This window comes from Oncorhynchus mykiss, chromosome 5 (assembly GCF_013265735.2).
Source record: "Oncorhynchus mykiss isolate Arlee chromosome 5, USDA_OmykA_1.1, whole genome shotgun sequence".
Taxonomy (NCBI): Eukaryota; Metazoa; Chordata; class Actinopteri; order Salmoniformes; family Salmonidae; genus Oncorhynchus; species Oncorhynchus mykiss.
The window spans coordinates 23,622,765-23,738,192 of NC_048569.1; the positions used below are offsets into that span (position 1 = coordinate 23,622,765).

The 115,428-nt window shown below is 42.1% G+C and overlaps 5 protein-coding genes across 13 annotated transcripts; 3 read left to right on the forward strand and 2 right to left on the reverse strand.

The window, feature by feature from the left end:
* Window positions 1-1,156: 1,156 nt before the first annotated feature.
* LOC110522832 (ceramide transfer protein) lies at window positions 1,157-55,274 on the forward strand. 5 transcript variants are annotated; one of them, XM_036977086.1, is made up of 17 exons: window positions 1,157-1,490; window positions 1,685-1,829; window positions 3,107-3,241; window positions 24,256-24,372; window positions 27,689-27,766; window positions 37,342-37,449; window positions 39,056-39,191; window positions 40,315-40,398; window positions 40,629-40,879; window positions 41,745-41,831; window positions 41,962-42,054; window positions 45,206-45,301; window positions 45,485-45,617; window positions 50,275-50,345; window positions 50,517-50,645; window positions 50,944-51,073; window positions 52,667-55,274. In XM_036977086.1, exons 2-17 carry the CDS (start codon window positions 1,713-1,715, stop codon window positions 52,792-52,794), a joined length of 1,893 nt encoding a protein of 630 aa, XP_036832981.1. In that variant the 5' UTR covers window positions 1,157-1,490; window positions 1,685-1,712; the 3' UTR covers window positions 52,795-55,274. The 5 variants fall into 5 exon arrangements, with proteins under 5 accessions (XP_036832981.1, XP_036832980.1, XP_036832983.1 ...); XM_036977087.1 differs by having other exon boundaries at window positions 1,161-1,258; XM_036977085.1 differs by having other exon boundaries at window positions 1,159-1,829.
* A 243-nt stretch (window positions 55,275-55,517) lies between these two features.
* LOC110523461 (3-hydroxy-3-methylglutaryl-coenzyme A reductase) lies at window positions 55,518-77,939 on the reverse strand. 2 transcript variants are annotated; one of them, XM_021602157.2, is made up of 19 exons: window positions 77,797-77,939; window positions 76,993-77,194; window positions 76,710-76,821; window positions 76,487-76,574; window positions 71,844-71,928; window positions 69,717-69,929; window positions 69,442-69,561; window positions 69,163-69,323; window positions 68,549-68,808; window positions 68,214-68,419; window positions 62,239-62,433; window positions 61,963-62,121; window positions 61,701-61,858; window positions 61,338-61,443; window positions 60,966-61,136; window positions 57,745-57,885; window positions 57,485-57,643; window positions 57,248-57,402; window positions 55,518-56,992 (listed from the first exon to the last, which is right to left on the reverse strand). In XM_021602157.2, the coding sequence occupies exons 2-19, from the start codon at window positions 77,155-77,157 to the stop codon at window positions 56,938-56,940; spliced, it is 2,709 nt and encodes a 902-aa protein (XP_021457832.2). In that variant the 5' UTR covers window positions 77,158-77,194; window positions 77,797-77,939; the 3' UTR covers window positions 55,518-56,937. The 2 variants fall into 2 exon arrangements, with proteins under 2 accessions (XP_021457832.2, XP_036832979.1); XM_036977084.1 differs by lacking the exon at window positions 77,797-77,939 and adding an exon at window positions 77,310-77,681.
* A 9,139-nt stretch (window positions 77,940-87,078) lies between these two features.
* Window positions 87,079-89,113, forward strand: vatg1 (Vacuolar ATP synthase subunit G 1). The gene is given in 3 exon segments (NM_001165176.2): window positions 87,079-87,255; window positions 88,076-88,176; window positions 88,377-89,113. Coding segments are annotated over 3 exon segments (357 nt in total). The 5' UTR covers window positions 87,079-87,173; the 3' UTR covers window positions 88,551-89,113.
* Window positions 89,114-90,315: 1,202 nt separating this feature from the next.
* LOC110523463 (high affinity copper uptake protein 1) lies at window positions 90,316-112,704 on the forward strand. Of its 2 annotated transcripts, none has more exons than XM_021602162.2 (5): window positions 90,316-90,511; window positions 106,802-106,940; window positions 109,733-109,805; window positions 109,960-110,128; window positions 110,436-112,704. In XM_021602162.2, exons 2-5 carry the CDS (start codon window positions 106,821-106,823, stop codon window positions 110,635-110,637), a joined length of 564 nt encoding a protein of 187 aa, XP_021457837.2. In that variant the 5' UTR covers window positions 90,316-90,511; window positions 106,802-106,820; the 3' UTR covers window positions 110,638-112,704. The 2 variants fall into 2 exon arrangements, with proteins under 2 accessions (XP_021457837.2, XP_021457838.2); XM_021602163.2 differs by lacking the exon at window positions 90,316-90,511 and adding an exon at window positions 101,263-101,423.
* On the reverse strand, window positions 112,157-114,165 carry LOC110523464 (anaphase-promoting complex subunit CDC26). 3 transcript variants are annotated; one of them, XM_036977092.1, is made up of 3 exons: window positions 114,009-114,165; window positions 113,587-113,686; window positions 112,157-113,355 (listed from the first exon to the last, which is right to left on the reverse strand). In XM_036977092.1, the coding sequence occupies exons 2-3, from the start codon at window positions 113,665-113,667 to the stop codon at window positions 113,176-113,178; spliced, it is 261 nt and encodes an 86-aa protein (XP_036832987.1). In that variant the 5' UTR covers window positions 113,668-113,686; window positions 114,009-114,165; the 3' UTR covers window positions 112,157-113,175. The 3 variants fall into 3 exon arrangements, with proteins under 3 accessions (XP_036832987.1, XP_021457839.2, XP_036832986.1); XM_021602164.2 differs by having other exon boundaries at window positions 113,906-114,165; XM_036977091.1 differs by having other exon boundaries at window positions 113,976-114,164.
* Between the last annotated feature and the right edge of the window lie 1,263 nt (window positions 114,166-115,428).

The window sequence follows — 115,428 nt, forward strand, 5'->3', positions numbered from 1 at the left end:
TGTATGCGAAGGAGATGTGTCGCGCTGCACACTAGATACTGACTGGTTTTCTGATCCACGCCCTTAACTTTTTTTTTAAAGGTATCTGTGACCAACAGATGCATACCTGTATTCCCAGTCATGTGACAGCCTTAAATCAGGGCCTAATGAATTTATTTCAATTTACAGATTTCTTTATATGAACTGTATCTCAGTAAAATCTTTGAAATTGCTATATGTTGCATTTATATTTTTGTTCAGGGTACATACTGTACCTACCTCAATGACCTTGTTCCCCTGCTCATCGACTCGGTACTGGTACCCTGTGTATGTATATATTGTGTATCTATTGTTACTTTTATTATTGCATGGTTAACTTTTCTATTATTTATCTATTTTCTTTCTCTGCATTGTTGGAAAGGGCCCGCCAGTAAGCTTTTCAATGTTAGTCTACATCTGTTGTTTACGAAGCATGTGACAAATACTATTTTATTTTATTTGTGTAGGCCACCAAATGGATTAGGACTGGAGGAGAGGGGGGAATGAGGAATATCACACAGGCGTGTGTGACAGGAAGAGCCGCTCAGCTGAGCATGGAATATCACATATCACATCATATGTGACTTATACTTAAAGCTCTGGCTTTCCTGTGAGTCAGAGCATGTGACCTTACCAATATGACTGGTAGAGCGAGGGAGGGAGGGAAGGCAGGGACCGAGAAGGAGGGGGTGTGCTAAAAAGATAAAAGAACTTGGGATTTTAGTGGGCTTTGGTTATGTCATTGACGCTTAGAGAGAGGGCTTTAAGAATTGAGTCAGGGATGTTGTTGGTGTGTGTGTGTGTGTGTGTGTGTGTGTGTGTGTGAATGGCACTCCTGGGCCCACATAAATCACTGATTTCCCACTCATGACACAGTGTCTGTTTTATATGAAAACACAGGTATTATACATTTAGGTGTAGTTTTCCTCAATGGTACTGTTCTAATGGGTTGTTATTGAAACACAAACACACTAATACACTGGAATCAGTAAATGTTGGTGTACTGTTCCTTACAGACTATGCCATCAGTGATCTCATGTCAGTGAGAAAGAATGTAATGTAATCATTGATATGACCTGCCATGCCATGCTACTTAATGCATATGTCGTACTACTTACTGTATATGTAGGAGGGGTTTACTTGTTTTTTGGGGGAATGGATTTAGTGACGTCACCCGAGCAGCCAGCGCCCCTTACAAGCGCGAATATGGCGTAGCTGATATAAATATGTTTTCGTCATAGTAAATACTACATTTTATTACCTTTACCAAGTTAGTTAGTAGTGTGATACTCGTTATTTCAACTAGCTGCTAGTGTTTTGAGTATTTCAAGCTGGATGGAAGGTTTGCCGCTAGAAGAAAAAATAAAGGGGCGGGTGCGAGTCATTCCTTGCTAGTTCCTACCTGACTAGCCAGTCTGCTATCGTTATAGCTTATCTAACGTTACAGGCTAGTGACACAGACAGTCCTCCAGGTGAAGTCAATTTAGACAAACACTAGCTAATAATGATAATAATTTTAGGACATAGCTAAGACATTTTATAGTTAACGTCGTTAGATGTGGCTAGTGACGTTAGATGTGTAACAGTTATTTCTTAACGCTATTTTATTGCGCTCTGTAATTAAAAAAAAAACTTTCTGTAGTTAACGTTAGTTGTATTCATTTAGCTTCCTAGCTAGCTAGACAACACCAACAATGTCGGATAACCAGAGCTGGAATTCTTCGGGTTCCGATGAGGATTTGGAGACCGCGGAATCGGGAGTCGGACAGCCTGTTGTTGGAATCGCTGAGTACAGTGGAATCCTCAGCAAGGTAACGTTAACTGATCTGACGTCAAACCTGACTTTAGTTCATTAGCTAGCTAGCTAACTTTAACTACCGTAGCTAGCTAGCTCTGGGTGGTTGAGATGGGTAGCTAGAGACAGCTAGCTAGCCAAATGCAGGGCTCTACAGTGCGACCATTTTACTCGCATATGCGCCTACCTATTTTACTGTGCGACCCGTAATTATTGTTTAGGTGCGCCTAGAAACAAATTAAGATTGTAACTTTATTACCTTTGTGCTCCTAAATGTTTTGTGTGCGCCTACATGTATGTGCATGTATATTCCCAATGTATGTGCTCCAAGTATAAAAGGTTAGGGTAGAGCCCCGATCTGGCTATACACCGCAATTACGCTATGTATATTATTAGCCCAAAATATACATAGCCTATAAGCCAACTGTAGTGATATGGACTAATTAAACGATAGTGTTGGTTGACAAAGTGTCAGTCCTGCTGTTGTGAACAAGAACCAAAGCGCGCTAGCTATTGTTTAGTTTTTTTTTGGTAAATGGTTTTACATTTCAAACTAGCTTGCCAAACAAAGGTAACCAAACCAGGCACACGAACTGTCTGGCTGACAGCTGACCCATCTTAACTCGACCGTGGCTTCTGGTTGGGGGTTTCTGAAAGCCTTTAATAAAACGGTAGCTCGCTAACGTTAGGCATTAGCAAGCATATAACATTATCTATGTAAGCATCTAGTTGAAAGCTGTGTGGGTTGCCATTCTAAAGTCTGTCTGACCATAGAAATAGAATGATCATTCTATTTATGTGGCCAGAATGGCCAACCCCCAAACAGGTTGAGAATATTGCACGTCATAATCATGCTAAACTCACCTGCGTTATCTGATAAATTAGTTTTAGATGGATGAATGGGTTTTTTCTTTACGTAGTTAACTGTTTCATACAATCTTGTGAGTGCTTGCTTGCCACAGATTATTACATCAGATTAATGCCACCGTAGAATATTGCATCAAAACAGTAGTCAACAAATGGATATGAATTTAGAAGTTAAATTAATCAAATGATTCTACCTTCCTAGTGTTTCATCAACTATCCATTGTGTGATTGAATTTGGTTGTTGACATCCAATCTAAGTGTCTCATTTAGCCTTTTCAGACTGCAGTGGCCAATTTGTGCCAACAATGTGTCGTTACAAAGGCCAAAAAAGGTATTGTGTTCGACTATCGTGCGCATCCTCGTTATAGCATGACCACATTGTGAATTCCTCCCTCCCTCATAGCTAAGTAACTTTTTAATTTGCAGTGGACCAACTACATCCACGGCTGGCAGGATCGCTGGGTGGTTCTGAAGAACAACACTCTGAGCTACTACAAGTCTCAAGACGAGAGAGAGTTTGGCTGCAGAGGGTCCCTGTGTCTCAGCAAGGCTGTCATCACTGTGAGTAGACTGCACAATACTATAGAGTAGACTACTATACTATGTTACTGTACTACTTTATAGATGCTTATAGGGCCAATCAGCAGTATAAATATTAACAAAGCAGTCTCCTCGCCACTGTTTTGGCAAAAAGCTGAGTGATGGGGCTGGAGAAATGTAACCACTCTAAGTTCATAGACAGAGCTATGGATGCAGGTACTGACCATCCATGATATCAACCAAAACGTAAGATGAGGAAGGGTTCCTGTGTGTTAGAAACACCCAACTTCAAACCTACAACACAGTGTCTTGTCTTGGTGCCCTGCCAATATCAAGATCCATCACATACTTCTGAGCTCTTATTGATTTCTGACTCCAGTTGAGAACCAGTTGACTGAATGGATATGTGAATGATCTGGAAGTGGTATTTTATTGACAGTGTAACAAGCTAGAGAGGGATAACCTATTGACATGGATATCCATTTAATATTAACTCTGAGAGGTGCATTGGATCTAAAATGTGCACTCCTTATAAGAAACTGAGAAATGAGAGTTGAGTGCATAATACTGTTTGCATTTAAAAACAACACAGAACTCCTGATTTAGACTTATTGCTGGAGGGTAAGTAGCTCCTCAGGTGACTGCTGGTTTTAACACAACACTCTTATATAGGGATCAACTTAGGCTCTACTCAGCCCTACTCAGATCCTTTCACAATGCATCTATCCATCAGTCTCTCCAGGATTCTGCGATGGTAATTTTGTTTGCAAAATCAACAATTCCCTGCATGTTATGTGAGGACCTGCAAATTTGGCCATTCACTGTACTATTTTTGCATAAAAATGTCAAATCGTTGAAATGTTATCACATAAAACTGACCCATTACCGCAGTACAAAAAGAGGGGCTGCTTTTTCAACCCATCACCGCACAAATATGGTTCAATAAAGCGACACGTCAACAAACATTTTCCATTGTCAGTGCATTTTTGTGACAAAATCACAACACATACTGCCATGTACGATGTCAGAATTGCTGCAGCAAAATCAACCGTTTTGCCCACAAATATCACAAAAAATCCGTACATAATCCTGGAGAGGCTGGTCCTTCCTTCCTTTTACCTTTATTTAACCAGGCAAGTCAGTTAAGAGCAAAATCTTATTTTCAATGACTGCCTAGGAACAGTGGGTTAACTGCCTGTTCAGGGGCAGAACGACAGATTTGTACCTTGTCAGCTCGGGGGTTGGACTCTAACCACTAGGCTATCCTGCCGCTCCTTGAAGTAACCACTGATCTAACAGCTGTCACCTAACCTTGATCCTTATACTGTCATAGATTTGACCAGTCCAATTATGTCATTCACTGATAACAAGGAGGATAATGACATGAATGACAAATGTTGGGTTCAAAGGTCAGGTTCTCATGGTAACCGCTATATACAGTGCCCTAGGAAAACATTCAGACCCATTGACTTTTTCCACATTTTTGCTAATTTATAATATTGTTTTTAAATATCAAATTTACATAATTATTCAGACCCTTTACTCAGTACTTTGTTGAAGCACCTTTTGGCAGCGATTACAGCCTTCAGTCTTCTTGGGTATGACGCTACAAGCTTGGCATACCTGTATTTGGGGAGTTTCTCCCATTCTTCTCTGTAGATCCTCTCAAACTCTGTCAGGTTGGATGGGGAGCTTCGCTGCACAGATATTTTCAGGTCTCTCCAGAGATATTCTATCAGGTTCAAGTCAGGGCTCTGGCTGAGCCGCTCAAGGACATTCATATACTTGCCCTGAAGCCACTCCTGCGTTGTCTTGGCTTTGAGACTTGTGCATGAAGCTGCTCCCCAATTTACCACAAGGGCTAGCCGGCTGCAACGAGCTGTAAGCGAGAGTATGCAAGCAACTGGTAAGCAAGCATGCAACTTACCTCTCTCTACCTTGGCACTACTGCACTAGACTCGTCACATGCACCCTGCGGTTGCCTGTGTGTGATATATAACACACACACACACACACAGCGGGATGAATGAGTGACCTGTTCCCAGGCTGGTCAGAATTGTCAACCTTTTCAGTCTGTATTTATTCAGCTTCATCAATTCTCTACCACTGTAAATATGAACTTCCACTGTAATGTTGGCCATGTTCCAGACCTGGGGAGTGTACTTTCCATAACTGAAGCTTCCATGGCTTTGATCATAAACAATCATCAAAAACAACCATAGGATTATTAAATGCCCCTGGCTCAGACACAATCTGATTAGAATGTCAAATGAGACACACCCACACACTAGCCAGGCGGTGGAGAATGGTTTGCAGTCAGGAGTCATGAGGAAGGACAATTGGGTTCCAAGTTCTTATGACTGGATTGAATACTATCTACTGCTCTTCAATTGAACAGATTGCCTTTAGTCTGGAATGAAGACCCCCCCCCCCCCCCCCCCCCCACACACACACACTTTATCTCTTACTCATTCTATTGTTTCACTCAGTCTCCCTCCCTCTCTCTGTATGTCTATCCCTTTCTGTATGTCTCTATATACAGTGGGGCAAAAAAGTATTTAATCAGCCACCAATTGTGCAAGTTCTCCCACTTAAAAAATGAGAGGCCTGTAATTTTCATCATAGGTACACTTCAACTATGACAGACAAAATGAGGAAAAAAATCTAGAAAATCACATTTGTAGGATTTTTAATGAATTTATTTGCAAATTATGGTGAAAAGTAAGTATTTGGTCACCTACAAACAAGCAAGATTTCTGGCTCTCACAGACCTGTAACTTCTTTAAGAGGCTCCTCTGTCCTCCACTCGTTACCTGTATTAATGGCACCTGTTTGAACTTGTTATCAGTATAAAAGACACCTGTCCACAACCTCAAACAGTCACACTCCAAACTCCACTATGGCCAAGACCAAAGAGCTGTCAAAGGCCACCAGAAACAAAATTGTAGACCTGCACCAGGCTGGGAAGACTGAATCTGCAATAGGTAAGCAGCTTGGTTTGAAGAAATCAACTGTGGGAGCAATTATTAGGAAATGGAAGACATACAAGACCACTGATAATCTCCCTTGATCTGGGGCTCCACGCAAGATCTCACCACGTGGGGTCAAAATGATCACAAGAACGTAGTGAATGACCTGCAGAGAGCTGGGACCAAAGTAACAGAGCCCACCATCAGTAACACACTACGCCGCCAGGGACTCAAATCCTGCAGTGCCAGACGTGTCCCCCTGCTTAAGCCAGTACATGTCCAGGCCCGTCTGAAGTTTGATAGAGAGCATTTGGATGATCCAGAAGAAGATTGGGAGAAATCATATGGTCAGATGAAACCAAAATATAACTTTTTGGTAAAAACTCAACTCGTTGTGTTTGGAGGACAACGAATGCTGAGTTGCATCCAAAGAACACCATACCTACTGTGAAGCATGGGGGTGGAAACATCATGCTTTGGGGCTGTTTTTCTGCAAAGGGACCAGGACGACTGATCCGTGTAAAGAAAATGATGAATGGGGCCATGTATCGTGAGATTTTGAGTGAAAACCTCCTTCCATCAGCAAGGGCATTGAAGATGAAACGTGGCTGGGTCTTTCAGCATGACAATGATCCCAAACACACCGCCCGGGCAACGAAGGAGTGGCTTCGTAAGAAGCATTTCAAGGTCCTGGAGTGGCCTAGCCAGTCTCCAGATCTCAACCCCATAGAAAATCTTTGGAGGCAGTTGAAAGTCTGTGTTGCCCAGCAACAGCCCCAAAACATCACTGCTCTAGAGGAGATCTACATGGAGGAATGGGCCAAAATACCAGCAACAGTGTGTGAAAACCTTGTGAAGACTTAGAGTTTTCTGTATGACCCTCTGTCATTGCCAACAAAGGGTATATAACAAAGTATTGAGAAACTTTTGTTATTGACCAAATACTTATTTTCCACCATAATTTGCAAATAAATTCATTAAAAATCTTACAATGTGATTTTCTGGATTTTTTTTTTCTCGTTTTGTCTGTCATTTTAAGTGGGAGAACTTGCACAATTGGTGGCTGACTAAATACTTTTTTGCCCCACTATGTGTATATTAATATCAGCCTTTGCATGTGAGTGTGCATGTGGCTCTGTCATACTCTACAACTCCTCTTGTATTGAAGACTCCCAAATAAGGTTTACACTCCTCTGTTAGTGTGTCTCTCTCTGAAGTGGAAGAGGGGTCTGCTGCTTGCCTGAGGCTGTTTCGGCAGGCAAAATATACACACGCATCGTCAAGTCTCCAGTGCTCAGTGATCACCAGTCAGGTTAGAACATGCAGGTGGCTTTACTTCCTTGTCAGTGTTAACAGACATGTTGTCATGTCACAGCAAGACAGAGGAAGGTGTGTATGTGAGGTCACAGGGTTACGCTTAAGCTCATAGCACCTTGAGCAGTGTGTCCCCGTCCGTCCGTACCCTGAGGGAAGCAGAGAAAACAGAGGAAGACGAAGAAAGAAACGACCCAGGGAAAGAGAGCTAGAAACTCAGAGGGACTCTGCCTCTTCTGAGCCAGATGGGGCTAACAATGCTTTAAACCCCTGCTCTGTCTTTCTGTCTGCAGTCTCTGCTGCTGCTCTGCAGCCATTCAGCTGATTTTGTGGGAAATTAACCGTAGAGGTCTCGCTTTTATTCCCTCCCTCTGGGGGTGTGTGTATGTGTGGTCTGTGGTAAATCTGAAGCTCAAGCCAGTGTATCGGTTGAGTGGTCAAATAGCACAGATCCTTGTCGATCTGCAGCATGGGCATTTCCTCTAATTCATTCTTTCTCTGTGTGTGGATTTAGACTGTCAGCTGAATGCTATTAAAATGTGACTGCTCAAAGCATAAACACAACTGAACAGAAGGGGGACGTGTGTGTGTGTGTGTATCCGTGTGTCCGTGTGTGGGTCAACCAGTTTGTGAAAGAGAATAAAGCCTGCTGTCCTGGCTACACACAAACAGGTCGTCCACCAGACAGTGGGACTGATGTTTTAAAGAAGGTGCATGTCCTATTGTCACTCTGGCTTTTCATAGCAGTACTAGAAAAGAGGCTTGGGAGATATACTGTATTTCAAAATAATATTTTCTTTGCGTGGGTTGGTGTGTGCGACGCCATTGCTTAAATCTAAATTGAAGTATAACTAAGAAATTGAAGATGTGCCAAATAAATTAAATCCAGGTCAGGGCTCCAGGTATGCATTTGGTTGGTAACTTGCTAGTGAAGTGGTTAGATGTCAAGATCAAGCTTCTTGGTTACTGCATAGACATTCAATCTCCTCCTGCATCCAGATACTTGTTGCCTAAATGTATTTGTTTGCCCATTCGATAATACCGTATACCCTGGTATGGTACAGAAACAGTATGAAAATCTGTGTTCTGCCCAACCCTACAAGAAGAGCAAACATGAACATAGTATGTAGCATTGTTCGTAGGCCTTCTGTATGCCTGGATCTTTTTGACAGTGGGCCTATTTTTCAGTGGGTGGTCTGAGAATGAATATGGTCCATTTGTTTATTCCCAGCACATTAATAAAAGTGTGAGTGACCCTGCTTATGATTACAGCAAAGCACACTCTTTAGGGATTTAGGGATCAATTCCTCAGTTCAAAAGGCTGGAGATCAGCAAGAACCCTGCCTGATTAGTGTAACATAATAATATAGGCCTTTGGCCTCACCACTCAGAATGACACTAGTATCCATCATTAGCTCCAGATTTAGCTCCAGCTCCCCTCCCCTTAGGGGCTAGGAGACAGACGAAACAGGAGGGAGCCTCTGTTGATTGATGCTCTCTCTCAGCCAAGGCCATCGGCAGTGATACTATCTGAGCAAAGCTGGCAAATCAGTTCAAGAAGCATTTGCAGATGTCAATGTCAGTAAATTCAGCATTCTTCACTTTGCCCACCTCAAACCCTCCAGCCCATTTAGGGTGTTATTGCAGAGGGAAGCTCTTTGATTGGTTTAACATGTCCAAGGAATGGCTGAATCTGGGTTGTTCAGTAATATTGTAGGGAGAGGAAGAGCAGGGGCAATCAGAGTTGTTTTGAAGGGGCTTTCTAAAGTTTGAGAGTGGAGGGGTGGGTAGGATGGAAGGAAAAGAAACACAGGCTATGGGGGGAGATGTTAGAAAGTGTTAGTTGAAATAGGAAGTGGGTCTCTTCCTCTGGTCTGGCCCTTGTAACTTCCTGTGGGCTGATATCACAGGAGAAGAAGATTTTTGTTCTGTGGTGACTGTCATGACCCTCTCCATCCTGTTCTGTCTTTTTCTCTCCTATCCTCCTGTCCAATCCTTCTCTCTCCCATTTAGCTAGGTCAGTCTCTCCCATTCTAGTCTCCTCCTTCCCCCTGTGACCTGACCCATCTACCCTTTCAGGCTTTGTCATTATTTGCACCAAAACACAGAAGCATACAGAAATAAGGGAAGTCATGTTTATCTATGTAGATATGTGGTGGGCTGAATGTTTTGATTTGTTTCCCAGGATCTGAGTGGTTTGGTCTCCCTCCACATTGGTTCTAAATCTCAGAGAGGCTTTACAGGCTGCTTTGAGAAGAGCTGCTCTTCCCTCAATGTTTAAAAAAAAAAAAAATGTTAGGTTTTAGTTATTATAGGAATTATAGGACTATTTCCCTCTATACCATTTGTATTTCATTAACCTTTGACTATTGGATGTTCTTATAGGCACTTTAGTATTGCCAGTGTAGCTTCTGTCCCTCTCCTCGCTCCTCTCTGGGCTCGAACCAGCTACACAACAACAGCCACCATCGAAGCAGCGTTACCCATGCAGAGCAAGGGGAACAACTACTAGAAGGCTCAGAGAGTGCCGTTTGAAATGCTATTAGTGTGCGCTAACTAGCTAGCCATTTCACTTCGGTTATACCAGCTTCATCTCGGGAGTTGATAGGCTTGAAGTCATAAACGGCGCAATGCTTGAAGCACAACGAAGAGCTGCTGGCAAAACGCACTAAAGTGCTGTTTGGATGAATGTCTACGCGCCTGCTTCTGCCTACCACCGCTCAGTCAGATACTTAGATACTTGTATGCTTGTATGCTCAGTCAGATTATATGCAACGCAGGACACTAGATAATATCTATTTATAGTTAACTAGTGATTATGATTGTTTTTTATAAGATAAGTTTAATGCTAGCTAGCAACTTTCCTTGGCTTACTGCATTCGCGTAACAGGCAGTATCCTTGGAGTGCAACGAGAGAGACAGGTCGTTATTGCGTTGGACTAGGTAACTGTAAGGTTGCAAGATTGGATCCCCCGCGCTCACAAGGTGAAAATCTGTCGTTCTGCCCCTGAACAAGGCAATTAACCAATCGTTCCTAGGCCGTCATTGAAAATAAGAATGTGTTCTTAACTGACTTGCCTAGTTAAATAAAAGTATTTTTAAAAATCGGAGCCCAAAAATACCGATTTCCGATTGTTATGAAAAATTAGGGCCGATTTCAAGTTATCGGCCATTCCGATTAATCGGTCGACCTCTACCATAGGGACCCTTTTTCCATGAGTAGAGTAGTTAGAATGTCAAAGACGTGTGTGTGAAACCAATATACCAAATGGACAGTCACTAGTATACACAATGCGCATCCAAACCTAGAACAGAAGAAGCAGCCTGATACTGTGACAGAGCATAGTCCTGTGTTGCTTGACTGTAGTCTTATCTTCACTCTGCCTAATACATCGTTTTGAGCAACGCAAGCAAGACTGGAGATGGATGTTCTGCAGAAACTAACTTGTCATGGACAGCAGCTACACATTGGCTGTGTGTGTGCCATTGCCTATTGCATGATATCTCAGCCAAACTGGGCATCTGATCGTGTCCTCTCTCCCCACCAAGTTTCAGCTAAATTACACTCGTCCATTGAGTCCCATTCCAGCGCTGGCCGGATGGGTTAAATGACTGCCAACTCACTAAAGCAGTCTCATTCTGCTGTGACGCACACATTTTCTCTCATTATTTTAGACTCAATCTGCCAGTGTGAGGTGTGGTATAGGAATGGAGTGTACCATCTTAAAGCTGCGCTGTGTAATTATATGTGTACAGGGGTTTTTGGAGACCTAGATTTGAACACAATTTCCAAGAAACCTCCTCTCTCTCTCTCATAGGTAGTCCGCAGGGAATCATATGGTACATCAGCATCCTCTCTGAACGCAGTTTAGGCTGCTGAAAATTCGACACTGCAAGTGGATGCGATAACCGCTACGATCAAGATTGAAAAGATGAATCAATTCCATTTGTCTTCAGAACAGGTAAAAATGTGATACGCTGGGTATAATTCTCATTTTTAGATTGCATTACCTTAAAAAAAAATGTTTTATTACAAGGTACATGGTTAACTTTATTATAGATAACTATCTAGCTAACTTATCTAAAGTTGTTACCGGGAATTTCTCTGTCTGGTAAAAAATGAGATATCAATCTGGCGATAGCTAGCACACTGTCTTAGTACATTAGCTAGCTATCACAATGCATTTGGACTTTCATAGTGCTGCATTCACAGAAAATAACATGGCTTTGGCATGCTTTGCCCTTCTGATTCCAATACTGGGTATGGCCCCTTGCATTCTCTAACTAGCTGGTAGTCCTGAGCTAGCTACCTAGTTAGACTAGCTAACAATCTAAATGTGCCTGATTTTTAGATTGCAGTAAAAACAAACAAAGCTCCCATAATTAGATGTAATAGACCCTAATGTGAATGAGACAAGTGGTGGTAAATGTGCACCAAAGTAAAACAGAATATTAGGAAGGATACCCTAAGACATTCAATTTGATTAACATTTTATCAACAACTACTGCATTTCATTTGGTATCTATAACAGTGCTGATTTTTGTATTAGCTACATTGGGTATCAAGGTGTTGTGTATTAATTGTAGAAGTGTGATACATGACCCTTCTGCATGGAAAAAAAAGGTATAGGCTGTTGAACAATACAATATATTTCTAACAATGTTTGCATGTTTTTTCCGTAGGATTCCAGTGTTGAAGAGCCTTATAGTTCCCATCTGCTGTGGGTAGAGAAGCTAGAGGAAAGGGGAGAAGAAGAGCTAGGGTGTAGGGCTGCAGAAAGAATCAGGAAGACCGTGAGGGCTGACTGACAGGATAGGGTGACCCAGATAAAGGTTGGTGAAAATCTTTCACCTGTGATTCTGTATACCTGTTTCTCATTTCAAAAATAATTTTACACAATATTTGGCTTTTCTGTAATGAACTGTTTCTCCTTTTATTCACTATCAATTCAGGCTAGGTTGAGAGAGCTGTCCTTTGAGGAAAGGGGAAAGGTGCTGGAGCAGTTCGCTACCTGTTTACTTGGCGTGATGTTTGACATAATGGATTTACAGATGGCTATCCCAGGATCTCCAGACATCCCAGACTGAGGACAACCTCGCTGGTGCACCTACCTAAAATTGACGGGAGATGCCCGCTGACCTGGGGCCGGTTGCACCAGTTGGTCATAAGTGGGTCATAACTCTACATCCAACTTAAAATTCACTCTAAACTGGACTTGAAAATTCTACGTGTTGCACCACTTGGGTGTAAGCCCTTCTAAACTCAGCAAAAAAAGAAACATCCCTTTTTCAGGACTGTCTTTCAATGATACTTTGTGAAAATCCAAATAACTTCACAGATCTTCATTGTCAAGGGTTTAATTGATTTTGATTTGAAACACTGTTTCCCATGCTTGTTCAATGAACCATAAACAATGAGCATGCACCTGTGGAACGGTCGTTAAGACACTAACAGCTTACAGACGTTAGGCAATTAAAGTCAGTTATGTAAACTTAGGACACTAAAGAGGCCTATCTACTGACTCTGAAAAACACCAAAAGAAAGATGCCTAGGGTCCCTGCTCATCTGCATGAACGTGCCTTAGGCATGCTACAAGGAGGCATGAGGATGGCAGATGTGGCCAGGGCAATAAATTGCAATGTCCGTACTGTGAGATGCCTAAGAGCGCTCGCAGTGGCAGACCTACGTGTTACACCTGCACAGGATCGGTACATCCCAACATCACACCTGCGGGACAGGTACAGGATGGCAACAACAACTGGCAACACAGCATCATTGGACTGAGCTTGTCATTGCAGGCAATCTCAACGCTGTGCGTTTACAGGGAATACATCCTCCTCCCTCATGTGGTACCCTTCCTACAGGCTCATCCTGACATGACGCTCCAGCCACCAATGCCACCAGCCATACTGCTTGTTCTGTGTGTGATTTCCTGCAAGACAGGAATGTCAGTGTTCTGTCGTGGCCAGCGAAGAGCCCGGATCTCAATCCCATTGAACATGTCTGGGACCTGTTGGATCGGAGGGTGAGGGCTAGGGCCATTCCTCCCAGAAATGTCCGGGAACTTGCAGGTGCCTTGGTGGAGGAGATGCACTGCAGTACTTAATGCAGCTGCTGGCCACACCAGATACTGACTGTTACTTTTGATTTTGATTTCCCCCCCCCCTTTTGTTCAGGGACACATTATTCCATTTATGTTAGTCACATGTCTGTGGTACTTGATGTCTATTGTTTAATCTTATGTTCATACAAATATTTACACATGTTAAGTTTGCTGAAAATAAACGCAGTTGACAGTGAGAGGACGTTTCTTTTTTTTGCTGAGTTTGTGCTATGCCTGGGCTTGGATTCTACGCCTAGTAGGGAGCAGGCGTATGCCCCAATTTCACACACTATCTTCATCATGATGTGCATAGAACATTACAGCAATCTTGTGTGTCCATAATTCACAACCTCCGCAGGCTTTTGGAGTTGCCTAGATGTGAAAATCTATATTTATTGTAACGTTTGGAGGACTTTGGGAGTTTCAATAAGCAACAATTTGATACATGCCTTGCATTAGCCTATTACTGGAATATTTTCTTCATATGGATCGTGCATGTATGCGAAGTGACATGTCTCGCAAGCCGTGCATAAAATTGACTTTTTGGCCCACCAGCCGATGTGGCATGTAGATTAAATAAATCTACCAGCAAACTCAGATTTTTTACCAGCCAAAATATATTTTGGTCAAAATTACTGGGGGAAAAAAAGCCTAATGTTTCAAAACAGAAATCTATTAGTAAGAAGTAATGTGGTATGTTACTCAATTTCATATTAACCTAAGTTCCATCAATATCGGGAAACCGGGCCCAGGGCAATAGTAGTTCAGTATTTCATCAATGTTTTTTTATCTTATTTGTCTTGTGGTATTTTTGCACAACTGCTATTGTTATTTTCTTTACTTGCACTGTGGTCTTTGTTAGTTTGAGAAGGTTACAGAGTATCTTGTATTCTTATAACATATCTGTAATAAACCTTTTATTTGACCTGATCTGTGTAATCATCCAGACTTGTTTCATACTGTATTTACACCAGGATAGTTAGATCATCTGGTTAGGTCATTTGGGGTTGAAACCTTCAGGTTTAGAGTAGAGTAGTTTAGTAAACAAATCTAATACCATTCCAAAGGTAAAATAATGAAGAATGCACAAATATTGTTTCTCAAACATGTTTCTTTCCCACACAAACGTCCCTTATTTACATATGAGATCTCAGGTTCTCCCCTGTTCAAAGGTGTGCAAACTGCAGGAGGGCTTCATGTGATGTCTACTGAAAGCGGTACTTCTGGCCATGTCCTTAGACATGGAGAAGATTATTTGATGGTTGTAGTCAAGTGCTGCCAAAAAGGGTTCTAGCCTCTGGAATTTGACTATACCACTTGCCAACTATGACAGACTTGCCTTTGATGACCATCAGTCTTAGATTTCCAAGGTAAATACATTCAGTTTAGTAAGTATTTGAATTATTAGAGAAGGATGCTATGTGGCAGAATGACCAATGATTTCTCACCTAAAGTTTCAGTCCGTCTCAATGTTTTTCAAGACAATTTGGGTCAGTGAAGTTCCCTGCTGCATCCGGTCTTTGTTTTGCGGTTCTCCAGATTGTCATGCTGGCTGCAGCCGAAGGCCCGTTCATGTTCTTTGACCACGTGATGCAAGACACACCTCCACAGATTCTGAAATTATTTGAGAATGCATCATTGAGAGCATGGCAACCTCCACTATGTACAGTAAATATCTTAAGCAACTTGTGTGGAAGGCAGTCAGCTGAGCATAATGTTTCAGTTGATATTAACTAAAAGGCTGGAAAAGTATTCTATGTCTGCTCAACAAGATACTGTATAACTTGAGGTGTTTCTTGGATTCCATCTGATATGTTTCTGAGTAACGTATTGCATTAGAGACTCCTCAGAACCATATTGCCGGCTGTGTAAATAGCTATCATATCTACGCAATGAATTGTAGTTGTTTGCAAGGTAAATTGAGTAGTCACCATGAACCTCACTCTGTCTGCAGTTTTACAGCAGAACCAGAAAGGGTGGACAATGGCCTTGATCCAGACCAGCATGATGGATTGTCCCGAAATCATTATGCCGGAGTTTGGTTGAACAGACATTGCCAGGGAGAGAAAGTCCATTACACATGAGCAAGCCTCGACCCAAGCCTACAACTCAATATTAAAATAGGCAATTTACATGACAGGGAAAGGAGCATTCTAAGCAGTTTAAATTACAATGTCAAACTCAGGACAGATGTGCTAATAGAATGAGTCTATTCTCAGAGCATAACAGTACATCTCATTAACATTGTATTGGTCTGGCCTCCCGGGTGGCGCTGTACTGCAGAGTCCCATCAGAGTCCCTGGGTTCGCGCCCAGGCTCTGTCGTAACCGGCCGCGACGGGGAGGTCCGTGGGGCGACGCACAATTGGCCTAGCATCGTCCGGGTTAGGGAGGGATTGGTCGATAGGGATCTCCTCCGACACATTGGTGCGGCTGGTTTCCTGGTTGGATGCGCGCTGTGTTAAGAAGCAGTACGGCTGGTTGGGTTGTGTATCGGAGGACGCATTCAACCTTCGTCTCTCCCGAGCCCGTACGGGAGTTGTAGCAATGAGACAAGATAGTAGCTACTACAACAATTGGATACCACGAAATTGGGGAGAAAATGGGGTAAAAAAATATTTAAAAAACATTGTATTGGTCTAATCTCTGAATGTAGGCTTTCGGAGACCACAGAATGATCAGCACGCTCCTCTGAATGAGACGTTCGCTCCCCTAAATGCAACAGAAGTCAAACTTTTTTTAAATATGAAAATAAAGTCTTCCAATGATATGGACCTCTGTCACGGTTTAAATAATCGCTATATAACGGAATGAACAGGTCGTGGCTCGGGTGGTTGGTGTCCTTGATTATCTTTTTGGCCCTGTGCCCAAGAAAGCTATGGTGGTCTACTTGAAACATGTTGGTATTACAGACTCAGACAGGGAGAGGTTGAAAATTTCAGTGAAGACACTTGTCAGTTGGTCAGTGCATGCTCAGAGTAGGCGTCCTGGTAATTTGTCTGGCCCTGCAGCCTTGTGAATGTTGACATGTTTAAAGGTCTTACTCACATCGAGTACGGAGAGTATGATCACACAGTCGTCCGGAACGGCTGTTGCTCTCATACATGTTTCAGTGTTACTTGCCTCGAAGTGAGCATTAAGTAATTTAGCTCGTCTGCTAGGTTGTGTCACTTGGCAGCTCGTGGCTGTGCTTCCCTTTGTGGTCTGTAATAGTTTGCAAGCCCTGCCACATCCGACGAGCGTCGGAGCTGGTGTAGTAGGATTCAATCTTAGTCTTGTATTGACGCTTTGCCTGTTTGATGGTTTGTCGGAGGGCATAGCGAGATTTCTTATAGGTTTACGTGTTAGAGTTCCGCTCCTTTTAAAGCGGTAGTTCTACCCTTTAGCTAAGTTTGAATGTTACCTGTAATCCATGGCTTCTGGTTGGGCTATGTACGTACAGTCACTGTGGGGACGACGTCATCAATGCACTTATTGATGAAGCCAGTGACTGATGTGGTGTATTCCTCAATGCCATCAGAAGAATCCTGGAACATATTCCAGTCTGTGCTAGCAAAACTGTCCTGTAGCTTAGCATCTGCTTCATCTGACAGCTTTCTTATTGATTGAGTCACTGGTGCTTTCTGCGTTCGTTTTTGCTTGTAAACAGGAATCAAGAGGATAGAATTATGGTCAGATTTTCTAAATGGAGGGAGAGCTTTGTACGAGTCTCTGTGTGTGAAGTAAAGGTGGTCTAGAGTTTTTATTTTATTTTTTTTTCCCTCCCCCCTCTGGTTGCACATTTAACATGCTGATAGAAATTAGGTAAAACTGATTTGAGTTCTCTTTCAAGATTTAGTTTCGGTATTTCTCTATGGGATACGCCCCCAGCGTATTTGTCAGCCTTTTTACACTACGTCAGCCATGATTGGCTGGACGTCGAGACGTGATTTTCTGGATTTTTGTTTTAGATTCCGTCTCTCACAGTTGAAGTGTACCTAATGATACAAATTACAGCATTTCATTTACTTCTACTAGCCTATCAAGGAGAATTTCCAGCTCGATCTTGCTTGCTGATTGTAAAATAGGCAGAGAGAGCGCTAGCTGTTCCCATGTGCTATAGGCTATGCAAGCCTCCGCTGTTCCTCTTCACTTGAAATCCCAGGAAAAGCTATAGGTTACAAAAGCTATAGGGCATGTTTTTTTTATATACTAAGCCTAATGGTCTTTCTTGTGAAGAGAAACAGGCTTGCTCTTGTAAAATATAAAATAGGCATAGGCCAAATGGGAAAAAAAAGTGGAAGGCACTTGCAAACCACTTGAGCATCGAGGCAAACAATGACATGATGTAAAAGATGTGCAGGCTAAACAGCCTCTGTTGTTGAGTTGCTACATTTCTATATTTTTCATTACGTGTATACTGAACTAAAATATAAACGCAACATGCAAAAATGTAAAAGATTTGACTGATTTTACAGTTCATATAAGGAACTCAGTCAATTTTAAATAAATTCATTAGCCATAATCTATTGATATACCATGACTGGGAATACAGATATGTATCTGTTGCTCACAGATCCCTTAAAAAAAAAAAATAGGGGCGTGGAAGTTGCTAAATATTGGCGGGAACTGGAACACGCTGTCGTACACGTCGATCCAGAGCATCCCAAACATGTTCAATGGGTGACTTGTAAGATGAGTATGCAGGCTATGGAAGAACTGGGACACTTTCAGCTTCCAGGAATTGTGTACACATCCTTGCAACATGGGGCCGTGCATCATTATGTTGGAACATGAGGTAGTGGCGGCGGATGAATGGCACGACAATGGGCCTCAGGATCTAGTCACAGTATCGATGTGCATTCATATTGCCATCGATAAAAAGCAATTGTATTCATTGTTTGTAACTTATGCCCTCCCGTACCATAACCTCACCGCCACCATGGGGAACTCTGTTTACAAAATTGACATCAGCAAACCGCTCGCCCTCACAACGCCATGTGCATGGTCTGCGGTTTTGAGGCCCGTTGGACGTACTACCAAATTCTCTAAAACAACATTGGAGGCGGTTTATGGTAGAGAAATTAACATTAAATTATCTGGCAACAGGGGCCTCCCTAGTGGCGCGGTGCTAGCTGCGTCACTACAGATCCTGGTTCGATCCCAGGCTGTATCGCAGACTGCCGCAACCTGGAGACCCATGATACGGCGCACAATTGGCCCACGTCGTCCGGGTTAGGGGGGGTTTGGCTGGCCGGGTTGTCCTTGTCTTATCGTGGTCTAGCGTCTCCTGTGGCGGGCTGGGCGCAATGCACGCTGACATGGTCGCCAGGTGTACGGTGTTTCCTCCGACACATTGGTGTGGCTGGCTTCTGGGTTAAGCGAGCAGTGCGGCTTGGTGGGGTCGTGTTTCGGAGGATGCGCGGCTCTCGACCTTCGCCTGTCCCGAGTCTGTACGGGAGTTGCAGCGATGGGACAAGACTGTAACTACCAATTGGATATCACGAAAAATTGGTAAATCTGGCAACAGCTTTGGTGGACATTCCTGCAGTCAGCATGCCAATTGCTCACTCCTTCAACTTGATACATCTGTGGCATTGTGTTGTGTGTCCAAACTGCACATTTTATATTGGGCTTTTATTGTCCCCAACACAAGGTACACCTGTGTAATGATCATACTGTTTAATCAGCTTCTTTATATACCACCTGTCAGGTGGATGGATTATCTTGGCAAAGGAGAAATGCTCAGTAATAGGGATGTAAACAAATTTGTACCAAGAATTTGAGAAAAAATATCATTTTTTGTGTGTATGGAAAATTTCTGGGGTCTTTTTATTTCAGCGGATGAAACATGGGGCCAACACTTTACATATTGCGTTTTATATTTTTGTGTACATTGAAGTATTATTTGCAGTTGTCACTGACAATGAACACACCCTGGAGCACTGAATGGTCTTGTTACCACCTTATTAACAGGCCTACATCGTGTAGTAGGATGCGTTGCTCAGTTGATTGACAATTGTACTGCAGAATGTTAAACGGTCCGCTGGTGTGGATGCTCGACAACATTTATAGTGATGTATAATTTATCGTTATAGTTATCGTCCTTGGTGTGGATGGCTCTTAACTTTGGCTAAAGATTTGACATGTTGAATCTTTGAAACTCCAGCCAAGGACATGAGACGTTCTAAAACTAGACAGTTAAGATCAAACAAATTGTTGTGTTTCATCTTATGTATCTGAACTGCGGTTTATGACCATGGCTATTCCGCTCCAGTAGACCAGTGACTTGTGTGAAGTAGCTAGCTAGTTAGCCAATATCAGTGTGGCTTTCAGACCAGAAATCAGAAATGCAACAGAAGGTCAAGTAATGTTAAACATATAAGTTAGCTACTTACGACTAATATACGGTGCATTTGGAAAGTATTGCTGTGAGACTCTAAATTTAGCAAGTAAAAGGCACATGACAGCCCACTTGGAGTTGCCAAAAGGCACCTAAAGACTCGCAGATCATGAGAAACATGTCTGATGAATGTTCTGATGAAACCAAGATTCAACTCTTTGGCCTGATTGCCAAGCATCACGCCTGGAGGAAACCGGGCACCATCCCTGCGGTGAAGCGTGGTGGCAGCATCATGTTGTGGGGATGTTTTTCAGGGACTGGGAGACTAGTTAGGATTGAGGGAAAGATGAATGGAGCAAATTACAGAGAGATCCTTGATGAAAACCTGCGCTAGAGCGCTCAGAACCTTAGACTGGGGTGAAGGTTCACCTTCCAACATGACAGCGACCCTAAGCACACAGCCAAGACAACGCAGGAGTGGCTTCGGGACAAGTATCTGAATGTCCTTGAGTAGGCCAGTCAGAGCCTGTACTTGAACCCAATCGAACATCTCTGGAGAGACCTGAAAATATCTGTGCAGCAACACTCCCCATCCAACCTGGCAGAGCTTGAGAGGATCTGCAGAGAAGAATGGAAGAAACTCCCCAAATACAGGTGTGCCAAGCTTGTTGCGTCATACACAAGAAGACTCGAGGCTGTAATCACTGCCAAAGGTGCTTCAAAAAAGTACTGAGTAAAAAGGGTCTGAATATTTATGTAAGTGTCATATTTCAGTTTTAATTGTTAATAGAAGTGACTCGTTTCAGGAAACTAGGCGTATGTCACTACTTTACAGGAGCGTCATTTGAACATACTTTCATGTGCCTTAGTAACAAACTTGTATTCCATCCATAAATATGGATACAATTGTTAAATTACGAACATAGGTGGTGGAAAAAAACAGGAACCTTCCCGCTAGCCATGATTGGCTGAGATAATAGATGGGCTGGACATGCCGGGAGAGGAGTTTGGATTGGTCTGTCATGTAGCCTGCTTCTGTCTATAACATGCGCTGTTCATTATGTGTTGACAGTCCTTTATACCACGCCATTTTTGAAAGATATAACGTTAGCCGTTGAGAAGAACAACTTTTGCTACTTTTCTCAACATTTACACCCTAAATTTAGGAGGTGCTATTGACAGATAAAAAAGAAAAAAGTGATGGGCTACTTTCTGCTTACGCCACGGTCAGTGTTACCCAGAGTGACTTGACACAATACTGGCCAAACAAGATGTAGCTACAAACAAAACGGAGATAAATGGTCCTGGTCTGCCATGAAGCTTTATCAAGTGTTACATGAGGTGAAAGGGAGATTGGACTACCAACCTATTTGCTTACTAGACTTTCTGCCTCTACATTAACTACAACTATTGCTCCAATTCTAGCTGTGAATACGAGGGATTGATTAGTTTCCCGCTCTGGTAGTCCTCTGGTTCTGATAGCTGTTGATCTGCGACATCAGAAGATTTCTGACCTGAACTAACTGGCCAGGTTATTACACACACGTACGTACGTTTTACTATCCTTGTGGGAACCAAACAATTGATTCCCATTCAAAATCCTATTTTCCCTAACCTTAACCCCTAAACTTAACCCTAATTATAAACCTAAGCCTAAAATATACATTTTCCATGTGGGGACTGGCAAAATGTCCCGAATTGTCACTGTTTTCCTATCTTTGAGCACTTCTGGTCCCCACAAGGATAGTAAAACCAAACACACACACACACTCCATTCAAAACAAACAGTAAAGCAGTCAAACACCCTGGTCTCAGACTTGGATGCTGTTGTTGTTTACTGAAAGAGATTTGACATCTCCCTGCTGTGTTTATGGGTCAGAACGTTTATGGGTCAGAACGTCCTCCTCACTAAATCTACCCCTCACCCCTCTCCTTCTCTCACTCTCAATTCAATTTCAATATATGGGTCTTTATTGACACTGGAAACATATGTTTACATTGCCAAAGCAAGTGAAATAGATAATAAACAAAAGTGAAATAAACAATACAAAATTAACAGTAAACATTACACTTAGAAAAGTTCCAAAATAATAAACACATAGTGTTGTAATGATGTGCTCAGTTTGTGGTTTCCAGTGCAGCTCAGTTTGTGCACTCTTGAGGACCAGGTCTGCCATCGGCGGCCTTTCTTAATAGCAAGGCTATGCTCACGGAGTCTGTACCTAGTTAGAGATTTCCTTAGTTTTGGGTCAGTCACAGTGGTCAGGTATTCTCGTACTCTCTGTTTAGTGCCAAATAGCATTCTAGTTGTTTTTTTGTGTAAATTCTTTCCAATTTGCCAAGTAATTATCTTTTTGTTTTCTCATGATTTGGTTGGGTTTAATTGTGTTGCTGTCCTGCTGTCCGTCTGTGAACAGAGCCCTAGGATCAGGTTGCTTAGGGGGCTCTTCTCCAGGTTTATTTCATTGTGGGTGATGGAAAGTTTGGGAATTGCTTCCTTTTAAGTGGTTGTAGAATTTAACGGCTCTTTTCTTGATTTTGATAATTTGTGCGTGTCGGCCTAATTCTGCTCTGCATGCATTATTTGGTGCTTTATGTTGTACACAGAGGATATTTTTGCAGAATTCTGCATGCTGAGTGTTTGTCCCATTTTTTAAAATTTTTATGATTGGTTGGTGAGCAGACACCAGACCTCACTACCATAAAGGGCAATGGGTTCTATAATGGATTCAATTATTTTTATCCAGATCTTAATTGGTATGTTGAATTTTATGTTCCTTTAGATAGCATAGAAGGACTTTCTTGCCTTGTTGCTCAGATTGTTAACAGCTTTGTGGAAGTTACCTGTGGCGCTGATGTTTAGGCCGAGGTATGTATAGTTTTTTTTGTGTGCTCTAGGGCAACAGTATCTAGTTGGAATTTGTATTCGTGGTCCTAGGAACTGGACCTTTTTTGGAACACCTTTTGTCTCACTGAGATTTACTGTCAGGGCCCATGTCTGTCAGGGCCCATGTCTGTCAGGGCCCAGGTCTGTCAGGGCCCAGGTCTGTCAGGGCCCAGGTCTGTCAGGGCCCAGGTCTGACAGAATCTGTGCAGAAGATCTAGGTGCTGCAGTATGCCTTACTTTGTTGTGGACAGAAGCACCAGATCATCAGCAAACAGTAGCAAACATTTAACTTCAGATTCTAGTATGGTGAGGCTGGGTGCTGCAGACTGTTCTAGTGCCATTGACAATTTGTTTATATATATGTTAAGGAGGGTGGGACTTAAGCTGCATCCCTGTCTCACCCCCCGGCCCTGTGGAAAGAAATGTGTGTGTTCTTTGCCAATTTTAACCGCACACTTGTTGGTCCCCCCTTTGCTGCTATAACAGCCTCCACTCTTCTGGGAAGGCTTTCCACTAGATGTTGAAAAATTGCTGCGGGGATTTGCTTCCATTCAGCTAGTGAGGTCAGGCATCGCAGTCAGCGTTCCAATTCATCCCAAAGGTGTTCGTTAGGGTTGAGGTCAGGGCTATGTGCAGGCCAGTCAAGTTCTTCCACACCGATCTCAACAAACCATTTCTGCATGGACCTTGCTTTATGCACGGGGGCATTGTCATGCTAAAACAGGAAAGGGCCTCCCCCAAACTGTTGGCACAGAGTTGGAAGAACAGAATCGTCTAGAATGTCGTATGCTGTAGCATTAAGATTTCCCTTCACTGGAACTAAGGGACCTAGCCCGAACCTAGCCTGAAAAACATCCCCATTATTTCGCCTCCACCGAACTATACAGTTGGCTCTATGCATTAGGGCAGGTAGCCTTTTCCCGGCATCCACCAAACTCCGATTCATCCGTCGGATTGCCAGATGGTGAAGGTGACTCCAGAGAATGCGTTTCCACTGCTCCAGAGTCCAATGGCGGTGAGCTTAACACCACTCCAGCCGATGCTTAGCATTGCTAAGGCTTGTGTGCGGCTGCTCGGCCATGGAAACCCATTTCACGAAGCTCCCGACGAACAGTTCATGTGCTGACTCTGCTTCCAGAGGCAGGTTGGAACTTGGTAGTGAGTGTTGCAACCGAGGATGGACTATTTTTACGTGCTACGTGCTTCAGCACTCGGCGGTCCCGTTCTGTGAGCTTGTGTGGCCTACCATTTCGCGGCTGAGCTGTTTTTGCTCCGAGACGTTTCCACTTCACAATAACAGCACTTACAGTTTACCCTTCATATTCCCCTCCCCCCTCTTTCTTTTTTGACAGGCCCACTATGTTAAATGTTTTGTTGATATGATTTAAACATACTAATCATATTTCTCTCTCTACCCTTTCTCTCTATCTCTACCCTCAGCCCCTTGAGTTTGATGAGTGCAGGCTTGACATCAGTGTTAACGACAGTGTGTGGTACCTGAGAGCCATAGACTCCGAACACAGACACCAGTGGATCAACTCCATCGAACTACACAGGGTAAGAGACACACATCACCAGAGTTTGCCATATGTCTTTCTAATTGTATTGTATTTGAATTCTGTCATTTTGAAATGGAATGGATCTAACTTGGTTCTTTCCTCTGCTGTATTCTTCTTTAAATTACAGGTTTTATTGCCACAACTTATAAACGCAACATACAATTTAAACTATTGTACTCAATTACAGTTCATATAAGGAAATAAATTAGTTGGACTCTAATCTATGGATTTTGCATGCCTGGGCATAGGTCCACCCACTGGGGAGCCAGGCCCAGCCAATCAGAAGTATTTCCCCAGAAAGGGCTTTATTACAGACAAATTCTCCTCAGTTTCATCAGCTGTCCAGGTGGCTGGTCTCAGACGTTCCCGCAGGTGAAGAAACCGGATGTGGAGGTCCTGGGCTGGCATGGTTACATGTGGTCTGTGGTTGTGAGGCCAGTTGGACGTACTGCCAAATTCTCTAAAATGGCATTGGAGATGACTGATGGTAGTGAAATTAACATTCAATTCTCTGGCAACAGCTGTGGTAGACATTCCTGCAGTTGGCATGCCAATTGCACGCTCCCTCAAAACTTGAGACATCTGTGGCATTGTGTTTTGTGACAAAACTGCACATTTTAGAGTGGCCTTTTATTGTCCTCGGGACAAGGTGCACCTGCGTAATGACAATGCTGTTTATTCAGCTTATTTATATGCCACACCTATCAGGTGGATGGATTATCTTGGAAAATGACAAATGCTCACTAACAGGGATGCAAACAAATATATGCACAACATTTGAGAGAAATATGTTTTTTGTGCGTATGGGACATTTTTTTATTTCAGCTCATGAAACATGGGACCGCGCTTTACATGTTGTCTTTACATTTGTGTTCAGTATATTTACCACTATCTGGGTTTCCATCCAATCGGCAACAGATTTTCATGCAAATATAGACCACTGCGCCACTTGGGAGGCCCACTTTCACCACCCTGTAAAGTTTGTCATAACTTATTTTGTCTGCCTAATATTCTGCATGGTTTTCCGAGTCGTAGTGGGAAGACCACTCACCTTGTCATCGTGTGACTCCAAGTTTACTTTGATATGATGGTAATTATATCAATATTTGCGCATAAAGGTGTTTCCATCGCCATTTTCTCACATAATACATTTTACCGACACAAAAAGATCCCGCCGTCTTGAACAAAGGATCTTTCTGCATTTATAAAATTGTATTGGAACTTCCTGTTTCCATCACAGCTTATATTTTTTATATGACTTTACTCAAACAGCTGACTGAAGACAGGAAGCCTGGACATTTGTGCGATCGAATCTGTTTCTGCGGTAAAATGGACTTTCTTCTTGCTGAAACAAGCAGGGTGTTGTAGAAAATGAGTCTTCAGTTGCCTAGGCAACACCCCCCAATGCCTGCAGCACATACAGTCAGGAGCGGAGGAGGGTATAAAATGTATTTTATATACACACATACACACACAGTTGAAGTCGGAAGTTTGCATACACCTTAGCCAAATACATTTAAACTCAGTTTTTCCCAATTCCTGACATTTAATCCTAGTAAAAATGTGCTGTTTTAGGTCAGTTAGGATCACCACTTTATTTTAAGAATGTGAAATGTCAGAATAATAGTAGAGAGAATTATTTATTTCAGCTTTTATTTCTTTCATCACATTCCCAGTGGGTCAGAAGTTTACATACTCAATTAGTATTTGGTACCATTGCCTTTAAATTGTTTAACTTGGGTCAAACATTTTGGGTAGCCTTCCACAAGCTTCCCACATTAAGTTGTGTGAATTTTGGCCCCTTCCTCCTGACAGAGCTGGTGTAACTGAGTCAGGTTTGTAGGCCTCCTTGCTTGCACAAGCTTTCTCAGTTCTGCCCACAAACTTTCCATAGGATTGAGTTCAGGGCTTTGTGATGGCCACTCCAATACCTTGACTTTGTTGTCCTTAAGCCATTTTGCCACAACTTTGGGAGTATGCTTGGGGTCATTGTCCATTTGGAAGGCCCATTTGCAACCAAGCTTTAACTTGCTGACTGATGTCTTGAGATGTTGCTTCAATATATCCACATACTTTTCCTGCCTCATGATGCCATCTATTTTGTGAAGTGCACCAGTCCCTCCTGCAGCAGAGTACCCCCACAACATGATGCTGCCTCCCCCGTGCTTCACGGTTGGGATGGTATTCTTCGGCTTGTAAGCCTCCTCCTTTTTCCTCCAAACATAACGATGGTCATTATGGACAAACAGTTCTATTTTTGTTTCATCGGACCAGAGGACATTTCTCCAAAAAGTATGATCTTTGTCCCCATGTGCAGTTGCAAACCGTAGTCTGGCTTTTTTATGGTGGTTTTGGAGCAGTGGCTTCTTCCTTGCTGAGCGGCCTTTCAGGTTATGTCGATATAGGACTCGTTTTACTGTAGATATAGATACTTTTGTACCTGTTTCCTCCAGAATCTTCACAAGGTCCTTTGCTGTTGTTCTGGGATTGATTTGCACTTTTCGCACCAAAGTATGTTCATCTCTAGGAGACAGAATGCGTCTCCTTCCTGAGCGGTATGACGGCTGCGTGGTCCCATGGTTTTTATGCTTGCGTACTATTGTTTGTACCGATGAACGTGGTACCTTCAGGTGTTTAGAAATTGCTCCCAAGGATGAACCAGACTGGTGGAGGTCTACAATTTTGTTTCTGAGGTCTTGGCCGATTTCTTTTTGATTTTCCCATAATGTCAAGCAAAGAGGCACTGCGTTTGAAGGTAGGCCTTGAAATACATCCACAGGTACACCTCCAATTGACTCAAATTATGTCAATTAGCCTATCAGAAGCATCTAAAGCCATGACATAATTTTCTGGAATTTTCCAAGCTGTTTAAAGGCACAGTCAACTTAGTGTATATAAACTTCTAACCCACTGGATTTGTGATACAGTGAATTATAAGTGAAATAATCACTGTAAACAATTGTTGGAAAAATGACTTGTGTCATGCACAAAGTAGATGTCCTAACCGACTTGCCAAAACTATAGTTAGTTGAAAAACAAGTTTTAATGACTCCAACCTAAGTGCATGTAAACTTCCGACTTCAACTGTATGTGTGTGTATATATATATTTTTTAAATTGCTATTTGAATGGTTACAACGGTGACCAAAGTCATTTGGCTGACAAATAATCGTCGTCCAAAATTCCATGATCGTCACTTGTGGTACATAGTTGGTTGAGAGTTGTTTCAGTCATTTCGCATAACATTCCCTGTTACACACATTCACTGATAGATTAAACTGTATTAACCGTGTGTGATGTGTCTGTTTCTACTAGAGCCTTAGAGACGGGAGGATAGACAGTGGAGTCATCCAGAGGACCTCCCTAGTCCCTCCATCAGCGGTGTGTTTAATGGCAAGTCTATCTATACTAAACCCAAAGCTACTGTTTGATCTATTTCCCTATAGCACAGTACCCTTAATATAGTGTGTGTGTGTGTCCTTTTATCCGGAGTTGTCATTTGCTGTTCTCACCATTTAAAAACAGGTCAAATAAGGGGGAGTGAGTGGCACCTCTTTTACACTCAGAATGAAGGACAAAGCTTCCAGGGAGGGGTTCTCACTGTTAAGTTCATGTTTTAAGTATCCCTATATTTCTGTTACGGGGCTATCACTCTGTTATTAGTGCGCCTGCGCAGGGGTCTCGTTGTTGATGGACCTGGCCTGAGTGCAATGGCAGCCATGTAGTGTGTTAAAAATGTTGTTAAACTGGAACCTGGTCATTGTGTCACTTCGAGTTAACATTGATAGCAGAGGATGGCTAATAACTACAATGTGCCACCTCGGTTCGTATGAAAGTTGGGAAAATAACTTGGAATCTGGACACGGGTTACTAATCTGGATGAGATAAAGCATGCACTTGTGGTATTATCACTCGAGGGAAGAGCAAGAGATACAGCACTGGAAATACCCCTGGAGGATTTGAACAAGGATGATGGTATGGGAACTTAGATCAGAGCACTGGATTCTGTGTTTCTAACAGAAGAGAAAGACCGTGCCTACGAGGCATATTCAAACTTTGACAGTGTTACTAGAGACATTTCAGTTGCAATGATGGACTACATCATTGATTTTGAACAGAGGTACACTAGGATGCACAAGTACGACATGGTTCTCCCGGATGCAGTGTTAGCTTTCAAGTTGCTAGATGCTACCTGTCTGGATGGTAGGGAGAAACAGTTGGCTTTGACTGCTTGTACTGTGCTGACTTTTGCATCAATGAAGTGGGCACAAAAAAAATTCTGGGGTGAAAACACATCTGTCGCGCCAATAACAGATGGAATGCAAGTGTGTGACGCAGCATATTACACTGAGCAGCAGAGAAAAGGCGCCAACAAGTCCCATACTCAAGACAACCAGAAGAGGGCGCCATTTCCCGGGACAAATCCACTGGACAAATATGGAAGGAGATCAAAATGTGCTATTCGTCAAAGCACTTACCGTTGGGTTAAAGACTGTCCTCATAAAAATGAACAAGTTAAACTAACAGAGGAAAATGTAAACACAGCGAGAGAGCAGTTTAACATTACACTGTTTTCAAATGAATCTGCTTCTGATACTGGGATCTTGATAGTTGATAGAATCCTTAAATCAAATAAAATGTTATTGGTCACATACACATGGTTAGCAGATGTTAATGCGAGTGTAGCGAAATGTTTGTGCTTCTAGTTCTGACCATGAAGTAATATCTAACAATTTCACAACAACAACAAAAAGAATAAGAATATGTACATATAAATATATGGATGAGCGATGGCCGAACGGCATAGGCAAGACGCAGTAGATGGTATAGAGTACAGTATATACATATGAGATGAGTAATGTAGGGTATGTAAACATTATATAAAGTGTTATTGTTTAAAGTGACTAGTGATACATTTATTACATCCAATTTTGAATTATTAAAGTGGCTAGAGATTTGAGTCGGTATGTTGGCAGCACCCACTCAATGTTAGTGATGGCTGTTTAACAGTCTGATGGCCTTGAGATAGAAGCTGTTTATCAGTCTCTCAGTCCCGGCTTTGATGCACCTGTACTGACCTTGCCTTCAGGATGATAGCGAGGTGAACAGGCAGTGGCTCGGGTGGTTGTTGTCCTTGATGATGTTTTTGGCCTTCTTGTGACATCGGGTGGTGTAGGTGTCCTGGAGGGCAGGTAGTTTGCCCCCGTTGATGTGTTGTGCAGATCTCACTACCCTCTGGAGAGCCTTACGGTTGTGGGCGGAGCAGTTGCCATACCAGGCGGTGATACACCCCGACAGGATGCTCTCAATTGTGCATCTGGAAAAGTTTGAGTGTTTTTGGTGACAAGCCACATTTCTTCAGCCTCCTGAGGTTGAAGAGGCACTGTTGCACCTTCTTCACCATGCTGTCTGTGTGGGTGGACCATTTCAGTTTGTCCATGATGTCTACGCCGAGGAACTTAAAACTTTCCAACTTCTCCACTACTGTCCCGTCGATGTGGATGGCGGGTGCTCCCTCTGCTTTTTCCTGAAATCTACGATCATCTCCTTTTATTTTGTTGACGTTGAGTGTGAGGTTATTTTCCTGACACCACACTCCGAGGGCCCTCACCTCCTCCCTGTAGGCCGTCTCGTCGTTGTTGGTAATCAAGCCTAGCACTGTAGTGTCGTCTGCAAACTTGATGATTGAGTTGGAGGCGTGCATGGCCACGCAGTCATGGGTGAACAGAAAGTACAGTAGAGGGCTCAGAACGCACCCTTGTGGGGCTCCAGTGTTGAGGATCAGCGGGGTGGGATATTGTTTCCTACCCTCACCACCTGGGGGCGCCCCGTCAGAAAGTCCAGGACCCAGTTGTACAGGGTGGGGTCGAGATTCAGGGTTTCGAGCTTAATGACAAGTTTGGAGGGTACTATGGTGTTAAATGCTGAGCTGTAGTCGATGAACAGCATTCTTACATAGGTATTCCTCTTGTCCAGATGTAAATGTCAGTTGGCTTTTCATAGACAACTTTGGAACAACAATCTGAAAACTGGACAAACTGTTAAATACATGGACAGAGAAAGTGGTATTCCACATACAGCAACAGTCGAGCAAGAAAATCCAAAGGAAAACACCAGAACTGGTACAACTTGCAGTACTCTGAACCAGCTACACTTTCTAGTACAACAGGGCCAGCTGACCTGTCACTAGATAATCTCAGAATTGAACCAATGGAAAATCAAGAAAAACAGAATGACATTCAAAATGATATACTTGAAACAAAGGACGTGTCATTGGACTCAGCTAAGCTAGATGAGCTCAGTAATTGGAGGAAAAATTGAGTGTTTGAGGAAGTCAAAGATATTGGACAAAAATGTGTCTCAACAAGGTGGGTGTGTACCCTTAAAGAATCCTTAACTGGAATAGTGCCAAAAGCACGTCTTGTGGCTAGAGGTTTTGAGGAGCTGGCTGCTAAAGAACTCCCAAAAGACTCACCGACATGCGCCTCAGAGTCACTCAGATTGCTGCTGACAGTGATCTGCCAGAAAAAAATGGAAACTTCATTCCATAAATATCAAATCTGCATTTTTGCAGGGAACAGAGATGTCCCTTGACATTCACATCTGACCTACGCCTGAAGGTAAGAGCGAAGGAACACTGTGGAAACTAAAGTGTGTGTGTATGGCCTGGCAGATGCATTGCTCTACTGGTACAAAAAAAGTAAAGGCAGCAATGCTGAGTACAGGTCTTCTATTGGCTTGATCAAGACTGCAATGTGACTGGAGTACTTGCCTGTCATGTTGATGACTTCATCTGGGGTGGCTCACAGGCCTTTGCTACAACTGTGATTTCACACCTCAAAGCTGTTTTCCAGGTCAGCCATGAGGAGCATGATAAACTCTATGCCAACATAACAAGAATGATTACAGTTGATGGAAAAATACTGATTTAACAGGAGAACTATATCAATAATCTTCAACCTATCCACATGCATAATTCAAGAGCCATACAAAGGAATTCCCCTCTCTGTGGAGTTGAAGCTGATGAATTGAGGTCAAAGATGGGTCAAATTCTATGGGTTGCTAGACAGAGTAGACCTGATGTAATGTTTGATGGCTTCAACTTGGCATCCAACAGAACATGCCGATGTACAAACCATTCATGAGGCAAACAAATTTGTTGGTAAACTGAAATCACAACAAGTGACTCTAAAGTTTCAGCATGTTGGAAAAGATGACTCTCTGAAACTAGTTGTCTTCAGTGATGCTTTGCTAGGGAACCTTACAGATTGAGGCACACAAGGTGGACATCTAATCGGGTTAATGGGTGAAGGAGGAAGATTCTCACCCATCCGTTGGCAGTCAAAAAGGATCAGAAGGGTTGTCCGAAGCACACTGGCTGGAGAAACACTTACTCTTGCGGGTGGAATTGACAATGCGATCTTTCTTGCAACTCTGTTCTCAGAGCTCACCACTGGTGAGACAAAACAGCACATTCTACCTGTAGTTTGTGTCACTGACAACTACTCCTTAGTTGATGCTGTGAAGTCAACCAAGTCTGTCACAGAGAAAAGACTTCGTCTTGAGATTAGCAGCATCAAGGAACTTATTCAAGCACAGAGAATCCAGCGGATTCTGTGGTCGACCACAAAGGAACAGCTTGCTGACTGTCTGACTAAAAAAGGAGCATCCGCTCTTGTGCTCCTAAAGGCTCTCAGTAATGGAAAGTTAATTATGTTGTTGATGTTTTATTGGTCTTTAAAGAAAAGTGGGAGATTGTTAAGTTCATGTTTTAAGTATCCCTATATTTCTGTTGTTACGGGGCTATCACTCTGTTATTAGTGCGCCTGCGTAGGGGTCTCGCTGTTGATGGACCTGGCCTGAGTGCAATGGCAACCATGTAGTGTGCTAATACGTTTTAGTAAACTTTGTTAAACTGGAACCTTGTCATTGTCATTTCGAGTTCACACACACACACACACACACACACACACACACACACAGAGTAATGTGTTGTACAGGACTCTGCATCGCTGATCCAGCTTCTAATCTTTTCCACAGATGCCCTGATCCTTCTGGAATTATGTCCTATTACTCATCAGAGAGAAGGAGAGAGAATGAATAGATCAAATGAAAGTAAGAAGTCCTTATCAAGTAGGTCACAGATTTGAAAGAGAGGGAGAGAGAAGGGCATGAGAGAGGAGGAGGGAGAGCGTTGTGGATAGATCAGCATAGAGAATAGAGAGCAGGATAGAGAGGAGGAGAGGCAAGATAAGATATGAGGCAGGAGGAGTGTAGGAGTGGGAGGACCTAATTCCAGACAGAGCAGGGATTCCTCAGTGACTTTCTGAGCCAATCTCCTAGGGAGGGGTTTGCTTATGCAGTGGTCATGGTGTGTGAGGTTGCAGGTGGTGTGAAGGTGAAAAAAAGGCACTCTGAACACAGCAGAACAAATAGTGGACCTGTGAGCATGGGGGGGCTGATATTTTAGCCGATATTCAATATCATTAAATTTGAACATTTTGATATCAACATTTCCCAGAGACAGCCGTGTATGCATCCATTTTAAAATCAAACAATACATTTGACTAAATAACAACATAATGGTAATGATTTTATTTGAATGGTAAATCTCTTGATAAACTGGATACATTTTTGATGGCATAGGCCTACTCACAAGGTGAATGCATATTCAATAGGAGTGTGCATGCATTGAGTTATTGTTTTGGCTGATCAGTGGAGTTTGTCATCTATAGCACCATAATCTGTTGACCTTCCATTTGGGACTTATATAAGTCTACTGATCAACAACGTTTGCATAGAAGCATCACTCCAGCATGTCACACCCGTATGGAAGGACATCATATAGGCACTGCTGTTTAGTTTTTTTAGCTGTCAGGACTCATCTCTAAACAACTCAGCTTCTAGGATGAAATTTGTAACAACTCAATTGACTAGTTCAGCTATCTGTCAAGAAATGGGCAGGTTGTAACTTGATCCTACTGCTACGATTGGATAGAGCAAGGCTGTAAATCTGCTCCCTTTCACTTCTCTTCACATCTCTCTCCATCGCTCATATCACGTGCTGCTGTTTACTGCTACTACGATAACTAGCTCAATGGCAATGACATTTGCTAACAAGCCATACATTTCCAGATTAGAGCGTGGTTCAGTTTTGCTTGCCTCGAAGCGAGCATAGAAGGCATTTAGCTTGGTCTGGTAGGCTCGTGTCACTGGGAAGCTCGCGGCTGGCTTTCCCTTTGTAATCCACGATAGTTTGCAAGCCCTGCCACATTGGACATTGTAGTAGGATTTGAGCTTTAGTCCTGTGTTGATGATTTGCCTGTTTAATGGTTAGTCTGAGGGCATAGCCGGATTTCTTATAAGCATCCGGATTAGTGTTCCGCTCCTTGAAAGCGGCAGCTTTAGCTCAGTGCGGATGTTGCACAATAAAACACAAAATTGCAGAATTGATCATGAACCCGTATAATGGCCGCTATCTAATCCAGCTCCATTCTATCCTCCATTTCTCCCCTCTCCCTGTTTGTCTGTGTAGAATGATAACAAACACACCACTGCTTTGATCCTGTGGGTTGATTTTTGTATTTTATCAACCAACCAGATAAGAAACTGCTTTATATTCAATAGCAGCTCTGTGATTGGTGGATAGTGGCCGTATTGAACAATCATTGTCAGAATGAGAGCAGCAGATTGGCTGAGGGCGACAGTAGTGATGAAAGCCCCGGTGGAGGCAGGGAAAGGGTTACTCCCGGCCATTGAAAGATAGTAACCTCTGGCTGGTGGATGCAGGGCCAGGCAGCAGCCATGTGAATAGGCTGCCCTCTGGTTGTGAGGAATAGAAGCACATGTTTTCATCTTAATTGAAAATACCTAACTATGCTACATGCTCTCTTCCACATTAACCCTTAACTCCTGTAATACTAGGCCCCACAGAGTATCTGTCATATTTTCTGAGTGCTATTTCACACAGGGTGAATCACCATGTCAAATAATGTAATCTCCAGAGAGAGCTTCCCTCTTTTCCCACCAGTCTCTCCCTCCCAATCTCTCTCCCTTTTCCTCCTTCCTTTTCTCTCTTCCCCCTTCCCCTCTATTTTAAGTTTATGGGTAATGTAAGTCAGAGAGCTGTAAAGGGAGAGGCCAGAGGGCTTCCATCCATCCTCACTTTTTTACAGGAAGTCATCCTGTGACAGCGCTCTGTGGTTGTCATGATCCCTGTTGCCATGGTCACACTACATTGCTGCCATAGAAATGGAAAGAATAGAATGTGCTTGGAAGTGCTAACTCTGGAAATTTGACTGGTAAACTCATGGGTACACTAGCAATAGCTGCCTGGCATAGTCCCTGACTTAAAATGAATTACTCTCTGTTTATGAGATACAGAGTAAGATGAGTTGTTTTGCTTCATATCTAATTGCTTTTTTGTTTTCATGGCAGGCTGAAGGAGAGTACGGCAATGTTACAGATGCAGCTCTATGTCATGGTCAGAAACTCTTCCTTTCCAGAACCTGACCATTATAGTCTTTTCATACAAGTTGAATCGGGACTTCACTTCCCAGTCACTCCATATTTGCTCATGTGCATTTAAGTTGTGGCATTCAAGAAACTGGCGTAGGGGGTTTGGTGAGAAAAAGCATATTTCCTATTTTTGGTGATTTGGAAGGGCTATGTAGGAGTAGACATCTACAGCAGTGATCCACTGAGTTTGGAGCAGTAGGTTTTCAGCCACGTACTCTCCTTCCCCAACAAAGCTCAGCCTGACCCAAAGTTGGTGAGGTTGGGCTCAAGATTGGGAACCATGATGGAAAACTTGCTCAGTTGTGATAAGATAGGGGGACCACAGCACCTAGACCGCATTCTGACATTGTGTGTTACTAGGTTACCACATTTGGCTCACAGCAAAAACGTGACCCTTTTCAAAAACTATTTTCTTCTCGGCTTGTTTTTGTCAATTACAAAGCTATATTTAAGAAAATAACTGTCTAAAGATTACTTTTCAGCATTGCTTGCTCCCTGGTGTTCTCACTACTTAGAAAAACATCATATTGTAGTGCTTCCCTCATGCCACTTTTCATGACTGTGCTAGCAGTCACTTGATTGACTGCTAGCTAGCAACCAACCGGATCATTAAGCTAGCCAAGACCAACAAAACAAACAAACAGACTAGACTATAAAGCTACAAGTAGTGAGTAGAGTTACAAACAGACTATACAGCTTCAAGTAGTGAGTAGTGATACAAACAGACTATACAGCTACAAGTAGTGAGTAGAGTTACAAACAGACTATAACGCTACAAGTAGTGAGTAGAGGTGCAAACAGACTATACAGCTTCAAGTAGTGAGTAGAGTTTCAAACAGACTATACAGCTACAAGTAGTTAGTAGAGTTACAGACTATACAGCTACAAGTAGTGAGTAGAGTTACAGACTATACAGCTACAAGTAGTTAGTAGAGTTACAGACTATAACGCTACAAGTAGTGAGTAGAGGTGCAAACAGACTATACAGCTTCAAGTAGTGAGTAGAGTTACAAACAGACTATACAGTTACAAGTAGTGAGTAGAGTTAAAAACAGACTATACAGTTACAAGTAGTGAGTAGAGTTAAAAACAGACTATACAGCTACAAGTAGTTAGTAGAGTTACAGACTATACAGCTACAAGTAGTTAGTAGAGTTACAGACTATACAGCTACAAGTAGTGAGTAGAGTTACAAACAGACTATACAGCTACAAGTAGTGAGTAGAGTTACAAACAGACTATAGAGATACAAGTAGTGAGTAGAGTTACAAACAGACTATACAGTTACAAGTAGTGAGTAGAGTTACAAACAGACTATAGAGATACAAGTAGTGAGTAGAGTTACAAACAGACTATAACGCTACAAGTAGTGAGTAGAGTTAGACTATAAAGCTACAAGTAGTGAGTAGAGTTAGAGTATACAGTTACAAGTAGTGAGTATAGTTACAGACTATACAGCTACAAGTAGTGAGTAGAGTTAGACTATACAGCTACAAGTAGTGAGTAGAGTTAGACTATACAGCTACAAGTAGTGAGTAGAGTTACAAACAGACTATACAGCTTCAAGTAGTGAGTAGAGTTACAGACTATACAGCTACAAGTAGTGAGTAGAGTTACAAACAGACTATACAGCTACAAGTAGTGAGTAGAGTTACAGACTATACAGCTACAAGTAGTTAGTAGAGTTAGACTATACAGCTACAAGTAGTTAGTAGAGTTACAAACAGACTATACAGCTACAAGTAGTGAGTAGAGTTACAGACTATACAGCTACAAGTAGTGAGTAGTGTTACAAACAGACTATACTAAACAAGTTAAATGTCTTGCCAGAGAAGTTGTAAAAAATAGCGGCTGCGACTCTATTTTGCCAGATGCCAGATCACTGACCGGATGTGACAATTATGGTTGTGATAAAAGCCTATGCAATGTATTTGTGTAATGTTACTTGAGTTGAATCAACAAATCACAGCACAGGTTGAAGGCTACACTTCCTGCTTTTACTTCCTGGCCTGGGTACACTCAAAATGACTGCAAGTCCATGCATTATGCCATCATTGACTTGAAAGGAGACACTCTTCCCTTTCATTCTATTTCTACGGTTACTGCACTTTCAGGGTCATAGAAATAACTCTGTGACAGAGAGAAAATAAGTAGGGATGGAGAGTATTTGCATTAACCTCATACTCTGTCCTAGTGTGACTAGTAGAGGTGAAGGTGCTTGTTGATCAGTAGGTTTTCTAGTTGAGGTTTAGTAACTGAATATACTGACTGTGTGATAGCAAGTTGAGATCTGTTACATTTGGTGGTAGATATATTGATGTGGTGATTGTATGTCACCCCTTAATAGACTTGATATTTTGCTGATGTGTTATTGTGTAAAGTTAATGATATCTGTTTTCGATATATACTTTCATATCTGTTAATGTCTTTCTCTCACGCCATGTGTCTAGGCTGAGTCTGGGTATGGTTCAGAGTCCAGTCTGAGAAGACATGGCTCTATGGTGTCTCTCACGTCTGCTACCAGCGGCTTCTCCACCACATCCACCTCCTCCTTCAAGGTGAGTCTTGACTTAACACACACACTACTTTCAGCTGACATTAAGCCAGTGCAATTATCAAACGCCTGCTCGTTTTTCTGACCTGATAAAGCTGGTGCTTTTCTGTTGTGCCAGGATTGGTTATTTACCTGTCTTACTGTATTTGAGCTCGCTTGCGTTGAGGTGGGAGTGGGGGCAATATCTGAGGTGTGTCCTTAGAAATGTGTGCCAAAGTGCCAATTTCAGGCAGCGCTGGTGGGGATATTTAAGATGATCCAAAAGCTGGTCTTTGCGGTAACGAGGCATGGATTTTCACAGTCTGTCCAGCTGTGAAGCACCGTGCCCAAATACACATGGAAAAATAGATGTGCTTTTTGTGCCTGTAAACCTTGTGTATATAGAAACATAAAAATGTTATGTTTTTCCCCATTTCGTTTCATTTGATTAAAAATAAAGCCTCCCCTCTCCTCAATGAAGGCCAGTCATTTATTGATTTGTTCCTCCCAATGCATTCGCCAAGTAGTCAAGACTTATGAAGAGTTTGGCTCGTAAGACCGCATTGAAATAAATCTTAATCACCAAAACTTTATTAGAATATCAAGCTTGGGAGTATCCCCTTTTTATTTATGTAGGCTATTCTACTTTATTTTCGCCAGCTCCCGTTATTATTTTGGATGTGTGTAAACCCCTCCATGTAGGCTATATGCTTATCAGGGGACGAGAGATGATGTGATTTGGTGACATTTAGAAAATGTTTAGTTATTGCTTGTTTTCTGTTTTGTTTGATTAAAAAACAATCCCTTACAGGCTACCCTTACCCTACTAAAATGAAATCTGGTTCAACCGCAATGAGTCTGGTGTCTTATCCTGGCCGTACATTAGCCAAGGAGCCTGTCCATGAAAGGTTTCTAAATGGTCTACTCCTGAGGCTTTTCCATTACTCACAATTCACACAGGCCTACCTGCAGTGCAGAGGCTACTCCATTCGACCTGTGTCCATTTCCCAAGAGCGCCTCTTGTTCAGTTACCAAACTCCTCCAAACATATTCAAATAATTCAGTCCTATAATGCCATATCAACGGTAGGCCTAGGCTATATCTTGCTTGTTTAGGACGTGCCTCACATACAATACGATTTACAGGAGCAATGTATGTTTTATCTGAGGAGTGCGATGCGTAAAGCCCTATACTCATTGACGCCAATTACAACGTTGTCTAGTGTCAACACAACACTATATTGAGCAAACACTGGATTCTTTTTGACTGTTTGTTGCTATTACTCATTACTAGCCTATGTTATTTAATCAACTGTATCAATCCACAAAGAGAATATTCTGTGCCCTCATCTAAATTGGAGTTGATGACATCGCAGAGACAGTCAATAACCAGTCAATACAGAACTTAAGACAAAACGTGTATTAAGCCATGAAACGTGTCGATTGGTCAGTGAGTGGCCAAGCCCTCGTCACAACTATACATCAAAACCTGTCCCTTTCACGCTACGGCCAGCTATTGCGCTCATAATTCACAAATATTTCTGACACAGCCCCAGACCTACCATTGCGTTAAGTTCGTTAAAATAGAGCCCAGGGTGTTTGCTGACCATGCGTTCCCGTTTGGTTCTGAAGGGCCACAGCCTGAGGGAGAAGCTGGCAGAGATGGAGACGTTCAGAGACATCCTGTGCAGACAGGTCGACACGTTGCAGAAATACTTTGACGGCTGTGCCGATGCCGTCTCCAAGGACGAGCTGCAGAGAGACACAAGTAAGACCATCAATGGATCAATCAATCAGATGCATTTGTCAATCAAGTCTTCAGTGCTAACTAGACAGCCACCCAGGTCTAGTATTAGGAGGTCAAGTGGGAAGAAAAATCACATGCAGTTGATCTGTGAGACCAAAACCAATGGGTTCCTACTTATTGCCACAAACTGTTGGACACAAAATATTACCTAACTCAAAGAACAATGGAATACCACAAAAATAAGAAATGCCAAATGTGAGGATCACAAATATTTGGCTTTGGGGAAACATTTGCAGAATCTTTAGAGGAATGTGTTCTGTCAGCCCCATTATTGAGATGCAGGTTTTCCAGTCTCTTTTCTCTCTCGCTCTGTTTCTCTCCCCCGGTCTCTCCCTCCCGCTCTCTCCCTCCCGCTCTCTCCCTCCCGCTCTCTCCTTCTCTCGCTCCCCTTCTCTCCCTCCCACTTTCTCTGCCTTCCTCTACCCCCTCTCTCTCTCCCTCCCGCTCTCTCCTTCTCTCGCTCCCCTTCTCTCCCTCCCACTTTCTCTGCCTTCCTCTACCCCCTCTCTCTCTCCCTCCCGTTCTCTCGTTCTCTCGTTCCCCTTCTCTCCCTCCCACTTTCTCTGCCTTCCTCTAACCCCCCCGCTCTCTCCTTCTCTCGCTCCCCTTCTCTCCCTCCCACTTTCTCTGCCATCCTCTAACCCCCCCCATCTCTCTCTCCCCTCTCTTTCTCTTGCTCTCTCTCCCTCTTTCCATCCATCGCTCTTTGGGCTGCCTGAACATTTGCTCGTGGTAGAGTTTGTGCATTGTCACCGTGCCAAGCGACAGCTGTCAATGACCACAGACAATCAAACAGTTTCTTTGTCACCCATCAAGTCCCTCCCTCTATCCCCCCTCTCATCTCTCTCGCTTCCTCCGTCCATCCCTCGCTCCTGCAGAAGAGGCCAGGGCATTGTTGTGGCATTGAGTACAGTAGAGTTCAGTCTGTTTGCCTGCCATGCTCTATGGCTGGGTGCATGCACAAGCAACTCTTGGCACTACCCTACTCTGGCTCTGTTAGTGGCTCTGCAGGGACTTTGTAGGAACTAGTGTACTGTATGACCATGGCTGACTTCTCTTTCGCTGTTGCTCCTCCTCTCTCAAGTTGTGGATGATGATGAGGATGATTTCCCCAACACTCGGTCAGATGGAGAGTTCATCCACAACAACAACGGCAGCAAGGAGAAGCGTAAGTAAAGCAGAATAACCTCTAAAGAAAAGTTACAACGTTTCCACTTAGTTCAAACTTTGATCATTTTATTTTTTAGCATTCTGTCTGAAAAAGCAAGTGTAGTTCTTGTTCTCTTATGTAATGGACAGAGAAGGCTTTGGGACTGGAAAAACATTTTAAACAGGTTCATTCTGTCTTAAATCAATGTTTCAAACATCCATTTTAACAAACATTCCTCTCCTGCTCAGTATTCCAGTCTCTGAGCCCTAAGGACATCAATGGGATAGATTTTAAGGGCGAAGCCATCACGTTCAAGGCCACCACAGCTGGGATCCTGGCCACCCTGTCCCACTGCATGGACCTGATGGTGAAGAGAGAGGACAGCTGGCAGAAGAGACTGGACAAGGAGCTGGAAAAGAGGAGGAGGATAGAGGAGGGCTACAAGTCTGCTCTCTCTGAGCTCAAGAAGAAGTCTCACTTCAGAGGCCCTGATTACGAGGTGAGAAGACTGTTTCCTGTATGGTTTGCCAGTTCTATGATTGTTTTGAGGCAGGTGAAAATACATCTGTCAGTCTCATCCTCTGGTAATCAATTCCATGTTGCTCTCTTCTCTTAATCCTTATTTTCCTCCTCTCTTTTTCTCTGTCTCTCTGTCTCTCTCTCTCTGTCTCTCTCTATCCTCTCTCTCTCTCTCTCTCTCTCTCTGTCTGTCTCTCGGTCTCTCTCCATCCTCTCTGTCTCTCTCTATCCTCTATCCTCTGTCTCTGTCTCTGTCTCTGTCTCTCTCTCTCTCTCTGTCTCTCTCTATCCTGTCTGTCTCTCTCTATCCTGTCTCTGTCTCTCTCTATCCTCTCTCTGTCTCTCTCTCTCTCTCTCTGTCTCTCTCTCTCTCTCTGTCTCTCTCTATCCTGTTTCTGTCTCTCTCTGTCTGTCTCTCGGTCTCTGTCTCTCTCTATCCTCTCTTTGTCTATCTCTATCCTCTCTCTGTCTCTCTCTATCCTCTCTCTGTCTCTATCCTCTCTCTGTCCCTCTCTATCCTCTCTCTGTCTCTCTCTATCCTCTCTCTGTCTCTGTCTCTCTCTATCCTCTCTCTGTCTCTGTCTCTCTCTATCCTCTCTGTCTCTGTCTCTCTCTATCCTCTCTCTGTCTCTCTCTGTCTCTCTCTATCCTCTCTGTCTCTCTCTGTCTCTCTCTATCCTCTCTCTGTCTCTCTCTGTCTCTCTCTATCCTCTCTGTCTCTCTCTGTCTCTATCCTCTCTGTCTCTCTCTCTCTCTCTCTCTCTCTCTGTCTCTATCTCTGTATCTCTCTCTGTATCTCTCTCTGTCTCTCTCTCTGTCTCTATCTCCTTTCTCGCTCTCTCCAGGAGGGGCCTAACAGCCTGATCAATGAGGATGAGTTTTTTGATGCAGTTGAAGCAGCGCTTGACAGACAAGACAAGATAGAGGAACAGGTACCAGAACAAGGGCAAAACCCCTCGGCCTCAATTGGTATAGAATACATCTCATTCTATAATAATAATGATACATCTTCGTATTACATTGAGTACATATGTTTGATCCTGGCCCTGTGTGTGTGTCTAGTCTCACACTGAGAAGTGGAGGATACAGAGGTCCAGTCCAGTTCCCCCAGGAGATGTCTACTCCACCATGGGATCACACAGATTTGCCGACAAGGTTATTCACCTCTTTTAGTCCTGAGCACCTTACTTTACCTATCACCATCATTCTCTCCCTTTCATTCGTCCTCTCCCCCTTTTTCTTTGCCTCTCTTTCTCTCTACTCTAATTGTCGTATGTGTGTCTGTCTTTCTGTCTGTCGGTGTGTGTCTGTCTGTCTGTCGGTGTGTGTGTCTGTCTGTGTTTGTTTGTGTGTCTGTCTGTTTGTTTGTTTGTTTGTGTGTGTGTGTCTGTCGGTGTGTGTGTGTCTCTGTCTGTCTGTCTGTCGGTGTGTGTCTGTCTGTCGGTGTGTCGGTGTGTGTCTCTGTCTGTGTGTCTCTGTCTGTGTGTGTGTCTCTGTCTGTGTGTGTGTCTCTGTCTGTGTGTGTCTGTCTGTCTGTCGGTGTGTGTGTCTGTCTGTCGGTGTGTGTGTCTGTCTGTCGGTGTGTGTCTGTGTGTTTGTTTGTGTGTGTGTGTGTCTGTCGGTGTGTGTGTGTCTGTGTCTTTCTGTCTGTCGGTGTGTGTGTGTCTGTCGGTGTGTGTGTGTGTCTCGTGTGTGTGTGTGTCTCGTGTGTGTGTGTGTCTCGTGTGTGTGTGTGTCTCGTGTGTGTGTGTGTGTCTCGTGTGTGTGTCGTGTGTGTGTGTGTCGTGTGTGTGTGTGTGTCGTGTGTGTGTGTGTGTCGTGTGTGTGTGTGTGTCGTGTGTGTGTGTGTGTCTCGTGTGTGTGTGTGTCTCGTGTGTGTGTGTGTCTCGTGTGTGTGTGTGTCTCGTGTGTGTGTGTGTCTCGTGTGTGTGTGTCTCGTGTGTGTGTGTGTCTCGTGTGTGTGTGTCTCGTGTGTGTGTCTCGTGGGTGTGTGTCTCGTGTGTGTGTGTGTCTCGTGTGTGTGTGTGTCGTGTGTGTGTGTGTCTCGTGTGTGTGTGTGTCTCGTGTGTGTGTGTGTCTCGTGTGTGTGTGTCTCGTGTGTGTGTGTCTCGTGTGTGTGTGTGTGTCTTGTGTGTGTGTGTGTGTGTGTGTGTCTCGTGTGTGTCTCGTGTGTGTCTCGTGTGTGTCTCGTGTGTGTGTGTGTGTCTCGTGTGTGTGTGTGTGTCTCGTGTGTGTGTGTGTGTCTCGTGTGTGTGTGTGTGTCTCGTGTGTGTGTGTGTCTCGTGTGTGTGTCTGTGTCTCGTGTGTGTGTCTGTGTCTCGTGTGTGTGTCTGTGTCTCGTGTGTGTGTCTGTGTCTCGTGTGTGTGTCTGTGTCTCGTGTGTGTGTGTCGGTGTCTCGTGTGTGTGTGTGTGTGTCGGTGTCTCGTGTGTCGGTGTCTCGTGTGTGTGTGTCGGTGTCTCGTGTGTGTGTGTCGGTGTCTCGTGTCGGTGTCTCGTGTGTGTGTCGGTGTCTCGTGTGTGTGTCGGTGTCTCGTGTGTGTGTCGGTGTGTGTCGGTGTGTGTCGGTGTGTGTCGGTGTGTGTCGGTGTGTGTCGGTGTGTGTCTGTGTGTGTCTGTGTGTGTCTCGTGTGTGTGTGTGTGTCTCGTGTGTGTGTGTGTCTCGTGTGTGTGTGTGTGTGTGTGTGTCTCGTGTGTGTGTGTGTGTGTGTGTCTCGTGTGTGTGTGTCTCGTGTGTGTGTGTCTCGTGTGTGTGTGTGTCTCGTGTGTGTGTGTGTCTCGTGTGTGTGTGTGTCTCGTGTGTGTGTGTGTGTCTCGTGTGTGTGTGTGTCTCGTGTGTGTGTGTCTCGTGTGTGTGTGTCTCGTGTGTGTGTGTCTCGTGTGTGTGTGTGTCTCGTGTGTGTGTGTGTCTCGTGTGTGTGTGTGTCTCGTGTGTGTGTGTGTCTCGTGTGTGTGTGTGTGTCTCGTGTGTGTGTGTGTCTCGTGTGTGTGTGTGTCTCGTGTGTGTGTGTGTCTCGTGTGTGTGTCTGTGTCTCGTGTGTGTGTGTGTCGGTGTCTCGTGTGTGTGTGTGTCGGTGTCTCGTGTCGGTGTCTCGTGTGTGTGTCGGTGTCTCGTGTGTGTGTCGGTGTCTCGTGTGTGTGTCGGTGTCTCGTGTGTGTGTGTGTCTCTCGTGTGTGTGTGTGTGTCTCGTGTGTGTGTGTGTGTGTGTGTGTGTGTGTGTCTCGTGTGTGTGTGTGTCTCGTGTGTGTGTGTGTCTCGTGTGTGTGTGTGTGTGTGTGTGTGTGTGTGTCTCGTGTGTGTGTGTGTGTGTGTGTGTGTGTGTCTCGTGTGTGTGTGTGTCTCGTGTGTGTGTGTGTGTCTCGTGTGTGTGTGTGTGTCTCGTGTGTGTGTGTGTGTGTGTGTCTCGTGTGTGTGTGTGTCTCGTGTGTGTGTGTGTGTGTGTGTCTCGTGTGTGTGTGTGTCTCGTGTGTGTGTCGGTGTCTCGTGTGTGTGTGTGTCTCGTGTGTGTGTCGGTGTCTCGTGTGTGTGTGTGTCTCGTGTGTGTGTCGGTGTCTCGTGTGTGTGTCGGTGTCTCGTGTGTGTGTCGGTGTCTGTGTGTGTCTGTGTGTCTCTCGTGTGTGTGTGTCTCGTGTGTGTGTGTCTCGTGTGTGTGTGTCTCGTGTGTGTCTCGTGTGTGTGTGTCTCGTGTGTTTGTGTCTCGTGTGTTTGTGTCTCATGTGTGTGTGTCTCTGTCTGTCTGTCTGTCGGTGTGTGTGTGTGTCTCGTGTGTGTGTGTCTCGTGTGTGTGTGTCTCGTGTGTGTGTGTGTGTGTGTGTGTGTGTGTGTGTGTGTCTCTGTCTGTCTGTCTGTCGGTCGGTGTGTGTCTGTCTGGTCTGGTCTGGTCTGGTCTGGTCTGGAATGGAATGGAATGGAATGTCCTTTCCTTTAGTCACTCTCCTCTGATGGTCACTCCCCCTCACAAAGTCCACAGATTCAGGTCTGAGGTAACTGCTCTGTGGCAGAGTGTAGTGCCCCCCACAGGACTGGCTGAATTACTACACTTTCATCCCACAGGCATCTGTCTCTTTCAGCATGAGGCTAGCTTCCAGCATGATGTTGGCTGCCCCTCTGACGATGCTATGTTGCTGTTGAAATAATACTGTATTGTCTGTTAGCACACAGATTTACTGGCCTCTGTCATAGCGACTACCTCACAATACAAGCGTTGGATTGTCTTTCCTGTATCACTTTTATATTTATCGGTGAACATTTATGTCTCTGACCTTTAACCCTGTCTGTCCCTTCCTCTTCCTGGTTGACTGTGATAGGTGGAGGAGATGGTGCAGAATCACATGACCTACTCGCTGCAGGATATGGGCGGAGACGCCAACTGGCAGCTGGTGGTGGAGGAGGGGGAGATGAAGGTAGGAGAGAGGGGGAGAGCGAGAGGAGAGAGGTGATGATTATATTGCCACTGTCAGTCTTGTTATACAAATGTAATAAAAATGTACATGAGTAACACATATGCACCCATCATCTAAGCCAACTGGAGCAGTTTGAGTCCCACACCTGTTTCTACATCTTCCATCTGTATGTGTGTTGTGAAGGTGTACAGGAGAGAGGTAGAGGAGAACGGTATTGTCCTGGACCCCCTGAAGGCCACTCACTCCGTAAAGGGAGTGACCGGACACGAGGTGTGCCACTATTTCTGGGACACAGATGTACGCAACGACTGGGAAAGTAAGTTTCATCTGAACAGTAGTTCATATATTTGGCACTACAGTTTTATTTTTTTCTTCAATTTTGTAAAACAGAGCTTCGCAACAGCAATGCAGAAACTGTCGTGGAAATTTCCTCTATTTACCAAATCATGGGAGCAAACCACACACACAAGTCAGAGTTAGTTATAAAAGTCCATCTTTAATTATATGAGCTCTATCACAACCCTGTGACTCTCAGATAAATTCAGTGTCTCTCAGTGAATTCTCTGAGAGCCCCTTCCACATTGTAAATGAGGTCCTTTATAGTAAAGACACACACACAGGATAAGACAGCATAGACATAATTCATCGTTCAGCTTTGTCTCCTTTCCCAAACCCCAGAACCATAAACCAATCCTCCAAATCAACAGGCATATATCAAATTGTCATTTAGATACAACCCACTCAAAATACAACCTCCTGGACAAACTCACGGAGAGGAGAATGATTCCAGACACTGCAACCTTCCTTTCCCCACTATGGGAAAGGTAGAGAGTGAAAGATATGTTTACACATGATGACACTTTGACCTCTCCCCTCTCAGCGGCCCAGGCAACTTAGTTTTGACATAGAACAGATAACTGCAACCTCACCACAGAATTACACAAAAATACCATTCTGATGAGAAGTAACTTACACACATTTGATGAATATAAAACATCTTACATATGTTACCAACAAATTCTGAATCTTCCCTAACAAAACAAACAAAAAAAACTGTTGCCATAAGGTAAGTACAGTACAATATATGAAAGCAATTATGATAAGACTTTTTACCATGTCTTTCTTTAACTTAATGAGTCAGGTCAGCCTGGTTTGTGAAAGCTTTCCATTTCTCCCAGTTTCTTTAAAAAACATTTTTTGGAATTGTTAAGGCATATGTAAATCTTTCCATAGCAAAAATCTATTGACTTATACTTTGGGACTTTGGGTATTCTACTTTTTACCAACTCCTGGTAATGACTTTTGTACTAACGGCAAGTCAAACATAAATCAAGTATCTATCACTGTTAGTCACAACTCCTGGTAATGACTTTTGTACTAGTGGCAAGTCAAACATAAATCAAGTATCTATCACTGTTGGTCACAACTCCTGGTAATGACCTTTGTACTAACGGCAAGTCAAACATAAATCAAGTATCTATCACTGTTAGTCACAACTCCTGGTAATGACTTTTGTACTAACGGCAAGTCAAACATAAATCAAGTATCTATCACTGTTAGTCACAACTCCTGGTAATGACTTTTGTACTAACGGCAAGTCAAACATAAATCAAGTATCTATCACTGTTAGTCACAACTCCTGGAACATTGCCAAGGTACATTACAGGTTCTAGGGACTCTTTTATTACAGAACATACATTCTCCCAGAACACTGTTCATTTCTTACATTCCCAAAAGATGTGTGGTTGGCATCTACATGGCCACACAGACACCAGCATGCTTGTTGTTTACCTAGCGGGTGCTTTTTGATTCTAGGTGTGATATATTTTTCCAACAAAACTCCCGCCATGTTCTTACGTTTGTAGAAGTATGTTGTGTTTGACATATATTGTTCCAATCTTCCTCTGAAATATCAGTCTTTAATTCCTTCTCCTATTTTGCTTTAATATAAAAGGTTGAATCTTTTCTAGAAGCAATCAGGTCATGACAGAGTGAAGAAATTGTCTTGGATGTTCCTTGTTTATATAACATTTCGAATGACATGATAGTCCCATTTGGTATTGTATCTTTCATTTTGATCTGATTTTCAAAATAATCCTTTAACTGTAAGTATCTGAAAATAACTTGATTTTTCCATACCACAATTCACCTTTAAATTCTGAAAATGTAAGAGCTCCGGTCTGAGGAGCATCGGTCTAAGGGACTGCATCTCAGTGCTAGATGCATCACCACAGACCCTGGTTAGATTCCAGGTTGAATCACAACCGGCCGTGATTAGGAGTCCTCATAGGCCAGCGCACAATTGGCTCAGCGTCGTCTGGGATTGGCCGGGGTAGGCCGTCATTGTAAATAAGTGTTTGTTCTTAACTGACTCACCTAGTTAAATTTTTTTAAAAAGAGCTCTGTCCTCTGCAATGGTACAAAATGCTGTCATGCCTAGGACTGTGGCGGTCACGAAATTTGGTCAGCCGGTGATTGTCAAGCAAATAACTGTTGATCTCACGGTAATTGACCGTAATTAACAAACAAATCAAATCACATTTTATTGTCACCAACACATGGTTAGCAGATGTTAATGTGAGTGTAGCGAAATGCTTGTGCTTCTAGTTCCGACAATGCAGTAATAACCAACGAGTAATCTAACCTAACATTTTCACAACAACTACCAACTAACAACTTGCACAATTGGTGGCTGACTAAATACTTTTTAATTTTGCACGCCCAATTTTTCAGTTTTTGATTTGTTAAAAAAGTTTGAAATATCTAATAAATGTCGTTCCACTTCATGATTGTGTCCCACTTGTTGTTGATTCTTCACAAAAAAAATACAGTTTTATATCTTTATGTTTGAAGCCTGAAATGTGGCAAAAGGTTGCAAAGTTCAAGGGGGCCGAATACTTTCGCAAGACACTGTAGATACCTTTAAAAAAAAAAAGGTAGGGTCGTGGATCAGAAAACCAGTCAATATCTGGTGTGACCACCATTTTACTCATGCAGCACGACAGCTCTTTCTCAGAGAGTTGATAAGCCTGTTGATTGTGGCCTGTGGAATGTTGTCCCACTCCTCAATGGCTGTGCGAAATTGCTGGATATTGGCAGGAACTGTAACACGCTGTCGTACACGTAGATCCAGAGCATCCCAAACATGCTCAATGGGTGACATGTATGGTGAGTATGCAGGCCATGGAAGAACTGGGACATTTTCAGCTTCCAGGAATTGTGTACAGTGGCCATGCAGTGGCCTTGTGACATAAGGCCGTGCATTATCACACTGAAACATGAGGTGATGGCGGTGAATGAATGGCACGACAACAGGCCTCAGGATCTCATCACTGTATCTCTGTGCATTCAAATTGCCATCGATAAAATGCAATTGTTTTCGTTGTCCATCGCTTATGCCTGACCATACCATAACCCCATCACCAACAATGGGGCACTCTGTTCACAACGTTGGCATCAGCAAACCGCTTGCCCACACGACGCCATACACGCTGTCATTCATCTGTTAAGAGAACACTTCTCCAGCGTGCCAGTGGCCATCAAAGGTCAACATTTGCCCACTGAAGTTGGTTACAACGCCGAACTACAGTCATGTCAAGACCGTGGTGAGGATGACGAGCACTCAGATGAGCTTCGCTGAGACGCTGAATAAAAGCTTCGCTGACAAAACTACACATTTGGACTTTTATTGTCCCCCAGCAGAAGGTGCACCTGTGTAATGATCCTTGATAGTAATTTGTCCCAGAGGTTGAACTGTTTTGGGGGGACCTCTGCTGGTAGAGAGGGGAATAAATACAGCAGTCTATGGACTATTCATTTTCACTGCCTTTATTCTAGAGCTGAAATCTAAGGGAAGAAGTGACCATCTCTATATCTTCATTAATATTTTGGATAGTTGGCTTATTTGTTATAGCTTTATAATGTATTTTGTTACGTTTTCACGGCAATGTAAACCTATTTACTCCATTTCTCATTTTCTCTATTTTTGCATATATTTGATACTGAATTATCAGATCTTCAACCAAAACCTAATATTAGATTAACGGAACCGGAGTTTACAAATAACACAAAAGTATACCTATTTTATTTATTTAACAAAGTAATTCAACACCCAATTCCCCTGTGTGAGAAAGTAATTGCCCCCTTCCATTCTAACTGGTTGTGCCACCTTTTAGCTGTTGAGCAGTCTCTCACTTCGCTGTGGAGGAAAGTTGGCTCACTCTTGAATGCAGAACTGCTTTAACTCAGTGATGTGTGAATTTTCAGGCATAAACTGACACACGATTTCAATTGGGATTAGGGACTTTGACTAGGCCATTCCAAAACTTAAAATGAGTTGTTTCTTTTAGCTATTTTCATGTAGACTTGATTGTGTGCTTTGAATCATTGTCTTGCTGCATGACCCCGCTGCACTTCAGCTCACAGACGGATGTCCTGACATTCTGTAGAATTCTCTGATTCAGAGCAGAATTCATGCTTCCTTCTATTATATTTCCCGTGATTGGGTGTAGTTAGAGTAGATTTTGTGTTTTGTATCATTTAGTTTGTGTCCTGAATTGTAACCATATCCTTCCAACATATTTGTTAGTTTTGGGAGGCAAGTGTTAAAAACTAGCACGTCCTCGGCATACAAGGTGATTTTTATGCTATTTTCCTCAGATGGTAATACTTTGTAGTTCCCAATGTTACCTTATCGTTTGGGCTAGGGGCTCATTATGTAAGGCAAACAAAGCTGGGGAGGTGCACCATCCCTGGAGTGCATTGTAACGTCATTTTATTTGTCAGATCACTTAAATTCTAACAACAGGATCTTGAAAAATGTTTTTAAAACACTGAATTGCATCTGGCACTTCAGTTTTCAATACTGTAATTTTCTGCAATGTTGCCAATCTCTGTAGTAAGGTCTCAATGTTCAATAATTGAGTGATTTATTTGATATGTTCTTATTCTGCTCTCTCTTTTCTTTAATTCAGCTACTATTGAGAACTTCAACGTTGTGGAGACGTTATCAGAAAATGCTGTTATCGTCTATCAGACACACAAGGTAAGAGAGAATGAGTAAAACACAGATGCCAAGGTTTCAAACCCAGACGCCTTCAGCGTTTTTAAAATGTGTTGCACTGAACATCCCACCACAATAAAGACCCTTTAAAGAGTGCCTTTTAAGTGTGTTTACTAAATGACTGGAAGGAAAATCTACGTGTGTGTGTTGCAGAGGGTGTGGCCTGCCTCTCAGAGAGATGTGCTCTACTTGTCTGCCATGAGGAAGATCCTGGCTAACAACGAGAACGACCCTGACACCTGGCTGGTCTGCAACTTCTCTGTGGACCACGACAATGCCATGGTCAGTATAACCCCCGCTACCCCTGGCAACCCAGACACCTGGCTGGTCTGCAACTTCTCTGTGGACCACGACAACGCCATGGTCAATCTCAGTTTAGTCTTCTTGAGATGGGCTTTTCCAGGAATTCCTGATTCCCCAGACTGACCTTAATCTATTTTTTTTTGGGGGGGGGGGTCTGTTACAATAACAACCAGGTTCGTCAAGGTAGAGTCTAAACATACATACAAATATTTATCTTGTATTTTCTTTGGTCAATGCTTGTGAATTGATGATCTTTCATGTCATTGTCCCCCCTCAGCCCACCAACAGGTGTGTCCGTGCCAAAATCAACATCGCCATGATCTGCCAGACCCTGGTAAGCCCACCAGAGGGCGACAGAGAGATCAGCAGAGACAACATCACCTGTAAAATCACTTACGTCGCCAACGGTGAGCTCACCTCCTAAATCACTCTGATAGCCACGACAGATGACCTGCTAGAATGAACAAATAAGCAGAAAAAGAAACGTCCCTTTTTCAGGACCCTGTCTTTCAAAGATAATTCGTAAAAATCCAAATAACTTCACAAATCTTCATTGTAAAGGGTTTAAACACTTTCTCATGCTTGTTCAATGAACCATAAACAATTAATGAACATGCACCTGTGGAACAGGCACTAACAGCTTACAGACTGTAGGCAATTAAGGTCACAGTTATGAAAACTTAGGACACAAAAAAGGCTTTTCTACTGACTCTGAAAGATGCCCGGGGTCCCTGTTCATCTGCGTGAATGTGCCTTAGGCATGCTACAAGGAGGCATGAGGACTGCAGATGTGGCCAGGGCAATAAATTGCATGTGTCCGTACTGTGAGACGCCTAAGACCGCGATACAGGGAGACAGGACGGACAGCTGATCCTCCTCGCAATGGCAGACCTACGTGTAACAACACCTACACAGGATCGGTACATAACACATGCGAGACAGGTACAGGATGGCAACAACAACTGCCTGAGTTACACCAGGAACGCACAATCCCTCCATCAGTGCTCAGACTGTCCGCAATAGGCTGAGAGAGGCTGGACTGAGGGCTTGTAGGCCTGTTGTAAGGCAGGTCCTCACCAGACATCACCAGCAACAACGTCGCCTATGGGCACAAACCCACCGTCGTTGGACCAGACAGGACTGGCAAAAAGTGCTCTTCACTGACGAGTCGTGGTTTTGTCTCACCAGGGGTGATGATTGGATTTACGTTTATCGTCAAATGAATGAGCGTTACACCGAGGCCTGTACTCTGGAGCGGGATCGATTTGGAGGTTCCGTCATGGTCTGGGGCAGTGTGTCACAGCATCATTGGACTGAGCTTGTTGTCATAAAAAGCCAACCCAACGATGTGCGTTACAGGGAAGACATCCTCCTCCCTCATGTGGTATGCTTCCTGCAGGCTCATCCTGACATGACCCTCCAACATGACAATGCCACCAGCCATACTGCTCGTTCTGTGCGTGATTTCCTGCAAGACAGGAATGTCAGTGTTTTGTCGTGGCCAGTGAAGAGCCCGGATCTCAATCCCATTGATCACGTCTGGAACCTGTTGGATCGGAGGGTGAGGGCTAGGGCCATTCTCCCCAGAAATGTCCGGGAACTTGCAGGTGCCTTGGTGGAAGAGTGGAGTAACATCTCACAGCAAGAACTGGCAAATCTGGTGCAGTCCATGAGGAGGAGATGCACTGCAGTACTTAATGCAGCTGGTGGCTACACCAGATAGTGACTGTTACTTTTGATTTTAACCCCCGACCCCCCCCCCCCCCCCCCCCCCCTTTGTTCAGGGACACATTATTACGCAGTTGACAGTGAGAGGATGTTTGTTTTTTTGCTGAGTTTATATACAGTACCAATAACTATGTATTCTTCAATTGGGGTTTGTGATATTTGAAGCAGGGCCAATATCATTACACTATATATTGTATATGAATCTACAGGTGTTGTGAATGAACCTGTTCTTTGTGATATCCTGTGTAACGTGTATTTCCTTTTCATCTCAGTGAACCCGGGAGGCTGGGCTCCTGCCTCAGTCCTGAGGGCCGTGGCCAAGAGGGAGTACCCCAAGTTCCTCAAACGTTTCACTGGCTACGTCCAGGAGAAAACATCAGTGAAACCTATTCTCTTCTGAGGTTCACAGGACTCACTACACCACTGTCCACACAAGACTGTTCTGAACATAGCATACCATGACAACCCGAACATAGCTAGCCCTCATGCTAGTGTACACTAACTAGTCCTCATGCTTGGTCTTTAGCTCGGTCTCCAGCTAGCTTCAATGTAAGCCCTCATGCTAGCGTCAATGCTAGTTTCCCATTCTACACCTCATGCTAGTTCTTTATACTAGCTCGCTCCTCATGCTAGTTTCCTATGCTAGCTCCCACATTAGCTAGCATGCTAATGCAGAAAGACCTGTGAGAATAGCCTAAATGTAAAAAATAAAACAAATCCCTTTTCTGGCAGAGATATAATATATAAATGTATGCGTTAAGAAATTTATAAGAAAGCAATTTAAGACATAAAGAAAAAACATGGCTCTATTTTAGTCCTGCTTTTTGTAGTTGACCTTTTTTAAGAAATGGAGTGTTCCTATTTTGTGTTGATTTTGCTTTTTATAATAATCAGTGGTGTCACAGCTTACTCTCATGCTGCTAATTTTTCAAGTACAACAAAACAATTTAGCCTCTTTTTTCCCCCTAGAATGAATGTTGTGTTTGTAAAAAAAAAAAAAAAGTGTAGAGGGCTGTCATTGAATTATGACCCCTATGACATAAGACTTGACCTTTTGGTCTTTGTCTCCCTGGTGAAAACACCACTTTGCTGGTGCTGATGGAGGGAGGAGACTAAAAGTTTATTTTGTTTTCAAATGTTGAAAATGTATTTGTTTCTTTATTTTGGTGGTTGTACTTGAGTCAATAGCTAGGTTTCCAGCCAATTGGGGACAGATTTTCATGCGAATATTCAGAAATCTGCATAAAGAATGAGAATTTTCCCACCAGTGGTGTTTCCACCAAACTGACTTGTTGGTGATAAAAATCAGTGCGTGATGACACGGTGCACTTTTTCACTTAAGTTTTCATGTACTGAATAAAAATCTAAAATCCCATGTCCTTCCATCGCTGTTGCCATAAATAGCAAATGTGCCTACTCTTGTCTTGGCACGTGCGCTCTAGCCAACAACTCGCAGATACAGTGCTGGTAGGCTAGTCTACATGAGATTATTATGGATTAGAGCGAGAATATTTATATTTGTCAAGCATCGATCATCATGTCACCGGAATAAGATCCTCTATTTATTGGAAAGGAGCATCAAACTCATCACCTTGCACTTTCATTACCCTGTAAAATTCATAATTTAGCCTAATAAACGGCATGGTTTCCCAAGTCGTAGTGGGAGTTCCACACACCATATCATTGTGTGACTCACAATATTATGGTTATATCAATATTTGTGCATAAAAGTATTTCCACCATTTCACTTGTAATTAATTTGACACAAAGATCTCAACATGTTGAACGAACAAATTACCTGTTGGCATTTAAAACAATTTACTGAAAGTTAGTTTCTAGCAAAGCTGTCGTGATTTTTTTTTCAAATACAATATAACTTCGCATAAAAACTGGTTGGAAACGTGGTTAGTGATGACATGATGTAGCAGCACAATTTAGAGTTGGGGTTTTAGATATCTTGATTATAACTGTATATAATGTCAGCAACCATTTCTGCTTCAGAACTGTCATTTTTTAAATGTCTGCAGATGCTTTTTGTGACTGAATTGACTCCATATGCCTTAGACTGGGGAGATAACCCAGTATGTTTTGGGATGGGGTAGGTGAGAGGGTGCTGATAGACCGTACACCCATATGAAATCACTAGAGAAGTGCCTAGGCCCGAGTTCCAATACCTGATTATCCTCCTCTCTTCTCCCTTCATTGAAATAATCAACCCTGATATGACTGAATGGAAACCTGAAACTTGACTTTCACTTATCCAATTGGGCTGATGTTCGGTCAGTCATTACTTCTAGAAAGGGAGGAAGGAAGCAGGCCCTTTCAAGGTATTTAGACAGCTCCTATGTTTCACAGAGGACAGAAGCTTGGTCTCCTGCTGGGCACTTCAGTGAAACAATGACTGTCTCCACTGAGTGAAAACCGAAGTCTTTCATTTCAGATACCTATTTGAAACTAAAAGGGTTTGGGGGTTAATGTCAAATTCATATACCTCTTGTGATATTGCAATCAGCAGAAATTGATTTTCACAAAATATCCTTGGAGGATGTGAACTGTATACTGGCTTTCATTCCCCAACTGGATCAAGTGATTTTTACTTTGTACGTTCACCAATGTGCAAAGTCATCCAATAAGTCTGGTTTCCCCGACTCTTGAGTCCACTTCTGGACTAAAAATGCATGTTCTACATTCATTTGTCCTGGAATAGGCACAATGTGGGTCTGAGAAACTGCCCCAATATCTCTATGAATTAAGTTGCACTGAATGTAAATAAAAGTAGTCATGCAAAATCTCTTGGGATTGATTTAAACCCATACTGTGAAAATGTGGCACTTCTTTAGCTCTGTTTGGAAAGAAAAATAAAATTCACATTTTTCTCCAGTTCGGTGTGCTTTGAATCCTCGTTTCCCCTCCTTCTCTCACCATCTACAAACTCAATGTCAGTATAATTATACAGAAAGCCAATGAGTCCTGGTAGTGATGAAAACCAGTTGACATATGGCTTGTTGGAATGAACCTACGGCAGGGTTTCCCAAGCAGTGCACATTTTTGCCCTCGTACTACACAGCTGATTTAAATAAACTAATCAAGCTTTGAGAATTTGAATCAGCTGTGTAGTGTTAGTGCAAAAACCAAAATATGGGCCCCGAGGACCGAGTTTGGGAAATGCTGCCATAAGGCCAAGCATCCCAACAAATCAATAGCTGCTTTACAACAAATAGCAAACATGAACTTTATTTATTGGAAAAGGTTGTCTCTTAAAAGCAGTTTATTGAAGGCGACTTGTATGGCTTTGTTTCATCCGGTATTCCCACATGCATCTAAACACTCGCTGAAGCAATGCAACTTTAGTCCCAAACCTCAGCTGTAGTGGTTTAGACACCATTTAAAAGGCAGACTAATAGCGAAATTGAAATTTAAAAGGCAATGTTTCAACGCTGCATATGTCGGCTCAAATTTCAAGTTGTAATATACCTCGGATTTTCAGTGCTACGGATTGAATCAAGCCCAGAGACCGTCAAACCATTTCTTACACATTCCCAATTAAAAGGTACCTCAAAACACTGCAGTGTAAGGCATATATACTCAGACCAAGAACACTCAATCATACTGTACACTCACATTATAGCTAGCACCTTGGTTTGACATTTTCATCCAACATTATCGATAAAACAAATTCAACAAATTAAATAATACATTAAAATCAGGAGGTATGGCAGGTTTAATTTGAAACGAAACGATCTACAGCAATACTAGGCTTGCCTCTCAAACAACTATTTGGCAACTTAGTGCAAAATATCTCACCCTTAGCAACATTTTAGTCAGGAGATTTGGGTTGCATTCTGCCCAATCCTGCACAGATTACAGTATCATATTGCCCTGGCACTTCTCCGGATACTGTAAGAAGCTGATCATCGGCACATCCACTGAATGTGTGCCTCTAGAATGTACCCATTAAAAAAATATATATATTACTTCAGGGCATTTGATCACAACAAACCTGTTGTCCATGATATAGGGGGTTGTGTGGCTGTGTGCACACAGAGGTTAAAGGCCAAATCCTTCTTCAAATTAAATTCTAATTTCAACTTGGTCAGTCTGTCCACATAATTCCGGTGGCCATTTTAAAGACAATGGCACATTTGTGAATTTGCAAAAGTAAAAAAAATCAAAATACAAAATCTTTTTCCATTCAGACAATCCCACTGCACACAGTGAATAAACAGAGTCCTTTGAGTTCCATTCTGCACTGTGTATTAACCAAGTGACGAGTCAGATATCTGAGGTTAGCAGCAGACAGAAGTACTTCTCCCCCAGTGTCCAGCCCAAACCACTCCTTTCCAAAACTGTTCCATTAGCAGTTTTATTTCTGTTGTAATAAATAAACAGCAGCCATCTTCTGGGTAGGAGGATGTATTGTTGCAGGCTGGATGCTCTGAGATGAAAGGAGCATGCTCACACTGGGCTAAACCTCCAGCTCCCAGAATTCACTGCAGGTCCTCTATCACTAGAAGGCTCATTGTGATTGGTTGTAATGTATCTGTCACGCAGCCTCCTCTGAGTGGGATTGAGCTATTTGTGGCACATTGGCTTCAGATCTGAGAGGGAAAAAGAAACATTGAAAGTAAAGCATTTGGGATCAAATATGCTCTGAAAGCAAACATGTTGACATGAGTACCCTGATATCGGGGAATGTGTGCCATTCTGAAAAAATTGTTAGATTTTTCAGGAATACAGTGAACAGAGTAGCATTCTCCCTTTTAGAAGAGGTCTCTGGAGTGTAGTTGTGAGCCATGAGGGTTAAGTGTAGTATACCTACTGTGAGTCGGGGGGTTATGGGTAGTGTAGTTTACCTGTTGTGGGTCATGTGACTCTGTACGAGGTGTCCAGCGGCGAGAGCGGACATCAGAGACAGTTCTCCTGCCAGGACGGTGGCACAGACCACGCTGGCCAACTGACGGGCATTATCCCCTGGACCAGTTAGACTGGCACCCTGCACACCCAGCATCTACAATGGACACGCAATACGGGTTAATACATACCCTTATTGGAGGGGTTAATACACACACACACACACACACACACTGTACCTGTAGACAGGATTGTTGTGGTGCCAGGTTGGTGCCCCCTCCTACAGTGCCCAGTTCTATAGAGGGCATGGTACAGCTGATATACAGGTCCTCTCCTTCAGGACCCACTTGCTCCATCAGAGTTATACAGTTACTACTGCCCACTGTCTGGGCTGGGTCCTAGAGAGAGAGAGGGGAGGGAGATTATATAGGAAAAAATATATTTTTATTGGTTTAGGTAAGACAGAATCTCAGGAGATCAGACTTTTCTTTTTAAGTACCTGTCCACAGGCAATGTAGATGGCAGCTACGATGTTAGCAGCGTGCGCATTGAAGCCTCCTATACTACCAGCCATGGCTGAGCCCACTAGATTCTTATTGATGTTCAACTCTACTAGGGCAGTAGTACTGGTCTTTAGGATCTGGAGAGACAGAGAGCATCATCTCAAAACAAAGGAAGGGGGAAAAATCACTGTAGTGTCTAAAATGTTCAGTTCTTCCAAGTCAGTATGTCTCAGTGTGTATGTACCTTGTGTCTCAACGTACAGGCGTGCTCAAATTTCTTGGTACCTTACAGCTCATTGAAATAATGCTTCCTTCCCCTCCGAAGAGGGATGGAATTAGATACATGTATTATACATGTATACTTGCATGCATTTGGTATGTCATAGAATAAAGCAAAGAAGCTGTGAAAAGAGATGAATTATTGCTTATTCTACAGAGATATTCTAAAATGCCACGGACACATTTATTGGTACCCCTTAGAAAAGATAAATAATTCAATTATAGTGATATATCAAACTAATTAGTTTCTTTAATTAGAATCACGTCTCCAATCTTGTAATCAGTGATTAAGCCTATTTAAATGGAGTAAAGTAGTCACTGTGCTGTTTGGTGTCATTGTGGTCACCACACTGAACATGGACCAGAGTAAAGTAGTCACTGTGCTGTTTGGTATCATTGTGGTCACCACACTGAACATGGACCAGAGTAAAGTAGTCACTGTGCTGTTTGGTGTCATTGTGTGCACCACACTGAACATGGACCAGAGTAAAGTAGTCACTGTGCTGTTTGGTATCATTGTGGTCACCACACTGAACATGGACCAGAGTAAAGTAGTCACTGTGCTGTTTGGTGTCATTGTGTGCACCACACTGAACATGGACCAGAGTAAAGTAGTCACTGTGCTGTTTGGTATCATTGTGGTCACCACACTGAACATGGACCAGAGTAAAGTAGTCACTGTGCTGTTTGGTATCATTGTGGTCACCACACTGAACATGGACCAGAGTAAAGTAGTCACTGTGCTGTTTGGTATCATTGTGTACACCACACTGAACATGGACCAGAGTAAAGTAGTCACTGTGCTGTTTGGTGTCATTGTGTGCACCACACTGAACATGGACCAGAGTAAAGTAGTCACTGCTGTTTGGTATCATTGTGGTCACCATACTGAACATGGACCAGAGTAAAGTAGTCACTGTGCTGTTTGGTATCATTGTGGTCACCACACTGAACATGGACCAGAGTAAAGTAGTCACTGTGCTGTTTGGTATCATTGTGGTCACCACACTGAACATGGACCAGAGTAAAGTAGTCACTGGGCTGTTTGGTATCATTGTGGTCACCACACTGAACATGGACCAGAGTAAAGTAGTCACTGTGCTGTTTGGTGTCATTGTGTACACCACACTGAACATGGACCAGAGTAAAGTAGTCACTGTGCTGTTTGGTATCATTGTGGTCACCACACTGAACATGGACCAGAGTAAAGTAGTCACTGTGCTGTTTGGTATCATTGTGGTCACCACACTGAACATGGACCAGAGTAAAGTAGTCACTGTGCTGTTTGGTATCATTGTGGTCACCACACTGAACATGGACCAGAGTAAAGTAGTCACTGTGCTGTTTGGTATCATTGTGGTCACCACACTGAACATGGACCAGAGTAAAGTAGTCACTGTGCTGTTTGGTGTCATTGTGGTCACCACACTGAACATGGACCAGAGTAAAGTAGTCACTGTGTTGTTTGGTGTCATTGTGTGCATCACACTGAACATGGACCAGAGTAAAGTAGTCACTGTGCTGTTTGGTGTCATTGTGGTCACCACACTGAACATGGACCAGAGTAAAGTAGTCACTGTGCTGTTTGGTATCATTGTGGTCACCACACTGAACATGGACCAGAGTAAAGTAGTCACTGTGCTGTTTGGTATCATTGTGGTCACCACACTGAACATGGACCAGAGTAAAGTAGTCACTGTGCTGTTTGGTATCATTGTGTGCACCACACTGAATGAACATGGACCAGAGAAAGCAAAGGAGAGATTTGTCTGATGAGATCAGAAAGAAATAATAGCCAAGCATGGTAAAGTTAAAGGCTACAAGACCATCTCCAAGCAGCTTGATGTTCCTGTGACAACAATTGCAAATATTATTAAGAAGTTGTAGGTCCATGGAACTGTACCAAAGCTCCCTGGGCGTGGCCACAAAGAAGGATAGTGTGAATGGTAGAAAAATAACCAAGGATAACTGCCAAAGAGATACAAGCTGAACTCCAAGGTGAAGGTACGTCAGTTTCTGATCGCACCATCCATCGCTTTTTGAGTGAAATGGGCTTCATGGAAGAAGACCCAGGAGGACCACTTTTGGGAGAATGTCCTTTGGACAGATGAGTCAAAACTGGAGCTTTTTGGCAAGTCACAATCTATGTTCACAGATGAAAAAATGAAGCTTTCAAATAAAAGAACACCATACCTACAGTGAAACATGGAGGCTCGGTTATGTTTTGGGGCTGCGCCTGGCACAGGATGCCTTGAATCTGTGCAGGTCACAATGAAATCAAGACTATCACGTACTGCCCAGTGTCAGAAAGACTGTCATGGGTCCTCCAACAGGATAAATACCCAAAACACACAGCTAAAAGCACCCAAGAATGGATAAGAACAAAACATTGGACTATTCTGAAGTAGCCTATGAGTCCTGATCTGAATCCCATCAAACATCAATGGAAAGAGCTGAAACTTGCAGTCTGGAGAAGACACACATCAAACCCGAGACAGCTTGAGCAGTTTGCTCAGGAGGAGTGGGCCAAACTACCTGTTAACAGGTGCAGAAGTCTCATTGAGAGCTATAGAAAACATTTGATTGCACTGATTGCCTTTAAAGGTTGTGCAACAAAATATTAGGTTACCATGCCATTTTGGCCATGCCATTTTATTATTTACAATATTATGTTGAATAATAAAATCGAAAGCAAAGTCAGGTTTTTATTAAATATGGAATAAACAATGGTGGATGCCAATTACAGTTTGAAAGAATTGTGATTTTTTTTTATGTGGAGGGTACCAACAAATTTGAGCGTGTGTGTGTGTCTCCATTTGAGTATCTGTGTGTGTGGTTGTGAGTGTGTGAGTGGTTGTGAGTGTGTGCGTGTGTGTGTGTGTGGTTGTGAGTGTGTGTGTGGTTGTGTGTGAGTGTGGTTGTTGTAGCTGTAACTTACCTCTCGGACCACCCTGGCGGGGACGGTGACCTCACACACAGCAGACTTTCCCCGGCCCAGGATCCAGTTCATGGCTGAAGGTTTCTTATCAGTGCAGTAGTTTCCGCTCACCGCTAGAACCTGGAGCTCAGGGAACTGCTGCTGGAGCCTGCTCACTGCCTGCTCTGTACCCTGCAGACACACAGAGACAGTTAATATGTGCTATTAGACACCAGAAACAGCATTCTTGTTATTCTGTGAAGTCCATTCAATCACCAGTAAGTAATTCCTCTGAAGAATGTAGCCTCTCTAAAATGGACACCTTTACTGCTCCACTGTATTACCTTTTAGAATGTTCACACACACACACTCACACACAGAGCATAGTCTGACCTTAGAGAGCATGTTCATGCCCATGGCGTCTCCAGTGTGGGACTGGAAGCGGATGTAGAGGTTCCTCCCTGCTAGACCTACCAATAGCTTGTCCAGACGGGCAAACCTAACAGACAGAGGCAAATATGCAACTACTGTACAACAGAACAATACTATGTGACAGCCAATTTAAACTCCATCATTGAGATCCGAGTAGCTAGAAGTTGCCTCCAGTCACCGACCTAGGGTCAGTTATGTTCTATAAACCACATTAGGTGAGGTTACAGGTATGATTGGATAATCTGATCATTATAACATGACCCAACCTATATATTGATCTTTTTGACCCTGAGGTGTCTGTGATCTTTAACCCTTGACCCTGACCTGCTGGTGTGGTCAAAGGCATCCTTGATGGTCCTGAAGCCCTCTGTGGTCTCCAGCCAGGTCTTGACCTCTACAGCCCGGCACGCTGAGGGCATCCGTACAACAGGACCCCGCGTCATACCGTCAGCTAGCACCCTGCTGCTGCAACCGCCACTCAACTGGAGAGAAAAAGGAAGGTTAGAGGAGACAAAGAGTTAACCCACGCTAGACATATACTCTACACTCGCAGTTAAACTACAATAGACGTATACTTTACACTCACAGCGATGGCCCGGCATCCTCTGTTTGTGCTGGCCACAAGGCAGCCTTCCGTCGTTGCCATGGGAACATGGAACTGCTTCCCATCCAATAGGAGAGGGCCAGCAACTCCCACTGGCACGGGCATGTAGCCAATGACGTTCTCACAGCAGGTGCCCATCACCTGATAAGAGAGGAAGACATGAGATGGGTGAGGGCAGGACCACAATAGACCTTACTGGGTTGATTTCAGACCAAGCTTACTTTCTGTTTCAGTTGTAGTCCCTATGGAGTAGGCTACCTTAGTGTAGTCATAGTCCTTGTAAGGAAGACAGGCCAAGGCAGAGGGTGATGGTAGTTTGGATGATAGCATCTCTCTCCGGATGACAACGCCCCTCTCTGGTGTTTCCATGACAGCCTCCAGCTTATAGGTCAGGATGTTTCGTGATGTCACCAGCTCCATCACCTCGGCATTGCTAAGAAAACGAGCGCCCAACTGGAAAGAGGCATAGTCAGAGAGCTATAAATACATATCAATATTAACACATGCAGTGCCTTCAGAAAGTATTCAATTGAGAAAAGCTGAAATGTTTTGAGTCAGTAAGTTTTCAACCCCTTTGTTATGGCAAGCCTAAGTCAGCTCAGGAGTAAAAATGTGCAAAAAATCTAATAAAATTGTATTGGTCACATACACATGGTTAGCAGATGTTAATGCGAGTGCAGCGAAATGCTTGTGCTTCTAGTTCCAACAGCGCAGTAATATCTAACAATTTCCCAACAACTACCTAATACACACAAATCTAAAGGAGTGAATGAGAATATGTCCATATAAATATATGGACGGATGAGTGATGGCCGAGCAGCATAGGCAAGGTACAATTGATTGTATAAAATACAGTATATACACATATGATATGAGTAATGTAAGATATGTAAACATTATTAAAGTGGCATTATTTAAAGTGACTAGTGATCAATTTATTAGTGTCCAGTGATTGGGTCAATGGAGGCAGCAGCCTCTCAGACTTAGTGATTGCTGTTTAGCAGTCTGATGGCCTTGAGATAGAAGCTGTTTTTTCAGTCTCTCGGTCCCAGCTTTGATGCACCTGTACTGGCCTCGCCTTCTGGATGGTAGCGGTGTGAACAGGCCATGGCTCGGGTGGTTGTTGTCCTTGATGATCTTTTTGGCCTTCCTGTGACATCGGGTGGTGTAGGTTTCCTGGAGGGCAGGTAGTTTGCCCCCAGTGATGCATTGTGCAGATCTCACCACCCTCTGGAGAGCCTTGCAGTTGCCGTACCAGGCTGTGATACAGCCCGACAGGATGCTCTTGACTGTGCATCTGTAATAGTTTGTCAGGGTTTTGGGTGACTAGCCAAATTCCTTCAGCCTCCTGAGGTTGAATAGCCACTGTTGCGCCTTCTTCACCAAACTGTCTGTGTGGGTGGACCAATTCAGTTTGTCTGTGATGTGTACACCCAGGAACTTAAAACTTTCCACCTTCTCCACTGTTGTCCCTACGATGTGGATAGAGGGGTGCTCCCTCTGCTGTTTCCTGAAGTCCACGATCATCTACTTTGTTTTGTTGACATTGATTGTGAGGTTATTTTCCTGACACCACACTCCGAGGGCCCTCACCTTCTCCCTGTAGGCCGTCTCGTCGTTGTTGGTAATCAAGCCTACCACTATAGTGTCATACAAAGAAATAGCACTGTTAACGTTGGTCTGTATGGGTCAATGATTAACAAATGAGACAGTGGAACATTTTACCCTTTGCATATTTACTGACCCAATGTTAGTAGGTGTCTCAGTATAGGGACTATTTGGCACACAACACAAGAACAGGTCTGTTTCATATATGATCATGTTTTACATTAACAAAAATAGTCTGCTGTCCCAAGTAGGGGATCATCACTCACCTTTTGTCCTTTTGTGTGCTCATGTTTATTTATTTATTTAACCTTTATTTTCAATGTCCCATTGAGACCAAGGTCTCTTTTGCAAGGGAGCCCTGTATCTTACCATTAAACAACAAATTACACATAGAAAATACACCAGAAAATGAATGGAGTGATTGAATATGTCCGTAAACACATCAGCCAGCTGGGTCTGCGCATGCTCAGAGGACGCAGCTAGGGATGCCGTCTGGGTTAGCAGCCTTGCTGCTGACGGCCACGGAGAAGGAGAGGCGCAGTCCTTGTTATTGGGCCGCGACGGTGGCACTGTTTAGTTTGTCTGGAAGTGTGACGTCGGTGTCCGTGACGTAGCCGGTTTTCTTTTTGTAGTCCGTAATTTCCTGAAGACCCTGCCACATACGTCTCGTGTCTGAGCCGTTGAATTGCGACTCCACTTCGTCCCTGTACCGGCATTTCGCTTGTTTGATTGCCTTGTGGAGGGAATAACTACACGGTTTATATTCAGCCATATTCTCAGACCTCTTTCCATGGTTAAATGCGGTGGTTCACACTTTCAGTTTTGCGCAAATGCCGCCATCCATCCACAGGTTCTGGTTAGAGTAGGTTTTAATAGTCACAGCGGGTACATCATCTCCAATGCACTTCTTTATAAACTCACTGAGTCAGCGTATAGATTGATGTTGTTATCTGAGGCTGACCGGAATATATCCCAGTCCGCTTAATCAATCTTGAAGAGTGGATTCCGATTGGTCAGACCAGCGTTGAATGGTTCTAGTCACTGGTACATCGTGTTTGAGTTTCTGCCTATAAGATGGTAGGAGCAAGATAGCATCGTGGTCAGATTTGCCGAAGGGAGGGCAGTGGAGGGCTTTGTATGCATTGCCGAAGTTAGAGTAGCAGTGATTGAGTGTATTACACCTGCGCAATCAATATGCTGATATAAATTTAGGTAGCCTTGTTCTCAAATTTGCTTTGTTAAAATCACCAGCTACAATAAATGCAGCCTCAGGATATATGGTTTCCAGTTTACATGGAGTCCAGTGAAGTTCCTTGAGGGCCGTCTTGGTGTCTGCTTGAAGGGGAATGTACACCGCTGTGGCGATAACTGACGAGAATTATCTTGGGAGATAATATGGCCGGCATTTGATTGTAAGGAATTCTAGGTTGGGTGAGCAGAAGGACTTGAGTTCCTGTACGTTGTTATGAATACACCAAATTGTAGCCTGTACCCTGGCGTCACTCACAGACAGTGAGCCTCCAGTGACATTCCATCTGAAGGGGCGGGACGCCACCTTGTGGACTGGGAGAGATTGGAAATGGATGAAGAACCACCACTCTTGACAACAGTGTGTGTGAATGTGGAGAAGGGACACTTTTCATCAAACTCACATGCGGGAGACAACACTTTTGACATCCGTGAACACTGTGGAACTTGAGTTGAAAAAAAGATTTACCTAAAGTCTGACCCACAATGGGTCCCATGGCTCCAGCGATAAGTGATGTAGCCCGATTGACAGTACTGTTGTCACAATGAGCCTGGCTGGCACCCAGCACTGGACCACACGTATTAAAAATAGACCCAGGGGAAAAAACATTATCATGGAGGTTACTGGCGACAGGTATTGTCTCTCCAGCTTTTTAGCACCTTGTAGCCTAGCTGGGAATAGGAAAGATGGCTCTCTGAAAAACTGACCCCTTCTGTGGTAAAAGACGGGCGATTCGTAATCGAATCTTATTCCCAGGAATGAAAAGCGCTGAGCTGGAGAAAGACAGCTAATTTCTGTGTGTAGGATAATAGCATGGTCGTGTCCAACCCCGCTTGTTCCCTCGACTCCGCTACCAACCATCAATCGCCTACAGGTTCCATAACCTTATTCACTAGAGACCTCATTAGGGACTAGTGAGATACAGGCAGGAATCAGCAATGAATCCCAGTAATGAGCCACCTATGGGGGAGGGGTGACCCGTTGTGGACAGAGAGTGAATCGCCCAATTTACTACTCCCACTCTGGGGAGATTGATATAACCCTTGAACCCTGTGAATACCATGGGACACGTGGTACCAGAGAGGCATTACAACTTCTTGGCGCACCCATCCCGTTGGCGGGATCATTGCGGTCAACATCCGCTGAATTGCAGAGCGCCAAATTCAAATTAAATTACTAAAAAATATTAAATTTTCATGAAATCACAAGTGCAATATAGCAAAACACAGCTTAGCTTGTTGTTAATAGATTTCAAAAAAGCTTTACAGCAAAAGCTATTCAAGCATTTATGTTAGGACATCTCTCTCAGTAGACAAAACATTACAAACAGCTAGCAGCAAAGTAGACTGGTCACAAAAGTCAGAAAAGCAATCAAATGAATCGCTTACCTTTGATGATCTTCGGATGTTTGCACTCACGAGACTCCCAGTTACACAATAAAATGTTCCTTTTATTAGATAAAGAAAACCTCCATTTGGTTGGCGCGTTTTGTTCAGAAATCCACAGGCTCGTGCAAGTCATGACGGGCAGACAAAAATTCCAAATAGTATCCGTAAAGTTTGTAGAAACATGTCAAATGTTTTTTATAAATCAACCTTAGGTTGTTTTTACAATAAATAATCGATAATATTTCAACCGGACCGTAGCTTTTTCAATATGAGAGTGAGAGAAAATGTCTGCTCCAAGCTGTTGTGCATGCAAAACTCTGCTGGCACCCAGCCATCCACTGACGCGATGTGATTGTTCTCGCTCATTTTTCAGAATAAAAGCCTGAAACTATGTCTGAAGACTGTTCACACCATGTGGAAGCCATAAGGAAATCTGGTTGATATCCCTTTAAATGGAGGGAAGGCATGCAATGGAACAGAGAGATTTCAGGAAAAACAGCACTTTCTGGTTGGATTTTCCTCAGGTTTTCGCCTGCAATATCAGTTCTGTTATACTCACAGACAATATTTTGACAGTTTTGGAAACTTTAGAGTGTTTTCTATCCTAATCTGACAATTATATGCATATTCTAGATTCTGGGCCTGAGAAATAGGCAGTTTCATTTGGGTATGTTTTTCATCCAAACATCAAAATACTGCCCCCTACACTCAACAGGTTAAACATGGACGAGCTTGCAAAATACATTGTGCTTCTGTATAACCTGCATGAAGCCTGGGCACAGAGGGCAATGGCTGACGTAATACCCCATTTGCCGTAACAAGACGTAGGGGCACTGTCGTCACAGACATTTTTTGTGGAGCGGTGCAGCTGCTCGGAGGCTACTTCCTCATAGGAGTAGCATGCAAGCCCCCTCTCACTACTCCCTCCAACTCCAGGAATTGAGAATAGGAATGGGGTTGCCAAAGCGCTGGGGAGACACTAGTAAGCTTCATTCACAGGAAGTTATGCATGCTAGACGACGTTAGCCAGGAGGCCCTTTAGTCTAAGTTAGCCTCTTTGACGGCAGCACAGTCCGTTCAGAACAACCAAGCGACTGGGACCGAAATCCTTCTGGGAAGAGAGGCAAGCGGTGCTTAACCAAGGCAGACACAGGCAGCAGGGCTATACCCACATAATTTGTTCACCCACTTGTTGAATAGCCTCACGTAACCAGTGAAAGAGTGCATAGGAGCCAGGAGACATTCGACCTGACCAACGACCGGAAACATCGCCGCAACTCAGACAAAGTACAGGCACCCGGGAGAAGAAGTCACTATCAACAACACCAAGACCCCTAAAGAATCCTACACTATTGACAAGAGAACCTCCGCCCACTAGTAGTGGAACAGTGCCAGCCGTCCCCTAGTCTCATACACAAAAAAATCAAGGGCATGCACCGAGCCAAGACATAAAAGACAACCATCACAGACATTGGGGCATGGTCGCAAACCCGGCTTATTAGCCTTTGTTGTTTCGGTCACGTTAGCCATCGAAGAATAACTGATTGTTTGTGATTAGGAAACTTATGAGAACCATACAAACTTCAGCACACAACGTCCAGGGGGTGAGCAAGCTCTACCAATAATGGACAGTTTGCGCAATGCAAAACAGTCTCGTGTTCCAATTGTTTTAAAAGCGGAATCATTTAAGGAATGAATCCAAGCCTCACGCTTATCACCTGTGGAAGAAGAGACTTCCAGCGAGGTGAAGATTTTATTGGCCTTGTCAGGCGTGATTGTAGATCCTTCAACCAAAGTCACGATAGTGCAACTCCCCATAGTATGTTGTACCGAAGTTGATTGACTGAAAAGGAACCGTGTTTAAGTATTGTGAGCAAAGAATGGTAATATTTCTAAGTGTTGAGTGGTTGTTCTGTGTTTTAATACAGTTGTGTTTAACATAGTATGGTGCTGGATCCTGAGCGCAGTTGTGTAAAGGGGAAGCTCACCTCAGGGTTTCTGAGGATGGACAGACACTGGTCCAGTGAGCGGGGCTGGGAGGGGGGGTTGGGGAGAGACGTAGTTGTGTCTGGAGTTGGGGTAAAGAAAGGAGGTGGGGGACACACACTGTCCCCTAAACTCTGAGGGAGAGGTCCATTCAGAGAGAAGGGACCGTTCTGCAACATTGAGGCCACCAGGGGTTGAATCACCTCAACTACAGAGAGAAAGAGAGTGAGTAAGAGAGAAAAAAAGTGGAGGGGAGAAAGATAACAATGAGACCAACAAACTTATAACCAGAGGAGTCTCAAAACAAATTAAGCACAATAACCTTGGCTCAGCTTACCTCTTTCCTCTTTGGCCGCTATGTTAGAATCAGTTTTAGCCAAATGGTTTGGGGTGCTGTTGGTTGTCGGGGATGTTTTAGCAGGTGCAGGATCCCTCCTGCAGCAGTCCTCAGCCCCCTTATGGCTCAGTGCAGGGGCGGAGATGGAGGTGGAGATGGGGCTCTTTAGGGACAACTCTGTCTCAGCCGGCTCAAAGAAGACGTACTTCACAGCCAGCAGCAGAGCCAGACCCAGGGTTATCACCTGCTCCAGCTCCATACTAACGAGAGAAGAGAGAGCTGAAAAACTTTCCAAGATTTTGCTTTCACAGATTCAGTTTCTTTTTTATTTATTTAACTAGGCAAGTCAGTTAAGAACAAATTCTTATTTTCAATGACGGCCTAGGAACAGTGAGTTAACTGCCTTGTTCAGGGGCAGAACGACAGATTTTTAACTTATCAGCTCGGGGATTGGATCTAGCAACCTTTCGGTTACTGGCCCAACGCTCTACCCACTAGGCTACCTGCCGCCCCAGTTGAGGCTGAGTCACCAAGAACAAAAGGGCAGAGGGAGAATGTTCTAGAAATAGTCCAGTCCACCACCCAGAGGTGGGAGAGGTGATATAATGAGTTACCTGGTGAGCGGTATCGGCCAGAGAGTGTAGTCTTGGTCCATCCTCTGGACTGTAGGCCCATCGAGAGCTAGACTACTGCTGGCGCCAACGACTGTCCGGTTCTGACCTGGCTGCTCTGACACCAGACGACTGTGGGCATGGACCAGAACCAGACCTAGAGACTACAGGAAGAGAAGAGACCACATTCTTTATGCTGTTATTTCTCCATTTGATCTTGACTGTCTGGGTTACGGTTGTTAACTAAGGGCTCGGGTAGTGCTAAGGTTGGTCAATTTTTACCATGATTATTTTAACCCTCTGTGTAACAGGGTTTGGTTTGTTGTCCTCCTCTTCCGCCATAACACGGGCAAAGTGACTCAGCTGCCAGACGGGACGGCCCTCGCGGCTCTCCCTGGAGAGCTACACACACACACACAAAGAGGTGAGGAGATGTTACACACACATCTGAAAACACTCCCTTCACATGCCAACTCTTATCTTAAAAACCAGAGAGAACAGACACACAAAATTTCAGACACACACCTCAGAATCTTTATTCCTGTGCCCATCCTTACCTCGAGGACCAGGGAGACGCAGGCAGGGAAGAAGGTCATGAAGACAAAGTAGTTGGCCAGGACAGACATGCAGCCGAAACAACACATCATCTCCAGCTGACGCACACCTGACATGGTGCCCACTCCAATGACCAGACACTCCACCAAGGCATCCAGGGTGAAGGTAGGACCCAGGATAGCCATGCCCTGAGAGATGTTCTCTCTCACCTCCTCCTATATAGAAAAACACACATATAGGTTAGTGTTTCCCTTTACATAAACAACTAAATCCCATTGATTTAAAGAATCTCTGTTCCGCTGGTCAAGAGTGCAGCTCCTGCATAAATGTTAGTTCAGAAGTCTCACATCAGAAAAGCTATGATAATAGTGAGTTACTCCAAAAATGCCAGTAGCCAGCCACTGTTTCTTGAGACAACAGCTGAGTCCCAATATTATTTATTGGCATACATATACAGTGCCTTGCGAAAGTATTCGGCCCCCTTGAACTTTGCGACCTTTTACCACATTTCAGGCTTCAAACATAAAGATATAAAACTGATTTTTTTTTGTGAAGAATCAACAACAAGTGGGACACATTCATGAAGTGGAACGACATTTATTGGATATTTCAAACTTTAACAAATCAAAAACTGAAAAATTGGGCGTGCAAAATTATTCAGCCCCTTTACTTTCAGTGCAGCAAACTCTCTCCAGAAGTTCAGTGAGGATCTCTGAATGATCCAATGTTGACCTAAATGACTAATGATGATAAATACAATCCACCTGTGTGTAATCAAGTCTCCGTATAAATGCACCTGCACTGTGATAGTCTCAGAGGTCCATTAAAAGCGCAGAGAGCATCATGAAGAACAAGGAACACACCAGGCAGGTCCGAGATACTGTTGTGAAGAAGTTTAAAGCCGGATTTGGATACAAAAAGATTTCCCAAGCTTTAAACATCCCAAGGAGCACTGTGCAAGCGATAATATTGAAATGGAAGGAGTATCAGACCACTGCAAATCTACCAAGACCTGGCCATCCCTCTAAACTTTCAGCTCATACAAGGAGAAGACTGATCAGAGATGCAGCCAATAGGCCCATGATCACTCTGGATGAACTGCAGAGATCTACAGCTGAGGTGGGAGACTCTGTCCATAGGACAACAATCAGTCGTATATTGCACAAATCTGGCCTTTATGGAAGAGTGGCAAGAAGAAAGCCATTTCTTAAAGATATCCATAAGAAGTGTCGTTTAAAGTTTGCCACAAGCCACCTGGGAGACACACCAAACATGTGGAAGAAGGTGCTCTGGTCAGATGAAACCAAAATTGAACTTTTTTGGCAACAATGCAAAACGTTATGTTTGGCGTAAAAGCAACACAGCTCATCACCCTGAACACACCATCCCCACTGTCAAACATGGTGGTGGCAGCATCATGGTTTGGGCCTGCTTTTCTTCAGCAGGGACAGGGAAGATGGTTAAAATTGATGGGAAGATGGATGGAGCCAAATACAGGACCATTCTGGAAGAAAACCTGATGGAGTCTGCAAAAGACCTGAGACTGGGACGGAGATTTGTCTTCCAACAAGACAATGATCCAAAACATAAAGCAAAATCTACAATGGAATGGTTCAAAAATAAACATATCCAGGTGTTAGAATGGCCAAGTCAAAGTCCAGACCTGAATCCAATCGAGAATCTGTGGAAAGAACTGAAAATTGCTGTTCACAAATGCTCTCCATCCAACCTCACTGAGCTCGAGCTGTTTTGCAAGGAGGAATGGGAAAAAATGTCAGTCTCTCGATGTGCAAAACTGATAGAGACATACCCCAAGCGACTTACAGCTGTAATCGCAGCAAAAGGTGGCGCTACAAAGTATTAACTTAAGGGGGCTGAATAATTTTGCACGCCCAATTTTTCAGTATTTGATTTGTTAAAGTTTGAAATATCCAATAAATGTCGTTCCACTTCATGATTGTGTCCCACTTGTTGTTGATTCTTCACAAAAAAATACAGTTTTATATCTTTATGTTTGAAGCCTGAAATGTGGCAAAAGGTCGCAAAGTTCAAGCGGGCCGAATACTTTCGCAAGGCACTGTATTAGTGTTTTATATACTCTGTGGAAGGCACTGAGAGAGGTTGCTTACCTGTGAGTTGGAGCTAAGGGCAAACTTGGCCAGGGTACAGGCCTTGGATAGGTCAATGAGGAGCAGGAAGAATGGCAGAGCTTCACTGAGGAGAGAAAACACAGTTACATTTCATAAAGAAGTTCTGGATAACGTGTAAGACAAGTTTAAGGACTGGGATTTGACTGTTCGAGTCCTCACTTTACTTTTTTTCAGAGTACTCAAAAAATAATAATAATCGGGTATTTTTAGAACAATGCCCACACTGTGAAAAAAATGGGTGCGCATGTATATATTCTGAACAAAACTATAAACGCAACATGCAACAATTTAATTGATTTTACAGAGTTAGTTCATTTGAGGAAATCAGTCAATTTAATTTAATTAATTAGGCCCTAATCTATGGATTACACATGACTGGGAATAAAGATATGCATCGGTTGGTCACATACCTTTAAAAAAAGGCCCTCAAAATGGGCATCAGGATCTCGTCATGTTACTTTTGGCATTCAAACTGAGATCGATAAAATGCAATTGTGTTCATTATCCTGTTATTGTTATTGTCCCCAGCACAAGGTGCACCGGTGTAATGATCATGCCATTTTAATCAGCTTCTTGATATGCCACACATGTCAGGTGGCTGTCTTATCTTGGCAAAGGATAAATGCTCACCAACAGGGATGTAAACAAATTTGTGAACAACATTTGAGAGAAATACACCTTCCTGGGATCTTTTATTTCAGCTCATGAAACATGGAGCCAGCACTTTACATGTTGCATTTATATTTTTGTTTAGTGTATATGCCAACAGTGCGCAATAATGGCTAATTTATAATAACTATTACAAATCAATTCTAATTGCCCAACAATATCAATAAAAACAAGCGCCATTTAAGATCAATTTACTGAAACCTTAAAATCAACTGGTTATATTATATATTGTAAAACAATCTCCAAAAAGGTAGTAACCTCAGCAGTGGAGTTTCTTATAGAAGCCTATGGAATAGCCTTGTTTTGTTAATTTAGCAGACAAGACACACTCATTTCCTGAGCACTTACCAGTCATGACACACCAATTTAATAGTAGGGATGCACGATATAAATAAAAAAATAAATGAATAAAATAAAAAAATAAAATCGGTGAACATATCGGAATCGGACGATATTTGCTAAAAATGCAAACATCGGTATCGGCCCATGTTTAGTTTAACGCCGATGTGCAAAACCGATGACAAAGCTGACGTACCTACGTACGTAAGTATTGTGCTACACGTGCAACACAGCATTCATAACCTAGCCCACAAAGTCTGCTGTGTGGATCAAGTAGTCATTTGAAAGAGTAGGACATTTTCAGCGCGATAACTCAAAATGCGAAATCCATTAAAGCCAATATAATTAAATTAATTAGTTGGCTTTCGTCGACTGGTCGAGCACCAGTACACACTAACTACCATGTGAGCTATTTTTCAGATGTTGCCCTACGGCAGTTACACAGTAATAGCGTCGCTGCTATTAGCTTCAAGACATACATACTATGGAACGCCACTTGGGTCTTTACATGTCAAAAAAGACTTGTTATAATTTGTTCAAACGCAACTTCTGGGGTAGCTAGCTTTAGCTTGGTGCGTAGCTAGCAGCAATACAACCAGCCTGAAAACAATGACCAGTAGAAACTGCACCAATTTTCATTATTCTTAGCAATGATTTAGGAATCCATGTAAGTATTAGCTAGGTTGCCACTTCAGTTCTTGAAAAAAATGGCTAGCCATCTAATTAATCCTGTTGCCCAAAGCTAACGTTATAAGCATCCAGGTAACTTCATCTGGCTAGTGAGGCTAGACCGGAATTGGTTGTGTTGTGAAGCTAGCCACAATAAGGATTAGGCAAAATAGAGGAATTTGCGGTTTTCCTTCAAAATAAAAGTGTAATTGACAGCAATGCAAATTAATAAAAATAGCAGAATTATGCAATACATTTATTATGATGGCTAACCGCAAAGTCCACTATTGTGGCTAATCCTTATTGTGGCTAGCTTCACATAGATGGGCCCGACCACAATTAATCAACTTAAAACTGTTTTATAAATTAGAGTTATTTTAAATGTTAGCTAGCTAACTATAGCTACTGAAACAGATGTTTTGCATCCATGAGCTAGCAAGCTAGCTTATATATACACTGCTTAAAACAATAAAGGGAACACTTAAACAACACAATGTAACTCCAAGTCAATCGCACTTCTGTGAAATCAAACTGTCCACTTAGGAAGCAACACTGATTGACAATAAATGTCACATGCTGTTGTGCAAATGGAAGACAACAGGTGGAAATTATAGGCAATTAGCAAGACACCCCCAATAAAGGAGTGGTTCTGCAGGAGGTGACCACAGACCACTTCTCAGTTCCTATGCTTCCTGGCTGATGTTTTGGTCACTTTTGAATGCTGGCGGTGCTTTCACTCTAGTGGTAGCATGAGACGGAGTCTACAACCCACACAAGTGGCTCAGCTAGGGCAGCTCATCCAGGATGGCACATCAATGCGAGCTGTGGCAAGAAGGTTTGCTGTGTCTGTCAGCGTAGTGTCCAGAGCATGGAGGCGCTACCAGGAGACAGGCCAGTACATCAGGAGACGTGGAGGAGGCCGTAGGAGGGCAACAACCCAGCAGCAGGACCGCTACCTCCGCCTTGGTGCAAGGAGAAGCAGGAGGAGCAGTGCCAGAGCCCTGCAAAATGACCTCCAGCAGGCCACAAATGTGCATGTGTCTGCTCAAACGGTCAGAAACAGACTCCATGAGGGTGGTATGAGGGCCCGACGTCCACAGGTGGGGGTTGTGCTTACAGCCCAACACCGTGCAGGACGTTTGGCATTTGCCAGAGAACACCAACATTGGCAAATTCGCCACTGGCGCCCTGTGCTCTTCACAGATGAAAGCAGGTTCATACTGAGCACGTGACAGACGTGACAGTCTGGAGACGCCGTGGAGAACGTTATGCTGCCTGCAACATCCTCCAGCATGACCGGTTTGGCGGTGGGTCAGTCATGGTGTGGGGTGGCATTTCTTTGGGGGGCTGCACAGCCCTCCATGTGCTCGCCAGAGGTAGCCTGACTGCCATTAGGTACCGAGATGAGATCCTCAGACCCGTTGTGAGACCATATGCTGGTGCGGTTGGCCCTGGGTTCCTCCTAATGCAAGACAATGCTAGACCTCATGTGGCTGGAGTGTGTCAGCAGTTCCTGCAAGAGGAAGGCATTGATGCTATGGACTGGCCCGCCCGTTCCCCAGACCTGAATCCAATTGAGCACATCTGGGACATCATGTCTCGCTCCATCCACCAATGCCACGTTGCACCACAGACTGTCCAGGAGTTGGCGCATGCTTTAGTCCAGGTCTGGGAGGAGATACCTCAGAAGACCATCCGCCACCTCATCAGGAGCATGCCCAGGCGTTGTAGGGAGGTCATACAAGCACGTGGAGGCCACACACACTACTGAGCCTCATTTTGACTTGTTTTAAGGACATTACATCAAAGTTGGATCAGCCTGTAGTGTGGTTTTCCACTTTAATTTTGAGTGTGACTCCAAATCCAGACCTCCATGGGTTGATAAATTTGATTTCCATTGATCATTTTTGTGTGATTTTGTGGTCAGCACATTCAACTATGTAAAGAAAAAATTATTTAATAAGAATATTTCATTCATTCAGATCTAGGATCTGTTATTTTAGTGTTCCCTTTATTTTTTTGAGCAGTATACACACACACACACACACACACACACACACACGACCAGCACTGTAGTTGCGCGAGACAACTTTACCAGCATCATAGCATACGTATCGATTAATCATTGTGACATGAAATACAAGTGATAGTGTAATCAATGTGTAATCAATATCTAAAAAAAGTATTAACTCGTTAAATTATTATGAAACGTGCAGTCATATTTAGGTCCTGATTGGTCAACAAGCTTATTTTTTACAAAAATAACAAATAATGTTTTCTACTGGTCATTGTTTTATTTTTTGACACGCAAAGACCCAAACGGCGTTCAATAGAAATCCAGGTTGAGAATGAAACGACGAAACGACTAAACAACGAAACAGCACAGCAAGTAAGTGAAAGAAATAGGTTTTGATTATGTTTTACTAGTAATGGGAACATACGTAAATGCAAACAAAATAATTTTTTGGTCAGTGTGGTGTGTGTGTAACCTTTATTTAACTAGGCATGTCAGTTAAGAAAAAAAAAAGTTATTTATAATGATGGCCTACAATGGCCAAACCCGGACAACGCTGGGTCAATTGTGCACCGCCCTATGGGACTCCCAATCACAGCCGGATGTGATACAGCCTTGATTCGAACCAAGGACTGTAGTGACGCCTCTTGCACTGAGATACCGTGCCTTAGACCGCTGTGTCCGTGTGGGTTAACTATTAAACTGTACTAGAATGCTTAAAAGGACACTATAATTTTAAATATCGGGTATCTTTTCTTTTGCAGAGGAAAATATCAGATATAGGTCAAAAATGTATCATATTTTATAGTAAAAAACATTATGTAATATAACAAAATAAAATAGGCCAGAATATTGTGAGGTGTTGCGCATCTCACATCTGGAAAAGTTATTCTCAAAGACGGTTAGGCGAGTCAAGTAAGAGGTTGCTTACTTTAGGCCTGTCAACTCTTTCCCCAGGAAGTGAATGACCACGGTGCTGAAGACAAAGCTGGAGAATACTGTGAAAAAACCTGCTATACCTAGAGGCAACACAGAACAGACCATTACATATTAACAATCATAACATACATCATCAGGTGGGTGTTAGTTACATGTGAATGTACACAAGACAATAGATGTTTGTATTGTTACAGTTCTTGTGAAATGAGACTTACCAAGGATGTACTTGGAGCCCAGCTGGCGAAGGTTCTGGAACTGAAAGTAGATGTACACGATGGCCATGCAGCGTGTCACCGTTAAAATGATTACATCACTGTTTAGGATTCTCTGTAGAAGGAGAAAGTATTCTATTTAATATTCTTTCCAAACATGACAGATGTCTTTGCTGTGGTGGTGTCACAGCAGCTTTAAGATGCAACACTAATCTTGGTAGAATAGAATAAAACGTAATAATTGTCCTAGAGGGTCCACTTTCTATTGTGTGCCAGGCCAGCTCACCTCCTGTAGTTTGGGACAGCCATTGCTCCAGCTGCAGATCTGGTCGCTAGTGGCCAGGTTGTTCATGGACATGAGACAGACAGTCAGGGCAATGGTGCCCACAATCACCTCCCAGGGGTGAGACGCCACCATCAGGCCATGCAGCCTGAACACCCCATTCAACATGGTGGATACACACCGGGTTAACACCTGGCTGGGGTCACTGGGGAAGCACGGCGAAAAAGTAACATTGTCACTCTCTCTCTCTCACACACACACACACACACACACACACACACACACACACACACACACACCTTGGTCACTGAGTGACTTACCTTTAAAAAACGAACCCCCTAACCTTGTTAATTAACATGTTTCAAAACAGGACTGACAGAAAGAACACACCCACCGCTTGGCTAACCTTAGCTTTATGAGTTATGACTAGGCAAGACTAATAACATAGCTAGCTAGCTAGCAAAGGAGATAACGTTAGCTACAGTAACTAGTAAACAATACAAATAGCAAACTCTAGCTAACTAGCTGTGACCACCATTACGTAGCTGTCAGCTATAGCTGACATATCTCACTACATCGTTCATTAACTTGCGTATCTGACAGTATGGTAAGTTAACTAGTAGTAGTTAGCAGCAGCATCGTTAGCTTGCTGTCACTTCCAGCCCAAATCCAGTGTGACTGCGAATGTCTCGAATCACTCGAGATCAAGGTCATTTTATGCCACGCTATTATAAGATCAACCACTCACAACATAAAAGTAATTTGAACTTAATCGCTTACAAGTAAGAGCAACAACAAAAAAAGTACCTTCATTTAAGAGTCGTGTACGTCCAATTGACCCATCCACAGGCACACGGCTAGTTGTCTGATGTAATCCGCTCACAAAAAATGGCGAAAGAGGAAATCGTCTGGTTACTGCGTCAAATGGTGGGCGTGGTTAAAACGTGAGGCCTTAGCTCAGAGTAGTGCCGCCTTCACATGTTGTCGGAACAAGGAAATGTCCCACTTGCTGAATCCATGAACGCGGCACATATATAACCACAAACTGTTAGCAAGTCTAAAGTTCCAACTAGCACATGAACGCAGCATAGGTCTGAAGATTTATGTAAATAAGGTGTAAGGTGTATGTTTTTTATTTAAAACGTTTTATAAACCTGTTTTCGGTTTGTCATTATGGGGTATTGTGTGTAGATCGATGAGGGAAAATGTATTTAATACATTCTACAATAAAGCTGTAACGTAACAAAATGTGGAAAAGGGAAGGGTAATACTTTCCGAATACAACGTAAATATTAACTGTTTTGTACCTTTGAATCAAAATTTCTCATGTTGAGCAAAGCATCCACCTTATGTTTTACAAACTCATATCATTGTGTGGTATTGATCATTTGCATGTTTTCTGGCAAGCTGATTGTCAAAGCCTGTGACACAGACAAAGGCCCTGAAGTGAGAAGTTTTGCAAACATTTCTCCAGTCTGTCTTAATGTTACACCACTTGATCCCTGTTGGAGCTCTATTTGCTCTTATTATCAGATATAGGTCACCTGAAAATATTTTTAGGTGTGCTTGATTTAAATTGAAATTAGCAGTATTGGGACCATTGTTTCCATTATACAGCTCAAATTATTGTTATTAGTCAAAGAAATTGAAGTTATGTCCATCATGAAGTTATGTTCGTCTCTTGTAATGGGAATGGATCCCTTTGTTTCTTGGCTTGAGCACCACTGGCACTGGTCTGAGCCATGTTGGACTCCCGAGGGGCGCAGCGGTCTAAGGAACTGCATCTCAGTGCTGGAGGCGTCACTACAGACCCCGGTTAAATTCCAGTGGCCAGTGGTGTAACGTACTTAAGTAAAAAATACTTTAAAGTACTACTTGAGTAGTTTTTTGGTGTATCTGTACTTTACAATTCATATTTTTACTATTTTTACTTCACTATATTCCCAAAGAAAATAATGTACTTTTTACTCCATACATTTTCCCTGACACCCAAAAGTACTAGTTACAATTTGAATGCTTAGCAGTACAGGAAAAAGGTCAAATTCACACACTTATCAAGAGAACGTCTCTTGTCATCCCTGCTGCTACTGATCTGGTGGACTCATTAAACATAAACGCTTCCTTTGTGAATTATGTCTGAGTGTTGTAGTTGCCCCTAGCTGTCAAAAAAAAGGAAATTGCCTATAAGGAATTTGATTTTGATTTTACTCAAGTATGACAATTTAGTACTTTGTACTTAAGTACATTTAAAATATGATACTGTTAGACTTTTACTCAAGTAGTATTTTACTGGGTTATTTTCACTCAAGTCATTTTATATTAAGGTATCTTTACTTTTACTCAAGTATAACAATTGAGTACTTTTTCCACCTCTGCAACCGGCCTGATTGGGAGTCCCATAGGGCGGCACACAATTGGCACAGCGTCGTTAGGGTTTGGCCGGGGTAGGTGTCATTGTAAATGAGAATTCAGGATCGGTGTCCCGTCCACGGGACGGCTGAGCTAACGTAGGCTAATGCAATTAGCATGAGGTTGTAAGTAACAAGAACATTTCCCAGGACAAAGACATATCTGATATTGGCAGAAAGCTTAAATTCTTGTTAAAAATATGATGCTAAAGCAAGTTAAGTGAAACATTGAACGTGTGTGTGTTATGAGTGTGGGAGGCTACTACTGCTACTCAGTTTAGACTTTTTTGCCCCAAACTGCTGTAATACGGCACTGACGCAAACCGGCCGCACCCCAATAATTACCCAATCACGTGGTTTGAGCCTGACAACGACATCAAAGATATTTCTAACCTAAAATAGTATATTTCCAGGAGGTGCCAAGATGGCGTCTTGAACAGACGCTTTTTTATCGAGCTCCGTACCAAACTTCAGAAAGATTGTGGGAAAAAAACAAGTTTACAGTCATTACTATTTTTATTTGTTCAAGATATAAGACCTTTCCTGTGACTGGAAATAATAATTGGCTAATTTATTTCGGCATGTCCATGCAAAGTCGTGACAAAAAAAGAAAGGAAGAAGTTAGCCGTTCTATTGCTAATCAACAAGAGAGAAACGTGCTTATAGACAACTGCCATAACTACGCTTGGCCTATGGATAATATCATGCTTTCGAATGCTGTTGAAGATGACGAATTCCCCTCTTTACCGGTTACTCCGTGCAAACCTCCACCCTACAAAAAACCCAACATAAACTCTGACATCGTGGCTACCCTCTCCTTACTCATCAACTCCAGGTGTGACGCCATTGAGAAAATGGTAGGCGCGAACACCATGGTTATCGAAGGCTTGAAAAAGACTGAAGTTTGCATGTGGTGAAATCAAGGATGTGAAAACAAGAGTGGCAAAAGTTGAAAAAAGGGTGGGAAAGAATAACAATGTCTACCATAGACGTCTCACTGATCTGGAACAATACACAAGAAAATGGAACCTGAGACTACGGCTTGCCAGAGGTGGAGAATGAAGATGTGCGAGGAGAGGCTATCTGTATCTGCCAAGAAGTTTTGCCTGCAGAGAAGAACAAAGTTGGTGATACTATCGACGTTGTGCATCGCCTCGGCAAGAAGCAACAGCATAACGATTCAAGACCTAGGGGTATCATCATCCTCTTCACTGCCAGATTCTACAGGGACGCTGTCTGGTGTCGTGTCTTTGGCTATGCCAGATGAAGTGATATGACATGCTATTCTATAAAATAATTTCTCTGTAATTAATATTACCTGATTGAGCTAATCATGTAAATGTAATTAACTAGAGAGTCGGGCACCACTAAATAATATTTATAGAGCTGTTATCTTCCGAATAAACTCTTAAAGATCTAGTAATATTTTACATCAATAGCAGTCAATATTAATCACCATCTTAATTCAGTCTCATCTGAAAGTTGTAAATTCTTGGTTATCTGCACGAACCCTGGCTAACAATTTGAATCAGCAATACAAAATTGGGTTTAATCATGTATTTACTAAATACCTAACTAATCACACATAATTACACATACACATAATTAAATCATAACTTGATTAAAAATGACGTCATAAAGGAAAACGTCCCTAGCGGGCGGAACAGATATGACAGCTGGTTACACAAAAGAAAAGGGGTTGGGTTTGAGTGCAATAAATATTTACTCTGAGCTACGCTTCGGTAGGTTGGTGGTAGAATGGAAGGCCGTGTTACCCAACCGAGTCCTTTGAAGAATGTCTCTAGTTGTCAATTGGATACGTTGTAGTAACGTCGTTGGGTGATAGACGGGATACTCTGTCTGTACCTTCCTAACCCTCATTTGCATCTGCTGTTGCTAACTCAACTGCTAGGAGGTATCACTTCTGTAGTGAATAAGAGTTCAAAGTTCATACCATTTGCAACCAAAGCTCACGCTGATGTTGGCTTCGTTCTGTAGTTATTATCTGAACCATTCTGACATAGGACCGTCATCCTCAAGTCCTCGGAACAGGAAGTTATATTGTCGTCAGGGGCTTATATAGGAAGGGAGAGGAGGGCGTGTTTGAAAAGTTTTATAGCCCATGTCCCTTCACAGGGGTGGGCCACTGATTGAGCAGCCCTATCTTATGAAAACCCAAATCTCACATTTTAGAAGCTAAAATCACATTTCATCCCATCACGAATAATTTAATATTCAAACATTTAGATTGAACAACAATTCCATGTGAATTCGATAACTCTGATGTGTAGACTTTCCACTGTAGAGTTTATGTCATCTTATCATTGATGAGAATGTCTCAGATGACAACCGAACTGACATCATATTCATTAAGTACCACCGCATATGTTCAATTGGTCGGATTACTAGAATATAGTTAATTTCCCCCCACCTTCTGATGTTCCCAGAATCTCTATGTTAACCAAGGGTTTTGCAAATGTAACCTCAGTAGGGTAGAGAGAGGAAAAAGGGGGGAAGAGGTATTTATGACTGTCATAAACCTACCCCCCAGGCCAACGTCATGACACTGGAAAGCTGCTAGGAAGAATGCATTCCTTCAGAGCCATGGTATGCGTTTCACCGAGCATCTTAGCCCGGAGGACATAGAAAGAAGGAACAAGTTGTGGCCAACGATCAAGATAGCACGAAATGAGGGAAAGGCTGCTTACTTCGTCAGAGAACGAGGCTTCATCAAAGGTTTAGAAATCCATATTCCTCCCTAAAATCTCACTAGAAGGAACAGGTTGATTGTTTCAGCCATGGTATTCTCATTTTCCGTATGTTGTTTACCTAACAAACATCAGGTGACTATTTTTCAGGAATACTCAGGTATTTCAATTTATTCGTTTGTTATTGTATGACCAGAATACCTATTTTGTTTACAAATTTACGGAGACGATTTAAAGCTGTATTTTTTTAAATGTATACAGTAACTAAGATACTGTTTTAAAGGGCATACAGGTCTGCTCTGACTTTACACGGTTATTGCTCTATTTAGTTATTAATACTTATTTCCAAAAAAGGTCTTAGGAACGTTTATATGTAAAACATTATTTATTCAATTATTTTATGATCAGTTTTCATATGCGCTTAAAATAGTAGGTACCCTTTTATTTAAATTATTTCTCAGAATAGTTCCTGATTACACTAAAGATGGTTTTTAGTCTCTCTTACTACAAGAACCCTTGGTTTGGTCTTGAACATAATTTTCAGTTGAGTTGAATTTCAAAGCCAGATAACGTCTAGCTCAAAGGTTATGGAATAAGCTATTTTCACTTTAAATTGACTTAAATGGTGCAGATCTCGGTTCCTTATCGTTTACGTTCACTGCTCCTACGTCTTTGACTCATTCTACTACAGTTTATACTTTTATATAATCTTTGTTGTTTTGTCTTTGTCTATAGTTTCTCTTAATGCTAGGGGGTTACGAAACAATGTGAAGCGCAATGCCTTATTTTTATTTTCTAAACAATTTCGAACAGATTTTTGCTTTTTTCAAGAGTCTCACTCAATTTCGGCTGATGCCAACTTCTGGAGGTCACAGTGGGGCAACGATATTTGGGTTTCCCATGGATCTGAACGCTCTGCTGGTGTCACTACAATGAAAAATACCTTTGGTGGTAATATTCTACACTCGGAATGTGACCCCTTTGGTCACTTTATTTGTCTTGTGATCAGTTACAATGACATTACGCTCATTACTGTAAACTTCTACGGGTACAACACCAAACATGAGAATGATGAGTTACAATGACATTACGCTCATTACTGTAAACTTCTACGGGTACAACACCAAACAGGAGAATGATGAGTTACAATGACATTACACTCATTACTGTAAACTTCTACAGGTACAACACCAAACATGAGAAGGATGAGCTGCTTGAATCTATAGAGAAAAATATACTTCATTGGTTATCTAAATTTCCCAATTCGTTATTATTAATAGGAGGGGACTCTAACATTACTATAGATAATTCAACTGATAGATGGCCCCCAGGTAGGCCAACCAATCAGAATTTGGGTTTAATACTTTTTATGGAAAAGTTTGATCTTATGGAGAGAGAGGTTTCCGGCCGACAGATAATTTACTTGGAGTAACAAAACAGGTTCCAGACAATCCAGAATAGATTTTTGGCTTATATTAAAATGTATTGATAGTGAGTGTGTTACTACAAATATTTGTACTACTCCCCTCACAGACCATAGGGCTATTTACATTGATATCAAAATATTTACCCCTCATACTAACTTTGGTAGGGCATCCTACTGGAAGCTAAATAGATTATTAAATAATGATATAGTTAAATTTGAGGTTAAAGATCTGCTCTCACACTTTTGGGAAAGGGCTTGTGAAGAAAAATCCTATTGCAAGAACTGGGAGCTCTTTAAATTTGAGGTGTCCAAATACCTTAGAAAATATGGTAGTAATCTTGCTAAGACCAGAAGAGATGAGGAGGAAAAGGTGATCATTAAGATAACTTCCCTTTCTCAGAGGCCCCCAGCCGACCTCTCGGGGAGGAGAAGATGGAACTAATTGAGTTACAAAATAAACTGGATAATAATATATAAATATATTAATATCCTATTTCTTTAGACTTGAGAAATTTCACTCTAAAAATAACACTATCCATAACTTAAACATTGATGGTGTTATTACAGATGACCAAAAATTAATTGCTAAATACTGTAGCAATTTTTACAGAAAATTGTATAGCTGTACGTACTGTCAGGAATCCACAGATATGTTTTTTAACTCACTGAATAATGTTCACTCTATCAGTGATATAGAATCTAAACAGTGTGATGAACCCATCAAAGTTGAAGAGATTATAGAGTATATCAAAAATCTAAAGAACAATAAATCCCCAGGTGTTGATGGAATTACATCAGAATTTTACAAATCATTTTCTGAACAAGTAGCTCCCTTCCTATTTGAAGTCTTTTTAGAGAGTATTAAAAACAATGTTCTCCCTCCTACAATGAGTCAGGGGTTAATAACACTGATACCTAAGCCTAAAAAGAAGTGCTGCTCATCGATAACTGCCGTCCAATTTGTCTTCTTAATAATGACTATAAGATATTAGCCTTACTACTTGCAAAAATAATTAAAGAAGTCTTGGATGCAATCATTGATGAAACACAGTCTGGCTTCATGAGGAACAGACATATTTCTAACAATGTCAGACTAGTATTAGACATACTTGACTACTCAGACCTAATAACTGAGGATAGCTTCATATTATTTGTAGGTTTTTATAAAGCATTTGACACAGTAGAGCATCAGTTTCTTTTCCACTCCCTTGAGAGACTTGGCTTTGGGGATTTTTTCTGTAAGGCTATCAAGACTCTCTATGCAAATGGTAACAGCTCTATCAAAATTAAATATGGCACCTCACCTAGATTTGAGTTAAAGAGAGGAATTAGGCAAGGTTGTCCTATCTCTCCGTACCTGTTTTTATTAATCACCCAACTTCTTGCAAATTCTTTAAATAATAGTCCTGTACAAGGTATTTCCATAGCTGGTAAATAAATTATTGGAAGCCAGCTGGCTGATGATACTACACTTTTTCTGAAAGACGCTAACCAAATTCCCATATCGATCAATGTGATACAATCCTTTTCCAAAGCGTCTGGTCTATATCTTAACATGAATAAATGTGACCTCATAGCTGTCAAAGATTGTGTGACACCTTCATATTATGGTATTCCAGTAAAAGAATAACTTATATATTTAGGCATAACCATTACAAAGGATCAGAAGTGTAGAGGCTTACTAAATTTTAACCCTCTTATTAAAAAAAACTCAGAAGAAGCTAAATCAATGGCAACAGAGGGACTTATCTTTAAAAGGTAGAGTCCTAATAACCAAGGCCGAAGGTATCTCTAGACTAACATATGGTGCTCTATCTTTATATCTTGACAGTAAAATAAGCAAGGAGATAGACCAGATGCTTCTCAACTTTCTTTGGAGAAACCGTACCCATTACATTAGGAAAACTGTTGTAATGAACACTTATGAGAATGGTGGACTGAATTTTCTGGACTTTTCTACTTTAAATAATACTTTTAAGATCAATTGGATAAAACAATTCATAAGAAGACCCACTTCTATGTGGAATTTTATTCCTCATCATGTCTTCTCTACTTTTGGTGGCCTTAACTTCATGTTGTTTTGCAATTATAATATTGAGAAAGTTCCCGTGAAACTTTCTGCTTTTCATCAGCAGGTTTTCTTGTCATGGTCCTTAATTTATAAACACAACTTTTCTCCACACAGATATTATATATGGAATAATCGGGATATATTGTATAAAAATACTAATTTGTTTTTAGAATATTAGTTCCGAAATAATATCCTATTGGTCAACCAACTGGTAAATGCAGAGGGTCTTTTACTCAGTTATAAAGAATTATTATCTCTTTACAAGGTCCCTGTAACACCTAAAGATTTTGCAATTGTTTTAGATGCCATTCCCTCAGGTGTTGCTATGTTATTCAGGAACGTGTCAAGACCTGACCCTCAGAGCCTACCTTCTATTGACCCTGTTGACTCATCAGTAGGAAAGATTTGTTTCTCTTTTGGTCCATTCAACAACAGAGTGATACCAACCTTGTTTCAGTAGGATGTTGTATGTCATGCCTTATTGGAATGGATTTATTGATAATATCTGTTGGAAAAAAGTTTGGAAGTTGCCACACTTGTTAACAAAATTAAGGAAGTTTCCTTTAAAATTATTCATAAATATTATCCTGCCAACCACTATACGAAGAGGTTTAAGGAAAACATCAACTCAAATTGCTCCCTTTGTAATGACCACCCAGAAACAGTGTTGCATATTTTTTGGCATTGTAAGATAACTGTGGCAAGACATCAGTGGGTTTATAATTGAACACATTTATGAAGATTTTACACTATTGTGGAGAGATGTACTGTTTGGATTCTTTACATACAATAGAAATAAGCTGAAGCATTTTTATGTAATTAATTTCATTATTCTTTTGGCCAAATTTCATATACACAAATGTAAATTTACAAACAGAAAACCACATTTTCGTACCCTACAAAAAGAAAATGAACTGTATTTTAAGACGGTTAAATGCTCTACTAACAAAAAAGCTGTTAGAATTGTAAGTATATGCATGTCCCTTAAGGTCCTTGTGTAATTGTAATGTGATATTGTACCCCCTAGCTCGATTGTCCATTGTTTGTAATCTATGTATGCTTGTGTTCCCTCATGCGCTTTATGTATTGGTTTGTTGTTAATAAAATAAAATAAATGTTTAAAAAAAAAAAGTATATTTCCGTTAGGGGAAAATAATAAAATAAATGTTTAGAAAAAAAAAAAGTATATTTCCGTTAGGGGAGGCTTCCTCTGAAGTGCGTGTGTGCACAAACTCAATTCAACCTCCACGCCGTCTTAACATCGCAATTTTTGGGGGAACTTTGGCAAAGCGTCAAGTCTATAAAACGTATTGCGCTGTTCGTGACAATCTACTTTTAGGGAAATAAAAATGTATTGAGATCAGTTGTTTCATCGATGAGAAACTGTGCAGAATGTCTGCCCAGTTTCACCCTCTCGCACTCCACGCGACTGGAAGTGTCAGGGTTATCCCTTCTATATGTGACGCGCTGTCAGCTGACTGCAGTAAATTCACCAACCTTCGCTGCAAACACAGACCAGCAGCTGGAGGAACCACATATTCTTGTCCGTCTATCTCTCTCCGAACTAAACAATGGCAAGCCAGTCCCAGGGTATCCAGCAGCTTTTGCAAGCTGAAAAACGAGCTGCAGAAAAAGTAGCAGAAGCCCGCAAACGTAAGTTAAAATCTGCTGTCATTCAGCGGCGTAGATAAACTAAGCTAGCTAACGTTAGCTTGATTGGCTAACATTGTTTCTGGAAGATAACTAGTTTTAATGGCATAAGTAAAATTGTAACTATCAGCTACTGTAATAAACCCCAGATTTGACAGCCAACATATATATTTATTCCTAACTGCAAAGTGTGAAGATGGCAAGGCCTTCAATCCAAGATGACTAGCTACCTAGCCAGCAGATCCGACCCGCTGCGCTATTAGGTTCGGACAAACTTCCTGTATAGATTTAATGGCGTTTAAGACAACCGTGAATTCGTCAGTAATCTTCAGGTCGGAAAGTCGGAGCTTTAGAAAGAGGCCCCAGTTCCTTACTTGGAATTCCGAGTTGGGTGACCATTCAAAATTATTTTGTTTCCCTGTCGGAGCTCGTTTAAAAAAAAAGTTGCCTGTCTTAAAGGGAAAATTGATATCTAAATGTATCCTTTACCCTTCAGTCTAACTCCAACGGTTGGTTTCCCAGACCCCGATTAGCCTACCTCTGGACTAAACACTTAAATGGAAATTCTCCACTGAACATGGTTTTTAGCCCCAGACTAGGCCTAGACTTAAAATCTGTCTTGACAGTAGGCTACTTGCTTTTTTCCTCACAATTCTTTCACTAAGTCTCATTTCCCTATGAAACCATATGATTTCACTTCCTACTTTGTCAGGAACCACACAACAAACTGCGTAGTTGGGAAAACTTGATTGATTCAATTCCCCATTCAATGTTTATTTCACTTACTAGGCCTAAGTGCAGATTTTTTATTCTGTTTGATCAGGTAAGAACCGTCGACTGAAGCAGGCCAAGGAGGAAGCCCAGGCCGAGATTGAGCAGTACCGTATGCAGAGGGAGAAGGATTTTAAGACCAAGGAGGCTGCGGTGAGACACTGGGGGGACCGTTTTCATTTGCAAATGGGAAACATGAGTCATATTTTCCTAATCATAAGGCACTGTAGTTGGTAGCTAAATTGATAAGACCTTAACACTGGCCATATAATAACTTATTTAATACTTACTGTATGTTTTGAAGTGGTTTGTCTTGTAAGGTGGCCTAAATCGGTCTTCAATTTTTCCATTAGGCTCTTGGATCCCATGGTAACTCTGCTGTAGAGGTGGACAAAGAGACTGTGGGGAAGATGGGTAGCATCCAGACCAGCTACCAGCAGAACCGGGAAGGGGTGCTGGGCAACCTGCTTAAGATGGTGTGTGACATCAAGCCAGAGATCCATGTCAATTACCGTTTTGCTGGTTAAACCCCCTCATCACAACCCCTTATTAAACAAAGGAAACACTGAGACACTCTCATTGCACTGCCATCAGTTGACACATGCTTCATTGACACATCTACTACACCCATGCATGGTGCAAACCTCTTGGCCTGCCTGCTCATAACTTTAATGCTATACCCACAAGTTTATTTTCTCTATAAATATAATCAACAGATGTGTATATGATTCAAATAGGTATACCTTTGTCCAGTAAAATATAAAGCATATTCACTCTGTTGGTTAGTCAAAGCAGGCAGAGGTTCTTTTGGTCTTATGCAGTGTCTCTGTTTCCCATCTTCATCGCTTGTAGTATCAAGGTTTTTATGTAAAGGTTAGTGTGTGTCTTTCTGTGCAATGTTTATTAATATGGACATATTGTTCGTTTTATTTGTGGAGACCAAAATACAGTGCTTATTTCACTTAATGGACTGTTAGGCCTGGAAAAAAAAGATTGCTGTTTTGTTTGAATGTTTCCCTGCTGTCCCAATTTGATTTTTAATCTCTATGAATATATTATCCTGTATAGTGGATGTTCCTCTGTTCACAGCAATATAATAGTGTTCTTGTGGTTTATTCTTGAGTGACTGAAGTGACCATATCCTGTTTTCCTAATTTATTTCCTAAATTCTACAGCTAATGTAGAATTTGCTAGAGGTTGTGAGATTCCTCACCCCAAGTGCCCTGTGGTATGTTGTTTAGCTAGACTGTTAGAACCAGCCTGATTGCTCTGTTCACTGAAATAGAATGGTGAATGCAGCAATAAGGCTGGTTCCACCAGACCAGACGTGTCCAGCAGCCCAATACAGGAATACTGGAACAGACCAAAGAAAGCAGAACAACTGCAGCCATGTCTGTGACTTCTGGATAAGACATCATACATTGACAATCTTGATATAGCTGCCCCTGCGGAGTTTACATGCCTTTTGTGCTCAAAGTACTTCATAAAGTACCACTTTTATCCTCCAGAGGACACTACAACATCCCAATATATACATGTAATCTCAGAACTGATTTAGGTAAAGAATGCTCATTTCCTCAAACAATAGCTTTAGTACATCAAATTATTCTCAGTTTGATCATTTTTTATTTACCCTTTATTTAACTAGGCAAGTCTGTTAAGAACAAATTCTTATTAACAATGACGGCCTACCCAGCTAAACCCTAACCCGGAAGACGCTGGGCCAATTGTGCGCTACCCTATGGGACTCACAATTGCGGCTGGTTGTGATACAGGCGGGAATCGAACCAGGGTCTGTAGTGACGCCTCTAGTACTGAGACGCAGTGCCTTAGACTGGGAGCCCCAACATTGATTTTTAATTTACAGTATGCTTTTGATCATTAACATGTAATGTGGCTACAGGTAAGAGTTCACCTCTAAAATACACACATTGAGAATATCTGTAAATGAAAACGTACACATGTTTGTTTTTTGATGGTAACATGAAATTCACAGATGTTATACGATATCATGTAGGTTTATAACATGTCGACATCGTACGACATCGCGTCATCGTTCGGGCTGCCATGTGGCGGGGGGTTTCTACTAGTTACCACAGCCACAAAATCGTGAAAACAAAATATGAGTTTTGGTCTTAATTTAAATGTTAGGTTTAAATCATATTGCAAGAAGATAAATTGTAGAAATGGGCGGGGTTTATGACTTTGTGGCTGTGGTAACTAGTGACGGCGGAAATGCTTGCCCTGAACGGTCGTCTGATTGGCTACCATACGAAAACATGCGTGCTACGTCTACATTTTCCTGGTTTGTCAAAAGTCATCTTGCTGTGGTTGTTATACTTAAGTGTGACGTGTGCTGTCGGCGTTTTGCCAGTAGAGTAAACGGGAATCTGGACGTTCATTTGAAAGCTCATAGTTAATCATTCGGTTGTGCGTTATTGAGACCAAAGAAAATCCCGCTGGAACCGAGTTCACTATATGTTGTGAGGTAAGCGCGTGCATGCCCAGACTATCCTCTCTCGCTTGTGTTTGACCTCTGTATGAAGCTAGCTACGAGGCAAAGCTAGTAGTCTAGCAAGTACTGGAGTTAACTTGATAGCTAGCAAAATATTTTTTGAGGTATCGTGCAACTTCAACCATCTCACAATTTAAGCCAAATGTTCTAAATATCTATCCTGGCGATTGACATCCCATTTTTATCGAATGTATGATTTTCATGAAGTCAGTTGTGGTTGAGAAACACTTGGATTTTGTATTCGCTAGTTGCAGTACACAAAACGCTACAGTTTGGTTGCCAACGACTAATTGATCTCTCCACTGCTAGGTTTCACGTGGCCCTTTTCCATTATGCTCTACCTATTCTGAAACAAGTAGCTAGGCTATCAAGACCGTTATCAAATTGTCATGCTTGTTAAATTGTCATCTTCAGCACAACCACAAACTTAAAATATACTCAATATTTCAATGTGTATTCCCTATTGCACAACTGGAATTTAAGGCTACAAATATGCAACAGTACGTTCTACTTACTTAAATGTTTTAGGCTAATTCAATTGCAGCCTTTTCAGAGCGATGATGAAACATGTAACCAACTGTGGCCCCTATAGGCTCCGTGCACTACGGTAGACCTCTTCCATCTCGGAACACGACCCATTAGTTATCCCCTCTCTGTAACAGAAAAGTGGACATTTTAATGTGCCTACAGACCAAAAGTGCCATGACCTATTGGTAATTATTTATGGCAGACCAAAAGTACAGTAGAAAAGGTCAAGACCCGACAACCAGAATAAATGTATGTTATCTATTTTATCTCTCATGGTCGGTACTCACTAATTTTATTGTGGGAAGTCTGCTTTTAAATTGCACTTGACAGCCACGGCAAACTGCCCCAATGCACACATCTATGGTCTTCAGAGATTAAGAGGCTGTTCATCAATATCTGCCTTTCCATCTTTTTGATTTAACTTTCTATTAGATTGCTCTGGAATAACAGAGTAACTCATAACTGGCTTTGTCATATTTTCATTTACTCTCAGATATGTGGATTGGAGGAATGTTTGAGTGGGTCTGAGGGAAACAGTGCCCTATTGTCTCTGTGTATCAGGAGGACAGGGTGACAGTATCCAATGGGCCAGGCTGTCCTCTAGCTCTGTTGTAGTTGGCCCTCTTTCTCATTGGCATCACTCCGATGTGACTGAAACTTGTTTGCCTGGCAAGGCTTCTCATTCTCAACAACAGGTTTACTTTACGGACAGACTTATACTTAGGCTAGTTAATAAAGGCAGTAGGGGACAACTATATTTGACTGACTTAAATTCCCTCCGCCAGGCTTAACTGACCTCCTTAGAATTTGAAATGGATTGTTTTGATCTTGATTATTTCAATCAATAATCAAGATCCAAACAATCACTAAGAATCCACTTCAAATTCTAAGCGGGTCAGTTAAGCCTGGCGGGGGGAATTTAAGACCTAGTCAAATATAGTTGTCCCCTACTGCATTTATTAACTAACCTAAGTATAAGTCTGTCCGTAAAGTAAACCCGTTGTTGAGAATGAGAACGTTTTATGTCCTGAAAACAAAAAAAGCCATTGATCTGTTTCTGGAACTCCTTTGCAGATTTCCTGAAACCATTTGGGTCACACACAACCATTCTATTCCATGAATGGTCCTATATGAGATTCCTGCTATTTATAATACACAAAGCAGTGGAATGATAACACAAATGACAGGTACAGTTAAATAAGGCTTAAACACTTGTAAATCAAAGATGGAATGATGAGTGTGATCAGAATGTAATGGAGAAAATCACGTTTGAATTGGCAACCTTTTGGTTATTGTACCTCAACCTGTATTGTTCCACACTATCAGGCTTTAAAAGATGGAATGTAGGCCTACATTGCCAATTTATTATTTTAGCTAGCCTGTGAAGCAACTAGCTAGCTACCCTTTACATTACTGTATTTGCCTCAAGTAGTGGCTCTTGTGCATTCATTAGGAATGTGTTTGATGTCTGGCAATTATGCAGCATGTTGGGCAACATGTGGTAAGTGGTGTGCTGTTAAACATGAAAGGATTAGGCTTAGGTCTACTTGATTATGTGGGGTCATTGATTGTGATATTTTACAGTGCAGTATTTTTTACTATCGTTTTGATGATATCGCAATATTATTTTTGCATTAGTTTGCTGTACCTGCACCAAAACTAGTTTGTTACCATCTTTTTAAATAGGTAGCCCATTTGTTAGCAGCACTTTAATTTCAGTGACTGATCAAAACATGGCTCTCTTGTCCCTCTGCAGCAAACATATGGTGTTGGAACATCGAATCGCAATACATATAAAATTGTGAGATTCACAACATGTATCGTGAGCTCCCTGGCATTTCCCAGCCATAGTACACACACTTGAGTAAATTGTAGTCTTCACTAAATAATTGAATTATCATGTCTAACGACAATGTTTCAGTTTGTGCAATCATAGAATGTTTTGTTGGTAATTGTCTCAATGCTAATTTTGGTTCCTTACATTTGTACTCTGTGCTATTTACTGCATATTTCATAATTGATTCAGTCACTCATCTTTGGTTGGGATTGTTATGAGCCAGTTTTATAAACTGACCTTTCATAAAAGGTGCATGTCGGCCTTGACACCTTTGACCTACTTTTAATTCATGTTTTTAAAAGCTGGAGGTGAGAATAATAAAAATAATCCTCAGCAATCTACACAGAGTACCCCATAATGACAAAGCGGAAATAGATTTTTAGACATGTTTGCATATGTATTAAAAATAAAAGCCGGAAATGCCTTATTTACATAACCCCCCCCCCCCCCCCCCAACCCCTCTTTTTACGCTGCTGCTATTCTCTGTTTATCGTATATGCATAGTCACTTCAACTATACATTCATGTACATACTACCTCAATTGGGCCGACCAATCAGTGCTCCCGCACATTGGCTAACTGGGCTATCTGCATTGTGTCCCACCCGCCAACCCCTCCTTTACGCTACTGCTACTCTCTGTTCATCATATATGCATAGTCACTTTAACCATATCTACAGGTACATACTACCTCAAATCAACCTGACTAACCAGTGTCTGTATGTAGCCTCACTACTGTATATAGCCTCGCTACTGTATATAGCCTGTCTTTTTACTGTTTTATTTATTTACCTACCTATTGTTCACCTAATACATTTTTTTGCACTTGGTTAGAGCCTGTAAGTAAGCATTTCACTGTAAGGTGTAAGGTACACCTGTTGTATTCGGCGCATGTGACAAACTTTGGTTTGATTTATTCAGACCCTTTGCTATGAGACTCAATTGAGCTCAGGTGCATCCTGTTTCCATTGATCATCATTGAGCAGTTTCAACAACTTGATTTAGAGTCCACCTGTGGTAAATTCAATTGATTGGAGATGATTTGGAAAGGCACGCGCCTGTCTATATAAGTTGACAGTGCATGTCAGAGCAAAAACCAGGCCATGAGGTCGAAGGAATTGTCCGTAGAGCTCCGAGACCAGATTGTGTTGAGGCACAGATCTGGGGAAGAGTACCAAAAAATGTCCGCAGCATTGAAGGTCCCTAAGAACACAGTGGCCTCCATAATTCTTAAATGGAAGAAGTTTGGAACCACCAAGACTCTTCCTAGAGCAGGCTGCCTGGCCAAACTGAGCCTTTGGTCAGGGAGGTTACCAAGATCCCGAGGGTCACTCTAACAGAGCTACAGATTTCCTCTGTGGAGATGGGAGAACCTTCCAGGAGGACAACCATCTCTGCAGCACTCCACCAATCAGGCCTTTATGGTAGAGCACCCAGACGGAAGCCACTCCTCAGTAAAAGGCAAATGACAGCCCGCTTGGATTGCCAAAAGGCATCTGGCTCTCAGACCATGAGAAACCAGATTCTTTGGTCTGATGAAACCAAGACTGAACTCTTTTCCCTGAATGCCAAGTGTCACATCTGGAGGAAACCTGGCTCCATCCCTACAGTGAAGTGTGGTGGTAGCATCATGCTGTGGCAGGGTTTTTCAGCGGTAGGGACTAAGACTAGTCCGGATCAAGGGAAAGATTAACGGAGCAAAGTACAGAGCGATCCTTGATGAAAACCTGCTCCAGAGTGCTCAGGACCTCAGACTGGGGCAAAGGTTCACCTTCCAACAGGACAACGACCCTAAGCACACAGTGAAGATAATGCTGGAGTGGCTTCAAGACAAGTCTCTGAATGTCCTTGAATGACCCAGCCAGAGCCCGGACTTGAACCCGATCGAACATCCTCTGGAGAGACCTGACAATAGCTGTGCAGTGACCCTCCCCATCCAACCTGACAGAGCTTGAGACGATCAGCAGAGAAGAACGGAAGAAACTCTCCAAATACAGGTGTGCGAAGCTTGTAGCTTCATACCCAATAAGACTTGAGGCAGTAATCGCTGCCAAAGGTGCTTCAACAAAGTACTGAGTAAAGGGTCTGAATACTTATGTAAATGTGATATTTCTGTTTTTTCTATTTAATACATTTGCAAAAATGTGTCTTATTGTTTGTCGTTTATGGGGTATTGTGTGTAGATTGATGAGCTTTATTCTTTTGAATCCATTTTAGAATAAGTAATGTAGCATGAATTTTTCCATATTTTGTTATCTGAATACTTTCCGAATGCACTGTACATGCAATATTCCCTCAATGTTTTGTCACTGAGCAAATTTCAGGTCTGCTGAGCGCAAACTTCAATAAGCTACGTAGCCAATAGGCACTGCACTCGACACATTTATGAAATTGCTTATTCCAGTTACTAATAAGCATGTACCCATTAACCTCTTAGCACACGGATCCCGTTATCGGGATCAAAATCGACAACATCCGGTGAATCTGAAGCGCGCCAAATTACAAAATTGTAATATTAAACATTCATGAACATACAAGTGTCTTACATCATTTAAAAGCTTAACTGTTTGTTAATTCAACCACGTTGTCAGATTTCAAAAAGGCTTTACGGCAAAAGCACACCATGTGATTATCTGAGGACAGTGCCACACATCAAAATACTTTTTCAAACCATCACAGGCGTCACAAAATCCAAAATAGCTTGAAACTAAATCACTTACCTTTGAAGATCGTCCTCTGTTTGCAATCCCAAGGGTCCCAGCTACACAATGAATGGTCGTTTGTGTTGATAAAGTCCTTCTTTATATCCCAATAGTTGATGCGCTTGATTCAGTAATCCACTCGTTCAACATGCATACAAACAAATCCAAAAAGTTTAAGTTCGTCCAAACTAGTCAAACAATGTTTCTAATTAATCCTCAGGTACTCAAATTTGATTGTTTATTTAGATATTAAAGACTGAGAATAGTATGTTCAATAGGGAAGATAAATAACGAAGAGTGCGCACCTCATGCGCAACAAGACTACTTTTCTAATTAGAGACACCTTGGGAAAAACATTTATTTGTATATCCCATAGACTAGCATTGAAATGGCCTGTGACACACCCCCCCCCCCCCCCCCCCCCCAATGCTACCAATTATATGCGTATCCTTCTGGGCCTGAGTAACAGGCAGTTTACTTTGGGCAAGTCATTCATCTTAACTTCCTAACACTGCCCCCTAGCCCTAAGAGGTTTTAAGAAAATGACTGTAAAAACTGTTAAATCCCAGTTGATTTAATTTTAAAAAATTGTATGGTTGAGGGATGACGCAGAAGGAATTGAAAATAAGTCTGGCTGCACAACTGATTGGCAAACGTATTGCAAATTGAGACAATTTGACTAAATTGATAAAAAGAAGAAACTACACTATGAAACAAAGATGAATGATGGTATAAAAAAAAGCTTTGGATCACCTTAAATGAAATTCTTGGAAAAAAGGCACATTCAGCCCCATCATTCATTGAATCAGATGGCTCCTTTGTAACAAAACCAACTGATATTGCCAATTACTTTCATGATTCTTTTAAATTGTTAAGATTAGCAAATTTAGGCATGACATGCCAGCAACAAATGCAGACATCCAAGTATATCTGACCAAATTATGAAATTCAAGCATTGTAATTTTAAATTCTGTGAAGTTAGTGTCGAAGAATTGATTATTCTCTATCAACAATGACAAGCCACCGGGGTCTGACAACTTGTATGGAAAATTACTGAGGATAATAGCGGACGATATTGCCACTCCTATTTGCCCTATTTTCACTTTAAGCCTACTAGCATGTGTGTTCCCCCTGGCCAGGAGGGAAGCAAAAGTAATTCCTCTACATAAGAATAGTAAAGCCCCCTTTACAGGCTCCAATGGCTGACCAATCAGCCTGTTACCTACCTGTAGTAACCTTTTGGAAAAAAGTGTTTGACCAGATACAATGCTATTTCAAAGTAAACCTATTGACGACAAACTTCCAGCATGCTTATAGAGAAGGACATTAATCAAGCACAGCACTTACACAAATGACTGATTGGCTGAGAGAAATTAATGATATAAAGATTGGGGGGGGGGGGGGGGGGCTGTTTTGTTAGACTTATGTGCGGCTTTTAACACTTAACAAAGAGTTGCAGTTAGTTTCAGTGGGTGGCAAGGAATAAGTTAGTCCTAAATATTTCTATTACTCAAAGCATTGTATTTGGGACAAATCATTCACTAAACCCTAAACCTCAACTACATCTCGTGTGGTCAGGTGCCACAAAAAAGGACGTAGGAAAATTGCAATTGGTTCAGAACCTTATGGAACAGCGGGGACTGTGAAGTAACACATGCCTCCACACACACACACGATAACATATACACAAATACAAATAGGCAGAGGGTAGCATCATTTGTCTGTTCTCTGTAATAATGTATGGGAATAATGCAATTTATTTTGTAAAGTGGTTTCTTGCATCAAACAATTTTCAGTCACCTCCTTGTCTGAAAGACAAGTAGATAAACAGGTAATTGTCAAGCGCTGCATGTTTTTTGTGTGTTTTTTTTCCCCCCCCAAAAGTCTCATGGAATGTAGGCCCACATTGAACACCCCACATTGGCTGATAGTGTAGGCTGAATGATATAACATGTTAAAATGTTATGGGATGCTGTGCAACTTCCAGCTCACGTTTACTGTGAACCCTGAAGTTGTACCCGCTTTAAGTTGCAGTTTCAGACTAGAGGTTGACCGATTAATCGGAATGGACGATTAATTAGGGCCGATTTTTTTCAAGATTTCATAACAATCGGAAATCGGTATTTTTGGACACCGATTTGGACGATAAAAAAAATATATATTTTTTTTAAGTACACTGTTTATTTAATCTTTATGTAACCAGGCAAGTCAGTTAAGAACACATTCTTATTTTCAATGATGGCCTAGGAACTAGAGGTCAGCCGATTATGATTTTTCAATACCGATACTGATTAATCTGACTTTTTTTTTTTAATTAAAAATGTTATTTTATTTCTAATAATGACAATTACAACAATACTGAGTGAACACTTTTAACTTAATATAATACATCCATAAAATCAATTGGCCTCAAATAAATAATGAAACATGTTCAATTTGGTTTAAATAATGCAAAAACAGTGTTGGAGAAGAAAGTAAAAGTGCAATATGTGCCATGTAAAAAAGCTAATGTATGAGTTCCTTGCTCAGAACATGAGAACATATGAAAGCTGGTGGTTCCTTTTAACATGAGTCTTCAATATTCCAAGGTAAGAGGTTTTAGGTTGTAGTTAATATAGTATTTATAGGACTATTTCTCTCTATACCATTTGTATTTCATATACCTTTGACTATTGGATGTTCTTATAGGCACTATAGTATAGCCAGTGTAACAGTATAGCTCCCCCCCCCCCCCCCACCTGGGCTCGAACCAGGAACACATCGACAACAGCCACACTCGAAGCAGCGTTACCCATCACTCCACAAAAGCCACGACCCTTGCAGAGCAAGGGGAGTAACTACTCCAAGTCTCAGAGCGAGTGACATTTGAAACGCTGTTAGCGCGCACCCCGCTAACTAGCTAGCCATTTCAAATCGGTTACACCAGCCATTAGGCTGATAGGCTTGAAGTCATAAACAGCGCTGTTTTTGCGAAGAGCTGCTGGCAAAACGCACGGAAGTGCTGTTTGAATTAATGATTACGGGCCTGCTGCTGCTTAGTCAGACTGCTCTATCAAATCAGACTTAATTATAACATAATAACACACAGAAATACGAGCCTTAGGTCATTAATATGGTCCAATCCGGAAACTATCATTTGGAAAACAAAATGTTTATTCTTTCAGTGAAATACGGAACCTTTCCTTATTTTATCTTACAGGTGGCATCCCTAAGTCTAAATATTCTTGTTCCATTGCACAACCTTCAATGTTATGTCATAATTACGTACAATTCTGGCAAATTAGTTCGCAATGAGCCAGGCGGCCTAAACTGTTACATATACCCTGACTCTGCGTGCATTGAACGCAAAAGAAATGACACAATTTCACCTGGTTAATATTGCCTGCTAACCTGGATTTATTTTAGCTAAATATGCAGGTTTAAAAATATATACTTCTGTGTATTGATTTTAAGAAAGGCATTGGTGTTTTGTGGTTAGGTACAGTCCAACGATTGTGCTTTTTTCACAAATGCGCTTTTGTTAAATCATCCCCCAGCGTTGCATCGATTATATGCCAGGCAGGACACACTAGATAAACTAGTAATATCATCAACCATGTGTAGTTATAACTAATGATTGTGATTGATTGTTTTTAAGATAAGTTTAATGCTAGCGAGCAACTTACCTTGGCTTCTACTGCATTCGCGTAACAAGCAGTCTCCTTGTGGAGTGCAATGAGAGGCAGGTGGTTATAGCGTTGGACTAGTTAACTGTAAGGTCGCAAGATTGGATCCCCCGAGCTGACAAGGTGAAAATCTGTTGTTCTGCCCCTGAACAAGGCAGTTAACCCACTGTTCCTAGGCCGTCATTGAAAATAAGAATGTGTTCTTAACTGACTTGCCTGGTTACATAAAGGTATAAAAAAAAAAAAGATGTAAAAAAATTGGCGCCAAAAAATACCAATTTACGATTGTTATGATAACTTGAAATCGGCCCTAATTAATCGGCCATTCCGATTAATCGGTCAACCTCTATTGCCTAGTTAAATAAAGGATACACACACCACACTGACCAAAACATGATTTTGTTGGCATTTACATATGTCCCCATTGCCAGTAAAACATAATCAAAATCTCAAACATCAAAAACATTGGATAAACAAATCTGTATACAGTGTGTGCGTATGAAGTAAGGCGGTCAATAGGCCATAGTGGCGAAGTAATTACAAGTTAGCAATTAACACTGGAATGATAGATGTGCAGATGAGCATGTGCAAGTAGAAATCCTGGTGTGCAAAAGAGCAGAAAAAAACATGGGAATGAAGTAGGTAGTTGGTTGGATGGGCCATTTACAGATGGGCTGTGTACAGCTGTAGCGATCGATAAGCTGCTCTGACAGCTGATGCTTGAAGTTAGTGAGGGAGATGTAAGTCTTCAACTTCAGTGATTTTTGAAACTAGTACTGTCTAACTCCGTTAGGGCAACATCTGAAAAATAGCACACTTGGTAGTGTGTACCGGTGCTCAACCAGTAAGCGAAAAGCCAAAATCACGCATGACAGAACGGTTGATTGTCAAGGGCAATGAATTCCATTATCTTGGTGTTAATGGATTTCGCCTTTGAGTTGTCTTGCTGAAAAGTTCTTACTCTTTCAAATGACTGATCGATTTGTTGACTGCTTGATCCACACAGCTGACATTGTCGGCAAGGTTAGGAATGCTGTGCAACACAGCATACCTTACGTGTTGCGTAACATTTTACGTGGAGTCATTACGTCATGTACCTACGTTCTATAGGTATGCACAGTACCTTTGACATCAGTTTTTAACATCAGCATTAAACTAGACATCGGGCCAATACCGATGTTGGGATTTTTAGCTAATATTGTCCGATTCTGATATGTTCACCGATTTATTTTTATATCGTACATCCCTTCTAGTCACTTTAATAATGTTTACATATCTTGCATTATTCATCTCATATGTATATACTATTCTACTGTATTTTAGTCTTTGCTGCTCTGACATTGCTCGTCCATATATTTAAATATTCTTAATTCCATTCCTTTACCTAGATTTGTGTGTATTAGGTACATGTTGTGAAATTGTTCTACATTACTTGTTAGATAGTATTGTACTGTTGGAGCTAGAGAAACAAGCATTTCGCTACACCCGCAATAACATCTGCTAAACATGCGTATTAGTTGTGTTCTATGCATCAGCATTCAGTTTATGATCAATTATTTTGATCAGGAAAGTTTTTTTTTGTTTGTTTAACAGTCTAAGTGATGTGGATTGACCACCGACTGTTTGTCTGGTTAAAGGACGGTTTTACACAAACAAAGGTGTAATGGTTCTGCCCTCAAAGATGTCCCATAAAGCTAGCTTCATTTCTTTTCACTGCATTAGGGATAGCATAAACAGCCATTTCGGTTTTTAGAAAATATAAAATATTGTTGGCGCAGCAAACAGTGACTGGACATCCCATTATTTCTTCAGTTGGCTGTTTTGTCCAGCACGTATGTTTTTGGATGTGTTTTAAAGGGGCAATCCGCAGTTGCTACATTCATTTTTGGGGAGGGGGGTGGCACCATGTTATTGGTTGGATCAAAGGAAATGAGAGGCAGAATGGTCACATGAGGCGGACAGTCATGAGAAGGCAGATTAGTGCACTTCGGCATGACGCATTCACTTTCCCACTCTCTCGAGCAGGCGAGCACACTCGGGATCAGACTACACACCTGTACACATTGATGGGTTGCATGAACACTCGCACACATTGACAAGTATCTTGTCATTGATTTGGCTGTAACAGAAGTTCTGCATGTGGTGAGACATTTGGGTAAGTAAAAAATAAAAAAATAAACTGGAATAACAATTTCATATAAATTATCGAATCAAGAATGTTTATGCTACCATTTTAATAATGTACATTCCTTGTTGTATGAAATGTACTTCAGCTGTTTTTACTTCTTTGCATGCGCCAATGGATCTTTTTGGTTGTTCTGGAAAAAAGCATGGACTCCGTTAATTATTTGTTTCCTGCTTTATGTATAGCCCAACTGAGTGGGCTAATATATGAAGGAATTAGGCTAATTAACTATTACCCACTGTACTTTGACCGAGTGAGAGCAGTCTTTTGTCATTTGAGTCATATCTACATGAATGATGAAAATCATTCTTTGTTGTAACTGTCTTCAAGCATTGTGTAGCCTACTATAGTTTCCACTCTGGTACAAAACAGTTTACTGAGGATTTGCTTTGGTTAAAGATCAGAGTTCTAACGTTTATGATTCCAAGGACTTGCAGGAACATTTCACAATGGCTTTTATAACCTCATGTGGAGTGTGATTATATTCACAGTTCTTTGAACTCCGAGAGACAAAGTGTTGTGTAACACGACTTTAGACTGTTCTTGTCTTGCTTTAAAGGGCACAATGGTCTTCGCTTTGGACTTTTCAGCAACTGATAAGAATTTAAGGTTCACGTTGACTTTGATGGAATGTTTATTTCTAAACCTAAGAAGACTTACGTGTTGGACTTAACTCTAAGAGGGACACCACCCATTATGAATAGCCTGTCTTCATAACACTGTTTTTGAGTATTAAGGTCAATTTCGTTGTACTTGGTCATAATGTCTACCTGCTTCTTGACTGTTTCTTTTGGTGAGGATTAAGCCCTTTGAACATATAGGCCAACTTCTCACTGTGGCAACAACTGAGTCTCTAGCAGAGTAGAAAAATATGAGAACAGATGTCTTGACTGGCAGGTTAATTGATGTGATTTTGGGTCTTTTCATTTTGATTCTCGATGTCTGTTTTCCTTGTCCCTTGATGTCATTGGTTTCTGCCTCAGGGTGTCCCAGACATTTGATGTAACATGTTTTTCTCTAATTTAATAACATTAATGTCCATTAAGTGGGCATTTATTGGGTTATAAAGGCAGTTTTCTACGGATGTGGCCTCTGGTTGTTTGGCCATTAAATTAGTAATGGTCCTGGTAGAGCTCTTGAGTCAAATAGCAAATTTTTCCACCTTGATTGATTGCGCACTCTCATGTAGGGAGTGAAGGTGCTTTCAAGGTGCCATGGCTAGTAGACATGGATGACTCGAGCTGTGTATGAAATAGCCTTGGCACACAGTGGTCCAAACTGGCTTCACAGTTCTTGGGACCATGTGGTTCTGTTTGTAGCCTAAAATGTGCTTTCCTCAATGTAGGTACTTTTAACATCCAAACACAACTATAATTAGCCTAACTACCAGGAATTGCATTTTCAATACCTAGATTACAAACTGGCAAAGCTGCAATCGTTATCTTGGCCTACAAATGTTCATAGTCTGAATACTGTGCTTCTTTTTGCATGTCCTTGATGTCCAAGGAAATGGTTTCAACCAGCATTTACAATACACCCCAGTCAGCATTCAGTATTCAGCATTCAGGTTCAGTACAGTATGTTGAGGGTTTCATGGTTACAACACCTCTCACAATCACCATCTCTCCAAAGTAATAACACTAGGCACTTTGGAGAATTTGACTGACTTGTTTAATTATGGTGTTAACTTTTTAATCAGTGCTAACCCAGGAGCATTAGAGAGGATCTGGGGCTTGAACTCAGGCTGGTGCTGGTGGCACGGCGCCAAGCCCAGGACCAGGCTACTCCAAGTCTGAGTGGTTACCTCCTTCATCCCTCTTCAAGCTCACAGAGTCAAACACAGACCTGTACCTCACTTAAATTTGTCGTATACACCTGGAAAATGTAATGGTGGTTGCTTTCCTCATCAAGCAGGAGAGACACTGAATGTTTTGCGCAGGAGGAGAATAAGTAGAAGTCACAAAGTGCTGCTTAGGCCTTAGAGTTTTTTTTTGGGGGGGGGGGTGATTTCTGTCTCGGCTTCAAAAGAAGCTTGAAACATGAATTTTTGCAACATGTTTGGCACAGCTGCATACCTAGGCCAATTTGGGCGATTCCGTGGGAAGGTTAACCTGAGCATGCCCAAATAAAGTTAAGAATTTCCAAATGAGGTCTATATGTTAGAGTTCTGGCTTTATTTGAAAAGTAGGAAAGTGTATGAAATTTTGGCCAATTCAGAGTAGGAGGGCAAGACTCAAAGGCTTTTCAGCCAATCCTGTGACCAACCACCCTGTTTCGGTCCTATGTAGAAACATTTGAAATTATGTTTCTTACATTGGATAAAAGTAGAGACTCCAACTTTCAAAGCAGCATTACTTTCCCCATTCTAGTTCGATGAACTTGTAACACCACTTTTGAGAAAATGGCCTGTGAATATTTTGGTACACCTACTGGAGAGATCTGCTTTGTCTACACCGGCTATTTCCAAACTCGGGTACGTGCAATGCCGTCGGGGGACGCCAAATAAAAATGTGATTCACATTTTCAAATAGTTAGTTTAGATTTTCCTACAGGGCTATACATTTGGGTGATGTTTTTCTCTCGTCTGAGTAGCCTCGTTTCACTGCCAATAATAAAATTAAACCATCTAGTGTTCAGCGAAATAACACAATGTCAAATAATTAACATCCAGTCACATTAACCTGTCTAGGACTAGCGGAACCCCCCGCAACAGCCAATGAAAGTGCAGGGCGCCAAATTCAAAACAACAAAAATCTCATAATTAAAATTCCTCAAGCATACAAGTATTTTACACCATTTTAAAGATAAAATTCTCGTTAATCCAGCCACAGTGGCTGATTTCAAAAAGGATTTACAGCGAAAGCCACAGAAAGACAGCCATTTTTTTCCAGACAGAGAGGAGTCACAAAAAGCAGAAATAGAGAAAACGAATCACTAACCTTTGATCTTCATCAGATGACGCTTAGGACTTCATGTTACACAATACATGTATGTTTTGTTTGATAAAGTTCATATTTATATCAACAAATCTGAGTTTACATTGGCGCGTTACGTTCAGTAGTTCTAAAACGTGGTGATATTGCAGAGAGCCACGTCAATTTACAGAAATAAACATTGATAAAGATACGACTATTATACAAACTTCTCCTTAATTAATGCAACCGCTGTGTCAGATTTCAAAAAACCTTTACGGAAAAAGCAAACCATGCAATAATCTGAGTACAGCGTTCAGACAACAAAGCAGCCAAAAAGATATCTGCCATATTGGGTGGTCGACATTAGTCAGAAATAGCATTATAAATATTCACTTACCTTTGATCTTCATCCGAATGCACTCCCAGGAATCGCAGTTCCACAATAAATGTTTGTTTTGTTCAATAATGTCCATCATTCATGTCTAAATAGCTTCTTCTGTTAAACAAATCCAAAAGCGCGTTCAGGTCCAGCTCAACGTCGGACGAAAAGTTCAAAAAGTTCCGTTGCAGCCCGTAGAAACTTGTCAATCATTAGGATGTTTTTATCATAAATCTTCAATAATGTTCCAACCTGAGAATTCCTATGTCTGTCGAAAAGCAATGAAACGAGAGCTAACTCTCTCGTGACCGCGCCTCAGCGCCTGTGGTAATCTGCCAGACACCTGGCTCATTCCTCTCTCATTCGGTCCCACTTCACAGTAGAATCCTCAAACAAAGTTCTAAATACTGTTGACATCTAGTGGAAGCCTTAGGAAGTGCAACAACTAATATCCCACTGTATCTACAATAGGGGCTGAGTTTTTAAAAAAAAAAATTAACTACAAGCCTCAGATTTCCCACTTCCTGGTTGGATTTTTCTCAGGTTTTCACCTGTGTACTATTGTTTGTACATATGAGTTCTGTTATACTCAGATATCATTCAAACAGTTTTAGAAACTTCTGAGTGTTTTCTATCCAATACTACTAATAATATGCATATATTAGCACCTGGGACAGAGTAGCAGGCAGTTTACTCTGGGCACCTTATTCATCCAAGCTATTCAATACTGCCCCCCCCCCCTGTCACCAAGAAGTTAAAGGCGCACAGTCAACTTAGTGTGTGTATGTAAACTTCTGACCCACTGGAATTGTAATACAGTGGAATAATCTGTCTGAACAATTGTTGGAAATGTACAAAGTAGATGTCCTTAACCGACTTGCCAAAACTATAGTTTGTTAATAAATGTGTGGAGTAGTTGAAAAACCTGTGTGTGTGTGTGTGTGTGTGTGTGTAATTAATATATATATATTACACACACACAATCTACCATTCAAAAGTTTGGAGTCACTTAGAAATGTCCCTTTTTTTTGTCCATTTAAAAAAAAAAAATCACTTAAATTGATCAGAAATAGTTTAAACATTGTTAATGTTGTAAATGACTATTGTAGCTGGAAACGGCAGATTTTATTTATGGAATATCTATATATGCTTACATAGGCCCATTATCAGCAACCATCACTCCTGTGTTCCAATGGCATGTTGTGTTAGCTAATCAAAGTGTATCATTTTAAAAGGCTAATTGATCATTAGAAAACCCTTTTGCAATTATGTTAACACAGCTTAAAACTGTTCTGATTTAAAGAAGCAATAAAACTGGGTTTCTTTAAACTAGTTGAGCATCAGCATTTGTGGGCTCGATTGCAGGCTCAAAATGGCTAGAAACAAAGACCTTTCTTCTGAAACTCGTCAGTCTATTCTTGCTCTGAGAAATGAAGGCTATATTTTTATGTTAGGGTGTGATGACTGCTATTAAAGCTACATGTCATTTTTCAATCCTGAAGTACCAGGACCTTTTAACGTTCCAAATTACAAAAAGTGTTATACATTTTGATGATGAAATCTTTCAAATGTAAAGTCTAACATCCATAATGTAGAGTGTAACATCCATAACGGTTGTTTTTCCTCTCTAAAGTACTAATGAAAATGTCAAATTATAGTTTGTGTTCAGACATGCCTTTCCTCCTTAATGAATATCCATGTTTTGACCTATGTTGTACAAACTCAGACTTTTGCTAATATGTTCAGAAAAAGCTTGGCCTACATGTAACACCAATAACGCTTCATATTTGCGTTTTACAACATGCCAATATTTAGAAGTCTGCTTTCTTGATTATACACCCAAGGTGTACTGTAGACGCACACATCAAACGTTTCATCTATATTTGCTTTGTCCATTCTTTGAAACATTAAGATGTGATTTTGTGTGCAAATGTAATGTTCATACTGCTGGAATCGCCTACCTACAACAAAAACAACCTGTCATGGACAAATGTGTGTAAAGGGGAGAAGTATACGTGACTATTTTTTTTGTCTGTATTTCCTGGTTCTTGCAGTACTACATTCGAGACGAACATGGACCACACGAACCATGACCATGACCACAGCAAAATGGCTGGCAGCATGGCTCCTCCCATGGTCACAGGCTCCCACGAGGATCATCTAGGGGGAGGTGGAGGAGGGGGCCATATGATGGTGAGTGGGCTTGGCACTCTGAAAAAGAAATCAGTCACACACTAATTTCTCTCTGTTACAATGTGGGGATGTACTTATGCTTGATCCAGCAATGCGGTCCGGAGGCGGTGACGCAATTGCGGGGGCCAATTCAAGCTCTGTACCGCATCGCCGTGCTCATCCCAAAAATGTTCATAATTCTGAGGGCTCCGTATAGCTCCTCATTGATATGATTGGTTGATGGTATGTGGGGGCGGTACATCCTGTATAAACACAAACTCACTCCCTTAACAACTTCCTCCACAACAGCTCTGCTCCACGAAATGCAAGAATTACGAATGCCCTGACTTTTGAAGAGGCCGTATCGCAGTTAATGCTATATGTTCGATGCAGACACTGTAATGACCATAAATTGGCTTTTAGGCTTACCGCCCCATCTCTGCACTTCCTACGACCTCCTCACAAAGTTGTAAATCTGATTCAGATTAATGGTTTTAATTCAACTCTAGTTCAAATGGCCTGTTTGACATTTCTCTCTGCTGTGTGAACTGAATCAAATGAAATGTTATTGGTCACATACACATGGTTAGCAGATTTTATTGGTCACATACACATGGTTAGCAGATGTGCATGTGACCAATAACATGGTTAGCAGATGTTATTGGTCACATACACATGGTTAGCAGATGTTATTGGTCACATACACATGGTTAGCAGATGTTATTGGTCACATACACATGGTTAGCAGATGTTATTGCAAGTGTAGCGAAAAGACTTTGCTTCTAGTTCCTACAGTCCAGCAATATCTAACTAGTAATATCTAACAATTCCACCGCAAAATACACATGTCTAAGTAAAGGAATGGAATAATGTATAAATATATGGATGAGCAATGTCAGAGCGGCATAGGCTAAGATGCAATAGATAGTATAGAATACGTATAAGATGATTAATGCAAGATATACAGTTGAAATCGGAAGTTTACATAAACTTAGGCTGAAGTCATTAAAACTAGTTTTTCAACCACTCCACAAACTTCTTGTTAACAAACTATAGTTTTGGAAAGTCGGTTAGGACATCTACTTTGTGCATGACACAAGTAATTTTTCCAACAATTGTTTAGACAGATTATTTCACTTATTCACTGTATTACAATTCCAGTGGGTCAGAAGTTTACATACACTAAGTTGACTGTGCCTTTAAACAACTTGGAAAATTCCATAAAATTATGCCATGGCTTTAGAAGCTTCTGATAGGCTAATTGATGTAATTTGAGTGAATTGGAGATGTACCTCTGGATGTATTTCAAGGCCTATGGGTTCAAGTCTGTATATAGGCAGCAGCCTCTCTCTGCTAGTGATGGCTGTTCAACAGTCTGATGGCCTTGAGATAGAAGCTGTTTTTCAGTCTCTCTGCTTTGATGCACCTGTACTGAACATGCAGCTGCTCGAGTGGATGTTGTCCTTGATGATCTTTTTGGCCTTCCTGTGACATCAGGTGTTGTAGGTGTCCTGGAGGGCAGGTAGTGTCCTCTGGCGAGCCATGCGGTTGTGGGCGGTGCAGTTGCTGTACCATACAGTGATACAGCCCGACAGGATGCTCACAATCGCGCAAGTTTTAGGTGACAAGCCAAATTTCTTCAGCCTCCTGAGGTTGAAGAGGCGCTGTTGCGCCTTCATACCGTCTGTGTGGGAGGACCATTTCTGTTTGTCCTTGATGTGTACGCAGAGGAACATAACTTTCTATCGTCTCTACTGCTGTCCTGTGCATAGGGGGGGTGCTCCCTCTGCTGTTTCCACGGTCATCTCTGTTTTGTTGACGTTGTGATGTTATTTTCCTGACACCACACTCTGAGTGCCCTCCCCTCCCTGTAGGCTCGTCGTTGTTGATGATCAAGCCTGCTACTGTTGTCGTCTGCAAACCTGATGATTGAGTTGAAGGAGTGCATGGCCACACGGTCATGGTGAACAGGGAGTACAGCAGGGGGCTAAGCACTCACCCTTGTGGGGCCCCAGTGTTGAGGATCAGTGAAGTGGAGATGTTTCCCACCTTCACCACCTGGGAGCGGCCCGTCAGGAAGTCCAGGACCCAGTTGCACAGGGTGGGGTTCAAACCCAGGGCCTCAAGCTTAATGATGAGCTTGGAGGATACTATGGTGTTGAATGCTGAGCTGTAGTCAATGAACAACATTCTTACATAGGTATTCCTCTTGTCCAGATGGGATAGGGCAGTGTGGCGGCAATTGCATCGTCTGTGGATCTATTGGGGGCAGTAAGCAAATTGAAGTGGGTGTAGGGTGACAGGTAATGTGGAGGTGATATGATCCTTGACCAGTCTCTCAAAGCACTTCATGGTGACCGACGTGAGTGCTACGAGGCAATAGTAATTTAGTCTAGATACCTTTGCATTCTTGGGTACAGGAACAATGGTGGCTATCTTGAAGCATGTGGGGACAGCAGACTGGGATAGGAAGAGATTGAATATGTCTGTAAACATACCTGCACATCTGTGCATGCTCTGACGACGCGGCTATGGATGCCGTCTGGGCCAGCAGCCTTGCGAGGGTTAACACATTTAAATGTCTTACTCACGTCGGCCACAGAGAGCCCACAGTCCTTGGTAGCTGGCCGCGTCAGTGGCACTCTGTTATCCTCAAAGCGGGCAAAGAACATGTTTAGCTTGTCTAGCAGCAAGACGTCGGTGTCTGCGACATGGCTGATTTTCCTTTTGTAGTCTGTGTTTGTCTGTAAACCCCTTGGCTCTATAGGTGTGATACCATTTTTTTTCCTTTTTTTTCTGTCCCTCTTCTCCAGAAAATGACCTTCTACTTTGGCTACACAAACGTGGAGCTGCTGTTTGCCAGCCTTGTCATCAACACACCTGGAGGTAAGTTAGTGTGTGTTCCCAGAATGTATTTTCAGACTTGAAATGTAATGCAAAAAGTATTTTATGTATTGACCATGGCCATTGATTATTCATAAAACTAAAAATAATATTGGTTAGATAGTCTGTCAATTATTTAACATGTCTCCTCTTTCAGAGATGGTGGCGGCCTGCTTTGGTTGTTTCCTGCTGGCTGTGCTCTACGAGGGGCTGAAGATTGGCAGGGAGTTCCTGCTGAGGAGGAACCAGGTCAACGTGCGTTACAACTCCATGCCTGTCCCGGGGGCAGACGGCACCATGGTCATGGAGACCCACAAGACTGTAGGGTAAGTTAGACAACCAAGCAACAGGACTCCTTACTAACCGGACACATAGTAGAACTGCAGTGAAGTGGTCCATTTTACACCCCAATAATGAGACTTCTAGACATTGCAGTTCAAAAGGGCTACGCGCTCCATATCAACTTGCAGTAGGAAAATGTGAAGCCTCACTGTATGTGGTGAATGTTGTGGATATAACAGGAGTTTTTAAATGGCTTAGTTTGCCACTAACACCTGACTTGCAGAGTGCTGTCAATTAGTTTATTTGAAAACAACTTTTTTTAACCATCCTGTTTCCCCCTCTCCCCTGCAGCCAACGGATGCTGAGTATGGCACACTTGCTGCAGACGGTGTTACACATCATCCAGGTGGTGGTCAGCTATTTCCTCATGTTGGTCTTCATGACCTACAATGCTTATCTGTGTATCGCCGTTGCAGCCGGGGCAGGCGTCGGATACTTCTTATTCAGCTGGAAAAAGGCTGTGGTTGTTGATATCACTGAACACTGTCACTAATAGCCCCCCCCCCCCCCCCCCCCCCCCCAGTCTCTCTTCATCCTCCACCCACACACGCACATACATTCACACACAGGTATTCTCCATTTAATCGTCATCATCATGCATCCAGTTTTATATACGTTTATCTTATTTAAATGGTTCACTTTGTCACACAAAAGTTGCTTGATGGAAAATGTGAATTACGACTGAGCTTTTACATTTGTGACATTCAAGTCTGTCCTTTTAGTAGGTCCAGAAGACTACCCTCGACAACTAGCATGATGTTGGTATTCCAAATGCTGGCTTCTGTTATACCAACACCACTCCTGTCTGGCTCCACAGGGCCAAACATCCACTTCCCCCACTCGTGCCATTCTTCCATTCTGTTTTTGTTATTGCGCAACAACCAGTGCAGGTTCATCCTTGTAGCACTGGGGCTCTAGGCTCTTCTGCTCAGAGGGCTATTTATGACCCTTACAACAACCTCTCTCATTGAAGATCATTGTGAATAGGGCCTGAGTTTTTCCTGACCCCACCTGGGCCCAAGTTAAAGCCAATGTGTTCTTCTGAAGCCTTGTCATATCTGCATTCCATCTGACAATCTGGCGGGGGGGTCTAACATAATCAGTGTCTCAACTACAGGAGTCAAAGGTCATACTTGGGATTGTGTGGAGATGGTGGGGCAGCTCTGGCTGTATGACTAAGCCTTACTAAACCCTTTGCCTTAAAGGAGGGAAACATGACAGCCTAGGCCAACTGTAGTCTACTGACAAGTGCCAGTGCTATTTTAAAGAAGTTTGTCCAGTGGACAAGCAGTCAAGTACAGTACACTTTAAATGTTGTGTGATTATATACATTAGTGTAATGCAGCAGAGCGTGACAACATTTGAGACACTCTTCATGAGACACACTGCTATGCAGTGTTCAATTTTGGTAGTTTATGAATGACAACCTCATTATTTACCAATGACACTTGGCACTCGGAGGCTTGATCTGACACACAAATGTAAATTGACTCTTGTACATCAAGAAGCCAATATAAAATGTTCATAATATAACTTGGGAGTAACTTTTGGTGCATTCATTCAATAGGCTTAAATTAGTTAGCATGTCAACACAACATGGACACTAGTGTCCTTATTGGAGCAAGTGCTCAGATCCCAAGGACAAGCAGGGAACTATGGGAAAGTACAAGGATGAATCTAGTGCTTTCTCAGACTGGCCTAGTAACATGATTACTGCACCTCTTGTGACCTATTGGTGCTTACGCCTCACAGTTCACACTTTGACAGGAGGGGATATCTATGAAGTAGAACCTAAAGAGGAAGTTGTATTTTTAGTTTCTTGATTATAATTTTTTTCATCTCTGAGAAATGACTAGTAAATGTTTATCAGTTGCCTAAAGCTGTGTTTTACACCGGCAGTCTGATTCTGATCTTTTAATGATTTGGCAATAGAGCTGATTTGATTGGTTAAAGGACCAATTAGCGGAAATGTCAGAATTGCCTGTCTCTGTAGACCGGTAGCCCAATTCTGATTTTTTTTTTTTTTTTTTTTTTTTTTTTTTTTTTTTTTTTTTGTTACACTCAGTTAATTGGTCTTTTGACCAATTAGATCTGGAAAATATCGGTTGTAGAAAGATCTGATGTGATTGGTCAAAAGACCAATTAGTGGAAAAAATATCAGAATTGAGCTGCTTGTCTAAACACAGCCTTAGTGATGTGCTGTGCCTGGTTTGAGGGTCAAATTCCTAGTTGCTATAACTGGATTTAACTGCCGCACATTCTCATTACATTACAATCAAGCCAGGGACATTAATAGTTGGTGTATACTTGAACATATTATAACTGTTTCTGCTTTACCACATGGGATCATGTATCAAGATTTATTATTATAGTCTACTGTACAACTCGAGCGTTGAAGTTAATGGGCCAAAACAGCAGTGGGAGTCTGACTGCCACTCCAGCGCAGCAACAGTGTGAACATTACCTGGACTGTTAAGTCCACAGACATGTCTGTATAGTATGACGTATTTACTGTGCTGTAATCATCTAGAGAAAACAAGTAATAAATGGTATCATTCAAGAACTGTATGTTTGATTCTGTTGCATTCTCATAATGCAGCCTTGAAGGCCAATAAAACTACAATCATACCATTCTAAGTAATAACTGATTAGTTATCAAGTCCATTCCATTTTGCCCCAAAGATGCTACCTTCACCTTCCTGGGACTACCAAGTCTGGATTTTTGTAATCGAGGGAAACCACTACAACAGCTCCCATGAAACATGTTGTACAAAAGAAAGGCCACACGCTTTGCATCGCAAGTCATAACATTTCAGGTAAATGCAACAACATTACTTTAGAAGATATGTGTTATAAGCAAAACATGATCCTCAAACTACACATTTCTTTGTGAAGGGAATTCTGACCTCAGGCAAGCCCACAGGTATCCCTGACCATGTCAATAGCATTGTTACTGTGCCATCCACACACCAACACTGGTGGAGCCAACAGTTTGAGTAGTCTTGTGAATGTGCCTATTAGGAACCTAAAACTACAGGTTTCCAAAGAGTGAGGGCAAGGTGTTGGGTTTAGGATGGGGCTTGTAGCTTATTCTCTCGTTGATCATCTGTTCCCGTGTCTTTCCATCCCCTGTTCCACCGCTGGCCCCCACCATGTTACTAAACATAGCCACACCAACAACATCCACTTCATCGCTCTGTTTTTTCCGAATCTGAGAGGGGGGGCGTAGGTTGTTAGAAGTTCTAGTATGTGTAATTCATGTAAAAAAAATAGTGCTTTTCTCACACCCAATGCGCGGATTTTATGCCAATCAAGCGTTTCTTAAAGTTAATGAGGAATTTAAGAAACGGGTTGCAGGCAATCCATCAACAACGCAAAGCCTCTTTATTATGCCTTTATACCTGCAGATAATACATTTATCCATGATGCTGTGGCTACTCACCTCAAGTTCTTTCTTGACACACTCAAACTCCTCAGTGTCATCCAACTTCAATTCCAGACGGGTGGGCTTTCTGCGCAGCATATTATATCCACAATGTTCGCTGTGAAGCAGATGTGCCCAAGGCTGTAAGTACTAACTTCTACTAGATGGCTAAAGACAAAGGTGACAGCTCAATTATCGAGTGTAATAATATGGCTTGCATTTGCTAAACCACTTAGCTAGCTATATACAATTACTAAACAATAGTTCATGTTAGGCTACCAAACAAATCAATCACACTAAAATCTCTAGCTAACTACATAAAAGACTAGTGACAGACCAAGCACGGCTAAAGAGGGCAAAATTGAGCGCTCCATACGTCAATTTGTCTCGGATCCAGTGGTACTCACAAAGAAACAGGCAAATCTTTCATATTTGCTTACATTTTGTTAATGTTGTTTATTTGGACAGCAGTAGCTAGCTAGCCTATCCCTGTAGAATCCGCTATAAATTGACGAAGGGTTTCTGGGTAACGTAGTTTTCAGCAGTGCCCGTGTTTGACCTTTCCGCTAGATGTCGCTGTGAAATGTGAACAGGCAACCACTTTTGTGTTTTGATTTTGCTAGCTGGTTGCGGTTCCTGTGTAATTGCGTTATTTCAAACCCAATACTAAAATACAGGTACATTAATCACCTTGAATGTTGAGCATTTTGTCTATTTGGTGATGCTTTTGGCAAACTGCTGAGTGTCGTTCGCTAACTAGTTTATCTGACGTTAGCTAGTTAGTCAACGTGTTCTTGTGTAAAGACTACTTTACAAACCCCTATGATTTTGTCAATGTGTCCCAGCCATTTAATTTACTGATTAGGGAGTTGTCAATTTTTGGTCAGCAAATTGATAGTTAGTAAACTACACACTCATTCCATTCATTCATATCTTTGTGTGGCTATTGTTTACTCCAGGACAGTATCATTCATTGTGGTGAACAGTGGGACCAGAGATGTCTGACGAGGATGAAGCTCCGCTGGTGAAGAAGACCAGAATTTTCTATGGCAGTCTGGAGGAGAGGGAGCGGCTGGGACGAGAGTCCTCTGGGTCAGGCAAAAATTCTGTCAAAGCAGGCATTGAGGCTGTCAACATCAACTGTTTATGGTTGGAGTCGTATGTATGTGTGTCTCTTAACTCAACTTACTTTCTCTCTCTCATCCCTCAGGTCCCGTGAGCTTGAGGAACACGTGAGTGAGCTTCAGTCTGGGGTATTGGCTGACTTTTTCTCGCTCGCTTTCTGCGCTCAGTCACAGTATCCACTTACGATCTAGAGGTTAAAGCTTGCTTACGGGCCCTTGGGGAGCCAATCGCACTGTTTGGTGAGGGGCCTGCTGAGAGACGAGAGAGGTGAGTCACAAGCATGGTTCTGTCCTCCCCTTCTAATATTTTAATGTGTGGATTAAAAATGAAAGACCCTCTGAAGATCCTCTGATGCTTTTACAACATGTCACCCCTGTCAACTTACCAATTAAAATGGCAGTTTTGAGTTATTGTCTTTCTGCTTGAAAACACCACATCGAAAGTTATATTTTGCATGCATTATATCCACCTCTAACCTTAGCTCAACCTCTTTTCGATTTTGTTATTTATTTTCCAGGCTGAGGAATATCCTTTCTGTAGTGGGCCCAGATGCACTAAAGAAATCTAAGAAGGATGATGAAGGAAACTTAAATTACTTCTACCAAATCTCTATCAACATGTTAAATGTGCAACCAGAGGGAAAACATTTCTAGATCACCTGTACTCCACATACAGAGACGTGAACAAAGCTCTCCCTCGCCCTCCATTTGGTAAATTCAACCACAACTCTATCCT

Excerpts from the sequence above, each read along its gene's own strand:
- LOC110522832 (XM_036977086.1), top strand. The coding sequence starts at position 1,713 with ATGTCGGATAACCAGAGCTGGAATTCTTCGGGTTCCGATGAGGATTTG. Across the intron at positions 37,450-39,055 it reads CATCCACCTCCTCCTTCAAG|GGCCACAGCCTGAGGGAGAA; the intron begins GTGAGTCTTGAC and ends TTGGTTCTGAAG. Across the intron at positions 45,302-45,484 it reads TGGAGGAGGGGGAGATGAAG|GTGTACAGGAGAGAGGTAGA; the intron begins GTAGGAGAGAGG and ends TGTGTTGTGAAG.
- LOC110523461 (XM_021602157.2), bottom strand. The coding sequence starts at position 77,157 with ATGTTGAATGGGGTGTTCAGGCTGCATGGCCTGATGGTGGCGTCTCAC. Across the intron at positions 69,930-71,843 it reads CCCTTAGCTCCAACTCACAG|GAGGAGGTGAGAGAGAACAT; the intron begins GTAAGCAACCTC and ends TTTTCTATATAG. Across the intron at positions 62,122-62,238 it reads AGGACTATGACTACACTAAG|GTGATGGGCACCTGCTGTGA; the intron begins GTAGCCTACTCC and ends CTCTCTTATCAG.
- LOC110523463 (XM_021602162.2), top strand. The coding sequence starts at position 106,821 with ATGGACCACACGAACCATGACCATGACCACAGCAAAATGGCTGGCAGC. Across the intron at positions 106,941-109,732 it reads GAGGAGGGGGCCATATGATG|AAAATGACCTTCTACTTTGG; the intron begins GTGAGTGGGCTT and ends CCTCTTCTCCAG. Across the intron at positions 110,129-110,435 it reads GAGACCCACAAGACTGTAGG|CCAACGGATGCTGAGTATGG; the intron begins GTAAGTTAGACA and ends TCTCCCCTGCAG.
- LOC110523464 (XM_036977091.1), bottom strand. The coding sequence starts at position 113,998 with ATGAAAGATTTGCCTGTTTCTTT. Across the intron at positions 113,687-113,975 it reads AAAGATTTGCCTGTTTCTTT|CGAACATTGTGGATATAATA; the intron begins GTGAGTACCACT and ends TCTGCTTCACAG. Across the intron at positions 113,356-113,586 it reads GTGTCAAGAAAGAACTTGAG|ATTCGGAAAAAACAGAGCGA; the intron begins GTGAGTAGCCAC and ends CCCCCCTCTCAG.